This window comes from Sphaerodactylus townsendi, linkage group LG05, assembly GCF_021028975.2.
Source record: "Sphaerodactylus townsendi isolate TG3544 linkage group LG05, MPM_Stown_v2.3, whole genome shotgun sequence".
Classification (NCBI taxonomy): domain Eukaryota; kingdom Metazoa; phylum Chordata; class Lepidosauria; order Squamata; family Sphaerodactylidae; genus Sphaerodactylus; species Sphaerodactylus townsendi.
In genome coordinates, this window is record NC_059429.1 from 129,839,712 (window position 1) to 129,983,105 (window position 143,394).

Below are 143,394 nucleotides of genomic sequence, written 5' to 3' on the forward strand. Positions count from 1 at the left end.
AAGAAGAAGAAGAAGAAGAAGAAGAAGAAGAAGAAGAAGAAGAAGAAGAAGAAGAAGAAGAAGAAGAAGAAGAAGAAGAAGAAGAAGAAGAAGAAGAAGAGAGAAGAAGAAGAGTTTTGGTTATATCCATCCCCCTTTCTCTCCTGCAGGGGAGACTCAAGGAGACTTACATAACTTTGCCCTTCCCCCCCTCACAACAAACAGCCCTGGCTGAGGCTAGGGTGGGAATGAGAGAACTCTGAAAAGCTGTGTGATTGTAGCCCAAGGTCACCCAGCTGGTGTGTGTGGGAGTGCCCAGGCTAATCTGAATTCCCCAGAGAAGCCTCCACAGCTCAGGCGGCAGAGCTGGGAATCAAACCCGGTTCCTCCAGATTAGATACATGAGCTCTTAACCTCCTACACCACTGCTGCTCCTCAAGTGGGGTATATTGTCCATGTCCCCGGGTGGGGAACCAATCAGTAAGTGTTTGAGTGAAACTTGCTATGCAAAGGTGTGGTTGAGTGCATTGTATTGCAGGTGGGGTTATCAGTCCAATTTTAAAGTACTGGTAGACAAGCTTTTCTACTGTATATATTCGCGTATAAGTCTACTCTTTCAGCACATTTTTTCTGCTGAAAAAGCCCCCCTCGATTTATACTCTGGCAGTGAGTGAGGTCCTAATTTTAATTCTTGTGTGGCATTCCCCTCTCCGCTCTCGGGCTCTTTCCTGCTCTTCTTCTCTGCCTCCCCCCTTCAGCCGCTTTCTCTGCCTGCAATGCGCCAGCAACCTTCTTGGCGTGACGGCGATCCCAACTGGCTCGGAGGGTGACAGCCAGCCGGACCTGGGTGAGCTGGACAGCAAACTGTGGGACAGAGAGGTCGGTGGCAGAAGACCTTGGAATTGGTAAAGATGGGGGGGTCAGTGCGCAGAGACCCCTATATAGCACCCGACCGTGATCTATTTTTTATTTTTTGAAATTTACCAGTAGCTGCTGCATTTCCCACCCTAGACGTATACTCGAGTCAATAAGTTTTCCCAGTTTTTTTGTGGTAAAATTAGGAGCCTCCGTTAGGAATAAGATCTACCAGACCACGGCCGCACAGCCCGGAAAACCCACCCCAACCAGTTGAATCTGGCTGTGAGAGCAACAATACAGTTTATCTTCCTCTGTGCTTATTCATGCTTTCTTTCTTTCTTGACCCTCGCTGGCACGTGCCTTCAAGGACTTCTAATCATACTTCCACCCAGTTGATTTAAAGCTTTTTACTTAATTGCCTTCTCCCAAGCGAATGTGGTGGTCGCAGCCTTCAGTGCGCATTTCTCAATTGGGAGTGATGCCCGGGTTCAAGGGTCCCTTCTAATTAGTTGCTAATGACTCTAATCTTATCAGCTAATGGAAAAAGGATTGGGCGCAGATTGGAGGCTTCCAGCCCCGAACGAGATGGGAGTCGTTGTTAAAGCGCGGCTTTGAGCCAAAGGTTGCAGAGGTGAGAAACGGGGAGCACAAAATGAAATGCTCTTTACTTTGTCCAGAGAACACGAGGAGACCTTGAAGCGCTGGCGTTAAGCTCAGCACTGGTTGTAATGTAGCAAGAGTTCACAAGGCAGAATTGTGGTTTGCCCAGAGGGTTACCAGCATCCAGGTGAAACCTGGGCCCCTTCCACACGTGCAGAATAACGTACCTTTCAACCAGTTTCACAATGGTTTGGCGAAAGTGGATTTTGCTACTCCAAGCTATTGCAAAATCCAGCTGCAAAGCACTGGAAAGTGGATTGGAGTTTATTATTCTGCACATGTCGCGAAGGGCCTGCCTGAGATTTCATTACGACAACTACACCTCCAGACAACGGAAGATCAGTTTGCAGGGTGCAGTTTATGGCATTATTATAACCCACTGAGCACCTTCCTTATGAGGAGAGGCTGCAGCGCTTGGGACTCCTTTAGTTTGGAGAGGAGATGGCTGAGGGGATATGATTGAAGTCTATAAAATTATGCATGGGGGGTAGAAAATGCTGGCAGAAGACATTTTTCTTTCTCACAATACTTTGTAGAACCAGGGAATTCACTGAAAAATGCTGGGGGAAGAATTAGGATCAATAAAAGGGAAAACACTTCTTCACACAACGTGTGACGGGTGTTTAAATATGCTGCCACAGGGAGGTGGTGGATGGCCACCAACCTGGATAGCTTTTAAAAGGGCTTGGACAGATTGATGGAGGAGAAGTCAATTTATGGCTACCAATCTTGATCCTCCTTGATCTCAGATTGCAAATGCCTTAGCAGACCAGGTGCTCAGGAGCAGCAGCAGCAGCAGAAGGCCATTGCTTTCACCTCCTGCAGGTGAGCTCCCAAAGCAGGCACCTGTTGTTGGAGCCACTCGAGTAGCAGAGTGCTGGACTAGATGGACTCTGGTCTGATCCAGCAGGCTAGTTCTTATGTTCTTATGTTCCTACAGTGGTGGGCAACAAGAGTTTAGGAGAATCCCGTGTTAGTGGTAAACTACTCCCCACAGCCTTAGGGGCAAGAGGACCCTGCCATGTTTCATTTGGAGTCACTGTTAGAGGCTGGGATCACTCCAAGAGTTTCGGAGACTGTGCTGATTCCAGTGCTGGGGTCACTCTTAGAGCTTTGGGAACTGGGGTGCTGTGTGGTTTCCGGGCTGTTTGGCTGCGTTCTAGAAGCATTGTCTCCTGACGTTCCTCTTGCATCTGTGGCTGGCATCTTCAGAGCTTTGGGGACTGTTTGTGCTGATTCCAGCTTGTACTAGACTGCCTTTTATCTCCCTTTGTAATGGTTTCTGCAGCCGGGAGCAGCAGGCTAGGTTTTGGATGTCTCTTTCTCACTGTCAACGGAATGTGAGTGAGTGTGTCTTCCCACCCAAAGGTAGCATAGAAGGGGTATGGAAATGACAGGGCCACTCTGGGGGATGTTATGCGTTGCCTGTTTTGTTGTATTCAGTTCTGACAATAAAAGGCCATCAGCTTTTCTATGCTTGTAGTCAACAAATAAGAATTCTGCTTTTAAAGTACTGATTTGTTTATTTAAAGTGCTGAGTCATTTAAAGTGCTGATTTGTTTATTAAAGTGCTGAGTCATTTAAAGTGCTGATTTGTTTATTAAAGTGCTGAGTCATTTAAAGTGCTGATTTGTTTATTAAAGTGCTGTCATTTAAAGTGCTGATTTGTTTATTTAAAGTGCTGAGTCATTTAAAGTGCTGATTCAGTTTTATTGTGCCGATCTAATACCGTGATCCATGCAACGGTCACCTCCAGGCTAGACTATTGTAACTCGCTCTACGCAGGCCTTCCCTTGCGCTTGATCCGGAAATTGAAACTGGTCCAACATGCGGCAGCCCGTTTGCTCACAGGTGGCGCCTTTTGTGAACATATCTCCCCTGTGCTGCGCTGCCTGCATTGGTTACCAGTTGAATTCTGGATCATCTTCAAGGTATGGGTACTGACCTTTAAGGCCTTACGTGGCCTGGGACCCTCGTACCTGAGAGACCGCATTACCCCATATGTCCAGGCCGACCCCTCTGCGTTCAGCAGAGGCCAATTTACTGGAGATCCCTGGCCCCTCAATGATGCGGCTGGCCTCCACACGTGCCAGGGCCTTTACGGCTCTGGCACCGGCCTGGTGGAACACCTTACCACCAGCTGTCCGGGCCCTGCAGGACCTCAGAGAGTTCCGCAGGGCCTCTAAGACCGAATTGTTCCACCGGGCCTTCTCGGAGTGTCCAGCCGCTGAGTGCCCTGCCCCCCCCCCCCCGCTCTAGGGTCTCCCACCATCATCGACCCACATTTTTTCCGTTGGGAGGGCATATGAGTTTTGTGGGATATTGTTTTAGACTGTAACTGCTTTTAATTTATATGTATGTTTTAATATATTATATTGATTTCATCACCTGGAAATTCCTTCGGGATAGAGGCTGCATATTAAATCAAATAATAAATACATAAATACATAAATAAATACATACTTACATACATACATACATACATACATACATACATACATACATACATACATACATACATACATACATACATAAATAAATAAATAAATACATAAAAAAGTGCTGAGTCATTTGTTTATTTAAAGTGCTGTCATTTAAAGTGCTGATTTGTTTATTAAAGTGCTGAGTCATTTAAAGTGCTGATTTGTTTATTTAAAGTGCTGAGTCATTTAAAGTGCTGATTTGTTTATTAAAGTGCTGAGTCATTTAAAGTGCTGATTTGTTTATTAAAGTACTAATCCATACTCTTCTGCTCCTGCCTCTTGGAAACCATTCGTCGTTGTTATCAGCACCTCTGAAGATGCCAGCCAGAGATACGGCCAAACATTAGGCACAAAAACTACAAGACCACAGCCACTCTGCTCAGAAAACCCACAACACCCAGTTGATTCCAGCTGTGAAAGCCTTCGACAATGATTGCCCATTCATTCCAACAAGGAGACACAGCTGGTCAGTTATTCCCTGAACTGGCCACCATACAATGCGGAATGGAGAAAGGCAAATCTTCCATTTGGACAAACAAGGCGTAGTCCAGCCTTTGAAAGAATGAGCCATTTTGGGAAAAAGATGCAACAGCAGGATCACTGTAAAATAAGATACTCGCTGAAAATAGATAATACCTTTAGACCTTTAAAGATTTTTGTTCTGTGAAAGGTTCTAAATTTGAAGGTGGTTATCGCAATTGCCAGTAATTCATTCTCCTAAAGTGGTTTTGAAAAGACCATAACAAATGTAGCCGGAATGTAAGACATCAGTCTAAGGCAGTACAATATATAAACCAACATTCTTCATTCATACTCTGGCTGTGCTAAATATTCCCTTTCTTTCCAATCGCCTTTTCCTTCCTGCTCTCTGCGCTTGAAACATCAGGGTGTTTTCACAAACGTCCTTCCCGGTTCTTCACGTAACAAACAGGACACAAGAGGCCGCGATTACTTAGAAATCCTTTATTTCAAGTCGGATCATGAAGCTTCATCTATTATTTCTCTTAAGCCAGAGAGATTTGGCCCCGCATCACAGGGAATAAGCCACTGTTGGGATTTCTACTTCCCTCTGTTCCAAAGATTCTCCTTTCCATCTAGATCTGAGTCCAGTAGCACTTGAGAGACCAACCAGATGTTTGAGGGATGAACTTTCGAGAGCTCCCTTCATCAGATACAAGTAGGGGGTATTTCCTGGAGCCTTCTATTTCAGTCAGAATATGTGAGAGAGATGTCTTTACGCAAAGAACGTATTGGGGAAGAAAAGAGATACAATGGGAAAACTTTGTATTGTCAAAGAGGTTTTCACGTCGAATTTAAAGGTGTTGTGTGGAATGGCTGTATAAAATGTTCTGGTAGTAGTATTTTCTCCTGAAGTGTTTGCCTGCATCTGTGGATGGCAGTCACAGATGCAAGCTTAAAATGTCAGGAGAAAAATGCTGTCGCGAACATGGGCCATACAGCTCGAAACCACACAACACCCCCAATGGAAAACTTAATCCGCAATATCTAAGTATTTATCTCCTGCTCCAACCAAGCAAATTATATTTTCATTGTACCTTTGCATCCTGATTTTTTTCTTGGCAACAACTCTCCCATCTTCTGACTGGCATATAAGGGCTCGGGGATATCCATTCCTATTTGCATCTGATGAAGTATGCTTTGATTCTTGAAAGCTTGTATCCTGAAAATCGTATTGGTCTGTAAGATGCTACTGGACTCGAATCTAGCTCTTCCATTGCAGACCAACACAGCGACCTTCCCAAAATGCATTCCCATCTGGCTTTCATTTGAAAAATGTCAGATGTTTAGGTTGAGTTCATATCCTTGAGGAGAAGATTGAACTGGCTGGACCAGTCTTGGTTTGGATTCATTGGGTGGCTTCCAGAAGTTGCTCTATTCCACGAGGATGGTGCCGCAAACAACAGCAATCACTGTCTTTAATTCCTTTGCCATCATGAAACCATTATCAGATACTGACTTGGGTTATAGCTTATGTGGTCACACCTTTCTGCCAAATTCATCTATCCAATAGGGCTTGAGCTGTGATCTGAAGCAGCATCTTCCTAGCTAAATGGACTCCAATATAAAACCCACCCTTCAGTACTGGGCCGTTTCCTCATGGCACAATTATAGCCTGGTTACAACCGTATCTTACAAAACCAGGTCTATTTTATCCCGGTTTCTCCTCCTCGCGACGCTTTCTTTCAGGAGCCAAGCAGAATCGTACGAGGTAATAATTCTGTTTGTTCCGGCAGATGTATTCCAGATCTTTTGTATTTACACCACAAGTGCATCCCCGCATGTGCCTCTTGATTGGTCAACCCAGAGCGGCGAGGCGGGAAAAATAAACTGGTTCTGCTCCTGTGGTGTTTGCACGGCAGTGGAGTCTCACCCCAGAATATTTGAAAAGAATCGCCATTTTACGCGATCTTTGAAAAATCCCGGCTATGAAAATACTTTGCAGGGCAACACTGGGCACGAGCTCGCTTGCGAAGCACCGAACCGCGTCTTGCGGAAAACTGGCAATTTAACCGATATTTCACTTGTTCATCCCAGGATATTTGGATCGTGCGGAAGCGGTCCTGGACTCCAAGGTGCAGTAAATATACCCATTTTTCACACCTCAGAAATATGAATTGTACAACTGGAATAATTATGCAAAATGATGCCTGTCAACTTTGAAGACAAGGGCAGAGAACTCTGGTCCAGCTAGCCTGATCTTGCCAGATCTCAGAAGCTAAGCAGGGTGGTCCCTGCCACCAAGCAAGTCCAGGGTCACTACGCAGAGGTGGGCAATGTTTGAGAACCCTACGGGGTTGCCCTAAGCTAGCTGCAACTTGAGGTCACTTCCCAAACGTGCCCATTTCCTGAGCCTAGGAAATGTGAATCGTACAACTGGAACGGGTTGTGCAAAATTATGCCTGACAACTTTGAAAACGAATGCAAAGAATGAGGCATACCAGATTTTCTCTAAAACGGCACCCGCAAGACCTTTCGTTGGACAGGTCATGTTGCAGGACGCTGACTTCTTTGCCGCGACAGAGCCCCAGCTGGGTCGTTCTTTTGTGAAGAAGAGATCTGTGCATCTCCGGAGGATATGACTATTGCTACTCCCCCCCACCCAGTAAGAGGAAGCAGAGCCATTCTGGATTTGCCAAAGGTAGCAAACTGTTGTATAACAGCAGTAATGGGGATTCCTGCTCCTGCTGAAACTTAATTCCTTAGCAGACCAGGTGCCTTAGCAGACTTAATGCCTTAGCAGACCAGGTGATCGGGAGCAACAGCCGCAGAAGGCCATTGCTTTCACCTCCTGCACATGAGCTCCCAAAGGCACCTGGTGGGCCACTCACCCAGTAGCAGAGTGCTGGACTAGATGGACTCTGGTCTGATCCAGCTGGTTCTGTTCTATGTTCTTAATTCCAAGAAAGGACAACCGGGCTCCCCAAAAGAGGCAGGACTGGAAACCATTAACAGTAGAGGCGAAAGCATCATCCACGTGTGAACTTGTAAGACACATGAACGCGGTAAGTATGTAGCCAGAAATTGGAGCCCTGTTCATGCATGGGGTTCTAGCTTCTGGCTGTCCCTGAAAAAGCACAGAGACATGATTCTGTCTCTGGGTTCACCCTGGAGATTCGCCTCCAGTCTATAGTGTCCAGGAAAGCCATTTAAGAACTCCACAGGGGCCCAATTCTGCTCCAGACCACTCCGGCACGGGGGAAGGAAAGATTCCTGACTCCTCATATGTTGCTTTTTCCAGTCTAAAAAGGTGCTGAAGATACGTGTGGGCAAAGACTTGGGGACAGCATCATGTCTAACGGTTGCCCCTACAGACTTTTTTCTTCTTTGTGTAGGAGATCTCCTTTTGTCTCTGTTGGAAGAGAAGGACTTTACGCTGTTTCCTGCCTCAACCACAGAAGGGGGTTTTACTAGTAAGCCAGATGCTAGATCTAGGGCAGGGGTCTGCAACCTGCAGATCTCCAGATGTTCATGGACTACAAATCCCATCAACACCTGCCAGCATGGCAGCATGGGCTGATGGGAGTTGTAGTCCATGAACATCTGGAGAGCCGCAGGTTCCAGACCCCTGATCTAGGGGATTGACACCTTTACTCTATCATGCTGGCACTATCCCTTTGATATTAGACTGATACTCTCAGGGACTTCCTTCCTTCCCGTTCTCTCTCTCTCTCTCTCACTCACTCTTCTTCTTCTAATCTTCTACACTACCATGTGCGTAGAGAGGATGGGACACTCAGCGCATCCATCCCCATCCAGCTAGGTTAGGTTAGAATAGTGAACCTATCTATCTACCTTTCTATCCAGATCAGAGTTCACTAATAAATACTCTTTTTATTGGGGTGCTGTGTGGTTTCCGGGCTGCATGGCCGTGTTCTAGCAGCATTCTCTCCTGACGTATCGCCTGCATCTGTGGCTGGCATCTTCAGAGGATCTGATGGTAGGAGAATGGAAAGCAGAGCGGAGTATATATACTCGTGAGGTGAAAAGGTGAGGCTAACTTCGAATAGAGTAGCCTGGCATGAGAGTCACAAAGAAGGCTGTAGCATGTGAGTAATAATGAAGATAGTAAGGGTAATAGGTGAATGCTAATTCCCATTGTTATTCCTAGGCTACAGGTGACTTCTTTTGTGACTACATAACGGCTACTCTATTCAGTTGGCTCACCTTCCTTTTCACCTCACAGTATATATACTCCACTTGCTTTCCATTCCTACCATCAGATCCTCAGAAGATGCCAGCCACAGATGCAGGCGACACGTCAGGAGAGAATGCTGCTAGAACACGGCCATACAGCCCGGAAACCACACAGCTCTACCCTGATGCGATTCCGGCCACTTGAAAGCCTAGCCGACAATACTCTTTTTTATTAATTAAAGGAAAACCAACAAATGACTCCGCCTTTTCCTTTTGTGCCCTAAGCTTCGCGACGCGATGTTCGGGAGTTTGTCTCACGCCATGCCTAGCCTCAGCGTACTCTGCTCCTTGTGCGAAGGTACGATCTCTATGAGGAGATTATCCAGCAGTCTCTAGGCCAGAAAGCTGAACGACCCAACTAGAAAAACCGAGAGGTGCAGTTTTCGAGGACCTTTTTTTTTTTTTTTTTGCTGCATCTCTTCCAACTGCAGGAGAGGGGAGGCTCCCCTGGAACCAGAAATGGTGCGGCTCAATAAAAGCCATTGCGTTTGATTTTTCTAATCTGGGTTTCAGCCGTATGGCCATCCGGTCCACAAAAATGCATGCGTGTTTTTCGCTGCACGTTTTCCTCCGCTCTGATTTTGTTTCAAGAAGCAAGCCTCTGGGAACCGAGCTATGGATTTTTTTTTTAATCATTATCACTGCTACTATTTTCTGCTTCCGCCAGCAGGTAACCCAGTCTTCTCAACCTTTCCCTTACCTGTTGCGAAAAGACACATCGCCAAGAGCCATTCCCTACGTGGACTTTGGCCAGATTCTGAGATGTCTCCTTTCTCCAGCAACTTCCCAGGAGTCGAGTCTACTCTAAAGTGCCTCCGTCGGCGCTCGCTCGAAGGTGGACGTGGTTATGGTCTTAGGGGTATATACGACAACCAATGCCGTCATGCTATGGATAAACTTTAATTAACCAGCCCCTTTCCCTCCCTCCCCCCAAAGAGATATAGAAGATGAGAATGGCTTAAGCAAGTGATATAATCTTGAAAAGCACTCCTGGGGCTTCCAGGAATGATTCATGCGTGGACATTACGGCAAATTATTCACGGAGGCTCTCTCCGGCTTTCAGCAATGCCCCTTCCAGGTGGTCTGAAGTCTATCGAATGGGATGCGAGCGGTTCTTTAGTAGAGTTCTTTTTCAGTTCTTAAATCATCCCTGCCAGCCACGGAGGGAGGAAGAGTCCCACAGTACCTAACAAGCAGACTATGATAAACATCCAGAGGAAAATTCTGTCGATGACCATGGCGACATATTTCCAGTCCTCTTTCACCTGCAAGGAGAAAAGGAGAGGAGAAGAAAGAATGAGCGGTGGACTCTTATGTGGAGAAGTGGCATAGTGGCTAAGAGCAGTGGCTAAGAGCAGGTGCACTCTGATCTGGAGGAACCGGGCTTGATTCCCAACTCTGCCGCTTGAGTTGTGGAGGCTTATCTGAGGAATTCAGATTAGCCTGTACACTCCCACACACGCCAGCTGGGTGGCCTTGGGCTAGTCACAGCTCTGCGGAGCTCTCTCAGCCCCACCCACCTCACAGGGTGTTTGTTGTGAGGGGGGAAGGGCAAGGAGATTGTCAGCCCCTTTGAGTCTCCTACAGGAGAGAAAGGGGGGATATAAATCCAAACTCTTCTTCTTCTTCTTGTTTCCCTCCTCCTACATTCCCGTTCGGTTGACCTTGGGCTAGTCGCAGTTCTCTCAGAACTCTCTCACCCCCACCTACCTCACAAGGTGTCTGTTGTGAAGAGAGAAAGGGAAAGGAGTTTGTAAACCACCCTGAGTCTCCTCACAGGAGAGAAAAGAGGGGTGCGAATCCAAACTCTTATTATTATTACAGTGGAACCTCAGTTTTCGTTGGTAATCTGTCTGAAAAGAATCGATGAAAACCGAAACCGATGAAAACCAAGGCACACTTTTTCATAGGAATCAATGTAAATCCAATTAATCCATTCTAGGCACTCCAAAAAACATACCAAAAACACATTTTTAGGTGAATAAACATAGTGTTTAATGCTGAAACCAGGATCAAACAATAACACTAGGACCAGCTTCAGAGCCAGTGGACCAACGATGCACCAGAAAGCTGTCCAAAGAGGTCTGTTTCTGACGCCTCTTTAAGATTTGTCTGAAATGGGGCAAGACATTGTCATTAAACAAGTTGCAGAGATGGCCTGCAACGGCTTTGTCCGGGTGATTTTTCTCCACAAACCCCTGCACCTGGCTGCAAATCAATGAAAACCGAGGCAAATCAATGAAAACCGAGACAAGTTTTTCACAGAAAAAAATCGATTAAAAACGTAACCAATGAAAACTGAAGGCAACGAAAACCGAGGTTCCACTGTATTCTCTTCTATTGATTTATAATTCCCTGGAAACGTTCAACTTCCCCTCCAGCCTTATGACCAGTAAAACTCCTGTTGAACGTGCGGGAAAAAAGCCCAGCTCAACTATTAAACCTCTTTCAAAGTTCTCGTCATTCAAATGTCAAGAGTTCGGAAAGAAATGCCTGGAGGTAGAGCTCTACCTGGGGGCACCCTGTCAGTTTGATGCTGTCCCAGCTGCCCTTCAGTGCACTGAAGGGAAATGCAAAACTTTGCCCATATTGCTGTCAGTCATGCGTACGATCACACGTGTTGACAGACAATTTTGTCGATCGTGCCATGGGTTTCGCAAGGGTTCTGCGGCCTGACAGTTCCCCGAGAACCGTCTCTGGTCTCGTTCGACCCCTTTCTGGCATTCTTTGCACTGTTTCAAACATTTCTCGCTGCGGAAATCTCCATTTTTTTTGCTTCAAGCAGAATCCAGTGACGACGTTGGCAAGATCAGCCGCAGGATCCGCCTCCCTCCCCACCTCCCCGAGACATTTTGGTGGTCACAGTTCGGAAGGAAGGTGTTAGATCTCGGACCTTCAGTCAATATAGAACAGCCGCGATTTACCACAGCCGCCATTGCTGGTGGGGAAGGGACAGCCTCCTAGGTAGCTGCCGCCTCCCCCATTGCCTCACGAGCTCCCAATAGCTCACGAGGTTTCAAGCTTTGCAGGGCCATGCGGGAGCGACAAGCCTCCAGGGCGCCAGGCAGTGATGCCTGGGGCCCTGATGTCACTGGAGGAGGTGGGGCCAGGCGGCCTATTTTAGGCCTGGCCTGGCCTAATCCCTCCCCATTTTGCCGTAGCGAACACGTGTTAACTTTTACCACACGCAAAGTGATGTTGTATTTCACATGTATTTCATGAAGGGCTAGGAGGGTTATTAGCTACTTCCCTCAAACAGCACACGGGCTTTGGATTCTGGATCAGTAGCATTTATTGAAAGGCAGCGAGGACCCTAGCTTGAGAAAGCCAGTTCTGCCGGACCTGGGTTTCAGGAAACCCTTTATCCCCGACTGATTTTCTCCCCCCGCCCTTCCTTGTTTCCCAGAGAAAGTGTGAAAAGGCTTAGGCACCCCAATGCCATGATAAGGACAGTGGTGGGATCCAAAAATTTTAGTATCAGGTTCCCTTGGTGGTGCGATTCAAACTGTGGAGTAGTGCCAATGGGGCTGGGCGGGGCACGAGGGGGGCATGGCCGGGCATTCCGGGGGCGGGGCATTCCTGGGCGGGGCTGTGGCAAGGGCACAGCCCGGCTACTGTGATCCTTGGGCGGGAAACGAATGCACGCGGGTGCAGGCTGCCACGCACGCTGGTGCACCTCCTGCTGGGCTGCTTCAAGTTGTGCGCGCTGCTGCTGAGAGGAGGGGAGTAACTAAGGCAAAAATCCCGCGTGTAAAATCCGCAATTAGTAGCCCCCTCTCAGCTTGCGCTGGAAATGGTGTGAAAACCTACTCTCAGGAACCTGTGAGAACCTGCTGGGCCCCACCTCTGGATAAGGATAGCTCCAGCCACCTGCCCCCTCGAGCAATGGTCACATCCTGTTTCTCTTGAGAGATGGCTCACCAGGGTCATTTAGCCTAGGTATCTACAATCCATGTCAAAGCCATAAAGATCAGAAGAGAAAGGAAGAGGAAGAGAAAGCCCCTTTTATCTGTCAATCAAGTTGCATTTCAGTTAGGCTACATGAGAGTTACAATCAGGTTACATACACTAGACTTCATTCCTGACAGAAGGCACGGTGTTATTAGCCTGGGCTATCGATGTCAGAGCAAATGAACAGATGTGGTTTGCCATTGCATGTATCTGCATAGCATCCTGAACTTCCTCGGTGGTCCAAGTACTAACCAGGGCTGGAATATGCTACCACGGGAGGTGGTGATGGCCACTAACCTGGATAGCTTTAAAAAGGGCTTGGACAGATTGATGGAGGAGAAGTCGATCTATGGCTACCAATCTTGATCCTCCTTGATCTCAGATTGCAAATGCCTTAGCAGACCAGGTGCTCGGGAGCAGCAGCAGCAGCAGAAGGCCATTGCTTTCACCTCCTGCAGGTGAGCTCCCAAAGGCACCTGGTGGGCCACTGCGAGTAGCAGAGTGCTGGACTAGATGGACTCTGGTCTGATCCACCAGGCTTATGTTCTTATGTTCTTATGACTCTGATTGACAGCCAAGAACTGACAAAATTTGGCTATCCTGGACTATCGCAAAGGAACTGAAGTGGGTTACCATTGCCTGCCTCTCTGGCTATCAGGACTTTCTTGTTGGTCTCCCATCCAAGTACTAACAGGGGATGACCTTGCTCAGCCACTGAGATTTGATGCGATGGTGGCGAACCTTTGGCACTCCAGATGTTATGGACTACAATTCCCATCACCCCCTGCCAATATGGCCAATTGGCCATGCTGGCAGGGGCTGATGGGAATTGAAGTCCATAACATCTTGAGTGCCAAAGGCTCGCCACCACTAAACTAGACTGTTAGACTGTTCGGTTCAGAGCATCGGTCGGACTGGCCGGAAATAACTCCCGGTGCTGTGGAATCTTGGCAAGGACCAAAGAACAGGATCCATCATAAACACCCTTGGCCTCAAAACGACTGGACACAATCTAGGCAATCTGGCCAGCTCTTCCACTTCTAGCTGCATGGGAAACATCAACCCTCGTGGTTCCCCTCAGCTCCGCTCATCCGCTCTTTCATTCTGCCCAGCTTGACACTCCCCAGGAAAGCTGCCGTGTAAAATCATCAATCATACTCGCTTTCTACTTTAATTATGATCAGACGGCAGCGTTTTTTATCTTGGATGCCAGGAAAACACGTCATATCAAGACAGCCCTAAGTTCCAAAAGGAGCATGTTGTGATACTGTTAATGGCTCTCGGAATTATTTATGGTGCATCACTTATCTGGCAAATCCCCCTCTGTGAGATGCTTGCGTCTCGCTTCCAAAAATGAGCCCCAGTTTCCTATAATGTGCTGGCAAGTTGCATAGGCTGAGTGGAGAGTTTGAGACAACAGATTAGTGCCCCAATGGCTAAGGCCCCAATCCCTTACTAGTCACTTGGAATTCCTGATGTGTATGTAAGCAATTACAGCATAATAGGGTCACAAAACGAAGAAGAAGAAGAAGAAGAAGAAGAAGAAGAAGAAGAAGAAGAAGAAGAAGAAGAAGAAGAAGAAGAAGAAGAAGAAGAAGAAGAAGAAGAAGAAGAAGAAGAAGAAGAAGAAGAAGAAGAAGAAGAAGAAGAAGAAGAAGAAGAAGAAGAAGAAGAGTTGGTTTTATATCCTCCCTTTCCTGTAAGGAGACTCAAAGGGGCTTACAAGCTCCTTTCCCTTCCCCCCTCAACAAACACCCTGTGAGGTGGGTGGGGCGTGGTTTCCCCAGAGGGTTACCAGCATCCAGGTGAAACCTGGGCCCCTTCCGCACTTGCAGAATAACGCACTTTCAATCCAGTTTCACAATGGATTGCAAGTGGATTTTGCTACTCTGTAAAGTAAAATCCAGCTGCAAAGTGCACTGAAAGTGGATTGAAAGTGCGTTATTCTGCATGTGCGGAGATTTCTCTACATGACAACTCATCTCCTGACAATGAAGATCATTTCCCCTGGAGGAAATGGCTGATTTGCAGGGTGCACTTTATGGCATCATTATAACCCACTGAGATTTCTTAGAGTGGTGGGCGACAAGAGCTCAGTGGTGGCGAACCTATGGCACTGAGAGGAGGAGGAGGAGGAGGAGGAGGAGGAGGAGGAGGAGGAGGAGGAATTTGGATTTATACCCCACCTTTCTCTCCTGAAAGGAGGCTCAAGGTGTCTTACAAGCTCCTTTCCCTTCCACTCCCCAAAACAGACACCTTGCGAGGTGGGTGGGGCTGAGAGATTTCTGAAGAACTGTGACTAGCCCAAGGTCACCCAGCAGGAACCAGAATTATCTGGTTCACCAGATAAGCCTCTGCCATTCAGGTGGAGGAGTTGGGAATCAAACCTGGTTCTCCAGATTAGAATCCACCTGCTCTTAACCGCGACACCACACTGATGAGCACCAGTCCTAGGGATGCTGCTCTGGGCTGAGTGAAGTCTAGGTTTGGGGAAAGGGAGGGGCCTCAGCAGGTTGACATGTAAGCCCATGGTAAGATGGGGGCGGCATTTTCTGAGATGTGCCTGACCAATCATCTCTCTTAGTGCCATAGACAGTTCAGACTAAGATGGTTGCAAAATCTTAATGCTGGACACATTCCTCTCCACCCCAACTCCCTAGTCAAGTTTGCATAGGAGTGAACCATGCATTTTCTGAAGCCTCTGCCATTTCAGTCTGGATAGCAAAAGCCCCAGTCTTGGGAAGCCACACCTGTTCCCATACTAACAAAAGGGAATGCACACAATCAGCTTCCCCAGTTCCTTTGTTCCCTAGCCGATCTAATCATAACTTTTCCTGTCCTACTTTCTACCGGAGAATCATCAAGCCTAACTCTGAATGGGAATGCCGGGGGTCAGGGGTGCCAAACTCGCGAACCTCCAGATGTTCGTGAACTACACATCCCATCAGTCCCTCCCAACATGAGCACTGGCTATACTGGCAAGGGCTGATGGGAATTGTAGTTCATGAACATCTGAAGGGCCGCAAGTTTGACACCTGTGCCCTGGGATGTAAATTCATCAACTCTGCCCAAAGCTTAATCAAGAACTAGGCTGATTCTGCATGGGCCAAAAACAGCAGTGTGAAAACAGTGTGAAAATGGTGTAAAAGGGTTTAAAACGGTGTAAAAGGGTTTATACTGTTTTCACACCATTTTCACACTGCTGTTTTTGGCCCATGCGGAATCAGCCTTAGACTGTCCCTGGCTTTTACTCATTCCAGCCATTTCCCACAGTATTGTTCTCTCCTGAGAACAGAACCCTGTTTTGGTTCAGTTTCACTTGGCCTGACACCGTACCTCTGTCTCTGCATCCAACACAGGCATTGGATTGTGCTTCCTTGGACCTTTTTCTCCTAGAATTGGTTGGGCTCTGCTTTCTTGGACTTCCCCCCCCCCTTCGCAACAACCTCTACTATTCCGAAGCTATCTTTTCGCCTATGTCTAAATACCAGGCTCCTTGAAACTCTCTTTGTGTGTGTGTTCTGCCCAACTTTTGTTATTTTTGTTCTTTAATAAAATTGTCAAACTTCACAAATTCAGTTTCCTGGAGACTTCTGCAGGAAAAACCGCTGTATCAACTTGTGGAGATCTCAAAGCTAGCCCCTTAACATTGCTAGGTCTCTTTCAGCTAATTCCCATACAAAAAATGAACAGATTCCACTAATTCAGGTAACAAGCAGAGTCCAGGGCCGTAGAATTCACCTGCCAAGCAGCTATTTTCTCCAAGGGAACTGATGTCTATTGCCTAAAGATCAGTTGCAATATAGCCTCACCTACAGATTAGCAACCCCGCTAGGTCTCACCTGAAGATTGTACAATCACCTGTTTGCACTCTTTAGGCTCACAGCAGAGGTGGGATCCAGCAGGTTCTCACAGGTTCCCGAGAGTAGGTTACTAATTATTTGAGTGTGCCGAGAGGGGGTTATTAACTGGTGATTTTGCCACGTGATTTTTGCCTTAGTTACGCCCCTCCTCTCAGCAGTAGCGTGCAGAACTTGAAGCAGTCTAGCAGGAGGTGCACCGGTGTGTGTGGCAGCCTGCGCATACCAGGCATCCTCGCTTTCCCCGGCCCATGACTCCGCGCAGCTGCCGCGTCCCTGCCACATTCTCCCCGCTTCCAGGAATGTCTTCCTGCTCCTGGAATGGCCGGCCACGCCCCCGCCGTGCCCCGCCCAGCCCCATTGGCGCTACGCCACAGTTTGAATCCCACCACCAGGGGAACCTGTTACGAAAATTTTTGGATCCCGCCACTGGCTCACAGTAATATAATACTGCCTCTCTTTAAGAGTAGTTCTTCAATGCAACATGCAAATCAACTCACACAATAGAATCATAGAGTTGGAAGAGACCACAAGGGCAATCAAATCCAACCCCCTGCCATGCAGGAACACACAATCAAAACACCCCGGACAGATGGCCATCCAGCCTCTGCTTAAAAACCTCCAAAGAAGGAGGCTCTACTATCCTCAGAGGCAACATCTTTCCCTGTCAAATAACCCTAGGGAGTCAGGAAGTTCTTCCTAATGTTTAGGTGGAATCTCTTTTCCTGCCCCTTGAATTCATTATGCCTGGTCCTAGTCTCTGGAGCAGCAGAAATGTGACTCCCTGTAACCCCCTCTTTTCCACACTAAACATACCCAGCAGTGGCGTAGGAGGTTAAGAGCTCGTGTCTCTAATCTGGAGGAACCGGGTTTGATTCCCAGCTCTGCCGCCTGAGCTGTGGAGGCTTCTCTGGGGAATTCAGATTAGCCTGTGCACTCCCACACACGCCAGCTGGGTGACCTTGGGCTAGTCACAGCTTCTCGGAGCTCTCTCAGCCCCACCTACCTCACAGGGTGTTTGTTGTGAGGGGGGGAAGGGCAAGGAGATTGTGAGCCCCTTTGAGTCTCCTGCAGGAGAGAAAGGGGGGATATAAATCCAAACTCTTCTTCTTCTTCTCCCTCAGCAGCTCCTCATAGGGCATAGAATCCAGGCAAATTCAATAAATCGTCAAACTTCAGATATGACAGTTCCTACCTCTTTTAAAAACCTCATAATACAAAGACTCAAAACACTTCAGTCGTTAATGTAAAAGATAAGGCTTCCACTCCTTCAAACTCATTAAACAGTGATTAAAGTCTACTATGCTAATTGGCATCCAGTAAGCACCTGATCTCATTAAGTCTTGAGTGTGTGTAGTAATTCCTCGAGTAGCCCTATTTCATTTCTTTCCAGCCCTCCACGGTTGGGACCACAATATCCACGTGGTTCTCTCATTTCTTGTGCCGATTAAAAACTCTAACTTGAAAACGTGTGGAACACACCGTGGCTGTAACACCTCCTAGTGCAGCCATTCTCAACCAGGGTTCCCTGGTACCCTGGGGTGCCGTGAGCATGTCCCAAAATACCGCTGGCAACACTACATCACCTTCTACATTTCTTTGTGGTGTTCTCCCACCGGCGCCAGCAAGGACGCGAGCTGGCCCATGGGGTAGGGCCTAAAACAAGGTCAGCAGTTACCCCCACCCCCATTGCTACCCCTTTCCCCACCCCGGAGGGGAAGGTGGGGTGTGTGGCAAGCAGGGGCAATGGGAGGGGAAGGTGGAGGGTGGCGGCAGGGGTACCGTGAGATATGAAGAGTGAGGTCAAGGGTACCCTGACCTCGAAAAGTTTGGGAAACACTGTCCTAGTGACTGCTTGCATGCGTGAATGAGGCACTCCGTTCAGCAGGCCTGGAGCTTCCCTTTCACGACATTTGAGTTCTGCTGGGTCACCCACCAATTCCATTCACAATTCCAAGATCAGAAGCCACAGCTTCACCCAGCTGCTCAGATGTGTCTGGATGAATGACCAGTCTGCTTTCTTGAAGCTGCTAATGTAACCCCCATGCTCAGAATGGGTTGACCCAGAAAGGGGTGGAGACTCAAAGCAGCAAGAGGCTGCAGAGCTCATGTAGTTTGGAGGAGACGAGGCTACCAGACTCGGACCTTGATTTGTAGAAGCCCTTAACACCTTGTTAAGGTAACTGCAATGTTGTTGGGAACTAGTGGGAAGGGAGTTGTTTATTTTTGCTATGTTGTAAATGTTGGAGTTTATTGTTTCGGGGTTTTTTGTGTTGGTAATGGGTGAGAGTTCTCCTGGAAACCTTTGTCATGTGGAATCATGTTCACCAAGCCCTTGGAGTCTTCAGGAGCCAACCCGCTTGCAGGAAGAATCAGACTTGGCAATATCAGAAGACTGTAACTAGAAGGACTTGAAATGAAACCTGAACAGGACCTTGAAGTGTGATGTTAAATGTTGATTTTTGATGTTATATGTTAAGAAAGTAAATCATTTTGTTTTTAAAATTTGTTGTTGCAAACTCATTCCAAGTTCTGCCCCACAGAACCCACAGATAGAGGTTACACTAACATTCCTCCAGTTGGTTCTGGTGGGTTTTCCGGGCTGTGTGGCCGTGGTCTGGTGGATCTTGTTCCTAGCGTTTCGCCTGCATCTGTGGCTGGCATCTTCAGAGGTGCATCACACACAGTGTGTAACAGATTTCCCTCTGTGATACACCTCTGAAGATGCCAGCCACAGATGCAGGTGAAACGTTGGGAACAAGATCCACCGGACCACGGCCACACAGCCCGGAAAACCCACCAGAACCAGTTGAATCCGGCCGTGAAAGCCTTCGACAATACATTGAATTCCTCCAGTCTGTTGTTCTCACCTCCACTCATTAAAAGATATGTAATAAATGGGGCCGGGTGGAGAACCTGATATTTTTTAATTGAGACTTACTATACGGCTGTCTTTCTATGCTCTCAGAGCTCTCTCAGCCCTGCCTACTTCACAAGGTGTCTGTTGTGGGGAGAGGGAAAGGAAGGGAGTTTGTAAGTCACCTGTGACTCCTTTCAGGAGAGAAAAACAGAGTTAAGGGAAGGGGATTGTAAGCAGTGGTGGGATCCAAAAATTTAGTAACAGGTTCTCATTGTGGTGGGATTCAAACTGTGACGTAGCGCCAATGGGGCTGGGCGGGGCACGATGGGGGCGGGGCTGTGGCCCGGGGTGGGGCATTCCTGGGTAGGGCTGTGGCAAGGATGCAGCCTCTGCGCCGGTCCTTGGGCGGGAAATGAATGCACGCAGGCGCAGGCAGCCACGCACACCGGTGCACCTCCTGCTAGACTGCTTCAAGTTCTGCGTGCTACTGCTGAGAGGAGGGGCGTAACTAAGGCAAAAATCACGTGGCAAAATCACCAGTTAGTAACCCCCTCTCGGCACACTCAAATAATTAGTAACCTGCTCCCGGGAACCTGTGAGAACCTGCTGGATCCCACCTCTGATTGTAAGCCACTTTGAGACTCCTAACAGGACAGAAAAGCGGGATATAAATCCAAACTCTTCTGCTGCTGTTGCTGGGGAACAGAGACTTGGTTCCTACACATTGATTCCAAAGCAAGCCCTGCTATGTATGCTGTAGCTAGATCTCCAGTAAACGTGCCTAGCACCGTAATCCCCGTGCATCTATGAATTTCTCCCTGTGTTTGCGGTGGGCTTGCCAAGCGTGGCTAGACTCTACCCAGACCAGGGACCTTTCGGACTTGTAACAACGACCCTTTCTCCAGGTCCCCAACATGCGGCAAATTTAATCTGCACTGGTCCGTTTTTGAAACCTTATTACTTCTGGCTTTGCTTTCTCCCTCCCTCCCTCCCTCCCTCCCCCTTTCTTTCTTTCTTTTTTTAAAAAAGGCTCAATCACTTAATTAAGGGAGCTATTTGCTTTTAATATAATCACATTCCCCCTGTGGCAATGAAACTGGAGGGGAATACTGATCAGGGACTGAGTGATGGCTCGAGAAGAGGGAAGGCTCCTGCCACCGGACCCTCGGCTGAGGATAAAAATCTCACTGGATTCCAGAACACTAGATCCCCTCCCTTTTTATTAAGCACACCAATAACCTGGGCCAACAGATTTCATTTAACCCACATCTAATCCCATTAATTTACTTCGGCCTCCTTGTCCTTGTGTCCAGGGATGCCAATTCCAGGTTGTGACACTGCGGCCGATTTGGGGTCCTGTCTGGTAAGGGTGGGGTTTGGAGCGAGGGAGGACATCAGCCCGGTACAAGGCCCCCCCTCCCCCCCAAAAAAGCAGCCATTTTCTCCAGGGGAATTGATCTTGGAAATTGAGATAAGGTGAAGATGCATGAAGATGAAGAATAATTCTGGAAAATCTCCAGGTGCCACCTTGAGGTTGGCAGCCCCAAGCAGACCAGCCTTGAAGGAGGGCAGAACCCCCCCCCCCCCAGCTGAAAGGAATGGGAGATATTTGGGGCACTTTCACACATGCCAAATCATTCATTTTCAATCCACTTTCAATGCACTACACAGATGCAATCCACTACAATGGGATTCTGCACACAAGTAAAATAGGTTCGACCCAGTTCCCTGAGAAGGGTACTGACCTAGGTCGAAGCCATTGTTGTTCCCCACTGCAACCAGCTTGATCCCAGCTCGGAGGGCGGGATCATCCTGTGCCTCTTCGCCGCTCCGTTCCGATTGGCTACTGTTCTACGGCCATGTTCTGTCTATCCCCACACATGTTATAAAAAAAACTGCCACAGGAATGGAGGGACGAAGGTGCCATTTTTTGATTGGCCAGCTGTACGCATGCCCGAAACACTCAGCTGTGATTGGCTGAATGGGGGACTCCTGGCACCAGAGATTCCGCACTTTACTGGAATCGAGCTGAGTTCGAGCGTGGTTCCCTGAAAAAGTAGTAGTTCCCAACTGGAGTCGTAAATTTGACCGTTACACGGGGCAAAGCTGGTACAAAATCACGTCGATCCCAGTAGTTGTGTGGAGCACTTAGATCGAACGCAGCTGAACTTAGGTCGATAACGCAAGTGCGGAATCGACCAAAGTGTGCTATTTACATAGTCCTGTTATGCCCATGTGATCTACCCCGCCATGAGCGTACATTTCCTTAGGGGCACATTTCTGTTCACGCACAGGGATTCCCCACTCTCACAGTCATGTCGCCAAATATCCCAGAAATCCTGCGGTTCTGAAGAGCAGGCAAAGCTTGAATCTTTCCCTGCCTTTGAGGGGAAAATGGAGGAGATGGCACTGCATTATATTCTCTTCATATTTTCTCACTTCTTCATGCTTCTCCCTGTCCAAGCTCCAGAGCGATCAATGGGCTTTTTCTAGGACAGTGATGGCGAACCTTTTCGAGACCAAGTGCCCAAACTCACTTATTTATCGCCAAGTGCCAACACGGCCATTTAACCTGAATACTGACGTTTTAGTCCTACGTGCACCCCAAGTCCCATGCACTCTGCTCTGCGCCTCTCTAGCATCTCCGCCTCCTCTGCCCCCCACTCGGGCATCAGCCACCGAGAGCACAGGCACCAGGCCCGCCAGCCCTCCCTACTCACTGCGGGGCGTTGTGCCCAGTGGCCCAGGCCAGCCTAGATGTGTGCGTGTGAGGGGGTGAGGGTGATGAACTCTGTGTGCATGCCCACTGAGAGGGCTCTGAGTGCCACCTCTGGCACTCGTGCCATAGGGGTGCTGTGTGGTTTCCGGGCTGTATGGCCGTGTTCTAGCAGCATTCTCTCCTGACGTTTCACCTGCATCTGTGGCTGGCATCTTCAGAGGATCTGAGCCATAGGTTCAGAGGATCGTGCCATAGGTTCGCCACCACTGTTCTAGGAAGTTGGGGAAACTTCAGCACATGAGAACAAAGGGGGGGCATTTTGGAAAGAGGAGAGCTGGGGGGGGAACTGCTGTGCCAAGAGGAAGCCAGTGTTCTATCGATTCATCAGTGGAGTAACAAAATAATGCTGGACAAAACACAAAACTTCAGGGAAACCCCACTCCAAAGCCAACAGCCATTGGGTATGTGGGTACTGCATAATGGGCCACAGTAAAATCCAGGTTTGAAAGTGGATTGAAACGGCATTATTCAGCATTTATCCTCAAGTTCCTGGCAGTTCCCCCGCCTCGAGAATTCTGAGACCTCAATCAAACAAGAGAATCCCATTTGTTTAAGGGCGCAGCGGTGCACAAGCGAATCACATTTTATTTTTGTCTTTCAACTTTCAAGACCTAGATTCAGAACGTGCTGCCCTATTAAAAGCCACATCAAGTCCAGATGGTTTTTTTTAAAACATAGTATCTTCATATCTCTTTTTTCCTTCGATTGAAGGAGGGAAATGGAAATTAGCATGAAGAACAAAGAGTGGGGAAAGGAGCACAAAATGAACGTTTAGCCCATCTTAAAAGCAGTCGGGGTGGTGGAATAGATGACAGAATCATAGAGTTGGAAATGACCAGAAGGGCCATCCCACCTCAACCAGTCAAGCAGAAGGTAGAGCCAGGGATCAACTCCAGGCAAACAGACCTTCCTCAGTCAGTGAAAAATTGGCCAGCAGCTCAGTCCTCAACTCTATTGCTCAGCCCAGCTGACTCAGAGGCTGCATTGCACTTTGTTGGATATTGCACTATTGGAATCACAGAATCATAGAGTTGGAAGAGACTCCAAGGGCCATCAAGTCCAACCCCCTGCCATGCAGGTACACACAATCAGACAGTTGGCCATCCAACCTCTGTTTAAAAACCTCCAAAGAAGGAGATTCCACCACACTCTGTACTGTACTATAGCAATCATTCACGACAATCATTCAAAACACAGTCTCATGGTAAACAAGTGGACAAGTATCTCATCAAAAGGGTCATCATAATTTTATCACAGCTGTTTTTATACTCTGGACACTTTGTAAGTATTTGATGAATGTTTTAACTGTATATAGTGGTTATGTGTTCTCTTTTTCATGTATTATAGTTATACTAAGACCACACTCATTAAATTAAATTAAATTTGATTTGATTTGATTATATTTATACTAAAACTGTACTTATTAAATTAAATTTGATTTGATTTGCAGAAGTAAGGTTGTCGATTTTGACCTGTTTCAGAGGATTGCTGTGATGGACTGCTGATTAAGGGTTAATTTTAAAATGCAGTCCTGTCGGAATGAAAAGGAATTTAATGAATTAACCCGGAGCTCCACCTGACTGGCTCCTGGGGTTGTATAAAAAACCAGAGGGTGCGTGTTCATGAGGGAGAAAGGAAAAGAGAGGGGAAAGAAAGGGAAAAGGAGAAGAGTGGAAACTCCCAGAACTGAGAGAGAGCTTTGCTTCAGTGGCGCAGTGGCTAAGAGCAGGTGCACTCTGATCTGGAGGAACTGGGTTTGATTCCCCTCTCTGCCGCTTGAGTTGTGGAGGCTTATCTGGGGAATTCAGATTACTCTGTGCACTCCCACACACGCCAGCTGGGTGACCTTGGGCTAGTCACAGCTCTTCTGAGCTCTCTCAGCCCCACCCACCTCACAGGGTGTTTGTTGTGAGGGGGGAAGGGCAAGGAGATTGTAAGCCCCTTCGAATCTCCTATAGGGCTCTGCAGGACCTCGGAGAGTTCCGCAGGGCCTGCAAAACTGTGTTGTTCCACTGGGCTTTTGGGGGGGGCGGCCGCTGAGCCCGCCCCTCTTTTGTTGCCCGCGCACTGGCTATATATCTGACCATCTGCCTACCTCCTCCCGCCCAGGGTTTGTCCACTGGGGTTTGATCCCAGACGCCTTTTATTATCATTCATTTTTTGTAGGTTACTGCTGCTATAGTTTTAATAGTTTTAAGGTTTTGTATTGCTTTAATTGGGGCTATTCGATTTGTTTTATTGTCTTGTTATCTGCTGTTGTACACCACCCTGGGCCCTTCGGGGGTAGGGCGGTTTATCAAATCGAATAAATAAATAAATAAATATAGGAAAGGGGGGATATAAATCCAAAACTCTTCTCCACCACCACCACCACCACCTCCTCCTCCTCCTCCTCCTCCTCCTCCTCCTCCTCCTCCTCCTCCTCCTCCTCCTCCTCCTCCTCCTCCTCCAGAGGCCGAATAGTCGGTTTTTGGTGAAGAACAGGAAAAGGCCATGCTGAATGTAAACCTGAGCCCAGGTCCTAGGGAAACATCATCACATAGGCAATACTTTAATCACACGGAGGGTTTGTTTGTAGGTCTCTGTGGAGAAAGTACCTAGATATAGGACAGTGAAGTCTCTGAGGGTGTGTGTTCTTTTGTTAACAGAATCAGGAATGGGTTTCTGGGTGGAATACCCCAGAGACTGCTTTGGAAAGCCCAGTGTGCCACTCTTGTAGGTGAAAGGAGTTGGATTTTTAAGTATTTGCCAAGTTCTGTGAAAGAGAGATTTTCCCAGGGGAGAAAGTTTAGTAGAAAGAAGTTTTGTCAACCCTGAGTCAGAGAACTGTTAAGAAACCATAAGAGAACATCGGAAACAGCTGGATTGTTTAGTAAAGTATTTCTGTCAAAGAAAAAGAAGAGCCTAACTGTTTCTGTGACTTATTTTCTAATAATTCTGTAAATAAACGTTTCATCTTTGTTTGCCTATTAACACGCCTCAAGAGTAATTTAAGAGTGCCACAATCCAGCCTGGTAAAAGCAGTCCGTTTTGGAAGGAAAAGCAAAAATCTCCTCACAGAGCTATCAGTGGTGGCAGTTAAAATAAGGCTGACAGGAACTTATGAAGAGCCTTAGGCAGAGGCGTAGCTAAAAGGGGACAGGGGGGTGCACAGCACACCAGGTGCGTGCGCCCCTGTGGGGGTGTGGTGAGGGTATTCCGGGGGTGTGGTGGGGGCATTATGGGGTGAGGGTGGAGGACTTTCCCCCCTTGCTACGCTTCTGCCTGCTAGGTCAGTGCCATAGCGACAGTTTACAAGCGGCGAACTGTTATAATAGCCATGTTTGGTCTGTGAGTGAATAACCAGTTCTGAGTCCAAAAACACCCACAAGATTTCTGGGATGTGGGCTTTCAAAAAGTCAAAGCTTCCTTCCTCAAATGCAAGTCAGCACGATGAGCTCTGAGTCCTTCTATCCCAGTCTGGAAGTGGGAGGGGCGTCACAAAGAAGGAACTGCGGGTGCTGCAGGACAATGCATATTGTAATCAGCTTGGCGAAAGAACTTGTGAATGAACTCCAATGCAGCAATCTCACGTTCTAATCTCCCCTTGAAGCTTCTCTGTTTCAGGACAGCTACTCTGAGGGAAGTAATTTTGCCCTGTGCACGAACCATCAGTGCAGTCGCCGGGGAGCAGGGGAGGAAGCAGGTATTGCAACCAAGGCAAGGTTTTGAACACACTGCATGCAATTCTCACTCAAGACTGGGGACAAGGGCATCAGCCAAACGGTCGCCCGAAATTCATCTTGTGTGCAGAAAAGGAACAATCCTGTCTTTAAGAAGCAAAACACGGCAGGCTGTTTTAGATGGAGGAGCTTTCCTGTAATTATGGAAGGAAGAGTAAGGGGTAGGGCAAGCATTCTGCATCCAGTGAGGGGCTCTATTAAAATGAATGGCACAGGGACACAGGATGAATAGTTCTCCCCAAACCCTCATCTTTAGTGCATACTTGGATGTTTCATTTCCTCCCCGAAGGACTGATTGCCCCTATTTATAACTCTTTGGCACAGGACGAGTTGCAATCTCAGGTGTTTCCAAGGCTCAGAGTTTAATGCACAAGGCATAGGACAAGATGCATGTCTTCTTTGATCACACTTTGAAAAGAATTTAGTATCCTGGCGATGAAGGGAAAAAAAACCTCCAGCAGTTCCTAGCTTTATATGGGGCAAAAAGGCTCAAGAGTGAATGGACTGGGGGGAGAGACAGAGTTCCACCCATTGGCTTGCAACCATGGAGCAGACAGGGAGGGGGCAATGACATCACACTGGGGGTGAGGTCATTTCCACCGTACAACCAGGAGTGACAGCTCCAAACTCTATGGTAAAGCTATAGACCAGTGGTGGCGAACCTTTGGCACTCCAGATGTTATGGACTACAATTCCCATCAGCCCCTGCCAGCACAGCCCCCCCCCCCCACCCCCCCCCCCCCCCCCCCCCGCCCCCGCCACCCCCCCCCCACCCCACACCCCCCCCCACCCCCACCCCCCCCCCCCCACAACCCCAGACCCCCCACCCACCCCCCCCCCCCCCCCCCCCCCCCCCCCCCCACCCCCCCCCCCCCCCACCCCCCCCCCCCCCCACCCCCCCCCCCCCCCACCCCCCCCCCCCCCCACCCCCCCCCCCCCCCACCCCCCCCCCCCCCCACCCCCCCCCCCCCCCACCCCCCCCCCCCCCCACCCCCCCCCCCCCCCACCCCCCCCCCCCCCCACCCCCCCCCCCCCCCACCCCCCCCCCCCCCCACCCCCCCCCCCCCCCACCCCCCCCCCCCCCCACCCCCCCCCCCCCCCACCCCCCCCCCCCCCCACCCCCCCCCCCCCCCACCCCCCCCCCCCCCCACCCCCCCCCCCCCCCACCCCCCCCCCCCCCCACCCCCCCCCCCCCCCACCCCCCCCCCCCCCCACCCCCCCCCCCCCCCACCCCCCCCCCCCCCCACCCCCCCCCCCCCCCACCCCCCCCCCCCCCCACCCCCCCCCCCCCCCACCCCCCCCCCCCCCCACCCCCCCCCCCCCCCACCCCCCCCCCCCCCCACCCCCCCCCCCCCCCACCCCCCCCCCCCCCCACCCCCCCCCCCCCCCACCCCCCCCCCCCCCCACCCCCCCCCCCCCCCACCCCCCCCCCCCCCCACCCCCCCCCCCCCCCACCCCCCCCCCCCCCCACCCCCCCCCCCCCCCACCCCCCCCCCCCCCCACCCCCCCCCCCCCCCACCCCCCCCCCCCCCCACCCCCCCCCCCCCCCACCCCCCCCCCCCCCCACCCCCCCCCCCCCCCACCCCCCCCCCCCCCCACCCCCCCCCCCCCCCACCCCCCCCCCCCCCCACCCCCCCCCCCCCCCACCCCCCCCCCCCCCCACCCCCCCCCCCCCCCACCCCCCCCCCCCCCCACCCCCCCCCCCCCCCACCCCCCCCCCCCCCCACCCCCCCCCCCCCCCACCCCCCCCCCCCCCCACCCCCCCCCCCCCCCACCCCCCCCCCCCCCCACCCCCCCCCCCCCCCACCCCCCCCCCCCCCCACCCCCCCCCCCCCCCACCCCCCCCCCCCCCCACCCCCCCCCCCCCCCACCCCCCCCCCCCCCCACCCCCCCCCCCCCCCACCCCCCCCCCCCCCCACCCCCCCCCCCCCCCACCCCCCCCCCCCCCCACCCCCCCCCCCCCCCACCCCCCCCCCCCCCCACCCCCCCCCCCCCCCACCCCCCCCCCCCCCCACCCCCCCCCCCCCCCACCCCCCCCCCCCCCCACCCCCCCCCCCCCCCACCCCCCCCCCCCCCCACCCCCCCCCCCCCCCACCCCCCCCCCCCCCCACCCCCCCCCCCCCCCACCCCCCCCCCCCCCCACCCCCCCCCCCCCCCACCCCCCCCCCCCCCCACCCCCCCCCCCCCCCACCCCCCCCCCCCCCCACCCCCCCCCCCCCCCACCCCCCCCCCCCCCCACCCCCCCCCCCCCCCACCCCCCCCCCCCCCCACCCCCCCCCCCCCCCACCCCCCCCCCCCCCCACCCCCCCCCCCCCCCACCCCCCCCCCCCCCCACCCCCCCCCCCCCCCACCCCCCCCCCCCCCCACCCCCCCCCCCCCCCACCCCCCCCCCCCCCCACCCCCCCCCCCCCCCACCCCCCCCCCCCCCCACCCCCCCCCCCCCCCACCCCCCCCCCCCCCCACCCCCCCCCCCCCCCACCCCCCCCCCCCCCCACCCCCCCCCCCCCCCACCCCCCCCCCCCCCCACCCCCCCCCCCCCCCACCCCCCCCCCCCCCCACCCCCCCCCCCCCCCACCCCCCCCCCCCCCCACCCCCCCCCCCCCCCACCCCCCCCCCCCCCCACCCCCCCCCCCCCCCACCCCCCCCCCCCCCCACCCCCCCCCCCCCCCACCCCCCCCCCCCCCCACCCCCCCCCCCCCCCACCCCCCCCCCCCCCCACCCCCCCCCCCCCCCACCCCCCCCCCCCCCCACCCCCCCCCCCCCCCACCCCCCCCCCCCCCCACCCCCCCCCCCCCCCACCCCCCCCCCCCCCCACCCCCCCCCCCCCCCACCCCCCCCCCCCCCCACCCCCCCCCCCCCCCACCCCCCCCCCCCCCCACCCCCCCCCCCCCCCACCCCCCCCCCCCCCCACCCCCCCCCCCCCCCACCCCCCCCCCCCCCCACCCCCCCCCCCCCCCACCCCCCCCCCCCCCCACCCCCCCCCCCCCCCACCCCCCCCCCCCCCCACCCCCCCCCCCCCCCACCCCCCCCCCCCCCCACCCCCCCCCCCCCCCACCCCCCCCCCCCCCCACCCCCCCCCCCCCCCACCCCCCCCCCCCCCCACCCCCCCCCCCCCCCACCCCCCCCCCCCCCCACCCCCCCCCCCCCCCACCCCCCCCCCCCCCCACCCCCCCCCCCCCCCACCCCCCCCCCCCCCCACCCCCCCCCCCCCCCACCCCCCCCCCCCCCCACCCCCCCCCCCCCCCACCCCCCCCCCCCCCCACCCCCCCCCCCCCCCACCCCCCCCCCCCCCCACCCCCCCCCCCCCCCACCCCCCCCCCCCCCCACCCCCCCCCCCCCCCACCCCCCCCCCCCCCCACCCCCCCCCCCCCCCACCCCCCCCCCCCCCCACCCCCCCCCCCCCCCACCCCCCCCCCCCCCCACCCCCCCCCCCCCCCACCCCCCCCCCCCCCCACCCCCCCCCCCCCCCACCCCCCCCCCCCCCCACCCCCCCCCCCCCCCACCCCCCCCCCCCCCCACCCCCCCCCCCCCCCACCCCCCCCCCCCCCCACCCCCCCCCCCCCCCACCCCCCCCCCCCCCCACCCCCCCCCCCCCCCACCCCCCCCCCCCCCCACCCCCCCCCCCCCCCACCCCCCCCCCCCCCCACCCCCCCCCCCCCCCACCCCCCCCCCCCCCCACCCCCCCCCCCCCCCACCCCCCCCCCCCCCCACCCCCCCCCCCCCCCACCCCCCCCCCCCCCCACCCCCCCCCCCCCCCACCCCCCCCCCCCCCCACCCCCCCCCCCCCCCACCCCCCCCCCCCCCCACCCCCCCCCCCCCCCACCCCCCCCCCCCCCCACCCCCCCCCCCCCCCACCCCCCCCCCCCCCCACCCCCCCCCCCCCCCACCCCCCCCCCCCCCCACCCCCCCCCCCCCCCACCCCCCCCCCCCCCCACCCCCCCCCCCCCCCACCCCCCCCCCCCCCCACCCCCCCCCCCCCCCACCCCCCCCCCCCCCCACCCCCCCCCCCCCCCACCCCCCCCCCCCCCCACCCCCCCCCCCCCCCACCCCCCCCCCCCCCCACCCCCCCCCCCCCCCACCCCCCCCCCCCCCCACCCCCCCCCCCCCCCACCCCCCCCCCCCCCCACCCCCCCCCCCCCCCACCCCCCCCCCCCCCCACCCCCCCCCCCCCCCACCCCCCCCCCCCCCCACCCCCCCCCCCCCCCACCCCCCCCCCCCCCCACCCCCCCCCCCCCCCACCCCCCCCCCCCCCCACCCCCCCCCCCCCCCACCCCCCCCCCCCCCCACCCCCCCCCCCCCCCACCCCCCCCCCCCCCCACCCCCCCCCCCCCCCACCCCCCCCCCCCCCCACCCCCCCCCCCCCCCACCCCCCCCCCCCCCCACCCCCCCCCCCCCCCACCCCCCCCCCCCCCCACCCCCCCCCCCCCCCACCCCCCCCCCCCCCCACCCCCCCCCCCCCCCACCCCCCCCCCCCCCCACCCCCCCCCCCCCCCACCCCCCCCCCCCCCCACCCCCCCCCCCCCCCACCCCCCCCCCCCCCCACCCCCCCCCCCCCCCACCCCCCCCCCCCCCCACCCCCCCCCCCCCCCACCCCCCCCCCCCCCCACCCCCCCCCCCCCCCACCCCCCCCCCCCCCCACCCCCCCCCCCCCCCACCCCCCCCCCCCCCCACCCCCCCCCCCCCCCACCCCCCCCCCCCCCCACCCCCCCCCCCCCCCACCCCCCCCCCCCCCCACCCCCCCCCCCCCCCACCCCCCCCCCCCCCCACCCCCCCCCCCCCCCACCCCCCCCCCCCCCCACCCCCCCCCCCCCCCACCCCCCCCCCCCCCCACCCCCCCCCCCCCCCACCCCCCCCCCCCCCCACCCCCCCCCCCCCCCACCCCCCCCCCCCCCCACCCCCCCCCCCCCCCACCCCCCCCCCCCCCCACCCCCCCCCCCCCCCACCCCCCCCCCCCCCCACCCCCCCCCCCCCCCACCCCCCCCCCCCCCCACCCCCCCCCCCCCCCACCCCCCCCCCCCCCCACCCCCCCCCCCCCCCACCCCCCCCCCCCCCCACCCCCCCCCCCCCCCACCCCCCCCCCCCCCCACCCCCCCCCCCCCCCACCCCCCCCCCCCCCCACCCCCCCCCCCCCCCACCCCCCCCCCCCCCCACCCCCCCCCCCCCCCACCCCCCCCCCCCCCCACCCCCCCCCCCCCCCACCCCCCCCCCCCCCCACCCCCCCCCCCCCCCACCCCCCCCCCCCCCCACCCCCCCCCCCCCCCACCCCCCCCCCCCCCCACCCCCCCCCCCCCCCACCCCCCCCCCCCCCCACCCCCCCCCCCCCCCACCCCCCCCCCCCCCCACCCCCCCCCCCCCCCACCCCCCCCCCCCCCCACCCCCCCCCCCCCCCACCCCCCCCCCCCCCCACCCCCCCCCCCCCCCACCCCCCCCCCCCCCCACCCCCCCCCCCCCCCACCCCCCCCCCCCCCCACCCCCCCCCCCCCCCACCCCCCCCCCCCCCCACCCCCCCCCCCCCCCACCCCCCCCCCCCCCCACCCCCCCCCCCCCCCACCCCCCCCCCCCCCCACCCCCCCCCCCCCCCACCCCCCCCCCCCCCCACCCCCCCCCCCCCCCACCCCCCCCCCCCCCCACCCCCCCCCCCCCCCACCCCCCCCCCCCCCCACCCCCCCCCCCCCCCACCCCCCCCCCCCCCCACCCCCCCCCCCCCCCACCCCCCCCCCCCCCCACCCCCCCCCCCCCCCACCCCCCCCCCCCCCCACCCCCCCCCCCCCCCACCCCCCCCCCCCCCCACCCCCCCCCCCCCCCACCCCCCCCCCCCCCCACCCCCCCCCCCCCCCACCCCCCCCCCCCCCCACCCCCCCCCCCCCCCACCCCCCCCCCCCCCCACCCCCCCCCCCCCCCACCCCCCCCCCCCCCCACCCCCCCCCCCCCCCACCCCCCCCCCCCCCCACCCCCCCCCCCCCCCACCCCCCCCCCCCCCCACCCCCCCCCCCCCCCACCCCCCCCCCCCCCCACCCCCCCCCCCCCCCACCCCCCCCCCCCCCCACCCCCCCCCCCCCCCACCCCCCCCCCCCCCCACCCCCCCCCCCCCCCACCCCCCCCCCCCCCCACCCCCCCCCCCCCCCACCCCCCCCCCCCCCCACCCCCCCCCCCCCCCACCCCCCCCCCCCCCCACCCCCCCCCCCCCCCACCCCCCCCCCCCCCCACCCCCCCCCCCCCCCACCCCCCCCCCCCCCCACCCCCCCCCCCCCCCACCCCCCCCCCCCCCCACCCCCCCCCCCCCCCACCCCCCCCCCCCCCCACCCCCCCCCCCCCCCACCCCCCCCCCCCCCCACCCCCCCCCCCCCCCACCCCCCCCCCCCCCCACCCCCCCCCCCCCCCACCCCCCCCCCCCCCCACCCCCCCCCCCCCCCACCCCCCCCCCCCCCCACCCCCCCCCCCCCCCACCCCCCCCCCCCCCCACCCCCCCCCCCCCCCACCCCCCCCCCCCCCCACCCCCCCCCCCCCCCACCCCCCCCCCCCCCCACCCCCCCCCCCCCCCACCCCCCCCCCCCCCCACCCCCCCCCCCCCCCACCCCCCCCCCCCCCCACCCCCCCCCCCCCCCACCCCCCCCCCCCCCCACCCCCCCCCCCCCCCACCCCCCCCCCCCCCCACCCCCCCCCCCCCCCACCCCCCCCCCCCCCCACCCCCCCCCCCCCCCACCCCCCCCCCCCCCCACCCCCCCCCCCCCCCACCCCCCCCCCCCCCCACCCCCCCCCCCCCCCACCCCCCCCCCCCCCCACCCCCCCCCCCCCCCACCCCCCCCCCCCCCCACCCCCCCCCCCCCCCACCCCCCCCCCCCCCCACCCCCCCCCCCCCCCACCCCCCCCCCCCCCCACCCCCCCCCCCCCCCACCCCCCCCCCCCCCCACCCCCCCCCCCCCCCACCCCCCCCCCCCCCCACCCCCCCCCCCCCCCACCCCCCCCCCCCCCCACCCCCCCCCCCCCCCACCCCCCCCCCCCCCCACCCCCCCCCCCCCCCACCCCCCCCCCCCCCCACCCCCCCCCCCCCCCACCCCCCCCCCCCCCCACCCCCCCCCCCCCCCACCCCCCCCCCCCCCCACCCCCCCCCCCCCCCACCCCCCCCCCCCCCCACCCCCCCCCCCCCCCACCCCCCCCCCCCCCCACCCCCCCCCCCCCCCACCCCCCCCCCCCCCCACCCCCCCCCCCCCCCACCCCCCCCCCCCCCCACCCCCCCCCCCCCCCACCCCCCCCCCCCCCCACCCCCCCCCCCCCCCACCCCCCCCCCCCCCCACCCCCCCCCCCCCCCACCCCCCCCCCCCCCCACCCCCCCCCCCCCCCACCCCCCCCCCCCCCCACCCCCCCCCCCCCCCACCCCCCCCCCCCCCCACCCCCCCCCCCCCCCACCCCCCCCCCCCCCCACCCCCCCCCCCCCCCACCCCCCCCCCCCCCCACCCCCCCCCCCCCCCACCCCCCCCCCCCCCCACCCCCCCCCCCCCCCACCCCCCCCCCCCCCCACCCCCCCCCCCCCCCACCCCCCCCCCCCCCCACCCCCCCCCCCCCCCACCCCCCCCCCCCCCCACCCCCCCCCCCCCCCACCCCCCCCCCCCCCCACCCCCCCCCCCCCCCACCCCCCCCCCCCCCCACCCCCCCCCCCCCCCACCCCCCCCCCCCCCCACCCCCCCCCCCCCCCACCCCCCCCCCCCCCCACCCCCCCCCCCCCCCACCCCCCCCCCCCCCCACCCCCCCCCCCCCCCACCCCCCCCCCCCCCCACCCCCCCCCCCCCCCACCCCCCCCCCCCCCCACCCCCCCCCCCCCCCACCCCCCCCCCCCCCCACCCCCCCCCCCCCCCACCCCCCCCCCCCCCCACCCCCCCCCCCCCCCACCCCCCCCCCCCCCCACCCCCCCCCCCCCCCACCCCCCCCCCCCCCCACCCCCCCCCCCCCCCACCCCCCCCCCCCCCCACCCCCCCCCCCCCCCACCCCCCCCCCCCCCCACCCCCCCCCCCCCCCACCCCCCCCCCCCCCCACCCCCCCCCCCCCCCACCCCCCCCCCCCCCCACCCCCCCCCCCCCCCACCCCCCCCCCCCCCCACCCCCCCCCCCCCCCACCCCCCCCCCCCCCCACCCCCCCCCCCCCCCACCCCCCCCCCCCCCCACCCCCCCCCCCCCCCACCCCCCCCCCCCCCCACCCCCCCCCCCCCCCACCCCCCCCCCCCCCCACCCCCCCCCCCCCCCACCCCCCCCCCCCCCCACCCCCCCCCCCCCCCACCCCCCCCCCCCCCCACCCCCCCCCCCCCCCACCCCCCCCCCCCCCCACCCCCCCCCCCCCCCACCCCCCCCCCCCCCCACCCCCCCCCCCCCCCACCCCCCCCCCCCCCCACCCCCCCCCCCCCCCACCCCCCCCCCCCCCCACCCCCCCCCCCCCCCACCCCCCCCCCCCCCCACCCCCCCCCCCCCCCACCCCCCCCCCCCCCCACCCCCCCCCCCCCCCACCCCCCCCCCCCCCCACCCCCCCCCCCCCCCACCCCCCCCCCCCCCCACCCCCCCCCCCCCCCACCCCCCCCCCCCCCCACCCCCCCCCCCCCCCACCCCCCCCCCCCCCCACCCCCCCCCCCCCCCACCCCCCCCCCCCCCCACCCCCCCCCCCCCCCACCCCCCCCCCCCCCCACCCCCCCCCCCCCCCACCCCCCCCCCCCCCCACCCCCCCCCCCCCCCACCCCCCCCCCCCCCCACCCCCCCCCCCCCCCACCCCCCCCCCCCCCCACCCCCCCCCCCCCCCACCCCCCCCCCCCCCCACCCCCCCCCCCCCCCACCCCCCCCCCCCCCCACCCCCCCCCCCCCCCACCCCCCCCCCCCCCCACCCCCCCCCCCCCCCACCCCCCCCCCCCCCCACCCCCCCCCCCCCCCACCCCCCCCCCCCCCCACCCCCCCCCCCCCCCACCCCCCCCCCCCCCCACCCCCCCCCCCCCCCACCCCCCCCCCCCCCCACCCCCCCCCCCCCCCACCCCCCCCCCCCCCCACCCCCCCCCCCCCCCACCCCCCCCCCCCCCCACCCCCCCCCCCCCCCACCCCCCCCCCCCCCCACCCCCCCCCCCCCCCACCCCCCCCCCCCCCCACCCCCCCCCCCCCCCACCCCCCCCCCCCCCCACCCCCCCCCCCCCCCACCCCCCCCCCCCCCCACCCCCCCCCCCCCCCACCCCCCCCCCCCCCCACCCCCCCCCCCCCCCACCCCCCCCCCCCCCCACCCCCCCCCCCCCCCACCCCCCCCCCCCCCCACCCCCCCCCCCCCCCACCCCCCCCCCCCCCCACCCCCCCCCCCCCCCACCCCCCCCCCCCCCCACCCCCCCCCCCCCCCACCCCCCCCCCCCCCCACCCCCCCCCCCCCCCACCCCCCCCCCCCCCCACCCCCCCCCCCCCCCACCCCCCCCCCCCCCCACCCCCCCCCCCCCCCACCCCCCCCCCCCCCCACCCCCCCCCCCCCCCACCCCCCCCCCCCCCCACCCCCCCCCCCCCCCACCCCCCCCCCCCCCCACCCCCCCCCCCCCCCACCCCCCCCCCCCCCCACCCCCCCCCCCCCCCACCCCCCCCCCCCCCCACCCCCCCCCCCCCCCACCCCCCCCCCCCCCCACCCCCCCCCCCCCCCACCCCCCCCCCCCCCCACCCCCCCCCCCCCCCACCCCCCCCCCCCCCCACCCCCCCCCCCCCCCACCCCCCCCCCCCCCCACCCCCCCCCCCCCCCACCCCCCCCCCCCCCCACCCCCCCCCCCCCCCACCCCCCCCCCCCCCCACCCCCCCCCCCCCCCACCCCCCCCCCCCCCCACCCCCCCCCCCCCCCACCCCCCCCCCCCCCCACCCCCCCCCCCCCCCACCCCCCCCCCCCCCCACCCCCCCCCCCCCCCACCCCCCCCCCCCCCCACCCCCCCCCCCCCCCACCCCCCCCCCCCCCCACCCCCCCCCCCCCCCACCCCCCCCCCCCCCCACCCCCCCCCCCCCCCACCCCCCCCCCCCCCCACCCCCCCCCCCCCCCACCCCCCCCCCCCCCCACCCCCCCCCCCCCCCACCCCCCCCCCCCCCCACCCCCCCCCCCCCCCACCCCCCCCCCCCCCCACCCCCCCCCCCCCCCACCCCCCCCCCCCCCCACCCCCCCCCCCCCCCACCCCCCCCCCCCCCCACCCCCCCCCCCCCCCACCCCCCCCCCCCCCCACCCCCCCCCCCCCCCACCCCCCCCCCCCCCCACCCCCCCCCCCCCCCACCCCCCCCCCCCCCCACCCCCCCCCCCCCCCACCCCCCCCCCCCCCCACCCCCCCCCCCCCCCACCCCCCCCCCCCCCCACCCCCCCCCCCCCCCACCCCCCCCCCCCCCCACCCCCCCCCCCCCCCACCCCCCCCCCCCCCCACCCCCCCCCCCCCCCACCCCCCCCCCCCCCCACCCCCCCCCCCCCCCACCCCCCCCCCCCCCCACCCCCCCCCCCCCCCACCCCCCCCCCCCCCCACCCCCCCCCCCCCCCACCCCCCCCCCCCCCCACCCCCCCCCCCCCCCACCCCCCCCCCCCCCCACCCCCCCCCCCCCCCACCCCCCCCCCCCCCCACCCCCCCCCCCCCCCACCCCCCCCCCCCCCCACCCCCCCCCCCCCCCACCCCCCCCCCCCCCCACCCCCCCCCCCCCCCACCCCCCCCCCCCCCCACCCCCCCCCCCCCCCACCCCCCCCCCCCCCCACCCCCCCCCCCCCCCACCCCCCCCCCCCCCCACCCCCCCCCCCCCCCACCCCCCCCCCCCCCCACCCCCCCCCCCCCCCACCCCCCCCCCCCCCCACCCCCCCCCCCCCCCACCCCCCCCCCCCCCCACCCCCCCCCCCCCCCACCCCCCCCCCCCCCCACCCCCCCCCCCCCCCACCCCCCCCCCCCCCCACCCCCCCCCCCCCCCACCCCCCCCCCCCCCCACCCCCCCCCCCCCCCACCCCCCCCCCCCCCCACCCCCCCCCCCCCCCACCCCCCCCCCCCCCCACCCCCCCCCCCCCCCACCCCCCCCCCCCCCCACCCCCCCCCCCCCCCACCCCCCCCCCCCCCCACCCCCCCCCCCCCCCACCCCCCCCCCCCCCCACCCCCCCCCCCCCCCACCCCCCCCCCCCCCCACCCCCCCCCCCCCCCACCCCCCCCCCCCCCCACCCCCCCCCCCCCCCACCCCCCCCCCCCCCCACCCCCCCCCCCCCCCACCCCCCCCCCCCCCCACCCCCCCCCCCCCCCACCCCCCCCCCCCCCCACCCCCCCCCCCCCCCACCCCCCCCCCCCCCCACCCCCCCCCCCCCCCACCCCCCCCCCCCCCCACCCCCCCCCCCCCCCACCCCCCCCCCCCCCCACCCCCCCCCCCCCCCACCCCCCCCCCCCCCCACCCCCCCCCCCCCCCACCCCCCCCCCCCCCCACCCCCCCCCCCCCCCACCCCCCCCCCCCCCCACCCCCCCCCCCCCCCACCCCCCCCCCCCCCCACCCCCCCCCCCCCCCACCCCCCCCCCCCCCCACCCCCCCCCCCCCCCACCCCCCCCCCCCCCCACCCCCCCCCCCCCCCACCCCCCCCCCCCCCCACCCCCCCCCCCCCCCACCCCCCCCCCCCCCCACCCCCCCCCCCCCCCACCCCCCCCCCCCCCCACCCCCCCCCCCCCCCACCCCCCCCCCCCCCCACCCCCCCCCCCCCCCACCCCCCCCCCCCCCCACCCCCCCCCCCCCCCACCCCCCCCCCCCCCCACCCCCCCCCCCCCCCACCCCCCCCCCCCCCCACCCCCCCCCCCCCCCACCCCCCCCCCCCCCCACCCCCCCCCCCCCCCACCCCCCCCCCCCCCCACCCCCCCCCCCCCCCACCCCCCCCCCCCCCCACCCCCCCCCCCCCCCACCCCCCCCCCCCCCCACCCCCCCCCCCCCCCACCCCCCCCCCCCCCCACCCCCCCCCCCCCCCACCCCCCCCCCCCCCCACCCCCCCCCCCCCCCACCCCCCCCCCCCCCCACCCCCCCCCCCCCCCACCCCCCCCCCCCCCCACCCCCCCCCCCCCCCACCCCCCCCCCCCCCCACCCCCCCCCCCCCCCACCCCCCCCCCCCCCCACCCCCCCCCCCCCCCACCCCCCCCCCCCCCCACCCCCCCCCCCCCCCACCCCCCCCCCCCCCCACCCCCCCCCCCCCCCACCCCCCCCCCCCCCCACCCCCCCCCCCCCCCACCCCCCCCCCCCCCCACCCCCCCCCCCCCCCACCCCCCCCCCCCCCCACCCCCCCCCCCCCCCACCCCCCCCCCCCCCCACCCCCCCCCCCCCCCACCCCCCCCCCCCCCCACCCCCCCCCCCCCCCACCCCCCCCCCCCCCCACCCCCCCCCCCCCCCACCCCCCCCCCCCCCCACCCCCCCCCCCCCCCACCCCCCCCCCCCCCCACCCCCCCCCCCCCCCACCCCCCCCCCCCCCCACCCCCCCCCCCCCCCACCCCCCCCCCCCCCCACCCCCCCCCCCCCCCACCCCCCCCCCCCCCCACCCCCCCCCCCCCCCACCCCCCCCCCCCCCCACCCCCCCCCCCCCCCACCCCCCCCCCCCCCCACCCCCCCCCCCCCCCACCCCCCCCCCCCCCCACCCCCCCCCCCCCCCACCCCCCCCCCCCCCCACCCCCCCCCCCCCCCACCCCCCCCCCCCCCCACCCCCCCCCCCCCCCACCCCCCCCCCCCCCCACCCCCCCCCCCCCCCACCCCCCCCCCCCCCCACCCCCCCCCCCCCCCACCCCCCCCCCCCCCCACCCCCCCCCCCCCCCACCCCCCCCCCCCCCCACCCCCCCCCCCCCCCACCCCCCCCCCCCCCCACCCCCCCCCCCCCCCACCCCCCCCCCCCCCCACCCCCCCCCCCCCCCACCCCCCCCCCCCCCCACCCCCCCCCCCCCCCACCCCCCCCCCCCCCCACCCCCCCCCCCCCCCACCCCCCCCCCCCCCCACCCCCCCCCCCCCCCACCCCCCCCCCCCCCCACCCCCCCCCCCCCCCACCCCCCCCCCCCCCCACCCCCCCCCCCCCCCACCCCCCCCCCCCCCCACCCCCCCCCCCCCCCACCCCCCCCCCCCCCCACCCCCCCCCCCCCCCACCCCCCCCCCCCCCCACCCCCCCCCCCCCCCACCCCCCCCCCCCCCCACCCCCCCCCCCCCCCACCCCCCCCCCCCCCCACCCCCCCCCCCCCCCACCCCCCCCCCCCCCCACCCCCCCCCCCCCCCACCCCCCCCCCCCCCCACCCCCCCCCCCCCCCACCCCCCCCCCCCCCCACCCCCCCCCCCCCCCACCCCCCCCCCCCCCCACCCCCCCCCCCCCCCACCCCCCCCCCCCCCCACCCCCCCCCCCCCCCACCCCCCCCCCCCCCCACCCCCCCCCCCCCCCACCCCCCCCCCCCCCCACCCCCCCCCCCCCCCACCCCCCCCCCCCCCCACCCCCCCCCCCCCCCACCCCCCCCCCCCCCCACCCCCCCCCCCCCCCACCCCCCCCCCCCCCCACCCCCCCCCCCCCCCACCCCCCCCCCCCCCCACCCCCCCCCCCCCCCACCCCCCCCCCCCCCCACCCCCCCCCCCCCCCACCCCCCCCCCCCCCCACCCCCCCCCCCCCCCACCCCCCCCCCCCCCCACCCCCCCCCCCCCCCACCCCCCCCCCCCCCCACCCCCCCCCCCCCCCACCCCCCCCCCCCCCCACCCCCCCCCCCCCCCACCCCCCCCCCCCCCCACCCCCCCCCCCCCCCACCCCCCCCCCCCCCCACCCCCCCCCCCCCCCACCCCCCCCCCCCCCCACCCCCCCCCCCCCCCACCCCCCCCCCCCCCCACCCCCCCCCCCCCCCACCCCCCCCCCCCCCCACCCCCCCCCCCCCCCACCCCCCCCCCCCCCCACCCCCCCCCCCCCCCACCCCCCCCCCCCCCCACCCCCCCCCCCCCCCACCCCCCCCCCCCCCCACCCCCCCCCCCCCCCACCCCCCCCCCCCCCCACCCCCCCCCCCCCCCACCCCCCCCCCCCCCCACCCCCCCCCCCCCCCACCCCCCCCCCCCCCCACCCCCCCCCCCCCCCACCCCCCCCCCCCCCCACCCCCCCCCCCCCCCACCCCCCCCCCCCCCCACCCCCCCCCCCCCCCACCCCCCCCCCCCCCCACCCCCCCCCCCCCCCACCCCCCCCCCCCCCCACCCCCCCCCCCCCCCACCCCCCCCCCCCCCCACCCCCCCCCCCCCCCACCCCCCCCCCCCCCCACCCCCCCCCCCCCCCACCCCCCCCCCCCCCCACCCCCCCCCCCCCCCACCCCCCCCCCCCCCCACCCCCCCCCCCCCCCACCCCCCCCCCCCCCCACCCCCCCCCCCCCCCACCCCCCCCCCCCCCCACCCCCCCCCCCCCCCACCCCCCCCCCCCCCCACCCCCCCCCCCCCCCACCCCCCCCCCCCCCCACCCCCCCCCCCCCCCACCCCCCCCCCCCCCCACCCCCCCCCCCCCCCACCCCCCCCCCCCCCCACCCCCCCCCCCCCCCACCCCCCCCCCCCCCCACCCCCCCCCCCCCCCACCCCCCCCCCCCCCCACCCCCCCCCCCCCCCACCCCCCCCCCCCCCCACCCCCCCCCCCCCCCACCCCCCCCCCCCCCCACCCCCCCCCCCCCCCACCCCCCCCCCCCCCCACCCCCCCCCCCCCCCACCCCCCCCCCCCCCCACCCCCCCCCCCCCCCACCCCCCCCCCCCCCCACCCCCCCCCCCCCCCACCCCCCCCCCCCCCCACCCCCCCCCCCCCCCACCCCCCCCCCCCCCCACCCCCCCCCCCCCCCACCCCCCCCCCCCCCCACCCCCCCCCCCCCCCACCCCCCCCCCCCCCCACCCCCCCCCCCCCCCACCCCCCCCCCCCCCCACCCCCCCCCCCCCCCACCCCCCCCCCCCCCCACCCCCCCCCCCCCCCACCCCCCCCCCCCCCCACCCCCCCCCCCCCCCACCCCCCCCCCCCCCCACCCCCCCCCCCCCCCACCCCCCCCCCCCCCCACCCCCCCCCCCCCCCACCCCCCCCCCCCCCCACCCCCCCCCCCCCCCACCCCCCCCCCCCCCCACCCCCCCCCCCCCCCACCCCCCCCCCCCCCCACCCCCCCCCCCCCCCACCCCCCCCCCCCCCCACCCCCCCCCCCCCCCACCCCCCCCCCCCCCCACCCCCCCCCCCCCCCACCCCCCCCCCCCCCCACCCCCCCCCCCCCCCACCCCCCCCCCCCCCCACCCCCCCCCCCCCCCACCCCCCCCCCCCCCCACCCCCCCCCCCCCCCACCCCCCCCCCCCCCCACCCCCCCCCCCCCCCACCCCCCCCCCCCCCCACCCCCCCCCCCCCCCACCCCCCCCCCCCCCCACCCCCCCCCCCCCCCACCCCCCCCCCCCCCCACCCCCCCCCCCCCCCACCCCCCCCCCCCCCCACCCCCCCCCCCCCCCACCCCCCCCCCCCCCCACCCCCCCCCCCCCCCACCCCCCCCCCCCCCCACCCCCCCCCCCCCCCACCCCCCCCCCCCCCCACCCCCCCCCCCCCCCACCCCCCCCCCCCCCCACCCCCCCCCCCCCCCACCCCCCCCCCCCCCCACCCCCCCCCCCCCCCACCCCCCCCCCCCCCCACCCCCCCCCCCCCCCACCCCCCCCCCCCCCCACCCCCCCCCCCCCCCACCCCCCCCCCCCCCCACCCCCCCCCCCCCCCACCCCCCCCCCCCCCCACCCCCCCCCCCCCCCACCCCCCCCCCCCCCCACCCCCCCCCCCCCCCACCCCCCCCCCCCCCCACCCCCCCCCCCCCCCACCCCCCCCCCCCCCCACCCCCCCCCCCCCCCACCCCCCCCCCCCCCCACCCCCCCCCCCCCCCACCCCCCCCCCCCCCCACCCCCCCCCCCCCCCACCCCCCCCCCCCCCCACCCCCCCCCCCCCCCACCCCCCCCCCCCCCCACCCCCCCCCCCCCCCACCCCCCCCCCCCCCCACCCCCCCCCCCCCCCACCCCCCCCCCCCCCCACCCCCCCCCCCCCCCACCCCCCCCCCCCCCCACCCCCCCCCCCCCCCACCCCCCCCCCCCCCCACCCCCCCCCCCCCCCACCCCCCCCCCCCCCCACCCCCCCCCCCCCCCACCCCCCCCCCCCCCCACCCCCCCCCCCCCCCACCCCCCCCCCCCCCCACCCCCCCCCCCCCCCACCCCCCCCCCCCCCCACCCCCCCCCCCCCCCACCCCCCCCCCCCCCCACCCCCCCCCCCCCCCACCCCCCCCCCCCCCCACCCCCCCCCCCCCCCACCCCCCCCCCCCCCCACCCCCCCCCCCCCCCACCCCCCCCCCCCCCCACCCCCCCCCCCCCCCACCCCCCCCCCCCCCCACCCCCCCCCCCCCCCACCCCCCCCCCCCCCCACCCCCCCCCCCCCCCACCCCCCCCCCCCCCCACCCCCCCCCCCCCCCACCCCCCCCCCCCCCCACCCCCCCCCCCCCCCACCCCCCCCCCCCCCCACCCCCCCCCCCCCCCACCCCCCCCCCCCCCCACCCCCCCCCCCCCCCACCCCCCCCCCCCCCCACCCCCCCCCCCCCCCACCCCCCCCCCCCCCCACCCCCCCCCCCCCCCACCCCCCCCCCCCCCCACCCCCCCCCCCCCCCACCCCCCCCCCCCCCCACCCCCCCCCCCCCCCACCCCCCCCCCCCCCCACCCCCCCCCCCCCCCACCCCCCCCCCCCCCCACCCCCCCCCCCCCCCACCCCCCCCCCCCCCCACCCCCCCCCCCCCCCACCCCCCCCCCCCCCCACCCCCCCCCCCCCCCACCCCCCCCCCCCCCCACCCCCCCCCCCCCCCACCCCCCCCCCCCCCCACCCCCCCCCCCCCCCACCCCCCCCCCCCCCCACCCCCCCCCCCCCCCACCCCCCCCCCCCCCCACCCCCCCCCCCCCCCACCCCCCCCCCCCCCCACCCCCCCCCCCCCCCACCCCCCCCCCCCCCCACCCCCCCCCCCCCCCACCCCCCCCCCCCCCCACCCCCCCCCCCCCCCACCCCCCCCCCCCCCCACCCCCCCCCCCCCCCACCCCCCCCCCCCCCCACCCCCCCCCCCCCCCACCCCCCCCCCCCCCCACCCCCCCCCCCCCCCACCCCCCCCCCCCCCCACCCCCCCCCCCCCCCACCCCCCCCCCCCCCCACCCCCCCCCCCCCCCACCCCCCCCCCCCCCCACCCCCCCCCCCCCCCACCCCCCCCCCCCCCCACCCCCCCCCCCCCCCACCCCCCCCCCCCCCCACCCCCCCCCCCCCCCACCCCCCCCCCCCCCCACCCCCCCCCCCCCCCACCCCCCCCCCCCCCCACCCCCCCCCCCCCCCACCCCCCCCCCCCCCCACCCCCCCCCCCCCCCACCCCCCCCCCCCCCCACCCCCCCCCCCCCCCACCCCCCCCCCCCCCCACCCCCCCCCCCCCCCACCCCCCCCCCCCCCCACCCCCCCCCCCCCCCACCCCCCCCCCCCCCCACCCCCCCCCCCCCCCACCCCCCCCCCCCCCCACCCCCCCCCCCCCCCACCCCCCCCCCCCCCCACCCCCCCCCCCCCCCACCCCCCCCCCCCCCCACCCCCCCCCCCCCCCACCCCCCCCCCCCCCCACCCCCCCCCCCCCCCACCCCCCCCCCCCCCCACCCCCCCCCCCCCCCACCCCCCCCCCCCCCCACCCCCCCCCCCCCCCACCCCCCCCCCCCCCCACCCCCCCCCCCCCCCACCCCCCCCCCCCCCCACCCCCCCCCCCCCCCACCCCCCCCCCCCCCCACCCCCCCCCCCCCCCACCCCCCCCCCCCCCCACCCCCCCCCCCCCCCACCCCCCCCCCCCCCCACCCCCCCCCCCCCCCACCCCCCCCCCCCCCCACCCCCCCCCCCCCCCACCCCCCCCCCCCCCCACCCCCCCCCCCCCCCACCCCCCCCCCCCCCCACCCCCCCCCCCCCCCACCCCCCCCCCCCCCCACCCCCCCCCCCCCCCACCCCCCCCCCCCCCCACCCCCCCCCCCCCCCACCCCCCCCCCCCCCCACCCCCCCCCCCCCCCACCCCCCCCCCCCCCCACCCCCCCCCCCCCCCACCCCCCCCCCCCCCCACCCCCCCCCCCCCCCACCCCCCCCCCCCCCCACCCCCCCCCCCCCCCACCCCCCCCCCCCCCCACCCCCCCCCCCCCCCACCCCCCCCCCCCCCCACCCCCCCCCCCCCCCACCCCCCCCCCCCCCCACCCCCCCCCCCCCCCACCCCCCCCCCCCCCCACCCCCCCCCCCCCCCACCCCCCCCCCCCCCCACCCCCCCCCCCCCCCACCCCCCCCCCCCCCCACCCCCCCCCCCCCCCACCCCCCCCCCCCCCCACCCCCCCCCCCCCCCACCCCCCCCCCCCCCCACCCCCCCCCCCCCCCACCCCCCCCCCCCCCCACCCCCCCCCCCCCCCACCCCCCCCCCCCCCCACCCCCCCCCCCCCCCACCCCCCCCCCCCCCCACCCCCCCCCCCCCCCACCCCCCCCCCCCCCCACCCCCCCCCCCCCCCACCCCCCCCCCCCCCCACCCCCCCCCCCCCCCACCCCCCCCCCCCCCCACCCCCCCCCCCCCCCACCCCCCCCCCCCCCCACCCCCCCCCCCCCCCACCCCCCCCCCCCCCCACCCCCCCCCCCCCCCACCCCCCCCCCCCCCCACCCCCCCCCCCCCCCACCCCCCCCCCCCCCCACCCCCCCCCCCCCCCACCCCCCCCCCCCCCCACCCCCCCCCCCCCCCACCCCCCCCCCCCCCCACCCCCCCCCCCCCCCACCCCCCCCCCCCCCCACCCCCCCCCCCCCCCACCCCCCCCCCCCCCCACCCCCCCCCCCCCCCACCCCCCCCCCCCCCCACCCCCCCCCCCCCCCACCCCCCCCCCCCCCCACCCCCCCCCCCCCCCACCCCCCCCCCCCCCCACCCCCCCCCCCCCCCACCCCCCCCCCCCCCCACCCCCCCCCCCCCCCACCCCCCCCCCCCCCCACCCCCCCCCCCCCCCACCCCCCCCCCCCCCCACCCCCCCCCCCCCCCACCCCCCCCCCCCCCCACCCCCCCCCCCCCCCACCCCCCCCCCCCCCCACCCCCCCCCCCCCCCACCCCCCCCCCCCCCCACCCCCCCCCCCCCCCACCCCCCCCCCCCCCCACCCCCCCCCCCCCCCACCCCCCCCCCCCCCCACCCCCCCCCCCCCCCACCCCCCCCCCCCCCCACCCCCCCCCCCCCCCACCCCCCCCCCCCCCCACCCCCCCCCCCCCCCACCCCCCCCCCCCCCCACCCCCCCCCCCCCCCACCCCCCCCCCCCCCCACCCCCCCCCCCCCCCACCCCCCCCCCCCCCCACCCCCCCCCCCCCCCACCCCCCCCCCCCCCCACCCCCCCCCCCCCCCACCCCCCCCCCCCCCCACCCCCCCCCCCCCCCACCCCCCCCCCCCCCCACCCCCCCCCCCCCCCACCCCCCCCCCCCCCCACCCCCCCCCCCCCCCACCCCCCCCCCCCCCCACCCCCCCCCCCCCCCACCCCCCCCCCCCCCCACCCCCCCCCCCCCCCACCCCCCCCCCCCCCCACCCCCCCCCCCCCCCACCCCCCCCCCCCCCCACCCCCCCCCCCCCCCACCCCCCCCCCCCCCCACCCCCCCCCCCCCCCACCCCCCCCCCCCCCCACCCCCCCCCCCCCCCACCCCCCCCCCCCCCCACCCCCCCCCCCCCCCACCCCCCCCCCCCCCCACCCCCCCCCCCCCCCACCCCCCCCCCCCCCCACCCCCCCCCCCCCCCACCCCCCCCCCCCCCCACCCCCCCCCCCCCCCACCCCCCCCCCCCCCCACCCCCCCCCCCCCCCACCCCCCCCCCCCCCCACCCCCCCCCCCCCCCACCCCCCCCCCCCCCCACCCCCCCCCCCCCCCACCCCCCCCCCCCCCCACCCCCCCCCCCCCCCACCCCCCCCCCCCCCCACCCCCCCCCCCCCCCACCCCCCCCCCCCCCCACCCCCCCCCCCCCCCACCCCCCCCCCCCCCCACCCCCCCCCCCCCCCACCCCCCCCCCCCCCCACCCCCCCCCCCCCCCACCCCCCCCCCCCCCCACCCCCCCCCCCCCCCACCCCCCCCCCCCCCCACCCCCCCCCCCCCCCACCCCCCCCCCCCCCCACCCCCCCCCCCCCCCACCCCCCCCCCCCCCCACCCCCCCCCCCCCCCACCCCCCCCCCCCCCCACCCCCCCCCCCCCCCACCCCCCCCCCCCCCCACCCCCCCCCCCCCCCACCCCCCCCCCCCCCCACCCCCCCCCCCCCCCACCCCCCCCCCCCCCCACCCCCCCCCCCCCCCACCCCCCCCCCCCCCCACCCCCCCCCCCCCCCACCCCCCCCCCCCCCCACCCCCCCCCCCCCCCACCCCCCCCCCCCCCCACCCCCCCCCCCCCCCACCCCCCCCCCCCCCCACCCCCCCCCCCCCCCACCCCCCCCCCCCCCCACCCCCCCCCCCCCCCACCCCCCCCCCCCCCCACCCCCCCCCCCCCCCACCCCCCCCCCCCCCCACCCCCCCCCCCCCCCACCCCCCCCCCCCCCCACCCCCCCCCCCCCCCACCCCCCCCCCCCCCCACCCCCCCCCCCCCCCACCCCCCCCCCCCCCCACCCCCCCCCCCCCCCACCCCCCCCCCCCCCCACCCCCCCCCCCCCCCACCCCCCCCCCCCCCCACCCCCCCCCCCCCCCACCCCCCCCCCCCCCCACCCCCCCCCCCCCCCACCCCATGATTGATTGATTGATTGATTGATTGATTGATTGATTGATTGATTGAGCTTCTATACCGCCCCATCCCCGAAGGGCTCTGGCCGGTGTACAACATAGGAGAAGACAATATAAGCAGTTAAAACATTTAAAAGCAGCGATGACCATAAAAACATTTCTGATAAATATAATAAATTACAATGAAATGGAAATGGCGTTTCAAAGCGTCTAATGTTCCAGTAGGAATTCCCTCACACTTCCAAAAGGGGGGAGTGGCTGAGTCCTAAGATGACAGTTAGCCCCAGGTGTATGGGGCGGAGGAAGGGGCACCATCATCAGCTGGTTCGCTCCAAAGGCCCAATGGAACAGCTCAAATCTTGCAGGGGCCCTGCGGAACTCGCCAAGGTCCCGCAGAGACCCGGACCAGTTGGAGGAAGAAGCGTTCCACTAGGCCGGGGCCAGAGCCATGAGAGCTCACAGCCCGTGTGGAGGCCAACCAATATCATCAGGGGGCCAGGGACCACCTGTTGGGTTAGCCTCCGCTGATCGAAGGAGGGCGGTATGAGGGCCATTATGGGGTGATCACGGTCTCGAAGAATCGATGAGTCCCTGGGCAGCAGTAAAGGCCCGCCAAAGGTCAGTACCAACACCTTGCCAGAGATGATCCGGAATTCCAAAACGGAAAGCCAGTGCAGCTGAAAGCAATATAGGCTGGATATATGCCCAGATATAAGCACTACTCACGAGCAGGAGCACCATGCGATGCTGGACCAGTTTGTAGCCTCTGGATCAAAGCGCAAGGGAAGGCCAGCGATAAGAGGCGAGTTACAATAGTCTAATCTGGAGATGACCGTTGCATGGATCCCACGGTGGCTGGAGTCCACCGCTTGGGAGAGGAAGGGTGCCAATAAATCCGTCGAGCCTGGCAGAAGGTGGAAAAAAGCAACCCGAGGTGTATAGACCCGCACCAGATGCTCTCCATTGTGAGAGACAAATCCAGGTGGACCCCCAGGCTGCGAACTGAGCGAATCCGGGCCAAAGTGGCCCCTCCCGCACCGGCGGCTGAAAAGACCCTCCAGCGGCCGGAGCCAGAGGATCTCCATCTTCGATGGATTCAGTTTTAACCTGCTCTGCCGCAGCCAATGGCGACTGCCTCAAACCACAGTGCTGTAGAGCCACAGGGAAACCGGTTGCTCCCCCCTACCATCAACAAGGCAGGCTGTGTATCATCAGCGTACTGATGACAGATCAACCGAAACTCAATACCAACTGGGCAAGGGGCTGCATATGAGTCGTGGTATGGCAGCAGGGATAATAGTGCCAGGTACTTCGGTACACCGCACGCGGCGGGCGCTGCAGGAGGCTTGATCCAGCACACCTCGCTTGCTGACTCCGGCCCCATTTGAAATGAGACCAGCAATCCATTGAAGGACAGTTACGCCTCGCAAGGCGGTGCCAGCCAGAGTGAAGTGCAGGTCAAAAGATCGTAATTACGTCCACATCAAGCGCTGCGTTGAGGATCTAACGGCACCAGCAGCGCCGATCGGCATGAATTAAGAGCTGGATGCAGAGTGTGCCATGCTGGCTGGCTGTGAGAACAGTCCTCAGTCCCATGCCCAGCACGCGGGCGGACTGGAAGGGGTCAAAAGCAGAACCAAACAAATGTCAGCGCCGTCTCTCACGAGGCACCTCCAGTGGGATCCACCCCCAAGAAACATCACTTTCCAGTAATGGTGGTAAACTAGAGAGCCCAGATTCTCCTTTTAAATCCACCTTAAAGGGAGAATCTGGGGTCCGCAATTAAAACAACATTGAAAGTGATGCTGTTTTGGGGTGGATTATCCCCCACCCTGAAACAGCATCACTTCAATGTTTAAACTGGGGACCTCACATTCTCCCTTTAAAGTCCATGCCGAAGGGGGTGGATTTAAAAGGAGAATCTGGGGAAATTTGGAGGTTACCTGCTGTCAGGGGTGCAATTGTTAAGCTAGCAGCACCAAAATTTCAGGGTATCTTTAGGAGACTCTCTTGATGATACCACCCAGGTTTGGTGAAGTTTGGTACAGGGGGTCCAAAGTTATGGAACCCTCCAAATGTGTAGCCCCATCTCCTATTAGCTCCCATTGGAAACAATGGTGGACTGGGCACCCCTTTTGGGAGTCCATAACTTTGGACCCCCTGAACCAAACCTCACCAAACATGGGAGGTATCATCAGGAGGGTCTCCTAAAATATCTCTGAAATTGTGGTGCTGCTAGCCTAAAAACTGCTCCCCCTGCATGCCAAAAACTGAAAAAACACTAAAAATACAAAAAACCCTACAAACCAGACATTTTTGCGCCCTCCACTGGGGGCACCCGGGGACATAGGGTACCCCATGTCCCCTAGGTAAATACGCCACTGTCTACACACTATACTCCTACTGATGCAGCCCAGAAGGAGGGCCAGTTACTGCAGCTCTCCTAGCTTCAAGCCTTCTTGACAATTTCTTGCTGCTGATCCCCCAGACTTCATTTTCCTCCTTCACTTCTTCTGGGCCAAGGACTTCCTTTCCAAAGGCAAAACAAACCTTAGCTCCTTGTCGCTGTCAAATTGCATCAGGGTTCCGGGGCAACGATGCGAAATGAGGGGAGACCTCTAACATTTTTACACACTGGTTGAGTTCCGTCTAAGGGGACGACAGCTGGGGAGAGGTGACTTCTATGTAGATCAGCTTAATAATTCATTTCAAAGTGAAGTCGCAGACTGCCTTCTCCGCTGGGTCTTTCTTCGCTGATCGGCTCCAAAGTAACAGCACTAATCTACAGATTCAAGGCCCTCCTTTCCATTCACTTTTATCTGTCCCCGAAGAAAATCCACCTCATCTAACCAAACACGTTCCCATTCCCAGTTTACAATTTCAGGTGCACCAACGTACAAACCAATTTTGGTCCTAGTCAGAGCAACATAAGGCTTTTTCATTTATTTATTTGCCCGTCTGAAATATTTACATTTGACATGTCAGCTGCAAGACCCCCAAAGTGGCTTATTATGATAAGAAAACCACCGCTCTGAAATACATCAACTATCATTCCTTTTAAGTGGAGAGACTGGGGGATTGAGCTGAGACTTCCTGTGTGCGAAGCTAACCCTCTACCGCTGAATCCCAGCCTCCCTCCTCCGTCAGTTATCATAAATCATTGTTGAACCCAACAAACCAGGAAAATCTAAAGCTAATGCCAGAATGGAAAACAGGAGAACTACATGAAAGAAAATGCATCCAAATTAGGTAGGATGCACTAGTTCACAGGTGTCAAACTCGTGGCCCTCCAGATGTTATGGACTACAGTTCCCATCATCCCCTAACAGCATCATGCTGGCAGGGGATGATGGGTTTTCCCTGAATCCATAACATCCCCTAGTGAGCTCCTGGCTGAGATGAGATCAAAGATTTTTAGTAGCAGGTTCCCATGGTAGTGGGATTCCAGAGCTGGCAGAAGTAAGCGTCAGTAGGGGCACTGGGCAGAAGGAGACACGACAGGAGCGTTGCAGGAGCATTTCCAGAGGGCTGTGACAAAGGGCGCAGCCATGCAGCCAGTCCTTGGACGGGAAACGAATGCACGCAGGCGCAGGCTGCCACGCACGCCGGTGCACCTCCTGAGAGACTGCTTCAAGTTCTGTGTGCTACTGCTGAGAGGAGGGGCGCAACTAAGGCAAAAATCATGTGGCAAAATCACCAATTAGTAACCCCCTCTCGACACACACAAATAATTAGTAACCTACTTTTGGGAACCTGTGAGAACCTGCTGGATCACACCTCTGGCCACGAGTTTGACACCTGTGCACTAGTTCGAAGTAGATCATAGAATCCTATAGTTGGAAGAGACCCCAAGGGCCATCAAGTCCAACCCAGAGTGATATCTAGGGAAAATGTAGTCCGGTGAAAAATCTGAATCCCCCACTCCCCCCAGTATGGGTGGTTGCCCTCCCCCACCATGAGCAAACAACTTTTTTTGCACCAGGTCATCTCAAAGTCACCATCACATTACAGAACATGCCCCAACTCACAAATCTGAACACAGTCTGGAAGTCAGTGTATGGACCCGGGGAGAAGGAGGAGGGGTGTGGGGTTGTTAGGGCTGTGTGGTCTTATGTATGCTGTAAACCCAACCCCTAACCCCCCACGTGACTAGATGGCAGCGGCCCATGGACATTTGACCCCATATGTCCCCCTGGGCGGTATGCCCCTGGTCCAACCCACTGGAATGCAGGAACACCCAATCAAAGCACTCCTGACAGATGGCCATCCAGCCTCTTTTTAAAAACCTCCAAAGAAGGAGACTCCACCAAACTCCGAGGCAGTGAATTCCACTGTCAAACAGCCCTGACAATCAGAAAGTTTTTCCTGATGTTTCGGTGGAATCTCTTTTCCTTCACCTTGAGCCCATCACTCCTGATCTTGAGACTGGTTTCACAGCCTTCTGGTTTCATTTTAAACACATGTTTAATTCTGCCGTTTAATTCAACAGGGCTTCACTTTGACCGGGTGAGGTCCGTAACGTGTACACTTTGCCCAAGTATTTTCACACTTAATAGCTTTGCCCAAGTATTTTCGCATGAACTGTTTCTTTCTCCTTTTTCCTCCCTTTCCCATTCCACCCTGAAGTAGCTTCAAAAAAGCAAGAGAGCTGATGCTACTACTAGTGACCTCTGTATTTTTCTCCATCACGTTTGAATTTGACCTCCTTCTCACCCAACACTTCCTAAACATCAAGCAATATATGCTCTGTTGTTGGAGCTCAGGAAGAACTTGTTGGCCAGTGTGAGACAGGGCGCTGGACTGGATGGACCACTGGTCTGATCCAGCAGGACTCTTCTGATGTTCTCATGAAGCCCATGATCTCTATGCCTGTTGCTGGAGCTCTAGAGGAGCTGGTTGGCTACTATCTGACACAGGATGCTGGACTGGATGGACCACTGGTCTGATCCAGCAGGACTCTTCTGATGTTCTCATGAAGGCTTGGACAGATTTATGGAGGCTTGGACAGATTCTCATGAAGGCTTGGACAGATTTATGGAGGAGAAGTCGATCTCTGGCTACCAATCTTGATCCTCCTTGATCTCAGATTGCAAATGCCTTAACAGACCAGGTGCTCGGGAGCAGCAAGCTTGTGAGCAGCGGAAGCATGTTGCTTTCACATCCCGCACGTGAGCTCCCAAAGGCACCTGGTGGGCCACTGTGAGTACCAGAGTGCTGGACTAGATGGACTCTGGTCTGATCCAGCAGGCTGGTTCTTATGTTCTTATGTTCTAAGGCCTCAGGGTCTCTGCCCAGTTGCTGGACCTCCAGAGGAACTGGTGGACCACTGTGTGGGATGGGATGCTTATCTAGATGTATCACTGATCTGGTCCAGCAGGATCTCCTTATGTGCTTATCAGCACCCTTTGAACCTGAAATTGTAAATACATTTTTCTGTTTTTCATATTTTCCTTTGTAAACTTTTTCCTAGAAAGAACCACCACAACAAAGTAGACTGAAATTCAGGGCTCCGAACCTTTTTGAGCCTGTGGACATCATTGGAATATGAAAACAGTGTGGCGGATGCTGCCACAAAATGGCTGCCATAAAACAGCACAGCAGCAGCCGCCGGAGCCAGCCACAAAATGGCTGCTCCAGCTTACCTTCCCTCACACAGCTAAGATCCTTGTGCTATGGTGGCGGTTGCCAAAGCAATGGTCCTCCAGTCGTGTCTGAATTGAACTTCAGTTTATCTTAAGGTGACCAGATTTTTACCTTTTTAAAGTGGGACACCAGGGCGGAAACGGGAGCAGGAAACGGGAGTGCCCAAAAAGGCAGTGCAGCAGCATGGGAGGCTGCCACACTGCCAAACCCCTCTTTCCCGCCCTGTCACAGGGGAGCGCTCCAGAAGGCAGTGCGGCAGCCTTGTGACAGGGCGGGAAAAGGGGAGCGCCCCAGAAGGCAGTGCGGCAGCCTTCCAAAAATCGGGACATTTTAAAAACCCCGCGGGACGTGGGACAAATTAGTCAAAAGCGGGAATGTCCCTCCAAAACCGGGACGTCTGGTCACACTAGTTTATCTGATCTCATCCACCCCCATGACCTTCTCAAGTAAATAAAGTTAATAAAATTCACTTTCTACTATCTGACCTGCTTGACCAGATTCAGAGATCTCACCAAAACTTGCGTACACAAAAATGGGACAGAATGAAGTTGTGAAGAAAACAGTAAGCAACGGTTGAGGAGAAGCCGGAAAGGCGAGCCAGCAGGACAAGTGAGTTGTTTCATTTTTTATGAGAGACAGAGAGAAAAAGCATGACGGATGCGGAGAACTTTGCATAATGGCTTCCTGGTGTCTAGCCACAGAAAGATACAGAAATTCCCAAAGCAGGTCATTGCCGCCCTGGTAAGTTCCCCAGCTGTCTCCTTCTGCTATTAATACTTGACTGGTACACAGAAGCAAGCATTAAGAGGCCACGTTGTCAAAAAGATCTCAGATGCACTTGTGAATTTCCACCTGCAGTGAAAATAAGTTCTTTGTTTGCAGCATGGTGACATATGGTGGGGGGGGGGCACGAAGAGCAAGAAGAGAGGAAGGAACTCTGGCAGACGCCAAACAACTGGTCAAACTGCAAGTTTTAAGGAAGAAGTTCGGCGTGATGTGGTGGTTAAGAGCAGGTGGATTTTAATCTGGAAAACGGGGTTTGATTCCCCACTCCTCCCCCTGAGTGGCAGAGGTTTATCTGGTGGACCAAATGTGTTTCTCCACTCCTACATACCTAATGGGTGACCTGGGGCCAGTCACAGTTCTCTCTGAACTCTCTCAGCCCCACCTTCCTCTGTTGGGGGGAGAGGAGAGGAAAGCCACCTTGAGTCTCCTTATAGGAAAGAAAGGTGGAATATAAATCCAAACTACTCTTCTTCTTCTTCTTCTTCTTCTTCTTCTTCTTCTTCTTCTTCTTCTTCTTCTTCTTCTTCTTCTTCTTCTTCTTCTTCTTCTTCTTCTTCTTCTTCTTCTTCTTCTCCTCCTCCTCCTCCTCCTCCTCCTCCTTCTTCTTCTTAAAAAAAACTCTGCAATTCAAAAGGAGAGGAGAAAGAAGTTGCCCCCCCCCCTCCTTTACCACCACCCATTGCGAGCACATAAACTTCCTGGTGCTGAAAGGAAAGGAGAGAAATTTGCAGGAAAGAACGTTGTCAAATTGTGAGGGTTGGGATAGGAGTGGAAGAAGGTGGCCGAAAGGAGGCCTCATAGAAAAAAAAGGGATGTGCCGTTGATCATCGGAACTCACAGCCACAAGATATGATGGATGGTAGCATCTTTCTTTGCTTCTTAGGGGGGTGGGGGGATTACAATTCAAGTGGATAGATGGAAAAACATCTGTTCGAGGCAACACACACACACACACACACACACACGCCTTTCGGGCTGCAAGAGGCAAAGGTGACTTTGGGGCTCAGCTGAGCGAGCGCTAAAAATAAAAATTAGTCTGCACTGGGTCGAAAAGAGAAGGCTGACAGCCCTTCCGTACATGCAGAATAATGCAGTTTCAATCCTCTTTCAGATTTGTTTGCAAGTGGATTTTGCTGTCCTGCACAGTAAAATCCAACTGCAAAGTGCATTGGGAGTGGATTGAAATGCATTATTCTGCACGTGCGGAAGGGGCCAGAGGCCTCCTGACACCAGAACGCTGATACTTCTTCTACCTGCCTGCAAGCTGGCACTTCCTATTCTTGCAGCTTTTGATGTGCTGACTCTTCCCCTCAATCGCATTTCACCCGGGCTTTCTGCTCTTAAACAGTCCTTCCTCTCTCTCCCTCCTGCCTCCTTTCCGCCCACAGAATGCCCCCTTCTTCTGTTTCCATTCAGCTGAGTCCTGCCACAAGGGAAGAGACCTTTCGCTGCAAGCGCCCCTGCCCAAGTGATCTGTTAAAAGACAACTGCCGAGTCAGCAGGCGAAAGTCACTGAGTTTTGTTTATTTCGACAATCCCATTTGTGAGGTTGGCTGGCTGGCTGGCTGGGGAAACTTGGCCGGCGTTCCTACAGAGGTATTTACTGCAGATTAACAACGCGCTGCCAAGAAATCTCAGTGAAGCAGGACAAAGAAAAGGCTGGCGACCCGGGACAGAGACCCATCTTCGCAGCAATGCTCAGTTGATGAGTCATGCGCAGGGGACATGACGTTTTGGGGAAGAGGATGCTGCATGTGGCGTAGGAGGTTAAGAGCTCGTGTATCTAATCTGGAGAAATCGGGTTTGATTCCCAGCTCTGCCGCCTGAGCTGTGGAGGCTTATCTGGGGAATTCAGATTAGCCTGTACACTCCCACACACGCCAGCTGGGTGACCTTGGGCTAGTCACAGCTTCTCGGAGCTCTCTCAGCCCCACCCACCTCACAGGGTGTGTGTTGTGAGGGGGGGAAGGGCAAGGAGATTGTCAGCCCCTTTGAGTCTCCTGCAGGAGGGAAAGGGGGGATATAAATCCAAACTACTCCTCCTCCTCCTCCTCCTCCTCCTCCTCCTCCTCTTCTTCTTCTTCTTCTTCTTCTTCTTCTTCTTCTTCTTCTTCTTCTTCTTCTACTATCAGTGAGGTAGGTCTTCTGCTGCCACAGACTCACAAGATAGTAGGGTTGCTGGGCCAAAGCTGGCAACCGCCAGAATGAATTGGAGCAGACCCTGGCTGAATCAGAGAATCACAGAGTTGAAAGAGACCCCAAGGACCATCAAGTCCAACCCCCTGCCATGCAGGAACACACAATCAAAGCATCCTTAGCAGATGGCCACCCAGCCTCTCTTTAATGTTAGGACTTGACAACTAGATCAGCAAAATCTACTTGACAGCTTGGCAGATGCAATCCTCCACCTTTCACCGAGTTTCAGGTGGGTGATGCAACCACGGCTAAGCACATCTAGTGTGATTGCATCACTACTCCCTGATTGGTTGTATATCTGTATATATGTGCACAGAACAGTTTGCTCTGCGCGTGCTTTGGTTACACCCAGTTGCTGCGCTGCACTCTGTCAGACTGTTTTGTGATTTTGGAAACAAGGAATAAAACCCTTCTGTTCTTTGAAGTGAACAGCGCCTGGGTTCCTGCGTTTTCCTTTCCTTAACTGCTTTCGCTGTTACCACGACCGCTGCTGAGTGGATCCTTCTCATTTAAAAACCTCCAAAGAATGAGACTCCACCACACTCCGAGGCAGTGATTTTCACCGCCATTCCACTGGATGTGACCTCTTCAGACATGCAAGCATTTACAAACACACTATAGTTTGACCATAGAGTTTTTGCAAACATGTAGAGCAACTGCCACGTCACTTCCGGTTTTTAGAGGAAGTTCTTTTTCAATTGCTTGGATTGGGTTGTCAAAACAGACAACACAAAATATTTCATTCAGGACATTACTAGGTGTCCTCTCGGCCTCGTCAACGTTAATGTGCTGGAGAGTTCTTACTATGCTTACAAAGAGAACAAATTGCAATAAAACACCCCTTCAGAAAAATAAAAGGCAAAGTCACCCCCCCCACACACACACACACCATCTGTTCCTTCCCTTCCCCACCATCTGTGTTTTTGAACACAAAAGGTGCGCCATGTAGGAGTGGGTTCCCTTTAAAGACAGAGCCTTCGCTTCAGATTTCCTTTTCAATACTTGATGGCTCAATTAAGCATCTAACCTTCAGACAAGGCATTGTTGAGCATCCCATAATATAACTGGGCATAGACTGGATGACTTAAGGTCGCTCAAGCTTACATCCATACTCTACCAAGATGGAACGGTTTTTACTACAAGTTTTTTTTTACCAGAAGTGACACAAGAACACCAGCGATTGCTCCTTCCCCCTCATTTCCTCCTACAGGCAATGACCTCAGATGCCAGGAACTTTCCTGCCATAGCAAAAGTCCTTACATCCATCCTATTTGGCCCTCACAATGGGCGAAAGAAAACTCCTGGAGTCCTAGACAAAGGAGTCATCAAACAAGAGCATTTAGATACTCATTTTGCTCTGACTGGGAGACAGAGAAGAAGAAGAAGAGAGGCGAGGAAGACGAAGCCGAAATTGAAGAAGAAGAAGAAGAAGAAGAAGAAGAAGAAGAAGAAGAAGAAGAAGAAGAAGAAGAAGACGACGACGACGACGACGACGACGACGAAGAAGAAGACGAAGACGACGAAGACGAAGACGACGAAGACGAAGACGAAGACGAAGACGAAGACGAAGACGAAGACGAAGACGAAGACGAAGAAGAAGAAGACGAAGAAGAAGAAGACGAAGAAGAAGAAGAAGAAGAAGAAGAAGAAGAAGAAGAAGAAGAAGAAGAAGAAGAAGAAGAAGAAGAAGAAGAAGAGGACGAGGACGAGGACGAGGACGAGGACGAGGACGAGGTGTTTGGATTGATACCATGCCTTTCTCTCCTGTAAGGAGTCTCAATGCAGTTTCCCTTCCTCCCCTCACAATAGACATCTTGTGAAGCAGGTGGGGCTGAGAGAGCTCTGAAAAACAGTGACTAACCCAAGGTCACCCAGCAGGCTTCATGTGGAGGAGCATGAAACAACTCCAGTTGACCACATAAGAGTCCACCACTCATGAGGAGTGGGGAATCAAAACTGGTCCTCCAGATTAGAGTCCACTGTTCTGAACCACAACACCACTCTGGACATCTTTCACTTCTGTGCCCAACTTGTGGGTCTTGTGTGGCCATCTGGTTGGCTTCTGTGTGAAACAGGATGCTGGGCCTGGTCCATCACATTTGCTTGTAGGTTCTTACTTTATCTGGTTTCCAGAGGCACATCCCTGTTTCACTTGCCTCCAGTTGCTCTGCGTTTTGCTGTCTATCCACCACCCATTAAAGAGCTCAAGCATGAAATTGCTGATCTTCTCACTTTAATATGCAACTTATCCCCGAAATTTGCCTCCATCCCTGAAGACTGGAAGATGGCCAATGTCACACCAATCTTTAAGAAAGGGTCAAGGGGGGACTCAGGAAATTACAGGCCAGTCAGTTTGACATCTGTTCCTGGTAAATTAGTAGAATCTATCATTAAAGATAAAATTATAAAACATGTAGAAAAGCAAGACCTGCTGAGGAAGAGTCAGCATGGCTTTTGCAGAGGCAAGTCCTGTCTTACAAGGCTTGCTGGAGTTCTTTGGGGGGGTGTAAACGGGCGTAATGGACCAAGGGGGACCCAGTGGACGTGTCTGCTGGGTTTTCCAGATGGCTTTTGACAAGGATTCCTCTCACCCAGAGACTACTTCAGAGAGAACTCAGCAATCAGGGAATAAGTGGGGAAGTCCTCCTATGGTTGAGAAACAGGGAAGCAAAGAGTAGGTGTAGGTAGGAGATTCTCACAGTGGAGAGATGTAGGGTGAAGGTGTCCCCACAGGGATCCATTTTGGGATGGTGCTCTTTAACCTATTCATAAATGACCTGGAAGTAGGGGTGGGTGGCCATTAGTAGCCAAGTTTGCCGATGATATCCAAGGTGTAGGGTGGGTAGGAATACAGAAAGGATTGCGAAGAGCTCCAAGCGGACCTTCGATAAGGTGGAATTAGGTGGGTGGGCTAAGAAATGGCAAGAATTACGGTTCAATGTAGCAAAGATGCAAGGTGGTGCACATAGGGGCAAAAAGTCCAAACTTCACATACATGCTGCAGGGGTCCAGTTACTTATCGATCCTGGACCAGGAGGAGGACATGGGCATCTTAGTTGATGGTTCCATGAGAATGTCAGCTCAATGCATGGCAGCTATGAAAAAGACAGAGCTCTATACTAAGGGATCATTTGGGAAAGGAATTAATAAGTAAAACTGCACCAAAGATTGTCATGTACTGTATATAAAGCAGCAGTGTGACCATACTTGGAGTGCATGTTCAGTTCTAGTCACTGCATCTCAAAAAGAATGTTAAAGAGATAGAAAAAGTGCAGAGAAGGAGCAACAAGGATGATTGAGGGAGACTGGAGCACCTTCCCTTGTGAGGAGAGGCTTGCAGCGTTTGGGACTCTTTAGTTTGGAGAGGTCTGATTGAAGTCTATAAAAGGTATGCATGGGAGTAGAAAATGTTGACAGAGAGGCATGATACTCTCTGCCTCACTGTCCTAGAACCAGGGGGCATCCATTTAGAAATGCTGGGGGGAAGAATTAGAACTAATAGAAAGGAAGCACTTCTACTATGGCAACGGTTGGTTGGGTGTTTGGAATAGCTAACTACCACAGGAGGTGGTGATGGCCACTCACCTGGATAGCTTTAAAAGGGGCTTGGACAGATTTATGGAGGAGAAGTCGATCTATGAAAACACCAATCATGATCCTCATGCAGTCTCAGATTGCAAGTGTCCTCCAACAGACCAAGGGTGCCGAGGAGCAGCAAGCAGCTGAGAAACCACATTGCTTTCACCTCCTGCGTATGTAGCAAGGCTCCCAAAGGCACCTGGTGGGCCACTGCAAGTAGCAGAGTGCTGGACTAGATGGACTCTGGTCTGATCCAGCAGGCTCTTTCTTATGTTCTTATGTTCTCTGCAGATGTCTTTCCCCCCCCTTCACACATGAAACCTGACATTGCCTTGTCCTGAATCAGAATGTCAGTCCATTAAAATCAGTATTGCTACTGGCGGCGGCAGTCCAGGTCCACAGTCTGAGGTCTTTCTAGCACTGTGCAAATCTCGATGCGATTGCATATTGACAAGCTGGAACGTGTCCAGAGGAGGGCAACCAAAATGGCAAAAGGTCTAGAATCCATGCCTTACGAAGAGAGGCTTAGGGATCTGGGGGTGTTTAGTCTGAAGAAGCAAAGGTTACAATAGCTATGTTTAAATATTTGAAGGGATGCCATGTCAAAGAGGCAGCAAGCTTGTTTTCTGCTGCCTCAGAGACTAGGACACGGAGTAAAGGATTCAAGGTGAAGGAAAAGAGATTCCATCTAGACATTAGGAGGAACTTTCTGACTTTCTGTTCGACATGGAATTCACTGCCTCAGAGAGTGGTGGAGACTCCTTCTTTGGAGGTTTTTAAAGAGAGGCTGGATGGCCCTCTGTCAAAAGGGCTTTGATTGTGTGTTCCTGCATACCAGGGGGTTGGATTTGATGACCCTTGGGGTCTCTTTCAACTTTATAATTCTATTGTTCTAGTTCTGTGTGTTTGTATGTTTTGAATTGAATTAATTTATCATTTTAACTGTACTTTAAGTGATTTAATTTTTATTTTTTTGAAATGCCTCTCTAATTCCATGATTTTATTAATTGCGTCTAAACGTCACATTAATTTCACAGGCACCCATGTAGAGTCACAGCATTAGAAGCGGCCATACGGGCCATGTAGTACATCCCCCTCCTCAAAGCAGTACCAGCCCAAAGCATCCCTGACAGGTGTGTACAACCCCCATGCTCAGAATGGGTTGACCCAGAAAGGGGTGGAGACTCAAAGCAGCAAGAGGCTGCAGCAGACCTCATGTAGTTTGGAGGAGACGAGGCTACCAGACTCGGACCTTGGTTTGTAGAAGCCCTTAACACCTTGTTAAGGTAACTGCAATGTTGTTGGGAACTAGTGGGAAGGTAGTTGTTTATTTTTTTGCTATGTTGTAAATGTTGGAGTTTATTGTTTCAGGGTTTTTTGTGCTTGTAATGGGTGAGAGTTCTCCTGGAAACCTTCATCATGTTGAATCCTGTTCACCAAGCCCTTGGAGTCTTCAGGAGCCAACCCACTTGCAGGAAGAATTGGACTTGGCAATATCAGAAGACTGTAACTAGAAGGACTTGAAGTGAAACCTGAACAGGACCTTGAAGTGTGATGTTAAATGTTGATGTTATATGTTAAGAAAGTAAACCATTTTGTTTTTAAAGTTTTTTGTTGCAAACTCATTCCAAGTTCTGCCCCACAGAACCCACAGATAGAGGTTACATGTGCACAGGTTCATATCAGTAACTTACAAAGAGTGGGGAAAATGAAAACTGAAAATTGGCTGTTGTTCGTTTTCTAGGCTGTGTGGCCATGGTCTAGTTATTTTAGCTCCCAATGTTACACCCGCATCTGTGGCTGGCATCTTACCATGATGCGCCTGTGAAGAAACCAACCACAGAGGCAGGCAAAATGTCCAGCGCTAAAAGCACCAAACCGTGGCTACACAGCCTGGAAAACCCACCACAGTTAGTCCATTACAGCTGTAAAAGGCTTGGGAACAAGAAATTTCAGCAAACAGTGTGTGGCAATTCCAAAATGAATCTCAGAACCGGGGTGATGTGTAGTTTCCGGGCTGTAGGGCCGTGTTCTAGCAGCATTCTCTCCTGACATTTCGCCTGCTGCATCCCCTCTAGAGATTACCAGCCACAGATTTTAGTGAAGCGTCAGGAGAAGGATGCTGCTAGGAGGCTGTCATACCCAACAATAAACCCCCACAGCACTAAGAGAGTGGGATCCAAAAGGTTCTCACAGTTTCCCGAGAGTACGTTACTCATTATTCTAATGTGTGTGCCGAGGGAGGTTTACTAGTGCGTGGTTGCCCCATGAGTTTGCCCTTGGGTACGCCCCTCCTCTCAGCCAGTAGCTGCAGAACTTAGAAGCAGTCTAGCAGGAGGGACACCGTGCAATGCGTGGCAGCCCTGCCTGACTGCGTCCATTGGTTTCCCACCCAGGGGCCAGCACTTAGTAAGCTGTGTGTCACCCACAGCCCCACCCAGGAATACCCCGCTTTGGAATGCATGGCCACGCGCCCATCATACCCCTTGGCCCCCATTGGCGCTTCCTTACAGATTTAGAATCCCACCACTTTTGAGACCATATTTACACTAAAATTTTGGGATCCCACCACTGACTGCACCCCAGTGATTCCAACTGTGAAAGCCTTCGACAATACAATCTCAGAACCCCTGGCATTAAAGAAGAACAATCTGGAACCCAGCATCAGCCTGAGAAACATCAGTAAAATAGAAATGTGCTACACCATAAGGGGGGAAAAAATTCTTCCATAATTATCTGATATGCAAACTAATCTACACTCAGTACAAATTGTGCAAGCAACCAGAAGATTCATGTTATTTGCTCACTATAATTTGTTGCCCCTATTTAGTGGAAGCAGAACCAAATACTGCAAAAATATGCACTTTCAAAATTAAGCATGAATTTGGCTATTTTGGCTACTGCTTAGTAAAATAGAAACATGCAGAATTAATAAGAGATCACTTAGTGGCTGCTTATAGGCGTTTTATTATTAGTACCAGAAGTTATACTTTGTTAAGAAGAAATGAAAGCTCCAATTTAGCCCTATCAACCCAATCTGGGGGTGGGGGAGGGGAGAATCTATTGTGAATTTGGTGCAGGGTCACACAGACACAGATAACAACCTTACTAGAACCAGGGGGCATTCATTGAAAATGCTGGGGGAAGAATTAGGACTAATAAAAGGAAACACTTCTTCACGCAACGTGTGATTGGTGTTTGGATTATGCTGCCACAGGAGGTGGTGATGGCCATTAACCTGGATAACTTTAAAAGGGGATTGGACAGATTGATGGAGGAGAGAGTCAGGCTATGGCTCCTAGTCGCCGGGGTCCCTCCTTGATCTGGGATTGCAAATACCTGTAGCAGACCAGGTGCTCAGGAGCAGCAGCAGCAGCAGAGCCATTGCTTTCCCCACAACCACCATGCCCAGGTTCCAGCAAAGGCACCTGGTGGGCCACTGCAAGTAGCAGAGAGCTGGACTAGATGGACTCTGGTCTGATCCAGCAGGCTAGTTCTTATGTTCTTATGTTCTTAAGGGACAAATACACCAGCAGGGTGGGTGAATACACAGTCAGTGGGGAACTGCATGGCTCCACATGCCCAAACCCGGAAGTCTGGATTGTGATGGCATCTGTGGGGCACAAGATCTCAGGGATGGAAGTGTTTCTGGAAGTGGGGGTGACTGTATTCTTCCAAAGGGCTTTCAGCCCAGGAATGCTCCCTACACTGACGGCAGAGTTACGATACAAAAAAACATGTCATATCTCTGTGGCTTCAATTGGGGTTTCTGGGCGGCAGGACTTTTCCACCGTTTTTGCCCTTTCTGCCCCACTTTGGGGTCATGGGGCTGCACCGCTGCTGCAAAACCATGATTGGTCACCTCACACCCCCCCCCCCCCCGACCCCGGATTGGGCTGCCCATTTTTTCCTTGTACGCAAACTAAAGAGAAGTCACAGTGTGTAACAGACTTCTCTCTGTGATACTCCTCTAAAGATACCAGCCACAGATACAAAGTGATGTTAGGGCAAAGGTCTACCAGTGCAACCACACAGCCGGAGAAACCCCACCACAACTAGTTGGATTCCCGGTAGAGGTGGGATCAACCGGACCCTCACTGGAGTTCCCGAGAGTAGGAGACCTACTCATTTATTTCTACAATATTATTGCTTTGGGAGTTACTAATTGAGTGATTTTGCCACGTGATTTTTACTTGCTTGAATTTATGCCCAGTGGTGAGATCCAAAAGAGATTTAGTAACAGGTTCCCATGGTGAATTCAGGATTTAGAAACGTGGCATAGCTTTCCAAGTAGAGACTGGGCGGGGCAAATTTTGATGAGAGCGGGGGGCGACATTCCTGGGCGGGGTTGTGCAACTGGGATAGAGCAGCTGCACCGGTCCTTGGGTGGGAAGCGAATGCTGCAGGCGCAGGCTGCTCACGTGCACCGGTGCATCTCCGGCCAGACTGCTTCAAGTTTTGCGCACTACTGCTGAGGAGCGGAGGAGGGGCATAACTAAGGCAAAAATCACGTGTAGGAAATCATCGATTAGTAACCCCCTCTCGGCTACACGTGGTGGTAGCAACCTACTCTCGGGAACCTGTGAGAACCTGCTGGATCCCACCTCTGGTTATGCCCCTCCTCTCAGCAGTAACGGCAGAACTTGAAGCCAGAGCAGTCCCCAGCAGGAGGTGCACCGGTGATGCTTAGCGGCCTGCACGCTATCACGATGCATTACGTTTCCCGCCTTGGGACGAGCACTTAGCGGCTGGAAGTCTGCTTGCCAAAACCCCTCCCAGGAATGCCCCACCCCCAGAATGCCTGGCCACACCCCTGTCGTTCCCCGCCCAGCCCCATTGGCGCTACGCCACAGTTTGAATCCCACCACCATGGGAACCTGATACTAAAATGTTTGGATCCCACCACTGATTCCGGCCATGAAAGCCTTTGACAATACTTTGTAGAGACTCCTTAAAGGTACAGAAAAGAGGGGTATCAATCCCATTCTTCTTCTTTATTGAAGACAAACCAGCTCTCAAAATTAAATGGCTCCACACAGGATTTGCTTGGTTGAAATTTAACTATGCAGTTCAGGGCTTCAAAAGCCATAAGGAAGTTCACCTGGGCATGCCCCACTGAAATAAAGGCGCCCCAAAGCCCTACATGGGAGCACAGTATTCTTCTGCTAAAGTTTCTTCCTCAGCATACACAAATTAAACCAAACTGGGTTACTCAAATGCCACAATTCCACCTTCTGGCCCCGGCTAAACATTAAGGAGACATAACTATTCGCATTCCGATTGCAATATCCTCCAGTTAAAGAAACTCTTTGTTCAGCAAATATTGGGTACAGAGGAAATTAGCGCTACAAATTAATGAGTTTAGTGGGGGAAACATTCCCAACTTAATGCTGAGGAGAAGATTTGACTCCATTCTCAGGGGGCCGAGGAAGCTTGAAGGCTGAGAAAATACACGACTGAGACGCAGCTCTGCAAAAAAACCAAGATCTCACTCTGGAGAAGCTCCGTTTTCATTTTTCAAAGGCTGTTCTTAAACTTGTCTGGCAATTAGGGCCAGCCTCTGCAGAAAGGATGCCAAAATCCCAGCCTTAAAAATGAAGTAGAGAGAGGGGGGGGAGAGAGACTGCCTTCAAATTGGGATTTATCCATGTTTTGCCATTTGTGTTCGGGGTGAGTTGCCAAGAACATGGTGGCATTGAAATCCCTTCCACACACAGAGAATAGTCCACTTTCAATCCACGTTCACTGTGCTTTGAAGCTGTGCAGAATAGCAATATCCACTTGATAATTGTGAAAGTGGATTAGAAGTGCATTCTTCTGCATGTGTGGAAGGGGCCTGAATCTAGATTTACAATCAGGTGTATACTGTACAAAATGGCACCTGGCCCCCACAGCTGCACCCACTTCCCTAAGTAACCAGAGGTGGGGGATCCATGAGTTCTCTCACAGGTTCCCGAGAGTGGAGTTACTAGTTATTTAATGTGTGCCAGAGGAGAGGGTTACTAATTGGGTGGTTACACCCGCTAATGATTTTTTACCGCGTTCATAGTTACGCCCCTCCTCTCAGCAGTAGCGAGCAGAACTGGGAACAGACAGTCCCTGGCAGGAGGAGGGTGCACCGGCGTGCGTGGCAGCGGCTGACCTGCTTCGGTACGATGGAAATTTCGTTTCCCACCCAGGGACGAGCTCAGTGGCTGCGTCCTTGCCACAGCCCCACCCAGGAATGCCCCGCCCGGAATGCCCAGCCATGCCCCCGTCATGCCCTGCCCAGCCCCATTGGTGCTACGCCACAGTTTGAATCCCACCACCATGGGAACCTGTTACTAAAATTTTTGGATCCCACCACTGATTAGAAGTGCATTATTCTGCATGTGTGGAAAGGGCCTGAATCTAGATTACAATCAGGTGTATACTGTACAAAATGGCACCTGGGGCTCATCAGAGCAGTGGCCCCCACAGCTGCACCCCACCCCTCACAACTGTACCCCACCTCAGAACTCCATGTGGCATTTGGGAGTGGGGTGAACCCCACCAGTTGGCATTCAACTGTGCAGCTGCCCCAAACACCATGGGACGTTTGAGGGCAGGGGGCAATTGTGGGGAGGGGAACAATCCAGCAATGTTCCCTTAGCGACCCTAGAAAGTGGTGCCCATGACTCTAGCCCAAGGAACTCCTTATCCCAAATTTGATCAATGCTCTATCTCAGTGGTGGCAAGCCTTTGGCACTCCAGATGTTAAGGACTACAATTCCCATCAGCCCCTGCCAGCAAGGCCAATTGGCCATGCTGACAGGGACTGATGGGAATTGTAGTCCTTAACATCTGGAGTGCCAAAGGTTCGCCACCACGGCTCTATCTACTCCAGGATTGAGGCTCACAGTGACTCTCCTGCAATTCAAGAAAAGCCCTATCTGACCGTACCATCTGAAATCTTTTCAACGCGTGAGGCCAAAGATTATACCTGGAATCTGCATGCTTTAGCCCTGTGCTTTGTCACTAAGCTACATCTCCTAGGACCAGATCCTAAAGCTTCCAGTTATCTGCTACATTGTGTATTGAAAGTAAAGGGTCAGGCTGCCTCTTTGCAACAGTCCCAACTTTGGCGTAAGATTTCTAAGGATGAGAAGAAACTATCTGCACCGCCGTTTAAGTCACCTAACAAAGGCTGCCGAGGAAACTCTGCTGCCTATTAACTCTCCCTCGGGATATTAATTTGGCTTTAGATTCCTTATGAATGTTGACAAGTACATATACTCCCCGGAACAAGCTTAGCCACAGCAACTGCAGTTTAATTCCCATTGATTTCCTCTAGAGAGTGTCAATGCAGAGCGTTGGCAATGTGAGCTGAAGGATAGGGAAGAGGCCTTAACAGCTTATGCGGAATGCGCATCCCGCCGAAGATGCAAATCTCAGGTTCGTTTCCACTTGTCCTGATTTCTCCCATCCCCCGAAAAGAAGTACAGCTTCGGGTAGAGACTTCGACCTGGAAGACTTGCTTTCCCAACCGAGAAACAGCCAAGGATACCCACCCCCCACCTCCCACCCCCCAAAGCCTTACACAATTGTTTTGAATTTCATATATGTTGGGGAGCTTTGCAGATTTTATTGGTACAATGGCAGAAAGCCATACTCAACCCTTCTTCTCTGGGCCAATTTTTTTTCCTGGTCAAAACTGCCCTTCCTAGGCCCCTTCCGCACACGCAAAATAATGCATTTTCAAACCACTTTCACAACTGTTTGCAAGTGGATTTTGCCGTTCCGCACAGCTTCAAAGAGCACTGAAAGCAGTTTGAAAGTGCGTCATTCTGCATGTGCGGAATGAACCCTAGATTACTTTTTGCTTCCACATGGGGGGGGGGATGCAGGAGTGTGTACAAGCATAGAATCATACAGTTGGAAGAGACCCGAAGGGCCATCAAGTCCAACCCCCTGCAATGCAGGAACGCACAATCAAAGCACTCCTGACAGATGGCCACCCAGCCTCTCTTTAAAAACCTCCAAAGGAGGAGAGTCCACCACACTCCGAGGCAGTGCATTCCACTATCGAACAGCCCTTACTGTCAGGAAGTTTTTCCTGATGTTTAGGTGGAATCTCTTTTCCTTCCCCTTGAATCCATGACTTCTGGTCCTAGTCTCTGGAGCAGCAGAAAACAAGCTTGCTCCCTCACCAACATGACATCCCTTCAAATATCTAAACATGGCTATCGTGTCACCTCTTAACCTTCTCTTCACCAAACTAAACATCCCCAGCTCCCTAAGTCTCTCCCCATAGGGCATGGATTCCAGACCTTTGACCATTTTGGTTGCGTTCCAGCATCAATCTCAGCCTGCTTGGGTGTGGTACCCCAGGAGCTGTACACAATGGCTTCCAGGTGAGGTCCACAACCAGTGAAAGCAACAGAAATCCAGGTAATCGCAAAGCGGGCTACTATCCCTCAATCCAGACACTATAGTCCTAATGAAACAGCCCAGAATCACATTAGCTTTCTTGGCGACCTCATCACACTGCTGACTCAAGGAGTAATAGTTTAAAATAGATTGTCTAAGTATTGGTAATCAGGTCATAAAATGAAAGTTACAAAGAAATTACAAAGACATTTTCAGTAAAGCCAAATAAAGCCAATACGGCTTTTGGGGGGAGGGGGGAGGGGTTTATGATTTGGTTTTACCTATGCTGGATTCAATAGACTAGATCATAGGTGTCAAATTCGCAGCCCTCCAGATGTTATGGACTACAGTTCCCATAATCCCCTGCCAGCATGATGCTGGCAGGGGATTATGGGAACTGTAGTCCATAACATCTGGAGGGCCACGAATTTGACACCTGTGGACTAGATGGACCACTGGTATGATCCAACAGGGCTCTTCTGATGTTCTTATGAAGACCTCGTCTTCTATGCCCTGCTGTTGGACCTCCAGGAGATCTGGTTGGCCACTGTGTCAAACAAGATACTAGACTAGAGGGACCACTGGTCTGATCCAGCAAGGTTCTTCTTATGAAGACCTCATCCTCTATGCCAGTGGTGGCGAACCTATGGCATGGGTGCCAGAGGTGGCACTCAGAGCCCTCTCTGTGGGCATGCGCAAACAGAGTGCCCCACCCCCCACATCTAGACTGGCCTGGGCTGCTGGGATCGATTATTAGCATTAAACCGAAGACCTAGTTTCGGGGAAGCAGTGTAGAATAGAATAGAATAGAATAGAATAGAATAGAATAGAATAGAATAGAATAGAATAGAATCTTTATTGGCCAAGTGTGATTGGACACACAAGGAATTTGTCTCCGGTGCATATGCTCTCAGTGTACATAAAAGAAAAATACATTTGTCAAGAATCATGGAAGCAGTACAGCACTTAATGATTGTCATATGGAGGTCTAATGTCAAGCAATCAGGAAACAATCGAAAGTAGTAATGAAACATAAAAAGATGTAAAATCCATAAAATAAAATCGGAAATAAGAGTACGTCAGCACAGGAGCTATAGTCAGCTACAGTCATAGGAGTGGGAGGAGATGGGTAATAGGAATGATGAAAAAGTAGGTGCAGTAATTATATAATAGAATTATATAATAAAATAGTTTAACATTATCGCAGGGAATTATTTGTTTAACAGAGTGAGTGGCATTTGGGAAAAAACTGTTCTTATGTCTAGTTGTCTTGGTGTGCAGTGCTCTGTAGCGACGTTTAGAGGGTAAGAGTTGAAACAGTTTATGTCCAGGATGCGAGGGGTCAGTAAATATTTTCACAGCCCTTTTTTTGACCCGTGCAGTATACAGGTCCTCAATGGAAGGCAGGTTAGCAGCAATTGTTTTTTCTGCAGTTCTGATTATTCTCTGAAGTCTGTGTCGATGATCTTATTTGAGTTTGCAGAACCAAACCACACAGTTATAGAGGTGCAGTGTAGGTAATCCTGTTAAGCGCTGTTAAACCCCACTGATTTTCATGCAAAGAACAAAAGCGCAATCTTTTACCTGGGAGTAAGCTCAGTTGCTGGCAATGGGGCTTGCTTCTGAGTAAACCCTCCTAGGGTCGTGATTCACCCTAGAGATGCACGGTTGCTTCAAACCAAAGCCACCGACTACCACCAAGCTTACTCCTGAGTAATGCATGCCTCGGAGCCAACCATTTTTTTCTAAACTAAAACCTCAGTATTCAGGTTAAATTGCCGTGTTGGCACTTTGCAATAAATAAGTGGATTTTGGATTACAGTTTGGGCACTCGGTCTCAAAAAGGTTCGCCATTACTGCTCTATGCCCTGCCGTTGGACCTCCAGAGGGACTGATTGGCCACTGTGTCAAACAAGGTACTAGACTAGAAGGACCACTGCTCTGATCTAGTAGGGCTCTTCTGATGTTCTTCTGAAGGCCTCTATGCCCTGGCATTGAACCTCCAGGAGAACTGGTTGCCCACTGTGTCAAACAAGATTCTAGACTAGAGGGACCACTGGTCTGATCCAGCAAGGTTCTTCTTATGTTCTAACTCATCCCCTGAAGGAAGAGGAGGTGACAGTTTTGATAAGGAAGAAAATAGCCTGAAAGGACCCCTCCCACTTCTGCTGTTGTGATCAAACCTGGAGCCCCCTCCCTTGTCAACAAGTAGACAATTGTTCACAAGTGTTCCTTCTCACGTTTGATTTAACAGTTGTACCTCTTGAGCTTTACTTTCAGTGAAAACGTTGTAGCCAAAGGGAGGCGGAGGGTACATGACGCAACTGTGTGCTCACCCTGCGGAGGCGTGAAACAGAGCATGGCGGGGGCATTCCAGATCAGGGCGGGGACGGGCGGGGCGTGGAAGGGGCGCAGGGTGCACGCTTGCTCTGGGCGCAGCTCCCCCTCGCTCCGCCCCTGGAGTTTGCCATACCCTGAAACTTGCGAACGGGAAACCTGGATGGAGGCATGTAGCAGACCGCTGCTCAAAATCAGGCTGGAATATGAACCTAAATCCTCGCTACCTTTCCAGCACAGTCATGACTGCTGAACGACGCACTGAAACGTCAAAGCCGAGCAGTGCTCCTCTGCACATCTTATGGCCAAGCATTGCTCGAGGCAAAGCAGAGACAGCCTTTTCTGAGGGCTCTAAACAGGAAGGTTTTGTTACTAGCAGAATATCACTCATGTTTTAGCATGACTCTGCGAAGCCTAGCTGGGGGAGAACTGCAACGCTGATCGCTAGGACAGTTTCGATTTGGATACCTGGGCTCAAATTAGACCGTGTGCGATTCCGAATTCTGATCCATTTATTCTCCCGGCTGGAATTCAGAGAATTGCAGCGAGGATAAAACTGAGGAGGAAAGAGAGGTATGCTGCCCTGGCACCTTAGAGCAGAGGCGTAGCGTCAGGGGGACAGGGGGTGCGCAATGCACTGGGTGGGCGCCCCTGCAGAGGTGTTCTGAGGTGTGGGGCGGGGCAGGATGTTCTGGGGGTGGGGCAGGGTGTTCCGGGGGCTTGGAGGGGCGCGCGGCACACGCGCACACCGGACGCACTTCCCCCTTGCTCTGTCCCTGCCTTAGAGGAAGAGGGCAATAAAAAATGTAAGATTGGATCCCCCAGGGCATCTCCACAGAAGGATTACTTCCCACGGGATATTACCTTCTTGCCTCCCTCTGCATCCCAGAATAGCTCCTTGAAATAGGGCTGTCAGCTCCAGATTGGGAAACTACTGAAGATGTTGGGATGGAGACTGGGGAGAATGCAGACTCCAATGCCATAGAGTCCACCCTCCAAAACATCTATTTTCTCCAAGGGAACCAATCACTGTAGTCTGGAAATGAGATATAATACTAGAAGATTAAAAGGATGTCATAGCACTACTGTATTCTGCATTGGTCAGACACAGCGGTGGGATCCAAAAATTTTAGTAACAGGTTCCCATGGTGGTGGGATTCAAACAGTGGCGTAGCGCCAATGGGGCTGGGTGGGGCATGGCGGGGGCATGGCCAGGCATTCCTGGGCGGGGCTGTGGCAAGGATGCAGCAGCTGTGCCGGTCCTTGGGCGGGAAATGAATGCATGCAGGCGCAGGCTGCCTCGCATGCCGGTGCACCTCCTGCTAGACTGGGTCAAGTTCTGTGCGCTACTGCTGAGAGCAGGGGCATAACCAAGGCAAAAATCACGTGGCAAAATCACCAATTAGTAACCCCCTCTCGGCACACACAAATAATGAGTAACCTACTCTCGGGAACCTGTGAGAACCTGCGGGATCCCACCTCTGGTCAGACCTCACCTGGAACTCTGTGTACTTGAGGTAGTGTCAGGGGCATTGTATCTATGTGATGGAGATGCCTTCCTGAGTCAATGTAACCTTTTAAAACAACAAACCAATGCTACTAAAAGATACATGCAACCGTTGCCATTTGGGGCATTCTTTCCTTGATCCTTCCTTTATGGCTTCGCACACTTTGTAGATAACTAGGCTTCCCCTGGCCCTCTCATGGGGCAGGAAGCTAGGTAGCTCTCTCTTCAGCTCCAGGGACTGTTTTTCTGTTTTTCACAACTTCTTGGGGGAAAGGGGAGGGGGGACTTACAACGGGGAATAAAGGGGAGGGGAAAGGCCAGGTTTGTCAGAACTGGCTTTGCCAAGCTTGGGTGCTCCTTTACCTCAACAACTGATCAATACCTCAGAGTCTTTTTGTTGGTGTGAGGTCCCAAGACCTAACAGGTAGCTGGGGCTGAGAGAGTTCTGAGAGAACTGGGACTGGCCAAGGTTACCCAGGGGCTTCATGTGACGGAGTGGGGAAACAAATCCTGTTCATCAAATAAGAGTCCCCTGCCCATATGAAGGAGTGGGGAATTGAACCCAGTTCTCCAGATTAGACTCCACCACTCCTAACCGCTACACCAGTGATAGCGAATCTTTTCGAGACCGAGTGCCCAAACTGCAACTCAAAACCCACTTATGTATCGCAAAGTGCCAACACAGCAATAATTTAACCCTGAATACAAGGAGTATTTTAGCTTAGAAAAACAGTTGGAAAATCCAAGGTGGGTGTGTTTACTCAGGAGTAGAAGCTTGGTGGTAGTCAGTGGCTTTGCTTTGAAGCAACCGTGCAACAATTCCAACAGGTGAATCACGACCCTAGGAGGGTTTACTCAGAAGCAAGCCCCATTGCCAGCAACCGAGCTTACTCCCAGGTAAAGGATCGCGCTGTAGTTCTTCACATGAAAATCTGTGGGGTTGAACAGCACTTCACATGGTTACCTACACTGCTTCCCCGAAACTAGGTCTTCGGTTTAATACTAATAATCGAGCCCAGCGGCCCAGGCCAGCCTAGATGTGTGGGGGGGGGGGCTACTCTGCACGTGCCCACAGAGAGGGCTCTGAGTGCCACCTCTGGAACCAGTGCCACAGGTTCGCCACCACTGCGCTACACCAAACTGACCTTGCTCTATGCCCCACAAGAGCACTGTTCAAATCTCATTGCTCAATGTTATTCTTAATGCTCGGCTCCACCTTGATCTCTCATCCAAGACAAGTGAGTGATCAAGAAATTTGCAATTGAGATTTGGCACGGGTTTTTTTTGTACATGCATTTCCCCTTGACCCTGATGGATATACTCATTTGAGAAGCCCAGGATTTCAAGCTGGCCATCCAGGTACGCCGAAATAAATCCACCGGCCCTCACTCTTCTTTAGACTAAAAACCCACGACATTGAAAGAAACTGTCTGGTACGTGGGGAGTTTGCAAAAACAAACCTTCCCCTCTGTTGGGCTACAGTCCAGGGGACAAATCATATAATATTAAAGTACTGGTGTTGCATTTAGCATCGGGGAGACTCATAGATTATTAATTGCACAGTCCTTGCACAGTACATCAGAACTCTTTTACTGGAGACTGCCAACTTTTCGAAATGAAACCTTGACCGTTTGTCCTCAATCTAGACTGCTTAAAATAAATGCCTTTATTTATTTATTTTTAACTTCAATCTCCATCCATTTTTGTCAAAAGTCCAGTTCTAACCAGCCGGCGCATCTTTATCCTGTTCTCCCTCCAATAATCTCTGGGACACCTATATGTTTTCCCCTTTCGTATTTTTTTTCTTTATGGGAAGCTGGGAACCTAGCTTAAGATGGTAAGGGGAGACATGACGAGGGTTTCCAGCTCTGGGTCGCGAACTACTTAGAGCAGGGGCGTAATGTAGGTGGAACAAGTCAGGCTGTTGCCGTGGGCACCAATTGTCTAGGGGCGCGCTGGCTGCAGCCCCCTGGCCCCCTGCTGCTCTTACTGCAGCAGTCAAGGACTGCCTGAGAAATCTGTGATTGTCGTTAACTTAATTCCAGGTGAGCGGCTGGGAAAAAATGGGGGTGGTTGACAGGGCCGGGGGAAGGGGCACCAGGATCCAGCTTTGCAAACTTGTGGTGCCTGTGGAGATGGGGGGAAGTAGAAGAAGAAGAAGAAGAAGAAGAAGAAGAAGAAGAAGAAGAAGAAGAAGAAGAAGAAGAAGAAGAAGAAGAAGAAGAAGAAGAAGAAGAAGAAGAAGAAGAAGAAGAAGAAGAAGAAGAAGAAGAAGAAGAAGAAGAAGAAGAGGAGGAGGAGGAGGAGGAGGAGGAGGAGTTCGGATTTATATCCCCCCTTCTCTCCTGCAGGAGACTCAAAGGGGCTGACAATCTCCTTGCCCTTCCCCCCTCACAACAAACACCCTGTGAGGTAGGTGGGGCTGAGAGAGCTCCGAGAAGCTGTGACTAGCCCAAGGTCACCCAGCTGGCGTGTGTGGGAGTGCACAGGCTAATCTGAATTCCCCAGATAAGCCTCCACAGCTCAGGCGGCAGAGCTGGGAATCAAACCTGGTTCCTCCAGATTGGATACATGAGCTCTTAACCTCCTACGCCACTGCTGCTCCTTCTTCCCATCTTCACAGGCACCTTGTTGGCTCCCCACCCCCCTTTGCAAAGTCAAGATCCAGCTTTGCAAACTGTAAGGTGCCTATAGATGGGAAGAACTCTTGCCATCTTCACAGGCACCCTGCTGCTGCCCAGCTCTCTTGGGAAAGCTAGGATGTTTGGGAAGGAACCATTTCAGGGTTTGTCCCGGGTGCCATTTCCTGTAGGTATGCCCCTGACCTAGAGATTTGGCGGGGGGGGGATCTGGGAAATGCGGGGTGGGTGTGAAGGAGAGGGACATCAGCAGGCCACAGAGGCGTATTGGCGGGAAATTGTGCCTGGCCTCTGTGCAGGCTGGCTTTCAAAAGTTGGCCTGCACAGAGGCCGGGGACGGGGCTGAGGAGCACAGCCTCCATGCAGGGTGGCAGGGTGGGGCTTGGTGACTGGGGCTGATGCTCAGTGGTGGGATCCAAAAATTTTAGTAACAGGTTCCCATGGTGGTGGGATTCAAACAGTGGCGTGAAGATACCAATGGCAATGGGGTAGAGGCCCGGGGGCATGCATGGGGGGGGGGCGTGGCCAGAGGCATTCACAAATTTGGAAGTGGGCATTGTAATGAATTTCTCTATTTTACTGTAAAAAAAAAACTCTTACTTGTAAAAAAAAAAGTTCCTGAATTTTACCTCCAGCTGGAGTATCTTTCTGTCCATCATTTAGAACTCATTACAGCAAGTCCTATCGTCAAAGATTATAGATCTGCCAACAACATGAAACAACTTCTTTACTCCCTCTCATTGACTGCCTGTCAAATACTTAATACTTTCAAATACTTAATCTTGTTTCTAGAAATCAAAAGAAGGATACTTTCCTTAAACAAAGAACTTTACCATATTTCTAAAACGTGTTTTTAAAACAGCCCAACAGGGAGAATTATCCCGTTTTCTACCTTTGCTAACCAGCCACACAGGAAACAAAAGGACTTTATGATTTTTGGACCTAATGGAATTTCTAACGGAAAAGCGGACCCAATTAGTAACCCCCTCTCGGCACACACAAATAATTAGTAACCTACTCTCGGGGACTGGTGAGAACCTGCTGGATCCCACCTCTGCTCACGCTGTTCAGTCATGTGACACGTGACCGAACAGCATGCGCCCGGGGACATGAATTATGAATGGGGGAGGAGAAAGTGTAGTAGAACAGCCTGCTGGAACTTTCTGTTGAGACCAGGGTCCTGAAGGATTCGGCACAATTTCACAGAGCTTGTAAAACAAATCAGTTCTGCCAGGCCCAGGCAAAGAGGAACATCCCATTTAAGAGACTAGTTATTCACACTTAGGCCCTGTCCGCACGTGCAGAATAATGCACTTTCAACCCACTTTCAATGCACTTTGCAGCTGGATTTTACTGTGCGGAATAGCCAAATCCACTTGCAAACCATTTGTGAAAGTGGATTGGAAGTGCATTATTTTGCATTATTTCGGAAGGGGCCTTTCGCACTTTCCAGCATCCAGGCATGCTGAATCATTCACTCCAAAAAAATTATGAATCTGATCTTAAGAACATAAGAACATGCCTGCTGGATCAGACCAGAGGCCATCTAGTCCAGAACTCTGCTACTCGCAGTGGCCCACCAGGTGCCTTTGGGAGCTCACAGGCAGGATGTGAAAGCAATGGCCTTCTGCTGCTGCTGCTCCTGAGCACCTGGTCTGCTAAGGCATTTCTCAGATCAAGGAGGATCAAGATTGGTAGCCATAGATCGACTTCTCCTCCATAAATCTGCCCAAGCCCTTTTTAAAGCTACCCAGGTTAGTGGTCATCACCACCTCCTGTGGCAGCATATTCCAAACACCAATCACACGTTGTGTGAAGAAGTGTTTCCTTTTATTAATCCTAATTCTTCCCCCCAGCATTTTCAACGCATGCCCCCTGGTTCTAGTATTGTGAGAAAGTCTGTCCACATTTTCTACCCCATGCAGCCTTGATGGGTTACGTCAGGCTGAGAGAATATGACTGGTTCAAGGCCACCATGCGAGCTCCGTTTCAAAGCCAGGATTAGAACTCAGGGCTTTCAAAACCTAGTTGGCCCTGCACTGCAGCACACAAAGGTTGTGATGTTGTAGTGTCGAAGCCGGCAGTTGCTACCTCCTGTCTATGCATTGCTATGCTGGACAGAGACGATCCATAAATATTAAAAATAAGCAATTCAGCCCACGCACACAGCAGATTTTTAGTTTGTCCAGTACTATCCACAGCTCATCTCCTCAGGCAGACGCAATCATGCAACAATATAGTTCTGATCTTCTGCAGCCTCCACTACATCTGTAATCCCCACCACCCTTCGCTCTCCCAGATTTGCACGGCGCTGCACGAGAGTCAAAATACAGCCAGAGGTTACAGGCAGATGCTTGCTCAAACTGTTCCAGCTGCAATAACGGGGTGTGTTTACCGCTGTGAAGCTGGCTATCTTTTCCCAGGTTTTTTTTTTAATCTAGTGGTCCCTTTAAGAAGAACAGATTTATTTGGGCCTAAACCTTTGTAATCCAGCAGCCACATCGTCGGATGCGACCTTTGCCCTGCGCTCTACCTGGCAGCTTCCATTCTTTTGCAAATAATAGCCAGATTGGATAGCCACGGTTGTTTGCTGTAGCTCAGCCAAAACAGGTTACTGGGGCACGCAGAACACTTTGATCCTCAAAAGCTTGCACCTTATAATAAAAAAACCTTGTGAGGAAAAACCGCCCTGCTGTTTTGTTATGTCGACAACCCTCGAATAGATGTCTCTCCTCCACCATACCAACATGGCGCCTCCTCGCCTCTCTCCCAAGAAATATCTCCTCAAAGTCGTTCAGCAGAGGCCAATTTGCTGGTGGTCCCCGGCCCCTCAATGATGCGGCTGGCCTCCACGCGGGCCAGGACCTTTACAGCTCTGGCCCCGGCCTGGTGGAACACCCTTCCTCCTGCTGTCCGGGCTCCCATCACCATGAGATCTTGGGTGAATTCCGCAGGGCCTGTAAGAATTACGATGTTTATTTCCACACCCGAGGCCTTTGCTGGAGTGTCCAGTCGCTGATGTGGTGCCCCCTTTCTGCTCTCTCTGCTCATTTTGCGGCTGTTCCATCAAGTGGTATCCCCTCATAATATTTGAGGGGCCCATGGATTCCTCCTTCTTGGGGTAGGTTTTAAATGGGGGGGGGATTTGGACGCCTCTTGCTTATTTATTTATTTAATTATTAACCCCTGTTTTATATGAAGTTTTAGAATGTTTTACTGATTATTGAGTGGAGGGAGCCTATGTGATTGTTTATTGTGTTGTATGATTTGCTCCTGGTTCAATACTGTTTGAATTTTATGTTATACACCGCCCGGAGCCCTTCGGGAATCGGGCAGTATAGAAATTTAAGAAATAAATAAATAAATACATAAAATAAAGTCTATTGGCCAAGCATCTAGTTCTCGTCCCCAATGAAGGTGATGGAAAAAACTAGGCAACAGAGAGCAGTGGCGCACTGCTAATGGGGGTGTGGTCTAATGAGGACATGGGGTAACCGTGCTGGGATGTGAGCTGCAGGCCAGCTTCGCCCCACCCAGGAGGCCAGGCCTAACCCTCCCCCCCAGCCACCCTGCAGGCCAGCTCCTGCAGCTTCCAAAGCTAAGTGGGAGGCGGGGGCAGGGTGCCCGGAGCAGCTGTTGCCCTGGGCACCATTTCCCCCACCTAGGTACGCCTCTGACAGGCAGAGAAAGAGAAACACACAACCCCTCGTTTTTTGTTTTTTGTTTAGTTCAAAGCATCAACTAGGACGTCCAGCTCAGAAAAGTAACTGGTGCTGTGCCTAAGGGGGGTTGTGTTTGTCTCTTCTCTTTGCCAGATCGAAATTCCAACCCCCCCACCCCCACTGAGATCTGCGGCACTGTGCCTGTAAGTTTCCTCCAGTATGTTTACCCAGTGGTGGGATCCAAAATTTTTAGTAACAGGTTCCCATGGTGGTGGGATTCAAACTGTGGCGTAGCGCCAGTGGGGCTGGGCTGGGCATTCCAGGGGCGGGGCATTCCTGGGCGGGGCTGTGGCAAGGACACAGCCGCTGCGCCGGTCCTTGGGCGGGAAACAATTGCACGCAGGCGCAGGCTGCCACGCATGCCGGTGTACCTCCTGCTAGACTGCTTCATGTTCTGCATGCTACTGCTGAGAGGAGGGGCGTAACTAAGGCAAAAATCAGGTGGCAAAATCACCCATTAGTGACCCCCTCTCGGCACACACAAATAATTAGTAACCTACTCTCGGGAACCTGTGAGAACCTGCTGGATCCCACCTCTGTGTTTACCCCTTGGGGCCCATAAGAGCTGTTGTGCCCCTGGGAGGCAGGCCGTGGCCCTACGCTGACTCCTCAGACCTCAGAAGTAAGGAAACCCAAGGCGGCTTACAAGCTCCTTTCCCTTCCTCTCCCCACAACAGACACCTTGTGAGCTAGGTGGGGCTGAAAGAGTTCTGAGAGAACTGTGACCAGCCCAAGGTCACCCAGCAGGAATGTAGGAGTGGGGAAACAAATCGAAGTCAGCAGATAAGAGTCCACCGCTTATACGAAGGAGTGGGGAATCAAACCCGGTTCTCCAGATTAGAGTCCGCCTGCTCTTAACCATACACACCCGCTGGCTCTCTCATAGCTAGATCCATCTTGCTGTTTCCCTTTATTTTAAATTGTTGGATCCATCTAGCTATTTTACCCCACTGTTCCTTTCTTTACACATTCATTTAGAATATTTCTATGCCACCTCTTCAGAGACCCATTAAACGGCATGCTAGTATTAAAATTTAGCTGTTAAAATGCTAGCCGGTAAAACACAAGCCAGTAGGCATAAGGAGCTTGAAAACTACCCATAAAACAGACGCCGCCTTTTTAAAAGGCTGGTAAAATAAAACCTCTGTTTAAATGTCTAAAGGGAAAGGTGTGTTAGAACATAAGAACATAAGAACGAGCCTGCTGGATCAGACCAGAGTCCATCTAGTCCAGCACTCTGCTACTTGCAGTGGCCCACCAGGTGCCTTTGGGAGCTCAGCTGCAGGATGTGAAAGCAATGGCCTTCTGCGGCTGCTGCTGCTGCCAAGCACCTGGTCTGCTAAGGCATTTGCAACCTGAGATCAAGGAGGATCAAGATTGGTAGCCAGAGATCCACTTCTCCTCCATCAATCTGTCCAAGCCCTTTTCAAAGCTATCCAGGTTAGTGGCCATCACCCCCTCCTGTGGCAGCATATTCCAAACACCAATCACACGTTGCGTGAAGAAGTGTTTCCTTTTATTAGTCCTAATTCTTCCCCCCAGCATGTTCAATAAATGCCCCCTGGTTCTAGTATTGTGAGAAAGATGTTGTTACAGCCTAGCACTTAAAAGAAAGTAAAGTAGGCACCAGGTGAGTTTCAAAGGGGGAGGGTGTTCCAAAGTCAAGGTGCTACCACAGAAAAGCCCCCATCTCTGGGGAACCAGATGTGTTTCCACACTCCTACATTCCTGCTGGGTGGCCTTGGACTAACCAAAGTTCTCTCTGAACCCTCTATGAGAGGATGATTCCGCACGGGCCAAAAACAGCGGTGTGAAAACGGTGTGAAAACAGTATAAACCCCTTTACACCATTTTAAACCCTTTTACACCATTTTCACACTGTTTTCACACTACTGTTTTTGGCCCATGAGGAATCAGCCTAAGATATTGTATATATTCCAGTTCATTAGCAATTTAGCACCCAACAAGATTTCCAGGCTATTTTATTTGTTTGTTTGTATGTTTGTTTATATTTATACCCTGCCTCATACTAAGAAGAAGAATAGTTTGGAATTATCTTCCACCTTTATTTCCTGTAAGGAGACTCAAGGTGGCTTACAAGCTCCTGTCCCTTCCTCTCCCCCCAACAGGATCCTTATGAGGTAGGTGGGGCTGAGAGAGCTTTGAGAGAACTGTGACTAACTCAAGGTCACCCAGCAGGAATGTAGGAGTGCAGAAACATATCTGGTTCACCAGATAAGCCTCTGCCACTCAGGTGGAGGAATGGGGAATCAAACCCAGTTTTCCAGATTAGAATCCACCTGCTCTTAACCACTATACCACGCTGAAGAAGAGGTGCAAGACGGAAAGGAACAACGCAAACCGCAATCAGCTTGATTTGAGCAGGGGAGAAATACCTGGGGGCAGAAAATTAGCATCTTTTGTAAGATATTGCATAGTTTCAAGTTCATTAGAAATTTAGCAGCCAGCAAGATTTCCAGGCTATTTTATTTATTTGTTTCTATATTTATACCCTGCCTTATACTAGAGCCTCCCGGTGGCTTGTATGTTAAAAACAATAAAAACACCACAATAAAAACACCATCAATAAAGTATAACAATTAAAGCCACAATAAAAATAGCTTTCCAATCATTCTGATTCTGACTCCCCCACCCTACCTCCCGAGACCAGCCGTTGTAAAGGGGGATTTCCAGGGAGGCTAACCAAATGCCTTACAATGCTAAGCACATGGGGTAACAAGAGTATAAGCTCCTTTCATGGCGCTTCAAGTTGAAACAGAGGCCTCTTCCGCACACACAGAATAATGCACTTCCAATCCACTTGCAATCCACTTTGAAGCTGGAGTTTACTGTGAGGAATAGCAAAATCCACTTGCAAACAATGGTGAAAGTGGATCGGATGCGCATTATTCTGCATGTGTGGAAAGGGCCCATTTGAACTTCTTGGCCAAACTGGGATACTTCCCTTGCTCAACCCAGAATATTTGGACTGTACAAAAGAGGAAGTGACCTTGGTTGTCTGGAGATCAGTTGAAATAGTGGGCAATGTCCAGGTGCAACATGGGATATCGGGGGCGGGGCAAGATGATTTCAGCTGGGGTTCACCCAAAAGCAAAGCTTTATTCACAGCGTCAAACCATCTCCCTTTAGGAATGCAAAGCCTTTGTGCTGAAGAATGACAGCAGGTTTATCGGACTACAAACCCCATCATGCAGTGCAACCGCCAGTCCAAAAAAGAAGCCCAAATGGATTTAGAAGAAGAAGAGTTTGGATTTATATCCCCCCTTTCTCTCCTGTAAGGAGACTCAAAGGGGCTGACAATCTCCTTGCCCTTCCCCCCTCACAACAAACACCCTGTGAGGTAGGTGGGGCTGAGAGAGCTCCGAGAAGCTGTGACTAGCCCAAGGTCACCCAGCTGCGGAATATCAAAATCCACTTGCAAACAATTGTGAAAGCGGACTGAATGTGCCTTATTCTGCGTGTGCGGAAGGGGCCAGATATCCTTGAGTCCTTATATCCCAGCCAGAGAGTCGAAGAGGTAGGAAAAAGTAAGGAGTCAGGATGCAAAATTTAATCAGCCTGACCGGAGAGAAATGCTTAGAGGTAACTGATTACCTGTTGCCATTTACCTCTGCATCTTGACTCCCAATTGCTCCCTCTCAGTCTACCTCAAAGGGTTATTTTGAGGATTTGGCGGAGAACCATAAAAGCATATTTACAACCCTGTTCTGCAGAGGAAAGGTGGGTGGAAAACTGAACGGAGGGACGGGAAGCCAGCGTCGCACAGCAAATCCGCTCGGAATGCCAACTTACTTGTTGTAAAGAACAATATCCGGCCTCCATATGAGCTCAGAAGGGATTCGTATCGACGTAACGTTTTCGTATTCCTCGGGATCCCAGCGTAGTTTGTAATCGTGCCATTCCTGGGAAAAGCCGGGGGATTGGGGGGGGGGGGGAGGAGAGAAGAATAGATTATTTGACTGGAAGATGAAATAGAATCAAAAACAAAAACACATCATTAAAACCAGAACTTAAATACACATTGTTTGTCATCGAGTCCCAGCTGCCTTATGGAGACTCCTGGTGGGGCTCTCAAGGCAAGAGGTGCTGGGAGGCGGTTTTGCCATTGCCTGCCTCCCTGTCACAACTCTGGAGTTCCTTGAAGATCTCCTATTCAGAGTCAACCCTGTTTACCTTCTGAAATCTGACAAGATAAGGCTAGTCTAAAGAAGAGAAGGAGGAGTTTGGATTTATACACTGCTTTTCTCAACCATAAAGAGCCCTAAAGTGGCTTAAAAATTCTTTCCCTTCCTCTCTCCACAATAGACACCTTGTAAAGAAGGTGGCGCTGAGAGAGTTCTCAGAGAACTGGGGCTGGCCCAAGATCACCCAGCAGGCTTCATGTGGAGGAGTGGGGAAAACAAACCCAGTTCACCATGGTGGACTACCCAGGTCACACACAAAAGCATAAAAACAACAATTAAAACATTGGGCAGGAAGGATGGATCACCGAGGGAATGCTAAACGAAACATCAGTCTAGTGGGAGATGACAATGGAAACAACAGATGTTTCTCCACGGGCACAGCATTCCAGAGAGTTGGAGCCACAACCAAAAAGGCCCGCTCTCTTGTTGCCAGTCACCCAATCTCAAAAGGTGGGGGCAACCGAAGTGGGACCTCTGATGATGACCGTAGTGATCAGGTTCCTAGCAGAGTAGACTGTCAGTGTCTAATAGGGGAAGGTGGAGGACATAATCCAATGAGTAATTGTCAGAGGCGTATCTAGGGGAAATGGAGCCTGGGGTAAAATCTGAGTGTCCCCTCCCGGGATCCATTTTCCCTAAATGTGGGGGGGAGAGAGAGATCGAATCTTTCCACTGATCTCATGGAGGAGCACCAGGTTGGCAACGGCACCAAGTCTGCTGCCCAAAACCCAGCAAGGCACCCAGGTCTATCACTCGAAGCTGGCGACGGTGTCCAGGTCTACTGTCCGAAGCTAGCGAGTGCAGCCCATTGAGGGAGCCACTGGGCACCATGCCACAGGAGAGGCCAGGTGCAAGGATCTGACTGGCAACCAGTGCCCCTCCCACGTGATTAGATGGCGTGCACCCGGGACATGTGACACCACATGCCCCCGTGGGCGGTATGCCCCTGGTAATTGTGGCATAAGCTCAACTGAAAGTATCAGGGACTGTACCACAGGAAGGTTGTTGGCTAAGAGTACTATCTATTTGAGATAGCTTCTGAGATCTGATATGATTGGGCCATACCATGCTGCCTGCTCTCCCCAGTATTAGCCCTTCTTACAAACGTGCTGTCAAGGCACAAACCAACTTATGGTGAATTCATCAAGGGGCTTTCGAAGTAAGTGAGAAGCAGAAGTGTTTGACCATTTTCTTCCTCCGCAGAGCCTTTCTTGGTGGTCCATCCATGGACCACCCTCAGATAGCTTCTGAGATTTGATACGATTGGGCTACACTAGGCTGCCTGCTTCCCCCAGTATTAGGACTTTTTATTTAAATGCCATCGAGGCACAACCAACTTATGATGACCTCATCAAGGGGCGTTCATGGTAAGCAAAAAGCGGAGGTGGTTAGCCATTGCCTTCCCCTCCAGAGCCTTCCTTGGTGGTCTCCCTTCCACGTATTGACCCTACTTAGCTTCTGAGATCTGATGAGATGAAGCTACACCAGGTTGCCTTCCCTTCCCCTTGACTCTTTGTGTGTGTGTGTATGCATGTGTCCTCTGTTTTCCAGCAGCTAGTAAAAAAATAAAAATTAGTAATATAGAAGACAATGGGTCGAAGGAAGTAAAATAATTTCAGGTCGACTCACTTGTTTCACCCACACGTTTGTGGTCATCATTTGGTTCTTTTCATCCTGGAATTTTAAAAAAAGGAGAAAAAAGTCTGATTTGTAAGAAATGCTGAAGGTGTCCCCAAATGCTCTCAAACAGCTGCCTGAATTTGCTGCTGTCCAGTATTTGCCCCCGCCCCAAATCACATCCATAAACATATTTAAGCATCGGTTGAAAAAACAGATGTCACGGCAGCTGAACGGCAAACAGAACACATCTGCTCGATGCCGCTCGGCAAGAAAACTGAGATCCTGGCCCAGACATGGCTCTGTGTTGAGGCAGCCTCGAGTGACGGATCTGGTTCCTTCCCTCTGCGTGTAAATTGTAAAGGGTTGTCAAGTCACTTCTATGGAGACCCAGGTGGCCCATATAACCCAGGTTGCCTTTTTCCACCTCCGCCAGGCCCGGCGGTTGGCCCCCTTCCTCTCCCAAGCAGACCTAGCCACTGTGATCCATGCAACGGTCACCTCCAGGCTAGACTATTGTAACTCGCTCTACGCAGGCCTTCCCTTGCGTTCGATCCGGAGACTGAAACTGGTCCAACATGCGGCGGCGCGCCTGCTCACAGGCAGCGCCAGTTGGGACCACATCCAGCCTGTACTGCGCCAGCTACATTGACTTCCAGTAGAATTCCGGATCGTCTTCAAGGTGTTGGTATTGACCTTTAAGGCCTTACGCGGCCTGGGGCCCTCGTATCTTTGAGACCGCATCACCCCATATGTCCCAACGCGGCCTCTTCGTTCAGCGGAGGCCAATTTACTGGTGGTCCCTGGCCCCTCGATGATGCGGCTGGCCTCCACACGGGCCAGGGCCTTCACGGCTCTGGCCCCAGCCTGGTGGAATGCTCTTCCACCAGCTGTCCGGGCCCTGCGGGCCCTTGGTGAGTTCCGCAGGGCCTGTAAGACGGAGCTGTTCCGCCGGGCCTTTGGAGGGACCAGCCGCTGATGGTGCCCCCTCCCCTTCCCCTTCCCCTGATCTATCTTTGGGATTGTACCATCCGATGGGGTCTGCCGCCTCTCTCTTGGGGGAAGGATTTAATGTCGGGTTATGGGGCACCATCCACACCCATATTTATATTTGGAATTTTATTAAGAGATTACTCTTAGTTAGGCCTCGCTGCTTTTATAGATTTTTATAGATTTTATTTAATTTATGATGGTTTTATGACTGTATTCACTGATTATTCTGTACTCACTATATGTTGTGCACCGCCCGGAGCCCCTCGGGGACAGGGCGGTATAAAAGCTGAAAGTATAAATAAATAAATAAATAAATCTCAACGAGGGGCTTTCAAGGTAAGTGAGAAGCAGAGGTGGTTGGCCGTTGCTTTCCATTCCAGAGCCTTCCTTGGAGGTCTCGCATCCAATTACTAACCACAGTTAGTTTCTGAGATCGGATGTGGTTGGACTATACCATGTTCCTTGCTCTTCCCAATACTATTACTTCTTACATAAGTGCTGTCAGGTCACAACATGATGACCCTATCAAGGGGCTTTCGAGGTAAGGGACAAGCAGAGGTGGTTGACCATTCCCTTCCTCTGCAGAGCCTTTCTTGGAGGTCCATCCATGGACAAACCTCAGTTAGCTTCTGAGATCTGATGTGGTTGGGCTATACCATGTTCCTTGCTCTTCCCAATACTAGGACTTCTTACATAAGTGCTGTCAGGTCACAACATGATGACCCTATCAAGGGGCTTTCGAGGTAAGGGACAAGCAGAGGTGGTTGACCATTCCCTTCCTCTGCAGAGCCTTTCTTGGAGGTCCATCCATGGACAGACCTCAGTTAGCTTCTGAGATCTGATGTGGTTGGGCTATATACCATCTTCCTTGCTCTTCCCAATACTAGGACTTCTTACATAAGTCCTGTCAAGTCCCAACATGATGACCCTATCAAGGGGATTTCAAGGTAACGGACAAGCAGAGGTGGTTGACCATTCCCTTCCCCTGCAGAGCCTTTCTTGGAGGTCCATCCATGGACAGACCTCAGTTAGCTTCTGAGATCTGATGTGGTTGGACTATACCATGTTCCTTGCTCTTCCCAATACTAGGACTTCTTACATAAGTCCTGTCAAGTCCCAACATGATGACCCTATCAAGGGGCTTTCGAGGTAAGGGACAAGCAGAGGTGGTTGACCATTCCCTTCCTCTACAGAGCCTTTCTTGGAGGTCCATCCATGGACAAACCTCAGTTAGCTTCTGAGATCTGATGTGGTTGGACTATACCATGTTCCTTGCTCTTCCCAGTACTAGGACTTCTCACACAAGTTCTGTCAAGTCACAACAGACTTATGATGACCCTATCAAGGGGCTTTCGAGGTAAGGGACAAGCAGAGGTGGTTGACCATTCCCTTCCCCTGCAGAGCCTTTCTTGGAGGTCCATCCATGGACAAACCTCAGTTAGCTTCTGAGATCTGATGTGGTTGGACTATACCATGTTCCTTGCTCTTTCCAATACTAGGACTTCTTACATAAGTGCTGTCAAGTCCCAACATGATGACCCTATCAAGGGGCTTTCGAGGTAAGGGACAAACAGAGGTGGTTGACCATTCCCTTCCTCTGCAGAGCCTTTCTTGGAGGTCCATCCATGGACAGACCTCAGTTAGCTTCTGAGATCTGATACGATTGGGCCATATCATGCTGCCTGCTCTCCCCAGTATTAGCCCTTCTTACAAACGTGCTGTCAAGGCACAAACCAACTTATGGTGAATTCATCAAGGGGCTTTCGAGGTAAGTGAGAAGCAGAGGCATTTGACCATTTCTTTCCTCTGCAGAGCCTTTCTTGGTGGTCCATCTATGGACCACCCTCAGATAGCTTCTGAGATTTGATACGATTGGGCTACACCAGGCTGCCTGCTTCCCCCAGTATTAGGAGTTTTTATTTAAATGCAATCAAGGCACAACCAACTTATGATGACCTCATCAAAGGGTGTTCAAGGTAAGTGAGAAGCGGAGGTGGTTAGCCATTGCCTTCCCCTCCAGAGCCTTCCATGGTGGTCTCCCTTCCACGTATTGACCCTACTTAGCTTCTGAGATCTGATGAGATGAAGCTACACCAGGTTGCCTTCCCTTCCCCTTGACCCCTTGTGCATGTGTATGCATGTGTGTGTGCGTGTATGTAAAGGGTGTTAAGTCGCAGCCCTGGTTTGTGCTTGAATGGGAGACCACCAAGGAAGTCTGGGTAGCTACACAAAGCCAGGCAATGGCAAAACCATGTCTGCTCATCTCTTGCTTTGAAAACCCAATAAGAGTTAAGAACATAAGAACATAAGAATGAGCCTGCTGGATCAGACCAGAGTCCATCTAGTCCAGCACTCTGCTACTCACAGTGGCCCACCAGGTGCCTTTGGGAGCTCACACGCAGGATGTGAAAGCAATGGCCTTCTGCTGCTGCTGTTGCCCCCGAGCACCTGGTCTGCTAAGACATTTGCAATCTGAGATCAAGGAGGGTCAAGATTGGGTGCCAGAGATCGACTTCTCCTCCATAAATCTGTCCAAGCCCCTTTTAAAGCTATCCAGGTTAGTGGCCATCACCACCTCCTGTGGCTGCATATTCCAAACACCAATCACACGTTGTGTGAAGAAGTGTTTCCTTTTATTAGTCCTAATTCTTCCCCCCAGCATTTTCAATGAATGCCCCCTGGTTCTAGTATTGTGAGAAAGAGAGGAAAATTTCTCTCTGTCAACATTTTCTACCCCATGCTTAATTTTATAGACTTCAATCATATCCCCCCTCAGCCATCTCCTCTCCAAACTAAAGAGTCCCAAAAGCTGCAGCCTCTCCTTATAAGGAAGGTGCTCCAATCCTTCAATCGTCCTCGTTGCCCTTCTCTGCACTTTTTCTATCTCTTCAATATCCTTTTTGAGATGTGGCGACCAGAACTGAACACAGAGTTCATCATGAAGGCTCATTATATTATGTTTACTATTGTTGATACTAATAACACAACAACGACAGTAAGTAGCAGCCACAAAACTCCCCCAATTCAGAGAAATATGCTGGGGAAGGGGTGTAAATCTTTCCCCTTAAGTTTTTTTTCCTGAACAGCCCGTGAGTAATTCGATTCACGCGAGCCCTTGCAACAAGAAACAAAATGCAGAATTAGGTAGCTGTCCAGTATGGGAAATGTGCAATACCGCCAACTGCCCAGACAGGAATTCTGGGATCAAATTCATTAACACTCCGGCTAGAAACACAGACTGGCCAACATGTCCAAACTGTCCCCGTCATTCCCCTTGAGATGAAGCGAAGTGCAGTGTTCTCTCTTGACTCTAGACGAGGACTGATAAAGCCCAAAGGCCAGCTGATAAACCCCAAGAAGTGAATACATCAAGTCAGAACATGTGCTCTGCCTGTGGCAAGCAGGTCCTGAAACGAGGGCCACAGATTTAGATTCAAGATGTTGGGGCGGGAGGTCACAAAAACAGCCAGACTTTGGCGCTTTGCTTTCTGTTTGATTGGAGCGGTTGAAACATTTTTCATGACAGAAGAAAAGCAAGAAGAAAAAGAAGAAGAGTTTGGATTTATATCCCCCCTTTCTCTCCTGCAGGAGACTCAAAGGGGCTTACAATCTCCTTGCCCTTCCCCCCTCACAACAAACACCCTGTGAGGTGGGTGGGGCTGAGAGAGCTCCGAGAAGCTGTGACTAGCCCAAGGTCACCCAGCTGGCGTGTGTGGGAGTGTACAGGCTAATCTGAATTCCCCAGATAAGCCTCCACAGCTCAGGCGGCAGAGCTGGGAATCAAACCCGGTTCCTCCAGATTAGACACACAAGCTCTTAACCTCCTACGCCACTGTTGCAGGGGCCAGGGCAGATGGAAATATAGTGTAAGAACAAAAAGGGGGGACAAACATTAACCTTACAATTATGGAATTAAGTACCCAAACATTGAGAAAATACAAAGGGCTGCTGATCACAAAATTACAAATTAAAGAATATAACTACGTATCCAGTGGTGGGATTCAGCCGGTTCGCACCACTTTGGCAGAACCGGTTGTTAAAATGGTGCTTGTAAACAACCAGTTCTAAAATTATTTGAGTCCCACCACTGTGATATATCTATGTAATTATAGATAGAGATATATCTACCGATACAGATACAACAAAGTAAAACCATCAATACATGTTAAGGGTCCTTTATTATTTATTTATTTATTTATTTATTTATTTATTTATTTATTTATTTATTTATTTATTTATTTATTTATTTATTTATTTATTTATTTAATGTGTATAGAAGATAAAACCATTATAACATTATTACAATAAAATAATTAAACATGGGGCTAAACTAGTCCAGAGAGAACTGTGACTTGCCCAAGGTCGTCAGTATGGGGCATTTGTGGCCGGGACTCATGCTGACCCGCTCTCAGCCTGCCCATCTGTCCTTAGCTGTTGGTGTCTTCAGGGACCAGTAGGCCTAAAGCAGGGGTCTGCAACCTGTGGCTCTCCAGATGTTCATGGACTACACATCCCATCAGCCCCTACCAGCATGGCCAATTGGCACAATATAGCGATAACCTAACCAGTTACGATGGTATGAGAGGGATGGCGGGGGAGGCAATCAGTAACCAGTCCACACAAAGGTCCAGTGAAACAACTCCGTGAAACAACTCCGTTTTACAGGCCCTGTGGAACTGTCCAAGGTTCTGCAGGGCCCTGATGGCTGGAGGGAGAGCATTCCACCAGGCAGGGGCCAGGGCAGTAAAAGCCTGTTTGCCTCTGTGGATTGTCTTTTACATCACTTCCTGCCTGATCCTTTTAACTGGAGATACAGGGGGTTGAACCTGGCACCCTTCTTCTTCTTTGGCCCTGTGAGCCTCAGAAATGTGACCTGCCCAGGACACATAAAGATGCTTTATATAGAGTCAGACCATCAGGACATCAAAGACAGAATTCCCTACACAGACTGGCAGCAGGTCTCCAGGGTGTCAGGTGGAGGTCTTTTATATCACTTCCTGCCTGATCCTCTTAACTGGAGATGCTGGGGATTGAACCTGGCACCTTTGACACGCCAAACAGACCCTCTACCACTAAGCCATGGTCTCTTCTTAACCACAAGTCTCTTCTTAACCACATGGTCTGCAAACTCCACCAATTATGTTCCTTGGCTTCTACTTTATAACACCTGCTTCCTTCAACATGGTACCTGCCCTCTGCTGATTCCCTTCCCATTTTTTTCACTCCCCTCCCCCTTCAAGTTTACCCCAAATGAAACACATGTACTGCACCTTCCTCTGCTGTTGTTGTTGTTGTTATTTATTATATTTATAAACTGCCCTCCCCCAGAGGGCTCAGGGCAGTGAACAGAACATATAGATAGAGCACAAAATAAAATCAATAATATCAAAATTAATTAAATAAATCATTAAGTAGTGGCTCTATACATGTTAAAAACCAACCCCAATAAAATGCAGTGTCCTAATATCAAATATACCGATGGTGTCCTACTAATAAATCCCCTAAGAAAAAAGGGGAGGGGGGACAGCAGGGTCCACAGATGTTATAGAAAAGGGGGGGTCATCAGCGGCCGGTCTCCCCAAAGGCCTGGTGGAACAGCTCAGTCTTGCAGGCCCTGCGAAGTTCATTAAGATCCCGCAGGGCCCGCGTAGCTTCCTGACTGATAATTGTTGGTACCACCTTCTTAACAGAAACTCAAAATGGCCACAGCCCTTCACATCAAGGGGGCACAAGGATATCTCTGCAGTGGGCTTCCAGGGAAAGGGCATTTCAGTTTGACTTGAGTATCTGGGCGCTCCCGGCCATATTTGCTGATGGGAGTGGTTTTGCTGGTTCACAGAGCGAGTTTTGACACTGTACTTGGGATCCTTAAGAGCCAGCGTGGTGTAGTGGTTAAGAGCAGGTGTGCTCTAATCCGGAAAAACAGGTTTGATTTTCCGCTCTGCCACTTGAGCTGTGGAGGCTTATCTGGGGAACCAGGTGTGTTTCCGCACTCCTACATTCCCGCTGGGTGACCCTGGGGTAGTCACAGTTCTTTGGAGCTCTCTCAGCCCCACCCACCTCACCGGCAGTGGTGGGAATCAGCCCATTTGCACCTATTCAGTAGAACCAGTAGCTAATCTTTTGTCTAGTTCAGAGAATGGTTGTAATCCCACCACTGAGTCCTTTTGGAACCAGTTGTTAAATTATTTGAATCCTACCACTGCTCAGCTCACAGGGTGTTTGTTGTGGGTGGGGACGGAAAGGAGTTTGTAAGCCCCTTTGAGTCTTCTTACAGGAGAGAAAGGGGGGATATAAATCCAACTCTTCTTCTTCCTCTTCCTCTTCCTCTTCTTCTTCTTCTTCTTAAATTTGACAGTTGGACTAGAAGGGTCCTGTTACAGACCCACTAGTTCTGAGAAAATCTAGAGTCACAAGTGTGAGTGAGCCGTGAGCTCTTAAAAACAGCCTCACCTTCCCCATCTTGCTTTATATATTTTTTTATTTTCCCTTTCTCTGGGTTGTTTTTTTTTATTTCCTGAATCCTGTTTTCTTTATGGTTATGCTTGCTTATTTTTTTACCTGTAAGTTCTTTTTTTTCTGTATTTCTTTAATTGGTAGGGGAAAAAATCAATTTAAAAAAACAGGACGCCTCTGCAGCCAGACCAAAGCCCCGATGACAAATTGACTAAGCCCAGCCAGATTTAATAACCGTGGTTTATTTGTTTTAGCTGGATCGCACGTCGGACTCTTCCCAGGGGAAAATGTTGGTGTGTGAAATGGTTCCAAGCAATAATGCTACCATTTCCAGACTGTCAGACAGTTATTGGGTAAAAGCAGAAGTGTTTGCTTTTTTTTAAAAAAATCACAATCTCAAGTTCACTAAGGCCCTTTCCGCACGTGCAGAATAATGCACTTTCAATCCACTTCCAATGGACTTTGCAGCTGGATTTTACTGTGCGGAATAGTAAAATCCACTTGCAAACAATTGTGAAAGTGGATCGAAAGTGCCTTATTCTGCATGTGCGGAAAGGTACCCATTTGAACTTCTTGGCCAAACTGGGATATTTCCCTTGCTCAACCCAGAATATTTGGACTGTGCAAAATCGACCCAAGGCAACCATTTTCTCCAGAGGAAGTGACCTTGGTTGTCTGGAGATCAGTTGAAACAGTGGGAAATGTCCAGGTGCAACATGGGATATGGGGGGCGGGGCAGGGTGAGTTCAGCTTGGGTTCACCCAAAAGCAAAGCTTTATTCACAGTGTTAAACCCACAGGTAGGATCCAGCAGACTCTCACAGGTTCCTGAGAGTAGGTTACTAATTATTTGAGTGTGCCGAGAGGGGGTTACTAATTGGTGATTTTGCCACGTGATTTTTGCCTTAGTTACGCCCCTCCTCTCAGCAGTAGCGCGCAGAACTTGAAGCAGTCTAGCAGGAGGTGCACCGGCGTGCGTGGCAGCCTGTGCCTGCGTGCATTCATTTCCCGCCCAAGGACCAGAGCAGCGGCTGCGTCCTTGCCACAGCCCCGCCCAGGAATGCCACGCCCCCGTCGTGCCCCGCCCAGCCCCATTGGCGCTACGCCACAGTTTGAATCCCACCACCATGGGAACCTGTTACTAAAATTTTTGGATCCCACCACTGGTCAAACCATCTCCATTTAGGAATGCAAACCCTTTGTGGTGAAGAATGACAGCAGGTTTATTGGACTACAAAACCCATCATGCAGTGCAATCGCCAGTCCAAAAAAGAAACACAAATGAATCTAGGCCCTGTATCAGAAGCAAGCAGAGGCGAATGCTGTAGGAAAGGAAGTCTGAAATGACAGGTTAAAACCTGAGTCGCCGGTCTGATTGTCCCTTAGATATCTGCTGCTTGGGATCAAATATCAGAATGCTGCTGGAAGACTTCTCTCATCTCTCAGGCCCCTTCCGCACATGCAGAATAATGCAGTTCCAGTCTACTTTCACAATTGTTTGCAAGTGGATTTTGCTCTTCCGCACAACTGCAAAGTGCATTAAAAGTGGATTTAAAGCGCATTATTCTGCATGTGCTAAGGGGCCTCAGTGACACACAGTCAATTTAAAACCAGCCCTGCAGATCTTGCTCTCCGCCGGTCATTTGCAGCGTACCCTTAATGCAAAGCAACACTTGGTTAAGTGGGGGACTTTGGATGAACTGGAACCTGAAAACGAACCAACAGCTAGATGATATATTGTCGAAGGCTTTCACGGCTGGAATCACTTGGGTGCTGTGTGGTTTCCGGGCTGTATGGCCGTGTTCTAGCAGCATTCTCTCCTGACATTTCGCCTGCATCTGTGGCTGGCATCTTCAGAGGATCTGAAGAGGATCTTCAGATCTTCAGATCCTGCATCTGTGGCTGGCATCTTCAGAGGATCTGAAGAGGATCTTCAGATCCTCTGAAGATGCTAGCCACAGATGCAGGCGAAACGTCAGGAGAGAATGCTGCTAGAACACAGCCATACACCCCGGAAACCACACAGCACCCAGCTAAATGATACTTTTCTTCCAGAGAGGAAGGAACCCTTCCCGAGTATCAGTTCCGAGCAGATGATGTTTTGGATTTCCAGCTGCAGTTTAGCATTCTGGAAAACACCCAAACCATTTGAATTCATGACAGACATTCGCAGTTGGTTCTGCAAACACAGAATTGGGTAGTAGGCATGACCGTCTCTGCATCCGTCTCTGTTTGCCGTCCTCTCTTTTGGACATGTTTGCTGCTCACAGCACTGAACAGTCCACTGGAAATCATAACAGTCGGTACATGAGTCAAGGAAACTGCATGCAAAGCACACAGGCCTGGGAGCAGCTGTGGCTCAGCGGTAGAGCATCTGCCTGGCATGCAAAAGGCCCCAGGTTCCATCCCCGGCATCTCCAAGCAGGAGAAGAAGAGGAGAAGAGCTGGATTTATATCCCCCTTTCTCTCCTGTAAGGAGACTCAAAGGGGCTGACAATCTCCTTGCCCTTCCCCCCTCACAACAAACACCCTGTGAGGTGGGTGGGGCTGAGAGAGCTCCGAAGAACTGTGACTAGCCCAAGGTCACCCAGCTGGCATTTGGAGGTGATGTGGAAAGGACCAGGAAGTAGGTGAAGAAGAAGAAGAAGAAAAGTTGGATTTATATCCTCTCTTTCTCTCCTGTAAGGAGACTCAAAGGGACTTACATTATTCTGCATGTGCGGAAGGGATGCAGCTGCTGGGGTACCAAAACTTGTAGGATATATAAATGTGAAAAGCTGATCTAGCCAAACATCCCAATCTTATACTTAGCAGAGTAGAAGATAAGAGACAGATTTATGTAAATATAAATTTAGGGAGGGTTACATGGAGACAAAATAAGAAATCCTTTCTTTCCTGCTTCTTGTCTGCATTACTGTGCATTTGGCTACATCTTGCTAACCGTGTGCTGTCCTAGGTGCTGAAATGACCATGGGGGTGGTGGTGGAAGAAGAAGAAGAAGAAGAAGAAGAAGAAGAAGAAGAAGAAGAAGAAGAAGAAGAAGAAGAAGAAGAAGAAGAAGAAGAAGAAGAAGAAGAAGAAGAAGAAGAAGAAGAAGAAGAAGAAGAATTTGATTTATATCCCTCCTTTCTCTCCTGTAGGAGACTCAAAGGGACTTACAATCTCCTTTCCCTTCTTCCCCACCCCCCACAACAAATCCCCTGTGAGTTGGGTGGGGCTTAGAGAGCTCCGAAGAACTGTGACTAGCCTAAGGTCACCCAGCTGGCATGTGTTGGAGTGCACAAGCTAATCTGGTTCACCAGATAAGCCTCCACAGCTCAAGTGGCAGAGCGGAGAATCGAACCCGGTTCTCCAGATTAGAGTGCACCTGCTCTAACCACCCTGGTTTTCAAGTGGGCCCTGCGCTCTTGAGGAAGGGTAGGATAGAAAGCACCATGTAAACCAATGTCACTAAGACCTTGTAGCTAACCAGCGCTCTGCTTTGACTCCTCCTGATTTATTGAGTTGAAGCCAGAAGCACCATTTTGAATTTTCTACTTGGCAATTGCGCTGCTTGTGCCACATGCCAAACAGAAATGTCACCTGCAATCTATTGTCATTCATAAAGCATTCTGGCTCACGCCAAAGGAAAGGCTGTAGATGAATTAATGCAACTTATTTTTTTTTAACTCACCTGAGTGTATTGATACGTCTGCCCCTTAATAAACCAAAAGCAGTGATCCATAGACTGCACGGTCGCGATCCCAGTAATGTTTACCGTGTCTCATCCCATTGGAAAACTATAACGTTTAAATTATTTGCAACTGATTTGCTCTGCAAAAAGAATTGCTGGTATCACGAATGCAGCAGTGGCGTGGGAGGTTAAGAGCTCATGTTTCTAATCTGGAGGAACCGGGTTTGATTCCCAGCTCTGCCGCTTGAGCTGTGGAGGCTTATCTGGGGAATTCAGATTAGCCTGTACACTCCCACACATGCCAGCTGGGGGACCTTGGGCTAGTCACAGCTTCTCAGAGCTCTCTCAGCCCCACCTACCTCACAGGGTGTTTGTTGTGAGGGGGGAAGGGCAAGGAGATTGGAAGCCCCTTTGAGTCTCCTGCAGGAGAGAAAGGGGGGGATATAAATCCAAACTCCTCCTCCTCCTCCTCTAAAAAATTTCCAGGCTGGAAAGAGAACGTTTTGGGCTTAAAAACGTTGCGGAACTCTGCCGGGGAAACGTTTTGTTTCCTGGGGTGCTGTGTGGTTTCCGGGCTGTACGGCCGTGTTCTAGCAGCATTCTCTCCTGACGTTTCGCCTGCATCTGTGGCTTGCATCTTCAGAGGATCTGATAGTAGGAAAGCAAGTGGAGTATATATACCTGGAGTGTCCAGGGTGGGGGAAAGAAAGAACCATTGTTGCAGAGGGGCTGCAGATAGATCCTGCCTCGAAATGTTTTTAAGTGTCCGTGTGGAAAGGACCAAAGATTAGTTCCCCTGATTAAAATGGCTGCTTAGCAAAGTGGATTATATGGGGTTATACCCAGTGGTGGGATTCAGCCGGATCGCACCACTTCGGCAGAACTGGTTGTTAAAATGGTGCTTGTAAACAATCAGTTGTTAAATTATTTGAATCCCACCACTGGTAATACCTCACTGGAGTCTCTCCTCAAACCCTGCCCTCCACCCCGCAACATCTCCAGTAATTTCCCAACATGTCGCTGGCAGCCCTACACTGGATCTCTTATTGAAATGAATTCAAAGCTCTGCTTGTGCAGACAGAGGGCCGATTCCTTTCCTTCCTTTGTCGGTGGACAAAGCCAGCGTGGTGTAGCGGTTCAGAGCAGGTGGATTCTAATCTGGAGAATTGGGTTTGATTCCTCACTCCTCCACCTGAGGGGCAGAGGCTTATCTAGGGAACCAGATGTGTTTCCACACTCCTACATTCCGTCTGGGTGACCTTGGGCCAGTCACAGTTCTTGGGAACTCTCTCAGCCCCACCTACCTCACAAGGTGTTTATTGTGGGAAGAGGAAGGGAAAGGAGTCTGTAAGCCACTTTGAGTCTCCTGACAGGAGAGAAATGTGAAGTTTAAATACTACTACTACTACTACTCTTCATCCATCTTCATTGTCTTCTTCTTTCTTCTTCTTGATCTACAGGGTTCATGAATTCTTGGACGGGTAGCTGTAAAACAGCAAAACTGGAGCCCAATAGCGCCTTAAGGAACCTATGAGATTTACCAGCTATGAGCTTTGGAAAGTCAAAGTCTCAATGGTGCTGCTGAACTTTACTCTTGCTCTTCTGATTCTCAGAAAGGACTTTTCAAGGAGTGTGGGGATCTCAGCTGCCAAGATTGTTGGATCCTAGGGATCATTTTTGCGGAATCCAGCAAATGAGAGATCCTGCCCAGTTTGTTCGTTCGTTCATTCATTCATTCGTTCGTTCGTTCGTTTGTTCGTTCATTCAATTTTAACCAGCCCTTTCCCAACCAAGTTGGACTCAGAGAGGCTTACAACAAAAATCCACAGCAATTCACATAAGTTAACAATTAAAAATCTTCAAGAGCACCCTAGTCAGAAGGGGGAAACAGGGAAAGGAACAACTGAAGAACTCCAAAATGTGGAAGTAAAGAACTATTAAATATTTTTCTTAAACCATGGATGAAAGATCAATTTATATATACAGGAGGGCTGGAAAAAAACACACAATTGCGGGCCAAGTAAACAGTCTCAGTTTAGCCATTTTAGCTTCCAGGCAGAGTTCAGACTTGATTGGATCTAGAACCCACTGTAATGCTGCATAGGGTCTATGGAATACCACAGAGTCTGCCCTTCGAAAGTTGCCTTCATAGTCTGCAAATGTAACCCCCATGCTCAGAATGGGTTGACCCAGTAAGGGGTGAAGACTCAAAGCAGCAAGAGGCTGCAGCAGAGCTCATGTAGTTTGGAGGAGACAAGGCTACCAGACTCGGACCTTGATTTCTATAAGCCCTTAACACCTTGTTAAGCGTTTTTTTTTGTGGTTGTAATGGGTGAGAGTTCTCCTGGAAACCTTCATCATGTTGAATCCTGTTCATCAAGCCCTTGGAGTCTTCAGGAGCCAACGCACTTGCAAAGAAGAATTGGACTTGGCAGCATCAGTAGACTGTAAATTAAGGACTTTGAAAATGCAACCTGAACAGGACCTTGAAGTGTGATGTTAAATGTTCATGTTATATGTGAAGAAAGTAAACCATTTGGTTTTTAAAATTTGTTGTTGCAAACTCATTCCAAGCTCTGCCCCACAGAACCCACAGTTAGAGGTTACACAAACAAGGAGTAATTAGATATTTTATACTCAGATACATGGACTATAGTTCTTGTTCAGCCCCTGCCAGCATGGCCAATTGGCCATGCTGGCAAGGGCTGATGGGAACTGTAGTCCACAACATCTGGAGTGCCAAAGGTTCGCCCCCACGGTTCTAGGAGAACGCCAGGTTCCTCTCGGAGGCTAGCAACAATAAACCTACACGTATCCACACGCTCCCAATTAAGAGTTCCAGACAGAGCCGCCAGATGCAAGAACCCCTCTCCCCATCATCCGAGGGAACAAGCTCAAATAACAAGGTGCAGCCTACAATTATCTGGTTTGCTGCAGAGCGGCAGGTCAAGAGCAGGGAAAGCTATTATCAAGTTGCCGCCGTGGTTTTGGCAGCTTTCAAAGGCTGTTCTGAAGCTATTATTTGGAAAGTCTAATCTGCCTGTCAACCAGCGAATCACTGTCTGCTTGTAGATGCGCACACACTTGGGAAGGTCAATTATAAATTGTATGACAAATTGATCAGCAGGACGTACAGTTGCATTTATCACTAGCAGCTCTGCCCGCATCAACTGGGCGGTGACCCTCAGGTCAACCTACCTGGGAATAGTCAGCATAATAACTCATTGTCTTCAATGACTGTCATTAATGATAAAGCCACAATCCCCAGCGTGCTGTTTCAAAATCCTCCCAATTCAAATTCCATCATCCAGAAAGTGTTGGGTGGAGATCCACCATGAGCAATTTTAACATCAACACTGAAGAATCTGTCCTGTCGTTTACTAGTACTTAAGCCAGGGTGGCGTGGTGTAGTGGTTAAGAGCAGGTGGATTCTAATCTGGAGGACCAGGTTTGATTCCCCACTCCTCCACCTGAGTGGCAGAGAGGCTTATCTGGGGAACCAGATGTGCTTCCGCACTCCTACATTCCGTCTGGGTGACCTTGGGCTAGTCACAGTTCTCTCAGAACTCTCTCAGCCCCACCTACAAGGTGTCCGTTGTGGGGAGAGGAAGGGAAGGGAGCTAGTAAACCACCTTGAGCCGCCTTACATGAGAGTAAGGTGGGGTATAGATCCAAACTCTTCTTAAAGAGTGCTTAAGTCACTTTGGTGAGGAAGTCTCTTTAGTGGAAGGCCTACTGATTTCCTTGTTTGTGAAGTGCCATCAAATAACAGCCAACTTATTGTTATCCCAGCAAGGGGCTTTCGAGGCAAGTGAAAAGCAGAGATGGTTTGCCAGAGCAAACGTGGTATAGTGATGAAGAGTGGTGGACTCTAATCTGGGGAACCGGGCTTGATTTCCCCCCCTCCTCCACACGACCGGCAGACTCTTATCTGGTGAACTGGATTTGTTCCCTGCTGGGTGACCTTGGGTTAATCATAGTTCTTTGGATCTCTTTCAGCCCCAAACACTTGGAAGGGAAAGGAGTTTGTAAGCTGCCTTGAGTCTCCTTACAGGAGAGAAAGGTGGGGCATAAATCCAACCTTTTCTCTTCTTCTTCCTCTGCAAAGCCTTCCCTGGTGGCCTTCCTTCCAAGTGCTGACCCTGCTTAGCTACAGAAATCTGATGGTATAGGGCACAGGTGTCAAACTCGCTGCCCTCCACATGTTCATGAACTACAATTCCCATCACCCCTTGCCAGTATAGTCAATGCTCATGTTGGGAGGGACTGATGGGAACTGTAGTTCATGAACATCTGGAGGGCCGTGAGTTTGACACCCCTGGTATAGGGCTATTTTTGTATAGCCCTATGATGTATAGCCCTATACACTGGTGGGATCCAAAACTTTTAGTAACAGGTTCCCATGGTGGTGGGATTCAAACTGTGGCATAGCGCCAATGGGCTGGGCGGGGCATGACAGGGGTGTGACCAGGCATTCCGGGGGTGGGGCATTCCTGGACGGGGCTGTGGCAAGGACGCAGCCGCTGCGCCAGTCCTTGGGCGGGAAACGAATGCACGCAGGCGCAGGCTGCCACGCACGCCGGTGCACCTCCTGCTAGACTGCTTCAAGTTCTGCGCGCTACTGCTGAAAAGAGGGGCGTAACAAAGGCAAAAATCACGGGGCAAAATCACCAACTACTAACCCCCTCTCGGCACACACAAATAATTAGTAACCTACTCTTGGGAACCTGTGAGAACCTGCTGGATCCCACCTCTGTGTATAGCCCTATACCATCATCTTTGCCCTATGATGGTATAGGGCTATATATCTTTCATCCCTACTTATTTCACTGGTGAGCTCCAATTCAGAATGGAGGCCCAACTCTTTCCCAGCTCTGCTGCTCCAGGGTCAACACTAAAAGTTAGTTTGTGATTAGAAAAGGTTTTTTTGGAGCTGAAAAGTCTGGATACCCCACTCCCTCACAGCTAATAATGGGAATAGGCATTCCTTAAGGTATGATGGCCCCAAGATGTAGAGGATTCTAAGCACAATGCCAGCACCTTGAATTGGGTCAAGAAGCGAAGTGGGAGCTAATACAGGTAGAAAACAGGTGGGTCCCTTGGCTCACTCCAGTTAGAATTCTGTTCACATCACTGAACAGCAAATTGATTTTAAGTACTCTTCAAGGGCAGCCCTATGTAAAACTCATTGCAGTAGTCTATCCTAGATGTTACTTCCCCCCCCCCAAGAAACCCCACAAAGGAACTCCCAGTCACCACAACCACCTGCTTTTCCAACCAAAGGCCCCAATCTAACAATACCCACCTCTCAGCTTTGTGTATCCTAGATTACGTCTTTTAGAAATTTCCAGCCATGCAACGGTAAATCTAATCTTTCACTAGAAAACGGGGGCAGATCGGCACTATTACCAGAAAGCACGTGGTAAGCGTCAGAATATTCTTAGCATTTCCTGACATTTCCCATTGGCCTGCTAAAATCTTAATGAGTATTGCCAAACATCGATATTCTGACATTTACTATAGCATTCCCTTTATAGATTTAAAAGACTGGTAACCGTCCAACATACACTCAAGCCCACCAGAAATCAATATCCTCAAGAGCGATGAACTGCACAACACATTGTGGTCCCTGTGTATACTGGAACCGGTTCTGCTTGTCTTCCTTCGGGCAGAGAGTATAACAACATTATTTTTCGTGCCTCCAACTCTTGAGTCTACTCCCAACTAGCTTTTCGGTTACTCAAGGTCCTATACATAATACATGACGGAGCAGTCTGGCAAAGATCAAATGAGCGCTCAGCTGGAAGGAGCACTTTAACTCTTAAGAGGCTTTCCCTGCTGGTGGGGAAATCAACAAAAGCCAGGTCGCAGATGTCCCTTTGTAGGAGGCTAGGCAGACCAGCATCTAGGAAGCCACCAAGTTGTGTGGTTACCTTGGTTGCTGGTCTTTGGTCCACCGGAAAAGGGGGAGAATCAGAGATGGGATCCAGCAGGTTCTCACAGGTTCCCGAGAATAAGTTACTAATTATTTGTGTGTGCCGAGAGGGGGTTACTAATTGGTGATTTTGCCACATGATTTTTTGCCTTAGTGACGCCCCTCCTCTCAGCAGTAGCGCGCAGAACTTGAAGCAGTCTAGCAGGAGGTGCACCGGCGTGCGTGGCAGCCTGCGCCTGCGTGCATTCGTTTCCCGCCCAAGGACTGGCGCAGCGGCTGCGTCCTTGCCACAGCCCCGCCCAGGAATGCCCCGCCCCCGGAATGCCCGGCCACGCCCCCGTCATGTCCCGCCCAGCCCCATTGGCGCTACGCCACAGTTTGAATCCCACCACCATGGGAACCTGTTGCTAAAATGTTTTGATCCCACCACTGGGGAGAATCTATTAATTGGATTATTCTCCCACAAAATCATAGAATCATGAAGTTGGAAGAGACCTCAAGGGCCATCCAGTCCAACCCCCCTGCAATATAGGAACACACAATCCAAGCACTCCTGACAGATGGCCATCCAGCCTCTCTTTAAAAACGTCCAAAGAAGGAGACTCCACCACACCCTGAGTCAGTTAATTCCACTGTCGAACAGCCCTTACTGTCAAGAAGTTTTTCCTGATGTTTAGGTGGAATCTCTTTTCTTGCACCTTGAACCCATTACTCCTGGTCTTAGTCTCTGGAGCACCAGGAAACAAACTTGCTCCCTCTTCAACATGGCATCCCTTCAAATATTTAAACATGGAAATCATGTCACCACTTCACCTTCTCTTCACCAAACTAAACATCCCCAGCTCCCTAAATCTCTCTTCATAGGCCATGGGTTCCAGGACTGTCTGGTTACCTTGGTTGTTGGTCTTTGGTCCACCAGAAAAGGGAGAGAATCTATTAATTGGATCATTCCCCTACAAAATAGAAGAAGAGAAGAAGAGTTTGGATTTATATCCCCCCCTTCTCTCCTGCAGGAGACTCAAAGGGGCCTACAATCTCCTTGCCCTTCCCCACACCACAAACACCCTGCGAGGTGGGTGGGGCTGAGAGAGCTCCGAAAAGCCGTGACTAGCCCAAGGTCACCTGGCTGGGGTGCGTGGGAGTGTACAGGCTAACCTGAATTCCCCAGGTAAGCCTTCACAACTCAAGCGGCAGAGCTGGGAATCAAACCCGGTTCCTCCAGATCAGAGTGCACCTGCTCTTAGCCACTACGCCACTGCTGCTCCCCAAAATGTACCCCCAAATGCCTCAAACAAAGGTTGTTCTCAATTATTTGACAAAACACACATTGATTTATAAGCACAAGGATGGACGTTTGAACCGCCAGTTTGAGTTTCGTTTTCGTTGCAAGGCTTCTCAGTCCATTTAACGTCTGCTCCAAACGGTGTGCAATCTTGTGCCAAACAGAGACAGAGGTGTACATGCAATGGGAATACCTGGGGCAGTTTGCCCCGCGCACCGCCTTTGCAGTCACAAGGTGGGTGTGTGGTGGGGGCGGAGCAGAGTGGGGTGGGGTGGGGGCAGGAGGGGGTACGTGGACAGTTCATGCCCCTGTTCCGCATCCCTTCATCACTGGTGCCAAGAGAAGCTTCCCGTGGTCCCCTTCCACACATGCGGAACAATGCACTCTCAATCCACTTTCCCAATTGTTTGCAAGTGGATTTTCCTATTCCACACAGCTGCGAAGTGCGCTGAAAGTAGATTGAAAGTGCATTATTCCGCATGTGCGGAAGGGGCCATAGAGGATGATTGTGCAGCCTGAGAATAGCAGCGAGGACAGAAGCCGGTTGCCTTGCGCTCCTTGTGGCCCGGTTAGGGCGCAGCCTCAGCTTAGTCATTTGAGCGTCCAAGGGAAGTCCAGGCTTGATTAGATCTACAACCTACTTATTTGTTTTTTTGGAGGGCAGTCCATGGTATCCGTCACGCTCCCTTCCAACACCACGTTTCAAAGGCATCTCCTTCCTTCCTTCCTGTCAGCTTGCTTCATTGTCCAGCTTTCACACCCATACACAGAGAAAGGGAATACTAGGACACGAACTAACTTGATCTTGGTTGCCAGTGACACAGCCTTACAGTTCAGAATCTTTTCTGGGTTCTTCACGGCTGCCCTTCCCAGACTCAATCTCCTTCTGATTTCTTGGTTGCAGGGGCATACCACCAACGGGGATATATGAGGGCAAATGCCCCTGGGCAACTTAATAGGTGGGTGTGATGGAATAGTACTGTAAAACTAGCAAAATCACACATGACTGTGAAAAGCATCTTTGCCTTTTGATCTCCTGGAGGGAGGACAGGAAGCCATACAAAGGTGCCAGGATGAAACTTCAAAGGCCTAAGTTACCTCGTGGCCTGAACAGAGTTTTCCTGAGAGGGGGAAAACAAAGGTTTTTTAATTCCATCTTGAGACGTGGTCAGAGAAGCATCTCTGGGCCATGGGTTCCCGGAATGGGGACAAAGAACCAAAAGTAATGTAACCAGTTGAGCAATCTCTCACTGCATTTATGTTTTATTTCTTTGTTTTGAACTTTTACAATAAATCCTTGAACAATCAGCTGGTCTGGAGTTTAATAGGAGGGAAAAGAACCCGAGATTGAGGTGAGATAAGAGAGGCTCTCCCAAGCTTAATCTCAGCCTCAGTCGTCATAGTGGGGGTGGAAAATTGCCCCTTTGCCCCCCCCCAGACCTTGTGGTTCATGTCTGCCTCCATCAGCCACCCCAGCCTGATGCTGATGCCTCGCTGATGCCCCTGTCGCGCCCCCCCCCCCCGCCGCATCTCTTTTGGTTGTCCTATCTGGGAAGCCGGGGGCAGGGGAACACAATTTCACTGCTAGCCCTGGGCACCATTTTTTTGGAGATACGTCCCTGCTTGGTTGCAGTCTTCCTGTACCACTAAAAAAAATTAAATTCTAACTTTATGACCTATAAAATAGGTCCAGCATCAAGCTGAGCCAATAACATTTTGTGGACACTTGGGCCAGCTGTGCTTTGGTTTGAGAATCTGCTTTTCAGAGAAGAAAAGGTGAAGAGGTGCCATGATAGCCATGTTTACATTTGAAGGGATGTCATTTGAAGGGACGTCATGTTGGTGAGGGAGCAAGCTTGTTCTCTGCTGTTCCAGAGATTAGGACCAGGAGTCATGGGTTCAAGGTGAAGGGAAAGAGATTCCACCGAAACATTAGGAAGAACTTCCTGACAGTAAGAGCTGTTAGATAGTGGAATGCACTGCCTCGGAGTGTGGTGGAGTCTCCATCTTTGGAGGTTTTTAAAGAGAGGCTAGAAGAAGAAGAAGAGTTTGGATTTATATCCCCCCTTTCTCTCCTGCAGGAGACTCAAAGGGGCTGACAATCTCCTTGTCCTTCCCCCCTCACAACAAACACCCTGTGAGGTAGGTGGGGCCGAGAGAGCTCCGAGAAGCTGTGACTAGCCCAAGGTCACCCAGCTGGTGTGTGTGGGAGTGCACAGGTTAATCTGAATTCCCCAGATAAGCCTCCACAGCTCAGGCGGCAGAGCGGGGAATCAAACCCGGTTCCTCCAGATTAGATACACAAGCTCATAACCTCCTACGCCACTGCTGCTCCTAGATGGCCATCTGACAGGAATGCTTTGATTGAGTGTTCCTACATCGCAGGGGGTTGGACTTGATGGCCCTTGGGGTCTCTTCCAACTTTATGATTCTATGATTTCCAAAGAAGTGCCCTTAGGTGGTCACATTTTCAGAGAGGGGTGCAAATCTATGTGCTACAAGCAGCCTTTTATTTTGTAATATCTGCACATATGATTTTGAAGGGGGTCTTGGTGAAATTTGGGGGCAGGGCAGAGATGGAGCAAGGGGAAACTGCACCTGAAGCAAGCATGCGCCTTCGCCCCTGCCGCAGCGTTGCCCGCCCCTGCCATGCCCTGGAACACCCCCACCAGACACCCTCGACGGTCTGACCATGCCTCCACTGCTGCTCCTCCTGGGCCGTCACGCCCCCCCCCACCCCATAGACACTATGCCACTGGGGCAGGGCAAGGTTCCCAACCTCCAAGTGGGATAACAATGTACAAACAAACAACGGGAGGATGCCACAAGAGATCGGGACACCAACCCTTTGAACCTAATGGCTAGCAGTGCAAAAGTACTGAATGGTCAATTCCCCACTGGCGCTGTGGCATGCGGTGGGACAGGAAGTGCATTGGGGCAAGAAATCTGGTCCCAACACACTTCCTATTTGCAGTGCACCAAGAGTGGCAGCGTGTCGGGGCAAGACTTCTTGTCCTGAGGCAGAGGTGGGATCCAGTAGGTTCTCACCAGTTCCCGAGAGTGGGTTACTAATTATTTGTGTGTGCCGAGAGGGGGTTACTAATTGGGTCTGCTTTTCCATTAGAAATTCCATTAGGTCCAAAAATCATAAAAGTCCCGTTGTTTCCTATGTGGCTGGTTAGCGAAGGTAGAAAACGGGATAATTATCCCAGTTGGGCTGTTTTAAAAACATGTTTTAGAAATATGGGAAAGTTCCTTGTTTAAGGAAAGCATCCTTCTTTTGATTTCCAGAAACAAAATTAAGTATTTGAAAGTATTAAGTATTTGACAGGCAGTCAATTAGAGAAGTAGTTGTTTCTGTTGGCAGTAGACGATAGGACTTGCGATAATGAGTTTAAATTATGGACAGAAAGATACCAGCTGGAAATTAGGAACTTTTTTTTACAGTAAGAGTTTTTTTACAGTAACAGAGAAATTATTAATGCCCCGCCCCCGGAATGCCCGGCCACGCCCCGTCATGCCCCGCCCAGCCCCATTGGCGCTACGCCACTGTTTCAATCCCACCACCATGGGAACCTGTTACTAAAATGTTTGGATCCCACCACTGATCTACCACCCCCCCAAACTCCAAGAATTCCCCCGTCCAGAACCAGTTTCTCAATTCTAATCCTAAAGCCAAAGAAAATATGTCCAGGCCTGTGCTAACCACTCCGAAACTCTGATTTCGAACTTTGCCACTTTGCAGACAACCAGATGCAGATGAAATTCTCAGTGAGATCCGTTTTTCTGCAGATAGATTTCAGACTTTCAGAATGCTCTGTGCTTCCCACGCCGCTCCATGCACGGCTAACGTGCGGCAGTTCTACTTACCACATCTATGAGCTGCGCGATAGACAATCCGAAGCGCACAATGACCACATCCGAAATGTTGGCCACTGGCCGGGACCACTTGTTGTAACCGGAGAAGAGTTTCTTCAGCAGCCGCTCCTCTGCGTGGGCTCGGGTTTCGATGTGGCTGAGGGCTGGATAAGGCAAAACACACGGGAAATGAAAAATACCGTGTGCTGTTCTTGCACTAAAAGATAAGATTTTATTTATTTATATTTATTTATTGTTTCGATTTATAAACCGCCCCATCCCCTGGGGGCTCTGGGCGGTGAACAACATTCACATATACAATTAATTAAATCGATAACAACAATATAATACTAAAATCCATTAAAAGCTACTTAAAAACAGCGGTTTGTATCATAATAGGTGCCCTATTATGGCCAATTCAATTAAGATCACCCCAGTAAAAAGAAAAGGGAGGGGTCAGGTTCCTCTCTGGGTAAAGTGCATCAGATGGTATGTGCAAAAAGATGCAGGGGGGGAAGGAGAGGGGGAGGGGGAAGGGGGCGCCACTCAGCGACTGGACACTCCAAAGGCCCGGTGGAACAACTCGGTCTTACAGGCCCTGCGGAACTCACCAAGGTCCCGCAGGGCCCGGACAGCTGGAGGAAGAGTGTTCCACCAGGCTGGGGCCAGGGCCGTAAAGGTCCTGGCCCGTGTGGAGGCCAGCCGCATCATCGAGGGGCCAGGAACCGCCAGCAAATTGGCCTCTGCTGATTGCAGAGGCCGAGTAGGGGCATATGGGGTAATGCGGTCTCTCAGATACGAGGGTCCCAGGCCGCGTAAGGCCTTAAAGGTTAAAACCCACACCTTGAAGATGATTCGGAATTCCACTGGAAGCCAGTGCAGCTGGCGCAGCACAGGTTGAATATGATCACAGAAGGCGCCCCCTGTGAGCAAACGCGCCGCTGCATGTTGGACCAGTTTCAGTTTCCGAATCAGGCGCAAGGGAAGGCTATAAAATTATGCATGGGGGTATATATGGGGGTATATAAGATTGCATGGGGTCTATAAGATTGAAGTCTATAAGATTGAAGTCTATAAAAGTCTATAAAATGGGGTCTATAAGATTGAAGGGTCTATAAGATTGCATGGGGTCTATAAGATTGAAGTCTATAAAAGTCTATAAAATTATGCATGGGGTAGAAAATGTTGACAGAGAGAAATTTTTCTCTCTTTCTCACAATACTAGAACCAGGGGGCATCCATTGAAAATGCTGGGGGGAAGAATTAGGACTAATGAAAGGAAACACTTCTTCACGCAACGTGTGATTGGTGTTTGGAATATGCTGCCACAGGGGGTGGTGATGGCCACTCACCTGGATAGCTTTAAAAGGGGCTTGGACAGATTTATGGAGGAGAAGTCGATTTATGGCTGCCAATCTTGATCCTCTTTGATCTGAGATTGCAAATGCCTTAACAGTCCAGGTGCTCGGGAGCAACAGCCGCAGAAGGCCATTGCTTTCACCTCCTGCAGGTGAGCTCCCAAAGGCACCTGGTGGGCCACTGCGAGTAGCAGAGAGCTGGACTAGATGGACCTCAGCTGGAAGGCACCTCGGGGATCATCTAGTCCAACCCCATGCACAACACAGGAAATTCTCAACTGCCTCCCCACCTCTCATCTCCTCCAGTTAGTCCTTCTTCGGGCCCTCAGGAATGCAAAAAACCTCTGGCCAGTCTGGCCTGGAGGAGAATTTCTTCCTGGCCCCAATGTGACAAGCAGCATTCCCCTGGGCATGTACGAAAGGACCGCAAGAACTGAGCTCTTATTTATTCCTTCCTGCCCTCCCTTCCATATTAAAAGGCCAGTGGTTAAGAGCAGGTGCACTCTGATCTGGCGGAACCAGGTTTGATTCCCCGCTCTGCCACTTGAGCTGTGGAGGCTTATCCAGAGGTGGGATCCAGCAGGTTCTCAGAGGTTCCCGAGAGTAGGTTACTAATTATTTGTGTGTGCCGAGAGGGGGCTACTAAATTGGTGATTTTGCCACGTGATTTTTGCCTTAGTTACGCCCCTCCTCTGCTCCTCAGCAGTAGCGCGCAAAACTTGAAGCAGTCTAGCAGGAGGTGCACCGATGTGCGAGGCAGCCTGCGCCTGCATGCATTCATTTCCTGCCCAAGGACCGGCACAGTGGCTGCGTCCTTGCCACAGCCCTGCCCATCAATGCCCCGCCCCCAGAATGCCCGACCATGCCCCCGTCGTGCCCTGCCCAGCCCCACTGGCGCTACGCCACTGTTTGAATCCCACCACCATGGGAACCTGTTACTAAAATTTTTGGATCCCACCACTGGGCTTATCTGGAGAACCAGATTAGCTTGTGCACTCCAGCACATGCCAGCTGGGTGACCTTGGGCTAGCTACAGTTCTTCGGAGCTCTCTCAGCCACACCCACCTCACAGGGTGTTTATTGAGTGGAGTGGAAGGGAAAGGAGATTGGAAGCCCGCAACTCCTCCTCCTCCTCCTCCTCCTCCTCCTCCTCCTCCTCCTCCTACAGATCTGATCATAGAGGCGGTACACAGTGAAGTCAACTCAGCTGACTCAGGTGTACAACTTCAGCCACCTTTGCAACCGATTCCTTTTCCAGACCGGTCTTTAGAAGGAAGACAGTAACAGCTTGTGACAAACAGTTGGGGCAAATTTCAGGGGACGTGGCCAAACGTCTGCTAGGCATCTGCTAGCTTGTCACTGATGTCAGTTCATTTAATGCAGGAGTGTGCTGCTAAGGAGGGGCCGTGGGCCAGTGGAAGAACCCTGGCGTGGCACACAGTAGTTCCCAGGTTCCATCCCCGTTACCTCCAGTTAAAAAGCTGGGTGATGGGGAAGACCTTTCTCTGCTGGAGATCTGCCGAGAGCCGCTACCAGGCTGAGTAGAGAATCCCGACCTTCATGGACCAACGGTCTGATTCAATAGAAGGCAGTTTTCGTCTGTTCACAAGACAATCTCCAAAGGGCCTGGCTGACATTTTGATATGAATGCTGGGGATTTCTCACTCTCAGAGGGACCTCAGCCAACCTTACAGGTTGTCGCAATGATAAAATAGAGAGGGGAGAGCAAAGCACGCTTCCGGGATCACGTACCGGGAAGGGTGGGATTAAAGAGGCTGATAGAGAGGGAGCGAAGGTAAACCAGCATGGCAGGGTGGGTTAAAGGGCCAGATTAGGATCTGGGAGAGCCAGGTTCGAACCCCCAATGGGCCACAGTAGCTTGGACCGGTCATGCTTTCTCAGCCTAGCCAATTTCACAGGCTTGTCATAAGGATTTTTTTAAGTCACTTTGGGGCCCATTGGATAAAAAGGTGGGGTATAAATTATTATTATTATTATTATTATTATTATTATTATTATTATTATTATTATTATTATTATTATTATTATTATTATTATTATTATTATTATTATTATGCTTGATCGACCGCCCAACCCCCGAAGGGCTCTGGGCGGTGTGCAATGAGACATAAAACAGATACAATATATATATGCATTAACCCAAGCTATTATTCTACCAACATTGTTATGGTAGTTGCAGACAAAAAGTTCTATGTAAGAGAACAATGGGCCATTTTAAGGTATTGAAGGTGGGGTGTTGTGATGCTAGAGTTCCTTCGATTTATGTTTTAAAAAGGAAGGAACTGAGGTTAAAAGGTGTGAATCCCATCATAAATCTTCCAAATGTGAATTCTCCTTGCAATTGGCTAGTGCAGAATTAGCAGTTAGCAGGGCTGAAGAGTCCCAATTTAAAAGGGGGAGTGTGACATAGGATGTCTGGAACTTATTTTGCACTTTACCCATTTTTGTAATCCCAGCTGTATTGCATTGCTTATTAGATTCCTCCTGTTAATCAGTTACATTGCTTCATATTATACTATGTATACACCGTGTGTCTCAAGTACAAAATTGGTAAATAAATAACAAAGCACTAAGGAAGTAAATAATGATGAGCTCACCCCCCCCCCATTTCCCTTCCCCCAATGCATTTTCTGGCTATGGGCCTGGCTCCATTCTAGGGATGCCAACCACCGGGTGGGGCCAGGAAATATCCTGGAATTAAAACTGATCTCCGGGGACAGAGATTATTTCCCCTGGAGAACATGGACCCTGTGACATTATACCCCACTAAGATCCCTCCCTTTTCCCCACCCTCCCCTCCTCAAACTCCATCCCAAAATCTCCAGGAATTTCCCACCCCAGAGTTGGCAACCTTTCTCCATTCTCTCCCTTCTGGATTGCTACCAAGCAGAGAATCAATGCCTGACTTGCACGACGACTTGAAAAATGTGGACATTTTGAGACAGTGCCCAGCCCGTTAAGGAAACGCTCCAGAACGCTTCGTGTTTATTTGGGGGAGGAAATAAAAACAATTCAAGGAAGTCTGATTGGTTCGGCCAGCAACCGCCGAGAAAAACAGGGTTGAAGTCTCTGCAGCTTACAGGGAAAGGCACAGAGTGGGTGGAGAGTTGTGCATTCACCAAGCCGCCAAGTTTACACTAGAGAAGCCATCAGACCAAGAGCTACTTTACTCCAGAGGAAGCAGACACAGAATCTCAGCCACAGTTTTCCAAAGGGCTCCAACCACAGATCAGCTTTGTATGCACACGCACACAACACTCATGCACACAACGTTAGCACAAGAGATGTCAGCAGCTGGAGATTCGGCTTTAGCCAAGGAGTGACTCTTCAATATACCCTAACTGTGAGAGTGGCGGAGAGAAAAGACGAGAGGCTCCGAGAATGGAAAGGAATGGAAGAAAAGCCTCAGCAATCGGAGCAGAGAGCCAGGACTGCAAACCAAGCTATTTCTCAGCATCCCGGCACTTAACTTTCGAAAACACGACTCGCCACTGGCACAGTAGGGCTGAACGTGCCTGCGATGCTAGCCGCCGCTGTCACAAATCTGGCATTTCCCCTAGGGCCCATTCCAACGCACGTCCCAGCGATTGCAAAGAATCAGAAAAATCTGAACAACAACCCTGAACGATAGGCCAGTATCGCTTTCTCCTCGGGTTGCAGATGGTTGAGGTTGAACAGCCGTTGGTTTCAGCGAGCTCTTGCCGGTGCGGAAGCTTTCCAGCGGACAGATTCATGCTCCCAGCCCATACACTGTGATGACAACACAGACACTGACCAATGCCTCCCGCTCCCTGTTAGGAAGGCTCGTTGCTGCCTCGTCCAAGAATGCAATAGCTGGTTCTGGCCATTCAGAGGCAAGTCTAGTGTACTCTGCACATGCTCAGGGAGCTGGAAGAAACAGTCTCCCTCAGTTCCTCTGGCTATGCGAAGGACATCAGTCATGTTCTTAAAAGGGTGAATTCTTTGTAACGGACCCCCTAGATGAGAGCTGACTGATGGCGTGGAAGGCCAGGATATTTTTTTTTCTGTATTCCAGAACATTAGGACGGAATGAGCGCCGCTTCAACGCAGCTACCCACCTGAATTTACCACGGCAGAGATTTCCTACTGAAGGAAACCAGAGTCCTTTCACTCAGCCCTATCTCTGGCTTTGCATTTATGTTGCCGTGAAGCTGATACTGAGCTAGAACTGTCAATGAGCCAGCGGTTGAAATATAGCAAGGGGGGTGTAGTAAGCAGACTCACAGGCTGGGACCCAATGAAAACTTAATCTGGGGGATGCAGATTAGCCTGTGCACTCCCACACATGCCAGCTGGGTGACCTTGGGTTAGTCACAGCTTCTTGGAGCTCTCTCAGCCCCACCTACCTCACGGGGTGTTTGTTGTGAGGGGGGAAGGGCAGGGAGATTGTAGGCCCCTTTGAGTCTCCTGCAAGAGAGAAAGGGGGGATATAAATCCAAAACTCCTCTTCTTCAAGATCTTCTATTTGAGCTTGTTCTGGTGGGTTTTCCACGCTGCGTGGCCATGGTCTGGTGGATCTTGTGCCTAACATTTCGCCTGCATCTGTGGCCGGCATCTTCAGAGGTGTATCACAGAGAGACGTCTGTTTCACACTGTGTCTAGTTTACCACACTAAACTTTCCCTTCTCACTAGACACAGTGTGAAACAGACTTCCCTCTGTGATACACCTCTGAAGATGTCGGCCACAGATGCAGGCAAAACGTTAGGAACAAGATCCACCAGACCACGGCCACACAGCCCGGAAAACCCACCAGAACCATTTGAATCTGGCGGTGAAAGCCTTCGACAATACATTATTTGAGCTCCTCTGTCAAGCTGCGAGTGACCCTGAACTTCCAAACTTGGTTTGAAGAAAAGCGTTCGTTTTTATTCCCCTGTCATTTCTCCAACTGGAAATTTCTAACTGGGGAAGCAGAATGAAGGAAAGTATTTTTAAAAAATCTTCTCTAGCGCAATGTCACACACTCTCCTCCCTGCCCCCGTGATGTATTTTACTGGCAAATTATGTATCATGAAAGTGCAGCATCACCATGTATCCTAAAAGACCCTCTTGCCAGTCTTTCTCTCTCGAGCCAGCCTACTCCACAGGTTTGTTGTGAAGACATCCCAAGAGCCGTTGTGGCCTAGCTAGTACCATGTGGTGGACTGGGGAAATCTCGCTTCAAATCTCAGCTCAGCCACAGTGTATTTTTGATGGTTTCGGAACAAAACGGTTGCTGTTCCTCTAAATCCCACTGGAGTAGAAGAAGAAGACGAAGAAGAGTTTGTTGTTGTGGGGGTTTTGGACTGTGTGGCCGTAGTCTGGTAGATCTTGTTCCTCAAGTTTCACCTGCATCTGTGGCTGGCATCTTCAGATGTGTTTCACAGAGCAAAGTGACACTTCCCTCTGTGAGACACCTCTGAAGATGCCGGCCACAGATGCAGGTGAAATGATCTATGGCTACCAATCTTGATCCTCCTTGATCTGAGATTGCAAATGCCTTAGCAGACCAGATGCTCAGGAGCAGCAGCAGCAGAAGGCCATTGCTTTCACATCCTGCATGTGAGCTCCCCAAGGCACCTGGTGGGCCACTGCGAGTAGCAGAGTGCTGGACTAGATGGACTCTGGTCTGATCCAGCAGGCTCTTTCTTATGTTCTTATGTTCTTATATGTTAGGAACAAGATCTACCAGACCACAGCCACACAACCCGCAACAACCAACCCCTGTTTACGTTCTTAGCATTGTTGTGGGGATAAAGTTAAGTATACACTACCTGGAGCTCTCAGTATGCCAGCAACTGGGAGGGATAAAATGTGTTCCTTTAATAGAGATTTGATGGGATGTTAAGTACTGGGAGACGTTACTCTCTTCTATGCCTTGAAGAGCTTTCCACTTTCACACATTAAGATTCTGTTGAAAGGGTCAACATGTGCTCCTCCCACCCCCCACCCCACTCCACCCCACAGGTTGTTGGCAATCTTTCTTTGATGGGATTTCATTGCAATAGGAGAACCACTCTACTGCTGAGTAATCCTAGAGGAATAACAGTGAAAGATGGGAGATCCAGCTTAATGTGTATTGTGGACTGTGGAGAGCCGGTTTCAAGTCCTGGCTTCTCCAGTTGTTCTCTGCAACCTAGCCAACCTTACTGGGTCGTTGTGAGGATCAAAGGGCAGGAAAACAGCCCCGACGATTTCTTTGGATTTGGATGGCGGGGATCGCCTGCTTTGATTAGATATCTCTCAGATTATAATATGAGTCAGCCCTGCTTAGCGATTGGATGGGAGACCTCCAAGGAATACCAGGGTAGCTACAGAGAGGCAGGCAATATTAGCCTCTTTCCTGCCGAGCTGGGACTTGAGGGTACTCAACACACCTCCAAGTTCCCTCCTGAGGAAAGGGAGACTTCCTAGACTCTACAGAAAGGCACTTTTTGAAGCTGGGCTATATAAGTAATAAGGAAAGGAAGGGAAAGGGTTTTCCGGGAGGGAAAATGTTATGGCTGCAGAGCGAAGGGAAGGCGCTGGGATTGGCGAGTGGGTGGGACAGAGAAATTGACACGGGCCAGGGCGGGGGGATAGATAGGGGCCAGCGTGAGGAAATTGACATGGGGCACAGCGGGGAAATTGGCACGGGCCAGAGGTGGAAATTGGCAGGGGCCAGAGAGGGGGAATAGATAAGAGCCAGAGCTGAAAATTGACATTTATTTATTTTATTTATTCCTGAGATTTTTATACCGCCCGATCCCTGAGGGGCTCCGGGTGGTGTATTTATTTATTCTGGCTCAGAGTAGAGACATTGGCACGGGCCAGAGGTGGAAACTGACATGGGGCAGAGAGGGGAAATGATAAGGACCAGAGCTGGAAATTGACATGGTCAGAGTAGGGAAATTGGCACGGGCCAGAGGTGGAAATTGACAGGGGCCAGAGAGGGGGAATAGATAAGGGCCAGCGCTGGAAATTGACATGGTTCAGAGTAGGGAAATTGGCACGGGCCAGAGAGGGGGAATAGATACAGGACAGAGCTGGAAATTGGCACGAGCCAGAGTGGGGAAATTGACACGGGCCAGTGAAGGGGAATACATACGAGCCAGAGTGGGGAAACTGACCCGGCCCCGAGCGGCCGCCGGTGAAACTTACCCGGGATGAAGTTTGCGCAGAGCAGTAAGAGGAGCCGCTCGTGGAGCGCCAGGAAGCCCATCGCGGAGCGCCCGCGGCGCCGCCCGGCCATCCTCTTCCTCCGCCTCGCTCAGCGGGCCAGCGCCTTCACCTCCTCCGCCTGCCCCGTCCCCGCCGGGTCCGCAGCCATGCTCTCCTCCTGCGGGCTTGCCCGGCCGGCTGCCCCGAGCCCGGAACGCTCGCCGGCTCCGTCTCCCGCGCGGGGCTCCCCAGCACTTTCCAGCCTGCTCGCCCGCCCGCCCGCCGGGTGGCCGCTCCCGAGCCGGGACGCCGGAGGCTGCGAAGCCGTCGCCGCCGCGCCTCCCTCCCTGGGCTCCGCGGCCAGCCTGTGCGAAGAGAACGGGCGGGTTTTGCAGCGGCTAGGCGGTCCAGCTGCGTCCCGGCGGCGCTCGCCTCTCGCTCTGCCTGCCTGCTCCGGTTTGCATCGGTTCCGTGGGGTGGGGTGGGGTGGGGGGTAGAGCCGGCGGAACCGCTCGCTTTCCCCGCGCCCAGGCTGTTGTGCCGGCTGCTGCCTTCTCCCCACCCCCGCCCCCTCTCCCCCCTCCTCGGAAGTCTCTGTACGGATTGGACGGCGAGGACTAATGGAAGCTCTGCCCGGGCCGCTGGGAAAGATGAAGAACTGGAGTTATGGTGCTTGTAGATTTCCTCTCTAGCGGGATCTCTTCCTCTGAGACAGACAGAGAGAGAGAGGAGGAGGAGGAGGAGGAGGAGGAGGAGGATACCCCAGCCACAATCGCAGAGCTATCCAAACCCAGGAGGAAACTACAGATTTAATACTGGGGCCTTTTCCGCATGCACAGTTGCTGCACATTTTCCAAATGGTCAAGAAGAGGAAGAAGAAGCAGAAGAAGAGGAAGAGGAAGAGGAAAAAGAAGAAGAGGAGTTGTTGTTTGGATTTATATCCCCTTTCTCTCCTGTAGGAGACTCAAAGGGGTTTACAATCTCCTTGCCCTTCCCCCCTCACAACAAACACCCTGTGATGTGGGTGGGGCTGAAAGAGCTCCGAGAAGCTGTGACTAGCCCAAGGTCACCCAGCTGGCATGTGTGGGAGTGCACAGGCTAATCTGAATTCCCCAGATAAGCCTCCACAGCTCAGGCGGCAGAGCTGGGAATCAAACTGGTTCCTCCAGATTAGATACACGAGCTCTTAACCTCCTATGCCACCGTGTCTCCAGGAATGTTTTTCCTGTGAAACGTTTTATGTGAAATCATTCCACACACTTCCTTCCTCCGTTTCAGGTTTTGGGGGTGGGGGTGAAACTATCTCGAAACAAGGAGCGCGGTCACGTCCCATTTAAATTCCAGGCCTCCAATTCCATTCATCTTCGCTGGCTGAGTTTTAATCACGTACTTGATCGAGGGATGGAATGTGCATGCAGCCGTTTATACATTCTCACAGTTGGAGAAAGACAGCAAACCCGAACGGCCTGCTGGAGAAAGAAAACTCTCTGGTCGCAAATTGTGGTTTTAAATGGTGTTTGCTGAAATGCATTGTCGAGAAAACTGCTTTGTGTGCATCCTAGGTTGCTTTGCGTTCCATTAGGTAGAGAGGCACCTAATACATGTTTGAAATACATAAAGCAATGAAATGCAAATACCTATATAGGCATACAAAAAAAAGGAAGTTAAGATAGATATACATTAAAATTACAAGGTTAAAGGGAGGGGGGAGCTCACTAAATGAACTGTTCAGCCAATTCCGAGTTTTTAATAGGCCTTCATTTTTAGTATCAATAAGAATTTTAGCAACAGAGCCATTAAATTCTGAGTTTCTGGTCAAATATAACAGCTGCAGGGTATTCTATAAACCAGTTGCGCAGGTCCCGTTTCCAAAACGAGTTTGGCCCATCTTCATCCCAGGATTTTTAAAAAAATTGCTAAACCAGTGATCCTTTTGCAGAATGTATATATTTCTTGCTCTTCATACTGCTCGGGTTAAATCCCTGCTATTTTCTACCTAATATTCCCATCTTTTCCATCTTATTTGCTAGTTCTTTAACTGTTCTATCCTGATAGAATATACTCATGCTGTCCGAAGATGTTTTCTATTCTTGTTGATGAATTATTCTTGTTTCTTGCATATCAGAGATCTACTGTTGAGCACCATTGAAGGTGGAAACTAGTCCTCCTGGGAGTCACCATCAAAAAAGAAGATATATATTTCTTTTTCAGCGCATCAGCGAGAAATCTGTACTCTTTTCTTTTTACCAATATCTCCCATGGCAGTTCCTTCATCATTAGCAGTTCCTGGAAAGGATGTGCATTAAAAATAGTTCTAAAAGTTTGCTTATTCAGACTTACTCAAACTTTATTTTCAACTGCATTTTATTTTTGCACTCTCATCTTGAACATGTGTGCACAACAGCCAGTGGTAGGATCCAAAAATTTTAGTAACAGGTTCCCATGGTGGTGGGATTCAAACTGTGGCGTAGCGCCAATGGGGCTGGGCGGGGCACGACGGGGGCGTGGTCGGGCATTCCAGGGGTGGGGCATTCTTGGGCGGGGCTGTGGCAAGGATGCAGCCGCTGCACCGGTCCTTGGGCGGGAAACGAATGCACGCAGGCGCAGGCTGCCACGCACGCCGGTGCACCTCCTGCTAGACTGCTTCAAGTCCTGCGTGCTACTGCTGAGGAGCGGAGGAGGGGCGTAACCAAGGCAAAAATCATGTGGCAAAATCACCAATTAGTAACCCCCTCTCGGCACACACAAATAATGAGTAACCTACTCTCGAGAACCTGTGAGATCCTGCTGGATCCCACCTCTGACAACGGCTTATACCAAGAATAAAACTTTGTCAGCCTTGAAGGTGCCCCTGGACGCAGACTTTCTTCTGCTGCTTCAAATTGACATGGCAACCCATCTGAATCTCTCTCAAATATATGAGTTGATCCAGATTGTAAGAAATCCTCTACCCAGAGAGGAAGAAATGGAGTGGCTCCATGGTAGAGCATCTGCTTGGTCTTGTTCAATCTCCAGTTTGGAGAATCAAGTTGAAGGTGATTGGAAAGACCTCAAGGAGGAGGAGGAGGAAGAGGCAGAGTTTGGATTTATACCCCACTTTTTTCTCCTATAAGAAGACTCAAGGTGGCTTACAAGCTCCCCTCCCCTCCTCTCTCCACAACAGACACCTTGCGAGGTAGGTGGGGCTGAGAGAGTTCTGAAGAACTGTGACTAGCCCAAGGTCACCCAGCAGGAATGTAGGAGTGCGGAAACACATCTGGGTTCACCAGATAAGCCTCTGCCACTCAGGTGGAGGAATGGGGACTCAAACCCGGTTCTCCACATTAGAATCCACCTGCTCTTAACCACTACACCACGCTGGCTCTGAGGCGCTGGACAGCAGCTGCCAGTGTGAGTAGACCATGCTGACCTTAATGGACCAGCGGTCTGATTCAGTAATGTTGGAATTAGCAATGTCTAGCATGCAAACACATCAGAAAACCCAGCAGCGGGTAAGCAAGACAGGGCTGTAAGCAATGGTGGGATCCAAACATTTTAGTAACAGGTTCCCATGGTAGTGGGATTCAAACAGTGGCGTAGCGCCAATGGGGCTGGGCGGGGCACGAAGGGGGCGTGGCCGGGCATTCTGGGGGCGGGGCATTAATAATTTCTCTGTTACTGTAAAAAACTCTTACTGTAAAAAAAAAAGTTCCTAATTTCCAGCTGGTATCTTTCTGTCCATATTTAAACTCATTATAGCAAGTCCTATCATCTACTCCCAACAGAAACAACTACTTCTCCTCTATTTGACTGCCTGTCAAACACTTAATACTTTCAAATGCTTAATTTTGTTTCTAGAAATCAACAGAAGGATGCTTTCCTTAAACAAGGAACTTTACCATATTTCTAAAACATGTTTTTAAAACAGCCCAACAGGGAGAATTATCCCGTTTTCTACCTTCGCTAACCAGCCACATAGGAAACAACAGGACTTTATGATTTTTGGACCTAATGGAATTTCTAACGGAAAAGCAGACCCAGTTAGTAACCCCCTCTCGACACACACAAAGAATTAGCAACCCACTCTCGGGAACTGGTGAGAACCTGCTGGATCCCACCTCTGGCTGTAAGCTTAGAGACCCTTCCGCCCCACCTCTTGTGAGTCCTTAGACTGATTTTCTCAGGGCAATGTCTTCCTTCTTCTCTGAAGCTCACGTCTCCCTTTCTATTTTAGCCAGCAATGTAGCTAGAGGCTATCTGTGTCTCTTAGCTTTCCTGTCTATAACGTAGTTCCTCAATAAACATTTGCCTTTATCTTTAGTCAGTGTGTCTGCCTCTTCTCTGCATACTCACGCTGTACCAACAAGTAAAAGGCAGCTTTGTGGGCTCATGGGATTTGAAAGACCTCCACTTGTGACCCTGTAGAACTGTTGCCAGTCAGAGAAAACAATACTGACTGGGATGGACCAATGAACTGATTCAGTAGAAGGCAGCTTTAACTAGATTTTGTATTTATATCCCTCTTTCTCTCCTGTAAGGAGACTCAAAGGGGCTTCATATCTCCTTTCCCTTCCCACCCCCACACAACAAACACCCTGTGAGGTCGGTGGGGCTGAGAGAGCCCCGAAAAACTGTGACTACCCCAAGGTCACCCAGCTGGCATGTGTCGGAGCGCACAAGCTAATCTAGTTCACCAGATAAGCCTCCACAGCTCAAGTGGCAGAGTGGGGAATCAAACCCGGTTCCCCAGATTAGAGGGCAACTGCTCTTAACCACCACACCAGTGGTTCTCAACCTTCCTAATGCTGCGACCCTTTAATACAGTTCCTCATGTTGTGGTGACCCCAACCAGAGGTGGGATCCAGCAGGTTCTCGCAGGTTCCCGAGAGTAGGTTACTAATTATTTGTGTGTGCCGAGAGGGGGTTACTAATTGGTGATTTTGCCACGTGATTTTTGCCTTAGTCACGCCCCTCCTCTCAGCAGTAGCGCGCAGAACTTGAAGCAGTCTAGCAGGAGGTGCACCGGCGTGCGTGGCAGCCTGCACCTGCGTGCATTCATTTCCTGCCCAAGGACCGGCGCAGTGGCTGCATCCTTGCCACAGCCCCGCCCAGGAATGCCCCGCCCCCAGAATGCCCGGCCATGCCCTCGTCGTGCCCCACCCAGCTCCATTGGTGCTTCGCCACAGTTTGAATCCCACCACCATGGGAACCTGTTACTAAAATTTTTGGATCCCACCATTGCCCCCAACCTTAACATTTATCCATTTTACAGATGGGGAACACTGATGCAGAGAGTCTTAGGTGGCCCCTGTGATGCAGAGAGTCTTAGGAGATCCCCAAAGGGGTAGCGACCCACAGGTTGAGGACCACTGCGCTACACCACTCTGGCAGCTTCATGGGTTCATGGATTCATCATGAGCATTGTAGCTAGAGGATGTCATGCAGCTTCTCACGCCCCTTTTAACGCCACGATCTGCAATGCCACGGCACAGCGAACCGCCAACAGCAGCCTTCCATGCTCAGCATCGTCCTTCCCAGAAGCGGAGCCAGCAAATATTCTCAGCGCCTCAGATGCAAGCAGCTCAGCAAACATCCATCAAGGCAGAAATGCCACAGTGGTCATCTCATATTGCAGCTGGAGGCCAGATCATTTACATGCTCAAAAACACCCAAACCCAAGTCACTGTGGTCTAAATAAATAGTGATTTCCTTCCTCCGGATCCCTGCATCACAAGAAAGGTTGTGGCTCAGTGTCCGAGGTTCTGCACAGAGGTGGGATCCAGCAGATTCTCACCAGTTCCCGAGAGTGGGTTACTAATTATTTGTGTGTGCCGAGAGCGGGTTACTCATTGGGTCTGCTTTTCCGTTAGAAATTCCATTAGGTCCAAAAATCATCAAGTCCTGTTGTTTCCTATGTGGCTGGTTAGCGAAGGTAGAAAACGGGATAAATTCTCCCTGTTGGGCTGTTTTAAAAACATGTTTTAGAAATATGGTAAAGCTCCTTGTTTAAGGAAAGGATCCCTCTTTTGATTTCTAGAAACAAAATTAAGTCTTTGAAAGTATTAAGTATTTGACAGGCAGTCAATTAGAGAAGTAGTTGTTTCTGTTGGCAGTAGACGATAGGACTTGCTATAATGAGTTTAAATTATGGACAGAAAGATACCAGCTGGAAATTAGGAACTTTTTTTTTACAGTAAGCGTTTTTTACAGTAACAGAGAAATTATTAATGCCCCGCCCCCGGAATGCCCGGCTACGCCCCCGTTGTGCCCCGCCCAGCCCTATTGGCGCTACGCCACTGTTTGAATCCCACTACCATGGGAACCTGTTACTAAAATTTTTGGATCCCACCACTGCCTGAAAGGCGCTATGTCTGGGTTTTAGTGCCTCGGTTTTCTTTTAGACTGGCTGAAGGTAGTTCCTGCTGCAAGAGGGATTTTCCCGTGCAAACGAGCAGATGTCTTCTGGCTCCAGAGACTAATTGGCAATTACAAACAAGCCGGCTGGAGGAATTGTGCTCCGGAGAAGAGGACTCTCTCATGTAGATCAGCGTGCCTGTCCCTCTGCAGCTCAGAAAATAATTTAGCAACGTCTCCTGCCAAATACGGATGAAGATTTTGAAACAGTTCGTCGCCAGCTTTCTCTTAAGGTTATCATATGCTGTTCCATTCTAGATGAGGGTTTGGTTGCCTGTGGGATTCAAACTGTGGCATAGCACCAATGGGGCTGGGCGGGGCATTCCTGGGCAGGGCGTTCCTGGGCGGGGCTGTGGCAAGGACGCAGCTGCTGCTCCGGTCCTTGGGCGGGAAACGAATGCATGCAGGCACAGACTGCCACGCATGCTGGTGCACCTCCTGCTAGACTGCTTCCAGTTCTGCACGCTACTGCTGATAGTGTTACCGACAGGAAAATAAACAAAATATTTTCCTGAAGTCAGGTTGCCTAGCTACACTGGCTCCATGCCTGGACACGGAGACTTGTGTGGTTCAGAAGCCTTCATAAGGTTCACAAAGAATGTATATGCATGATTGTGCCAATGCTATATGGTTTCCCTCTTGTTTATGCCTTTCTAGGATGTAATAAAAGCCCCTTTTAAGTTGAATTTATGATGTGCCTGCAGTTTAGGATGTTAGTTTAGTTAGGTTCTTCAGTTTAAGGTTTTGTTATTGTTAGATTTAAGAAACCCATGATCTGTAAAGTCTTGCCCATAAGTATAAGTACGTGTGTTTATCCTTTAAGGTTTCCCTAACATTTAAGTTTGGAAATGTTATTTTTGAAATTTGTGTCAAGGTCTGATATTAAGGGACAAGGAAGTTACTCCTGGAATTTAGTTTGGACCAACACCCAGGTAATCCCATCTTCACCAACAAAAGGGCCTTTTGACTAACAAAGGATGTCACCCTGATTTGCTATTGGACTGTTTGAAGTTTTACTCCCAGGATCCAGAAGCTCATTGGACTGTTCACATCCTTACTTTCAGGATCCAAGAATTCATTGGATCATTTGAACTTGTCTCTGTCTAACACTCCCGAGGAACCACCTCAGGCAAGAAGGTGCTAGCTTTTCTTCTGGGATTTGATCTCATCAGCATGTGCAAAGGGACTGTTTTCTCCCTTTGGTGTTATATTTTCTCTGTATTAGATGGAAGGAGACCGCTCCCTTCCTGGGTTTTACACTGTGGGGGTGGGACTGCCCTACACCCCTTTTCTGGGAAATGTATAAAAGGGGCTGATGTACAGCCATGTGGGGTTCCTTTTTGCTGAGCTGTGCCAAGAAATCACTTGCAATAAAATCCTTCCTGCTTTAAAGAAACGCCAGCTTCCTGCGCCTCATTAAGTTGCTGAGCTGAAGTCACTTATTGTTACCTGGCAATTCGCGGTAACAATAGGAGGGGCGTAACTAAGGCAAAAATCACGTGGCAAAATCACCAATTAGTAACCCCCTCTCGGCACACACAAATAATTAGTAACCTACTCGCGGGAACCTGTGAGAACCTGCTGGATCCCACCTCTGCTTTAAGCATGCCTACTTCTCTGGAACCCACAGTCACTTTGAAGGGTATTAGATGAAAAGTGGTACTTATTGGCAGAGATGTAGAAGCAGCATCCAGTGGCGAAGAGAGCCAGAGATACCTTGAGTTGCTTTATATAAAAGTTTACCGATTTAAAAAGGGGTAGGGTTACATGAAACACAACGAATAAATGCTGTCCTTCTCTGTTACATATTTACAGTACTAACTATACATTTAAGACTACATCTTGCTCTTCCTTCCCACTTCTCACTGCCCATGTGGTCTTCTCCTTTGAAACAAAGAAAACTAGTTAATGTATTGTCAAAGGCTTTCACGGCCGGATTCAACTGGTTGGGGTGGGTTTTCTGGGCTGTGTGGCTGTGGTCTGGTGGATCTTGTTCCTAACGTTTCACCTCCAGAGAGAAGTGTGTCACTGTGTAACAGAAGTGTGTGACAGACTTCTCTCTGTGATACACCTCTGAAGAGGCCGGCCACAGATGGAGGCAAAACGTCAGGAACAAGATCCACCAGACCACGGCCACGCAGCCCAGAAAACCCACCACAACCAAAACTAGTTAACTTCATACCTTCTGATGCACGTGCTCACTAACATGTAAGCAATGGCTGTCTGACTGTCTGACTGACCAATAGCCAATCAACAGACCAATAGCCAATCAACAGACTGTCTGACTGTCTGACTGACCAATAGCCAATCAACAGACCAATAGCCAATCAACAAAACAGTGACCTCAGCAACTTGTTTACATACAAACAGTTAACCCTTTTATAACTGAGTTGTGACAGACACTTGCAAACGCCAACACACTTGCATGTTCTCAAGATGACAGAAGGACAGGAGAAATGAGCATGTCCCAAACCTTTGTGGCACTTTGATATGGTTGCCCGCTCTGGTTTCGGAAACTCCTGGAGATTTTGGAGCTGGAATCTGGAGAGGGTGGGGTTTGGGCGGGGAGGGACCTTTATGGAATATGAAACCATAGAGTCCACCCTCCAAAGCTGTTCTCTAGAGCACAGGTGTCAAACCCGTGGCCCTCCAGATGTTATGGACTACAGTTCCCATCATCCCCTGCCAGCATGCTGCACAAACTGAGTTTGACCCATTCGATTCCCCTCAACCCAGGATTTTTGAAAATTGCTAAACTAGAGATCCTTTTGCACAATCCCGGGTTGGAGGCGCTCCCGCGCAAACACAACATGCAGGAGACGCTTTATTTCCCTCCCTTCCACCTGTTCAATTTAGGTTCCCCGCCGTCCACTAGGTCAGGTAGAATCCGCCCACCTGCCATTCAGTGCAGGTTGCCCAACACAGCGTGAACAGATTCTCTGAATGCCCAACTGGGTACAAAACCCCCTAAGCATGTATTCTCCAGGTGGCAGCCAGTAGGACTGTCATATAGACCTATAGCAACACCTTCATTCAGGGCCAGAGCAAGGGGGAACTGCGGCCGGGGCACGCATGCGCCCTGCAACCCTGCCATGTTCCTGCCCTCCCCGAAATGGCCACACCATGCCCCACAATGCCCACATGCCACGCCCACGCACCAACGCATGCCTGGTTCGTCGTGCATCCCCTTGACACTATGCCACTGTGTTCATTATTGCCTGACTGTTGTGGGGGGTGGGTGGTCCATTTTCCTTTTATGTGTTGCACATGTACAGCTACGCAGGTGCAGCCAACAGGATTGGGGGACAATCAGCATGGCTGCGGGGGTTCATTCCCAGATTGTTTCCAGGGGCTCCAATCTCTGCCTGAGCCAGTGAAGGACGTACGTGCGAACTGCAAAAAAGGAAAATGGGCCAGCGTGGTGTAGTGGTTAAGAGCAGGTGCACTCTAATCTGGAGAACCAGGTTTGATTCCCTGCTCCGCCACTTGAGCTGGGGAGGCTTATCTGGTGAAGCAGATTAGCTTGTGCACTCCAACACACGCCAGCTGGGTGACCTTGGGTTAGTCACAGTTCTTCGGAGCTCTCTCAGCCCCACCTACCTCACAGGGTGTTTGTTGTGAGGGGGGAAGGGAAAGGAGATTGTAAGCCCCTTTGAGTCTCCTTAAAGGAGAGAAAGGGAGGAATATAAACCAAAACTCTTACTCCTACTCCTACTCCTACTCCTACTCCTACTCCTACTCCTACTCCTACTCCTACTCCTACTCCTACTCCTACTCCTACTCCTACTCCTACTCCTCTTCTTCTTCTTCTTCTTCTTCTTTTTCTTTTTCTTTTTCTTTTTCTTTTTCTTTTTCTTCGTCTTCATCTTCTTCTTCTTCTTCTTCTTCTTCTTCTTCTTTATAATGATGGAAGTCATTATATGTATGCAGGGTAGAATCCACCACTGTCTCCAAAGAAGCAGTCCTATTTTGAAAAGGGAGGGGTGGGAAAATAGGTAGGAATAATGATTTAATTCTCAGGCAATAAAGACTTCCTCCCCGCTTGCACACGTAAATGGCATCTCAAGGTCCCCTATTATGCACGCCGCATTGTTCCCCACTAATGTGCGTGGCTTCGCAGAGTGTGCTCTGTGTACATCCAGCCCTTCTAATGGGCTGCAGGAGGAGGAAATGAGTGGAAGCTCCGCGGGTTTTCTTTCAACTCCCTTCACCTAGGCAAAGTTGGGTTCAGTGCCTCCGAGCCGGTTACCTAGGGAACAGGTTGTCCATGCAACTGGAGACACCTGGGGGTTATCTCCAGGGCTGTGAGCGGCAGCAGCCGGCATGTGGCATCCTCCTGCAAAAAGAAGCAGCCATTTAGGCTGCAGGGAAATTGAGGAGGATTTTTGTTCCTTTGAAGAACGAGATTAGATATAAGAGAAGAGTTTGGATTGATGCCCCACCTTTTTCACCTGTTAGGAGCCTCGAGGTAGCCTACAAGTTCCTTTCCCTCCCTCTCCCCACAATGGACACCTTGTGAGGTAGGCGGGGCGGAGAGAGTCCTGGGAGAACCATGACTAGCCCAAAGTCTGGCCTCCACCCGGGCCAGGGCTTTCACAGCCCTGGCCCCTGCCTGGTGGAAATCTCTCCCTCCAGCTGTCCGGGCCCTGCGGGACCTTAATGAGTTCCGCAGGGCCTGTAAGACCGAGCTATTCCGCCAGGCTTTTGGGGAGACCAGCCGCTGATACCCCTCCTCCCTTCCTATTTTAACAACTGGGGCCCTACTATTCCCTCTTAGGGAAGTTTAATTATTGGACGCCATCTACTGTTACTGTTGCTGTTGTTTGATATTTTATGATTGGACGCTGTATTTTAATGTACACCATCGCCATTGTATGATGTGTGCTTTTATTTTTCTGTTGCAAACCGCCCTGAGCCCTCTAGGGGAGGGCGGTATATAAGTTCAATAATAAAAAAATAAATATAAATAAAGTCACCCAGCAGGAATGTAGGAGTGCAGAAACACATCTAGTTCACCAGATAAGCCTCCGCCGCTCGTATGGAGGCGTGGGGACTCAAACCCAGTTCTCCAGATTAGAATCCACCTGCTCTTAACCACTAAACCAGGGGTGGGCGGTATAGAAGTCGAATAAATAAACAAACAAACAGACAGACAAACAAACCCGCTGGCTCTCTTTTGTCCCCAGAATTCTGAGCAGGTTTCCCACCCACCCCCACCTTCTTCTGCAACAGACAAAGAGACTATGCTGACTTTTCAGGATAGGCAGGGTATGACCTAATTTCTTCCAATCTGCTTTATCCTGCATTGTCCTTCCCTCTCCGTCCTCCCTCCCTCCCTCCCTCCCTCCCTCCCTCCGTCCGTAATTCAATCTTCCATTCAATCTTCCCCTGTCTCTGCTACCATCCTAGCTGACAGGGCCCCCTCCCCCTCCAGCATCATCCTTATAACCCTCCCCCCTTCTTCTCCCCAAGTGCCTCCTCTCCTTTGTAATACAGGGTCTGCAACCTGCGGCTCTCCAGATATCCATGAACTACAATTCCCATCAGCCCCTGCCAGCCAGGCCAATCGGCCAGGCTGGCAGGGGCTGAGGGGATTTCTAGTCCATGAACATCTGGAGAGCCGCAGGTTGCAGACCCCTGATGAATGTATCCACTGTCTGACTCTTTTCCCCTATCCTTGGCTAAGGCCCTTCTTTAGGGTTGCCAATCTCCAGGTAGCTCCTGGAGATTTCCTGCTATTCCAATTCATCTTCAGATGACCAGGATTAGTTCCCCTAAAAAAAATGGATGCATCGGAGGGCGGAGCCTATGGCATTGTAGCCTGCCGAGGTCCTTTCCCCTGCCCTCCATTGGCTCCACCCCAACATTTCCTGGTATTTCTTTACAAAACGGAGATTCCAGCCCCAAGGTGAGATATAGGTGTCTCCAAAAATTTGGGATCCAAAAATTTGGGATCCAAAAATTTTAGTGACAGACTCCCATGGTGGTGGGATTCAAACTGTGGCGTAGCGCCAATGGGGCTGGGCGGGGCACGATGGGGGCGTGGCCGGGCATTCCGGGGTGGGGCATTCCTGGGCGGGGCTGTGGCAAGGACGCAGCCGCTGTGCCGGTCCTTGGGCGGGAAACGAATGCACGCAGGCGCAGGCTGCCACGCACGCCGGTGCACCTCCTGCTAGACTGCTTCCAGTTCTGCGCGCTACTGCTGAGAGGAGGGGCGTAACTAAGGCAAAAACCACGTGGCAAAATCACCAATTAGTAACCCCCTCTCGGCACACACAAATAATTAGTAACCTACTCTCGGGAACCTGTGAGAACCTGCTGGATCCCAGCTCTGGGTGCCTCCAGTGGTGGGATTCAAATAACTTAGCAACTGGTTGTTTACAAGCACCATTTTAACAACTGGTTCTGCCAAAGTGGTGCGAATTGGCTGAATCCCACCACTGGGTGTCTCCTAGAATTACAGTTCATCTCCAGACTGCAGAGTTGAGTTCCCCTCTGGGGAAAATGGCTGCTTTGAAGAATAGACTCTCTGGCAATATATTCTGTCCTTCCTGGCTCCAACCCTAAAATCTACAGGCATTTCCCTAGTCAGAGCTAACAACTCCAAAAAGCAGTTGACTTTATCTATGTATTAAAAGTATTTATACCCAACATAAGAACATAAGAACAAGCCAGCTGGATCAGACCAGAGTCCATCTAGTCCAGCTCTCTGCTACTCGCAGTGGCCCACCAGGTGCCTTTCGGAGCTCACATGCAGGATGTGAAAGCAGTGGCCTTCTGCGGCTGCTGCTCCCGAGCACCTGGACTGTTAAGGCATTTGCAATCTCAGATCAAAGAGGATCAAGATTGGCAGCCATAAATCGACTTCTCCTCCATAAATCTGTCCACGCCCCTTTTTAAAGGTATCCAGGTGAGTGGCGACCACCACCTCCTGTGGCAGCATATTCCAAACACCAATCACACGTTGCGTGAAGAAGTGTTTCCTTTTATTAGTCCTAATTCTTCCCCCCAGCATTTTCAATGGATGCCCCCTGGTTCTAGTATTGTGAGAATACTCCTTTCCATAGACATAGTCAAGGGGGCTTGCAAAATGCAATAAAAGACAATAATAATAAAACAAAATAAACCATAACACTAAATGCAATACAACAAAATACAATAAAAATAGCCCAAGATCTACAAGGTGAGCTTGAGGGACTTGCTGGAGCCATTTGCCAAGAAGCTGATTGGGGGATTTCCAGCCCAAATCTCACCGTCTTAACCACAAAACCCTACTTCTTTTCTCGCACCATAGATGTCGCCATGTTCTGCCAACTTCTGACACGCACCTCAATCATCGCTGCTTCTTCAATAAATCTGGTGCGCGAGGCTTGGCCTTGGGTTAATCCTATAAATAATTTTGATTAAAAAAAATGGAATTCCCTCTGGGAGACGTGCATCATGACCTGTCACCGTGTGGCGCAGACAGGTTTAATCTTCTTGCTTCCCTTCCCCTCTCCGTTAGACGACAGTACCAGGGGTGGTGGCATATTATACAGTCATTCCAATACCTTGAAGTGACCTTGGTAAAGCTTGAGAGCCGGCATGGTGCAGCGGTTAAGAGCAGGTAGATGCTAATCTGGAGAATTGGGTTTGATTCCCCCACTCCTCCACCTGAGTGGTAGAGGCTTATTTAGTGAACCAGATGTTCTTCTGCACTCCTACATTCCTGCTGGGGGACCTTGGGCTGGTCACAGTTATTTCAGAACTCTCTCGGCCCCACCTTCCTCAGAAGGTGTCTGTTGTGGGGAGAGGAAGGGAAAGGAGCTTGTAACCCACCGTGAGAGAAAGGTGGGGTATAAATGCAAATTCTCTTCTTCTTCTTCTTCTTCTTCTTCTTCTTCTTCTTCTTCTTCTTCTTCTTCTTCTTCTTCTTCTTCTTCTTCTTCTTCTTCTTCGTCTTCGTCTTCGTCTTCGTCTTCGTCTTCGTCTTCGTCTTCGTCTTCTCTTCGTCTTCCCTGCATGGTTGGCCCTAGGAGAATTTCCCATCTGCCTCCTGTGTCATTGGGACATCATAAATTTCAGTAAATGATCCTCTCAAAGATCAAGCAAAGGCACATTAGTTGGGCCTTTAAAACTAGGCATCTTACATTGCTCCTTCAAAGGCCCCTTCCACACACGCAAAATAATGCATTTTCAAACCACTTTCACAACTGTTTGCAAGTGGATTTTGCCATTCCGCACAGCTTCAAAGAGCACTGAAAGCAGTTTGAAAGTGCATTATTCTGCATGTGTGGAATGAGCCAAAGAGACATTGGTAGAAACATCCAGATATCTAGGAAGAGGAGGAGGAGGGTAGTTTGGACTTACATCCCACCTTCCTCAACCATAAAGAGTCTCAACTCTTGTTGTACACTGCCCAGAGCCCTTCAGGGATAGGGCGGTATAGAAAACCAAACAATAAACAAACAAACAAACTGTCGGTTGATTCCAGCCGTAAAAGCCTTTGACAATACAGTACTGATACTGACGGACCACCAGTCTGATTCTTTTAAGGCAGATTCGTGTGGGAACACATACAGGGCCAGGAGATGTGCTAAGTATCTTTCCTTTCGAAAGACTCATCTTACTGGTCTATTCAGCTCCTCGTAGAAATCAGTGGGTGTTTATATTTTCCACACGCAGACAACAAGAGCCGGGTTCCAGTTAATCGTGTTTTCATCTGCCCGAAGACCTCGAAACACCAACAAACTGCCTTCCCTTGACAATTGCATCCGAGCGCTGTGCCCATAAGGAGCCCTGGCCGGTGTAAAATGTTTCTCCTTTTGATTGCGAAGAAGAATTCAGAGCTTTGGGCTCAGCAACCCATTGACCTTCATGCTCAGCTGTGTGAAGGATTAAACAGCAGCGCAGTCATTATACGGGAGCTAACAGTGTTGATTTACTAGACATTGCATCGACTTTTTGATCATTAGGAAACAGCCATTTGTCACCCGGAACATCTCGGCGCCTTGTGCGGGAACCTTTGTTTGCACAGATATGAGATTTGTCTCGGGTCCTGGAGCATCGATCAGAGATAATTAGTCTAGTACCTTTTCCTTCCGCTTGTTTACGTGCATTAACTGCACGCAGAGAAGGAAAAAAGGAACAATGGAGCCCAAGAACGGCGTATGGTTTGAAAACATTTGCCTGTATACAACTCCTCTGTTTCCACAACCCCTGGATGCCGATCCTTCCATAAACCATCTCTTTCCCAAGATTCTGGCCCTTTCCACACAAACCTTTAAAAACATTTTGAGGCAGGAAATGAAACTTTTCCTCCGTGGAGCTCCGCATTGTTTCACCACCACCACCACCCCACACACACATGTTTTATTTTTGCACCCTCAAAACATTTTAAAAGGTCTGTGTGGTAAGGGTCAACGAATCCTCTTTTGAAACGATTCTCTGGTTGAAACGTTTTGAAAACGTCTTCAGTTGCTGTGCGATCTATTGTTACAGCAGGGTAACGGGTTCAAAATATTTAAGCCAAAAAGCTTAAGCCGACAAAGGAATAAAATCAGATAAATATTTTATTCACACCAACAGACGGGCAAGACAGCATCAGGGGAGGCACTTTTAAAATGGCTGCTGTCTCTTACTTTTATAGGTTCCATCAGAATAGCAGTAAAAAGAATACACCCCAAAGTTCTTCATCATCAATCAATCATTTGAAAGGGTGGGGATGGGGCAAACTAGTGCCCTTATTGGAAGATGTCAGTACTCTGCCTTTGACATCTTATGAACTTGGGCCCAACTTCCCTTTATCAGTTATTGTTTTCTACTCTTACTTTTCTAGACAAAGAGCCTAAACATTTAGCCATGTTCTCGCTTTGTATCAGAAAAGAGCAGACTCAAGGTGCCGGGCCGGGGCAAGAAGACCTCGAAAACAACTTAGTTCATAATCTCATACATTCCCATGTAAATTGAGAACAAAGGGAGTATCTCATCCAGGCTTTTACGCTGATCTGGCTAGTAAAAAAGCAAGAAAGCAAAAGGTCTACTTTGGTTCATCTTTAATTAATCATAATTAAAGCATAAAATCATAAAGGCAATGCAATTAGAGAAAATATCAGTATGGAAACTTAAAAGATTTTTCAATACTTGTTCTGCGCCTACACTATTGACTATGGCCCCTTCCGCACATGCATAATAATGCCTTTTCAATCCACTATCACAATTGTTTGCAGGTGGATCTTTCTATTCCGCACAGTAAATTCCAGCTGCAAAGTGCATTGAAAGTGGATTGAAAGTGGATTATCCTGCCGGTGCGGAAGGGGTCTCTGTTTCGGATGCTTCTCTGCATCCCTGAACTTTCTCTTCGGCACTATTTCACTCCATTTCCCCTTGCTGGTTTATTTTCAGCACTTCTGTTTGTTTATTTTAATTTGGGGGGGAATCTTCAAAGCATCAAGTATACAAGGAGTCGAGAATCGTAGCACAAGGTTTTGAAGACCTGAAGCATTGATTCAACACAGAACTGTGGCGTAGGAGGTTAAGAGTGTTGGAAGTGAAGGACTTTGTTACGCTGTTTCCTGCCTCAACCTACCAGAGGGGGTTTTACTACCAGAGAGCTGAGTGGTTGTGATAGGGGACCTAGGGATTTGGACACTTTACTCTATCATGCTGGTTCTATCCCTTTGATGTTAGACTGATACTCTCAGGGACTTCCTTCCTTCCGCTTCTTCCCTTCGACCCCTTCTCACCCATTTCTTCCTTACCATGCCTAGAGAGAGGATGGATGCTCCTGGCACCCCGCTCCATCCAGCGAGATTAAGCTAGCATAGTGACGCTATCTACCCACCTTTCTATCTAGAATGCAGTTCCCTAATACATACTCTGTTTATTAGATAAGACACTATAACTGACCTCGAATTTCTTTTGTGTAAGCTTCGTCGCGACATTGGGATTCATCACGCACATCACTTGCCATCGCTAATGGTGTGGGCTTCTGCTGTGTTCTAGCCACCCGTGCCGCTCTGCTAACTGGTCTTATAAAGCAGATATTAATCTCCTAACCATCAGGGAGCTCTTATCCCAACAGGTTAATCAGCCCAGGCATTCAACAAGTTATTGTGCCAATGGTTGTTTAGCCCATATTTTTTCTTTTACTTTGGTGATTGAGGATCCCAACCTTTGTTTTTTTACCAGCGCGGAAAGAGCTTGGCACCTGACAGAGTTAAGTTTCTGCCAGTTTTTCCCAGAGGCTTAGAGAGTGCAGTCTCTAGGGATTTTTTGACAAAACTTTTCTTTGGTACTGGCTTAACCACTTTTGAGCCATTGACTACCGCCAAAGATGACTTCTCTTCTAGATGGACGACTTCACTCTCGATGATTTTGGATCGAAGACTCGAGCTTTTCAGGATGGCGAAGCCGAGATTCTTGGCGCTCTTCCGATCGCGCAGAAGACCCTCATTCCACGTTTTGGACGTTAATAATTCACCCACCAGGAAATGCTGCAACCGCAGGCAGCAAAACGGCTTGGAAGAAATCGGGAACTCGCGGTTTTGTGCTTTTATCATCTCGCCAACCGTGAGTTCAGCCCTCGCTTTCACATATATTGATATGACTTCTTCTAAAGAGATGCTGGACACTTTAGCCAGACTGTACAGCCTGTCGGGGAGGCTGGCTCCATCGTCCATGTTTTAAAGCGCTATATCATATTTACTAAGGTACCAAGAAGGGACACCTTTCATGAATCACCTGCAAAAAACTTCAGCAATGTTTCACTTCTTCAAAAAATGAACCAGGAAATGTCTGATTCAGATAAGCAGTCCTGCATTATTCTAACTCCCTTACCAGAGACTTTGCAACTCTCTCGCTGCCAATTTGGAACAGAGGGAAGGTTTAAAATTCTCTCAAGCTGTAGAAGAGATCAAAATGTATATTTCTCGTCAGGATGTACTGGCTGGGAATGTGAGGGAAAAGTCAGCCCTCTCAGCCCTTTGAACACAATGCCTTTAAAGGCATCATTCCATTCTAAACCAAGACAGGCACCTTTGTGGAAATGCAAATGACCACAGAGATGGCTTTAGGAGGAAGGGTCAACCGATGGAAGAGAGATCACGTGACCACCAGAGCCAGGAAAAGTCCTTTTGATGTGCAATTTGGCCACAGCAATAAAAAATGGCCTATAGGCCATCAGGTCCCAAATCCAAGGGATTCACCTCTAACAAAGAGAGATCATTTGTTGCCAAATGCCACCGTTGGTGTCACAAAGCCAGATCGCTGTTTCAACAACAGCCAGCCACCAGGGGCAGACTCTTCGACTAAAAGATTCCCTAAGCAAGGACAATCTGAGCAAGCTTTTTAAGAATCAGAAATTTTTTACACTGTGCACATAAAGCAGACAAAAATGACTGTTTTAATTGATATGATGGTGCCTCACGCAATGTCCTCCAACAGATTAGGACCCGTTTGTAGAACTGAGTAAAACTCAGAACAAAAGAATCTACATGGGAGAATGATACGATAAAACTCTCATCATATTCAGGGACTGCAGAGATCCCTTTGTATATTGCCCGATAATGAAGTTGCTACTCTTACCATTGAAAATGCATACTATGCACCAGAGATGACTCAATTCTTTTGCTGTCAATAGCTGAAATGGAAAAGCAGAATTTTGAATTGAATTTTAAAAATGGGAAATGTTAATGTTACAAAGGAAGAGAATTGTGTCTCCATTGCATCTCCAAATGAATGGACTGTACCCGCACGTTAATCAATAATTGCCTGATGTTCCTATGAATGCAAGAACAAAAAATAAACTTGAACTTGAAAAAAATGCAATGATGATTTTTCAAACCACTTAGCTTAAAAGCCTGCAACCACACAAAAATTAAGCTTTCTGGAGCATACATGGCATCAACGCCCTAGGCCACTGTGCACCATGATACAATCCTGAAAAATGCATAAAGAAGGTTTGACTAAAGATATTGTTTTGAAAACTGTGAAACTAACTTTTTCTTGTGATTCTTGTTCACAAGCTAAAGCTGTGAACAATATCTTTATCCTAAACAGAGTGAGAGAGAAAAAACGAAGCGTTCCTCTGGATCTAGTGCACTCTGACATTTGTGGGTCACTTCCTGAAACGATTGGTAAAATTTAAATACTTTTCTTGACATTTATTGATGATTATTCTAGATATGTAACCACATTTCTTTTGAGAGAAAAGATTCGGAGACTCTTGGACAGGTTTAAAAGACTATGTCAGAATGGCTATAACACGTTCCAGCTTAAATATTCAGAGTACTCACGGCGATGGTGCTGGAAGAATACACATCCAGAGCGATGCAGGACTTCATGAAATCTGAAGGAATTCAACACCAGACCACTGAGTTCCATATTGCTTCCAGCTCGCTAAAATGGCATCTTCAAAGGAAAGAGCTTAATCCCGAGAAGTCTACTGACCAAGGTAAGGTGCATGCTCATTAACGCACACCTTCCTCCCAGCACTTCTGGGGAGAAGGAATCACTTGACAGCTACATACATACACAATAGGTTGTACACTAGAGCCACAGGCCTAACACCTTTGAACTTTGGCAAGGTTACAAGCCATCAATGGCACACCTAAGAGTCTTTTGGATGCAAAGCTTGCGTATATGTTTGCAAAGAAAAGCGAAAAGAGTAAAGTTTGAACCAAGAGCCAAGAGCAATCTTTCCTTGGATATTCTTGCTCTCAATCGCTTATCGCTGATGAACCCTGATACACATGAGATCATGAACAGCATGATCTTGTTCAATTTGAGGAAAATGAAATGGCCATGTTGTCTCCAGAGGGCACACAATGACCAGACCAAGCCTCGCAATATCTCTCCTGGCTGTTGATGTATCCTGCCGTCAAACGCATGCACAGAGAGATGACAAGCGCAGATTTAGATGACAACCAAGATGTATTTGATGAACCAGAAGAAATTCCAGATGTAGATAAAGCTGAACCAGAGTACCTACCCAGTACCAGGCAGCAGTTGCAGAGGGGAAGGGAAATCCCAAGAGATGAGGGTGAGGAGCGATCAGAGCCGCATAAACAAAGGAGTACCACCTGCAAGATTGGGACTCTTCCTACTCCTCAAGTAGTTCGGCGTTAGGATAGAACCAAACCAATGGAAAGACTCTGATGAAATTTTTTGATTCAATCCGTCCAACCCTACCACCATAAGAACTTTTACTCAGCATTGCAGCTAGCAAGCAGAGATGCAAGTTCAACAGATGAATCAAATCCAATATTTTTTTGAACAACGTGCATACTTCAAGCAAACTTTCAACAAAAGTAAAAAGGTTGACCGAAATGCCTTTATGTCCAGGAACAGAAAGGGAAAATGGACTTATATTTTGCTTTTAATAAAAAGAATTGCTTTTAGTCTATGATGACCAAAGATGACTACAAAGGATTAATACAATATCTGAACCAACGAGCTTGAAATGTTTACCAGGAAATGCTGCTAACACCACTTAGGAATTTTAAAACAGAGAGAGAAAGATCGGGAGTTTCCTTTTGAATCAACAACAGAAGATTACAGACCTTAATCAACTTTACTTGGATCTACGCGATGCACATCCCAGCTCCCATTCCCCATACAAAACGAGTTGCCATTAAAGGAGATATCAATTTCACTCAAACAACTCTCTGATAACACTAAATATAAAGAAGCTCTTCTAAATGAAACTTTGAGGCATCAAGTGCTCGCAAACCCCACCAGATATATAAGTACAGCAGTGTCGGGATTACTAAGCAGAAAGACTGCTTCACCAACAGTCAAGGACTGGAATGAATTGAAGACGCTTTCTAGATATCTGAAAGGAACCGCACATCTTTAAACCGAAACTGCCAGCTACCAAAGATGCTACACTAATAGCTTATGTTGATGCAGATTGGGCGAGGAGACTCAACTCGACAGAGCATCTACCAATGGGCGACCGCTTTTGCGTAATGGTCCTATTAGTTGGTCTTAGTACCAAACAAGACATAACAGCAGCATCTGAACACAGAAGCAGAATATGGCCTAATACGCTGGTTGTCACCGTTTTATCACGAAGTTGCTGGTGGTTATGCCAATCCTAAAGGATCTGTAAGTATAGACATACCACTTCCGCTACCAGTGTATGGAAGATAACCAAAGTTGCATTACAGTTATCTAAACAAGAAGATGTGAAGAAGTCACACTCAAGCACATTGATGTGAAAGTACCGCCATAAAGTGAGGAAGAGCTGCAAAGAATGGCTTCATTCAATTGATCTACTGCCACACCACACTGAGATGCTTACCCAGACCTCTTTCACTAAACCCCTACCACGAAGCCCGCTTTTGAGAAGCTTAGAAGCAAAGATAAGCCTGACCAATTGAGTCAAGGAAACATCGAGAGGGGTGTTGGAAGTGAAGGACTTTGTTGGCTGTTTCCTGCCTCAACCCACAGAGGGGTTTTACCAGAGAGCTAGTGGCTAGATAGGGACCTAGTGATTTGACTTACCTTTTACTCTATCATTGCTGGTTCTAACCCCTGATGTTAGACTGATACTCTCAGGGGACTTCCTTCCTTCCGGCTTCTTCCTCGACCCCTTCTCACCCATTTCTTTCCTACCAAGCCTAGAGAGAGGATGGATGCTCCTCGCGCCCATCTCGATCCAGTTAGATTAGATATGGCATAGTGACTCTATCTACCTACCTTTCTATCCAGAATGGAGTTCACTAATAAATACTCTTTTGTGTATTAGATATAAGAAACCATAACCGTGACCCGGACTTTCTTTTTGTGTGGGCTTGCCGCATTACTGGGATTCATTTCACGCACACGACGCTAATAACGAGTGTAAGGGCTACTTCTGCTGTGTTCTTAGCCAACTGCGCTCAGCTTCTTCGTTAACCACGCATAAAGATAATCTCCAACTACCAGGAGCTCTTATCCCAACAAAGAGATCATGTATCTAATCTGGAGGAACCGGGTTTGATTCCCAGCTCTGCCACCTGAGCTGTGGAGGCTTATCTGGGGAATTCAGATTCGCCTGTCAGGCACCCCCTCCCACACACGCCAGCGCTGGGTGACCTTGGGCGAAGTCATCACAGCTTCTAGCTTCCTCTCAGCCCCACCTACCTCACAGGGTGTTTGTTGTGAGGGGGGAAGGGCAAGGAGATTGTCAGCCCCTTTGAGTCTCCTGCAGGAGAGAAAGGGGGGATATAAATCCAAACTCTTCTTCTCCTTCTTAAAAAAAGAGGGGAAATCGTGTAATTGTGGCCATGAATCATTTCAAGGGGGTGAATGCAGGCATACGTTGCTGTAAAGTGGGAGGAACTGGAAATGTTTTTGAAACGTTTTAGGCGATTTATGCGGAAAGGGCCACTGTCATGGTTCTGTGGCAGAGCATCTGCCTAGGGCTGCCAGCTCCCAGTTGGGAAATCCTTGGAGATTTTGGGTGAGGAGTCTGCAGAAGGACTTCAGCAGGGTATAAGACTATATAGAGTCCATTTCCTAAAGATGCTCTTTCCTACAGGGGTCTGTTGAAGCCTTGTAGATCTTCTGGGGAACTCCATTGAAGATCTTCTGATGTACTGTGTGTCTCAGAGAGCTGTGCCATACTGGAACTTATGTGGTCATTGCATTGAGGACTTCTTTCCTACAGGATTTAAAAATCCAGTTTGTTGGGAGAACCACACCTGGTGCGTGTGTTTCCCTTGCAAAAGTAGCAGAGCGGCACAGAGGCTGAACACAGGGAAGCTTACCTGGGCACACACGCGTGGCTGAGCTTGCTAGAGAGAACTCCAGACACAAAAGAAAGTCAGAGTCGTTTGTAGTTTCTAATCTAATGAAAAGAGTATTTATTAGTGAACTCCATTCTGGATAGAAAGGTGGAGAGATAGGTTCACCATCTATTCTAATCTAGCTGGATGGAGGCGGATGCGTAGGAGATACATCCTCTCCCTAGGCATGGTGAAGGCAAGATGGAGAGGTTCGGAGAAGAAGGCGGAAGCAAGGGAGGAAGTCCCTAAGAGTATCAGTCTACATCAAAGGGATAGAGTCAGCATGATAGGGTAAAGGTGACAAATTCCTAAGTCCCTATCTAGCCACTAGCTCGCTAGTAAAAACCCCTCTGTAGGATGTAGCAGGAAACAGCGTAAAGTCCCTTTCCTCCAACACAGTTAAGGATATGCTCCCATTGAAATGATTTGACCCCTATGAAAGGTTGAGCTCCAAGGATTGGTCTATTTCAGGGGTAGGGAACCTGCGGCTCTCCAGATGTTCAGGAACTACAATTCCCATCAGCCTCTATCAGCATGGCCAATTGGCCATGCTGGTGAAATTGATGGGAATTGTAGTTCCTGAACATCTGGAGAGTCAAGCAGGTTCCCCTGGGCAATTACCCTGGTCTACCTTTTATCTATCTATCTATCTATCTATCTTCATCTATCTATCTATCTACCCATTCATCTATCTATCTATCTATCTATCTATCTATCTATCTATCTATCTATCTATCTATCTATCTATCCATTCATCTATCTCATTCATATCTACTCTATCTGCCTGCCTGCCTGCGTGCCTGCCTGCCTGCCCGCCTGCCTGCCTGCCTGCTGCCTCGCCTGCCTCCGCCTGCCTGCCTGCCTGCCTGCCTGCCTGCCTGCCCGCCTGCCTGCCCGCCTGCCCGCTCATCTACCCATCTATCGCCTGTCTGTCTGTCTGTCTGTCTGTCTGTCTGTCTGTCTGTCTGTCTGTCTGTCTGTCTGTCTGTTCGTCTGTTCGTTTACGGTTTTGTATACCGCCCTATCCCCGAAGGGGATATTGAGGAAGACCTCATTTGGTCGCAACCAGTTTGGGTCCCAGAGATCTGTTTCCTGAACCTTTCGTTGGCCGTGAGCCTCTTTGAACTATTTTCATGAGCTAAAGGTCTCCCGGCTTTAAGCTGTAAGAAACTGCCTGTTAATGGCTTGTCAAGAGCAATGGTTAGCCATTTCTAATGCACTTACGTTATAAAAAGGAAGAAACGAGTTGTAAGCGCTTTTCGGCAGCACCTGTTGATAGTTGACTTGTGCTGGGCATCTGTTCAGCCGGCGCTGTCCTCGATGTAAATATGTATTTGTGTATTTGTAATGAATAAAACATTTTGAGTATCTGTGAACATAACAGTTTTGTGACACTTAATATAGATTAGAGAAGCTGTTCTTTTGCTGTTATATCATTGTATATATTGCATATATTTTCGCAAATTTTGAATAATAGCAGCTGGATATTTACATTGTCAACCCATACATGGTTTATGCTGTTGTGAAAATTTCAGTCATTGGAGCGCCGTTGTTACCACCTGGTTGTTTTTACATTCTTCTGGGACGCGAAGAAGAAAAAGGAGGAGGAGGAGGAGGAGGAGGAGGAGGAGGAGGAGGAGGAGGAGGAGGAGGAGGAGTTTGGATTTATCCTACTTTCTCTTTTGTAAGGAGATTCAAGCCGGCTTACGAGCTCCTTTCCCTTCCTCTCCCCACAACAGACACCTTGCGAGGAAGGTGGGGCATAGAGAGTTTGGAGATAAGTGTAACTAGCCCAAGGTCACCCAGCAGGAATGTAGGAGTGCGGAAACACATCTGGTACACCAGATAAGTAGCCTCTGCCACTCAGGTGGAGGAGTGGGGAATCAAACCCAGTTCTCCACATTAGAATCCACGTGCTCTTAACCACTATACCACACTGGCTCTCCAGCATATGTGTATAGGCACTCTAACAAAATAAAACTATTCTCCTTTTTTCTCACTGCACTGCTTGTTTTGGGGTCTTTCACTACATCCTTGATTCAGTCTGCTTATCTGATTAACCCTTTCATACCCGCCTCCCCGACCCTGAAACCTGAGAAGATCTAACTTCACATTACTTGTTTTCTGCTGTCCAGGAGGGTTCTGTGGTGGCGAACCTTTGGCACTCCAGATGTTATGGACTACAATTGGCCAATTGGCCATGCTGGCAGGGGCTGATGGGAATTGTAGTCCATAACCTCTGGCGTGCCAAAGGTTCGCTACCACTAGACTAGAACCAAGGGGTTGAAATTATATTGAAAGAGTTTTCAGCTAAACATGAGGAAGAACTTCCTGATGGTTGGAGCGGTTCCTCAGAGGGGCAGACTTCCTCCGGAGGTCGTGGGCTCTCCTTCTTTGGAGGTTTTGAAGCAGAGCATAGATGGATATCTGACAGCAATGCCAATTCTGTGAATTTAGGCTGTTTTTGTGAGGGAATAAAGGCATGCTCAGGGGAATATCAATCAACACTTTGGGGTCAGGAACAAATTTTCCTCCAGGTCACAGTGGCCAGGGATCTTTGAGGGTTTTTTCCCTTTCTCTAGGCATACAGCAGGGGTCACTGGGGGAGTGGGAAGAGGAGATAGTAGTGAATTTCGTGCACTGTGCAGGGGGTTGGACTAGATGACCTTTGTGGTCCCTTTCAGCTTTGTTTTTCTATGGCTGTTTCCGCGACGCCGAGGCTCTCCACCGGCAGAATTTCGCCGCCTGGAGGCGGAGGCTGCCCGCGATGGAAGCACGCGGGCGGTTTCAGACAGTGGCCGGCGGCATGCCCGCGACGAGTCGCCTTCTTCTACTCATTGACCGTGCTGCCTGCCTGCTTCGACGCTGCCCTCCTCGGACCTCCAGGGGTCGGAGGACAGCGTATGGGCTTCATCGCCAGCAGCCGACGATGGGGACACGTGAAAGTGGAACGTGGAAACAGCGGTGAGCCCCAGTGGTGCTGTTCGGCATCGCTAATCGCCGGAACACGCTGTTGAAGGAAAACAACCCTTTAAAGGGTTGTTTTCAGTATGCCAGGGCGCTTGACGCCTGGGGAGCAGGGAGGGTCGGCGCAAGCGCGCTGCAGCAGCGCCGGGCATGTGGCTCCCTGGGGACGGGCTATCCCGGCCCCCCAGGGCGCCATTAATGGGCCGTGCAGAAACGGCCTATGTTCCTCTTCCTGCCTGCCCTCTTCTCCTCCTATTTTCTCCCGCACAAACCAAACTTAGTCAGAAAGATCCTTAGGGCAGGAATCCAGGGTTTTTCTTCTGTTTCTCTGCAGAACAACTCGTATATTCATGGCATTGTGGGGTTGCCAACTCCTGAGTGGGAAAGTCCCAGAGATTATCGGATGGCCCCTGGGCAAGGTGGAATTTGGGGAGGGCTGGGAGCTCAGAACGGATGTGATGTCACAGAGTCTATCCTCCAAAGCAGGGGCGTAGCTGCAACGGGGACACCCGGGGCCGCTTGTCTTGGGCGGTGCCATTGCAGTCATGTGGGGAGGTGGGGCCGAGGGCATTTGGGGGACATGGCGTGGCATGGTGTTTTGGGAGCGGGGAGGGGTGGGGAGGGCTTGTGTGGGCAGTTCATCCCCCTCCCCTCGTCGCTGCTCCAAAGCAGCCATTTTCTCCAGGAGAACTCACGTTCATAGGGAGACGATCACTCATAATTCTCCAGCCCCAACCTGGGCAACTGTAGTTATCAACTACGTTTTTTTCAACCTTCCTTTTTTCCAAAAAAACAAAAAATCCTCAATGCAGCAGGCATGCTCCTCCCCTTTTCTCACTGTATCCAGAGGTGGGATCCAGCAGGTTCTCACAGGATCCCGAGAGTAGGTTACTCATTATTTGTGTGTGCCGAGAGGGGGTTACTAATGGGTGATTTTGCCACGTGATGTTTGCCTTAGTTGCGCCACTCCTCTCAGCAGTAGTGCACAGTACTTGAAGCAGTCTAGCAGGAGGTGCACCGGCGTGCGTGGCAGCCTGCACCTGCGTGCATTCGTTTCCGCCCAAGGACCTGGGCGCAGCGGCTGCGTCCTTGCCTCAGCCTGCCCCTGGAATGCCTGGCCGCCCTTTCGCTAACTCCAGCCCCATTGGCACTCCATTGGAGCTAGCCCCATTGGCGCTACATTGGAGCAGCAGTGGCGTAGGAGGTTAAGAGCTCATGTATCTAATCTGGAGGAACCGGGTTTGATTCCCAGCTCTGCCGCCTGAGCTGTGGAGGCTTATCTGGGGAATTCAGATTAGCCTGTGCACTCCCACACATGCCAGCTGGGTGACCTTGGGCTAGTCACAGCTTCTTGGAGCTCTCTCAGCCCCACCCACCTCACAGGGTGTTCGTTGTGAGGGGGGAAGGGCAAGGAGATTGTCAGCCCCTTTGAGTCTCCTACAGGAGAGAAAGGGGGGATATAAATCCAACCTCCTCCTCCTCCTCCTCCTCCTCCTCCTCCTCTTCTTCTTCTTCTTCTTCTTCTTCTTCTTCTTCTTCTTCTTCTTCTTCTTCTTCTTCTTCTTCTTCTTCTTCTTCTTCTTCTTCACCACAATTTGAATCCCACCACCATGGGAACCTGTTACTAAAAATTTTGGATCCCACCACTGACTGTATCCGATCTATCAGATAGTGTTTGTGTAGATGCACGTTGTCCGGGCGAGGCTGCGCGCACACATTTTCCTTGCGCAAGTCAGCTCTGGGAAAAAGCCAGCCTGCCTTTTCCCGTGGCGATTGAGGAACCGGGGCCTTTGACCTGACACAGTCGGTTAATTAGACCATGACAGAAGGGCTGAATTGACTGAGCATTCCTCTCCGTCACTCTGGCCTGCCCTTACCTTATGATGAGACCCCTTTCCCCTCATTCATCAATAATCGTTAGCCTTTCTTTCAGCAAGAATATAATTTGCTCTGTTCTGTTTATGAGAGGAAGGGGAGGAGGGAAGGAGCTACCTTTTGGCTCTTGTGGTCCTTTCCTATATGCCCAGGGGAATGCCAATAAACACTTTGTGCAGCCAGCATGGTGTGGTGGTTAAGAGCAGTGGACTCTAACCTGGAGAACCGGGTTCAATTCCCCACTCCTCCACATGAACGGCAGAATCCTCGTGAACAGGATTTGTTTCCTACATTCCTGCTGGGTGACCTTGGGCTAGTTTTTCAGAAGTCGCTCAGCCCCATCTACCTCACAAGGTGTCTGGACCTTCAAAGGGGTAGCCCCAATCTCCTTAGTTCCCATTGGAAACAATGGAGGATAGGGGCACCCCCTTTGAAGGTCTATAACTTTGGCCCCCCTGATCCAAACTTCACCAAACTTGGGGGGTAGCATAAGGACAGTCTCCTGATGATACCCTGAAATTTTGGTGCCAATATGTCAAAAATGACCCCTTGCAGGCCAAAACGTGGAAAAACACCCAAAAAATTAAAAAACACCCCAAATTCCCGGATTTTCCCACAGATTCAGCCCAATCAGAATCTGCAAGGTTTGGAATTCGGCCAATCCGAACCCATTGATCTGAATCTGGGCCGAATCCGAATTGGAACGAATCTGGCTGGTATTGACCAACCCTACTTCCTCCTTCTCCTTCTCCTCCTCTTTTAGAGAAAACTGAAGAGCAAGACTATGGAAGAAAAAGTTGAACAAACTCTCCCAATCTGGGACTGAAGATCCAGCTCCAGGGTCATGGTCACGGACTCCATGGCCTTGTACCTCATTGAGATCTCTGTCCTCCCCAGGTTCCACCCCAAATCCCCAGGAGTTTCCCACCCTAGAGCTGGTAACACAACTCCTCCACCCCCTGCCAGTGAGAAGGGGCCGCTTGACAACCTTAACCCAAAGTCAGAGTGAAGTTACCCTGCCTCTATAACACACCACCTCCTCCTCCCAAGCTCAGTACAGAGGTGGACTGCACAGATATCATGATGTGACTCCTGGCTTGACAACAGTATGTGTGGAAGGGATCTAGGAGACTTAGTAGACCACAAACTGAACACGAGGCAGCAGTGTGATACAGCAGCCAAAAAGGCCAATGCAATTCTGGGATGCATCAATACGAGTATAGTGTCTAGATCGAAGGAAGTAATTGCATCACTCTGCTCTGTATTAGTCAGACCTGTGTCCAGTTCTGGCCCCCGCAATTTAAGAAGGATATTGGCAAGCTGGAACAGGTCCAGAGGAGGGCAACCAAAATGGTAAAAGGTCTGGAATCCATGCCCTACGAAGAGAGACTTAGGGAGCTGGGGATATTTAGTCTGTAGAAGCGAAGGTTAAGGGGGAACATAATAGCTATGTTTAAGTATTTGAAGGGATGCCAGGTTGAAGAGG

General features: G+C 54.3%; 1 protein-coding gene across 1 annotated transcript; it reads right to left on the reverse strand.

The window, feature by feature from the left end:
- Positions 1-9,812: 9,812 nt before the first annotated feature.
- LOC125433416 lies at positions 9,813-114,518 on the reverse strand. Its single transcript, XM_048497921.1, has 7 exons — positions 113,923-114,518; positions 105,414-105,565; positions 83,218-83,262; positions 81,197-81,306; positions 69,984-70,105; positions 69,515-69,652; positions 9,813-9,961 (listed from the first exon to the last, which is right to left on the reverse strand). Exons 1-7 carry the CDS (start codon positions 114,011-114,013, stop codon positions 9,813-9,815), a joined length of 807 nt encoding a protein of 268 aa, XP_048353878.1. The 5' UTR covers positions 114,014-114,518.
- Positions 114,519-143,394: the final 28,876 nt, after the last annotated feature.

What these genes read in the sequence shown, in the direction of transcription:
- LOC125433416 (XM_048497921.1), bottom strand. Translation starts at nt 114,013, where the DNA reads ATGGCCGGGCGGCGCCGCGGGCGCTCCGCGATGGGCTTCCTGGCGCTC. An exon ending in TCGCGCAGCTCATAGATGTG is followed by an intron (nt 83,263 to 105,413) that starts GTAAGTAGAACT and finishes TTAAAATTCCAG; the next exon opens with GATGAAAAGAACCAAATGAT. An exon ending in ACGGTCTAATTTGAGCCCAG is followed by an intron (nt 69,653 to 69,983) that starts GTATCCAAATCG and finishes CGCAAGTTTCAG; the next exon opens with GGTATGGCAAACTCCAGGGG.